At 38.5% G+C, this 144,179-nt stretch overlaps 3 protein-coding genes across 3 annotated transcripts; 2 read left to right on the forward strand and 1 right to left on the reverse strand.

The window, feature by feature from the left end:
• The first annotated feature begins 21,411 nt into the window (after positions 1–21,411).
• LOC139128562 (tyrosine kinase receptor Cad96Ca-like) lies at positions 21,412–88,127 on the forward strand. Its single transcript, XM_070694320.1, has 14 exons — positions 21,412–21,548; positions 36,221–36,533; positions 38,085–38,414; positions 42,786–42,889; positions 58,470–58,565; positions 58,798–58,884; positions 59,575–59,869; positions 77,157–77,270; positions 77,648–77,829; positions 82,400–82,522; positions 82,817–82,928; positions 84,135–84,231; positions 84,745–84,847; positions 85,145–88,127. Exons 3-14 carry the CDS (start codon positions 38,195–38,197, stop codon positions 85,226–85,228), a joined length of 1,617 nt encoding a protein of 538 aa, XP_070550421.1. The 5' UTR covers positions 21,412–21,548; positions 36,221–36,533; positions 38,085–38,194; the 3' UTR covers positions 85,229–88,127.
• A 2,345-nt stretch (positions 88,128–90,472) lies between these two features.
• On the reverse strand, positions 90,473–101,533 carry LOC139128557 (uncharacterized). The gene is made up of 4 exons (XM_070694317.1): positions 101,441–101,533; positions 97,638–97,814; positions 94,193–94,462; positions 90,473–93,231 (listed from the first exon to the last, which is right to left on the reverse strand). Exons 2-4 carry the CDS (start codon positions 97,750–97,752, stop codon positions 90,473–90,475), a joined length of 3,144 nt encoding a protein of 1,047 aa, XP_070550418.1. The 5' UTR covers positions 97,753–97,814; positions 101,441–101,533.
• A 2,996-nt stretch (positions 101,534–104,529) lies between these two features.
• On the forward strand, positions 104,530–114,508 carry LOC139128554 (transmembrane protein 145-like). The gene is made up of 11 exons (XM_070694314.1): positions 104,530–104,913; positions 105,339–105,416; positions 106,062–106,142; positions 108,682–108,789; positions 109,470–109,635; positions 110,381–110,452; positions 110,783–110,932; positions 111,363–111,440; positions 112,006–112,175; positions 114,138–114,258; positions 114,497–114,508. The coding sequence occupies exons 1-9, from the start codon at positions 104,791–104,793 to the stop codon at positions 112,014–112,016; spliced, it is 867 nt and encodes a 288-aa protein (XP_070550415.1). The 5' UTR covers positions 104,530–104,790; the 3' UTR covers positions 112,017–112,175; positions 114,138–114,258; positions 114,497–114,508.
• The last annotated feature ends 29,671 nt before the right edge of the window (positions 114,509–144,179 follow it).

The raw sequence follows: 144,179 nt of genomic DNA on the forward strand, positions 1-144,179 counted from the left end.
TTGTTCCTGTCATCGTTTACGATCTTTGTTCTAGTCATGATAAAGGGGAATCCTTGATATTTTACGGTCGATTCCACTATGAAAGTAATAATAAATTCTTCATGGAGGACAATGCATCTATGTACTCATGAAAGTCCTCGAATCTGCGTTAGCTCTCGATAATGAGCCACTACCGGCGAAACAACAATGTGCTTCTCTGTATGCCAGTGTTGTACATCAAACGGCCCATTTTGATCTCTGCAGATTGACCGCTTTGGATCTATTTAAAAGTCCTAACACTTTTTACATGAAAAAGAACGTTTGTCCACAGTAATTATTGTGCATTGCCTAGGATAAAGGTTCTTTGTAAATTTATGGGTCTCCGTACAAAAAGGAAGCTTCGTGAGGTCATTGTGGGTTTTTATACCAACACGACCTTTTGCTTTCCAGGCCATTTCTTGAATGTGTGCAACGTACGCTAAATAACTACTGCGCAGCGTCACTTTAAAACCACTGAGCTCGTACGGGCAAATTGCTTACAGTTCGCTTCGAAAGGAAATGATAGCCCTAACTAAGTATTTTCAACTAAATCATTTGCCTCTCATGTCCCATCGTTGTACTGCGCCCGCGGATCGTGGCTATCGACTGATATCGTAAGCTCATGGAGCTAGAAACGGCGTTACGCTTATATATATGTCATGTACAGAGTGGTGTGCAACTCAAAATGATTAAAGAGTCCCAAGAGTTGTTTACATCACAATAGTTTTGAAAAACGACTCAGTTCAAAGTTGAGACTCTTAGCCATATTAATGAAGAATAATTGAATATCATATGTTATATCATTTTTGACACAATTTAAACACATGTCAGTTTACAGCAAGTGTAGAAGAGTGGGTTTTAGCCAATATGTTCTCGTTCTGCAAACATGTAGGCTGTGTGCATAATCTCCATTCGAAATACGAGATTTCTAAACGAACGACTACTCTAATTGTGCAGCATGCGTTGAAAAATGATCAGGTTTAGTGCAGAAAGGGAAAACACGTTGTTAAATAAATAAAAATAAATTAGTTTGGAAATTATTCACATTCATCAACAACAAAAAATCGTCATAGTGCTCATTCTAACATTTCACGCACTGACGTGCAAGCGGTTGCTAAGGAAGCCTGAATAACAAGAACCCGAAGGTATTTTCAAAACATATAAGGCTGGGCTACTGCATGTTTTCACGATACGTAACCTCGATTCGGGCTTTTTTTTCAATTTGATGATATTGTGTATTTTCTGAAAGAAAGTTTAATATCTGACTGCTCACAACTAACAAAATCTCACATCGAAGAGACTAGTACTGTGTACACTTCGACCAAATGAATGCATCTCGCTTTTACGTCCATGGTAAGAATACGATACGGCATGCGCTTCTTCGCGATTGTGATACATCTGCGACAAGAAATACCGTGTTGAAAACTGGCAAAGTTGGCACAGTTTTGCTTAAAATGACGAGATCACAATACTTTGCTCCCAACTCTATCGCTTACCTACCCACCGGACATAGCCCGGCAATGCTGCACGAAAACAAACTTTTTCAACAGCATCGTGCCTATTTGCGGCCCCGATCGATCACTCAGCCATACTCGAAGGTAACACGGTTGCTCTTCGGCATTATTCAGCATTGATCGGTTACCCATTATTCGCGTTCGGGAGGACATGTTTCATACGTCGGGAAACGTCGGGAAAACATCGATCGTACACTACTCGTCGTAGCTCAGTATAATACGATGTCGCTTGAAGGATGTATGGTTTCCATGGGTGCTTTTGCATCACAAATTTACGGCCGTCGGCTACAAATGAGCCTGCCGGGACGACAGCGTCAGTAAACGTGGGTCTGGTAAATCAGTGGCATGATCTATTTTGCTTGATTTCTTACTGACACAGTGTGAAGGCAATCGCTGAAAGTACGGCAAGCTTTGAAATTGTAAACATTGACTGCATTTGATGCGATGTTTATTCCGTTATTTTTCTATACTGCAAAAGACACGGGTTTACGGATAAGAAACAAATACTGACGTAAAAAACTTGAGTAAATGGGAGTTCAATTTCATAGGATATCGGATAATTTATCGGCCTGATTGATAACATATCGGCAAAATTCATAGGATATGGGGCCCGGTAAGCGAACACCCTGTGGGGAGAATACTTGTCCTGTCTGCATGTATTTTTGTAAATTTTGTATATTTGTTGCTTTCGATATGAAAGACGCTGCTGCAGTCTCTCCTGGGTTTAGATCTCGGCGTGCTAATTGAACACAATTACTGAAGCAACTGAAAGAAAGGTGTGTCACGCAAGTGTAATTTCTTTTCATTTTACAAGAGATGCATGTATTGGTTAGTTACTAATGATCAATCACGACATTCTATCATACTGACTGCAATCAAGATTCGGCGTAACTGGTATCGCCCTGCTCTGGTTCTGATCATATCTGTCAGATCACAATCAGTGTGTCAAAGTCGGCAATGTAACATCGTCCAGTTCGACAATGAAGTATGGTGTACGACAGGGATCGGCACTCGGGTCAATCCTTCTCACACTGTAAACATCACCCTTGGAGGATATCATCGAAGGCCATGGTCAGGAATGTATGATGTACGCCGACGAGACCCAAGTCTCTGTTATTTGCAAGCAACCAGATGACGTACGCACCTCTCATGAGGAATGTATCGACGATGTACGTGGCTGAACGAAGTAAAATCTACTCATTCTGAACGATAACAACACGGAAGTTGTCCGCTTAAAATCTGATGCAACGGGACTGTCTAGCCTAAGGATCGGCAACATCGATACAATTCCTTCTAAGTCTGTCCGTACGAGTTTAAACAGGAATGGCGCTAAGTCTGATCATATAAACCACGTTTGTAGAAATTGCAAAGAAATTGATCCATGCATTTGAAACATCTCGTATAGATTATTTTAATAGTCTCTTGTAAGGAATTAAAAGGATCAGTATCACCGTTTGCAATCTTCAAAAGGCCGCAGCATGTTTAGTCAGCAGTTCTCGCAAACACCAGGATTAGTTGATTTACATTGGCTTCCTGTTGAAGCACGTATTAAATTCAAGATTATATTAATCACTTTTAAAATTAATTGGAGGCTTTTCACCCATGAATATGACATAGCTGATACAGATCTCCGTTCTGCAGACAAGTTACGTCTGATTTAACCACGTGGAAAATTTTGTAGGGTATATGGCCAGAAAGCCCTTTCAATGTGCAAACCAACATTGTGAAATATATTGCTTGTAGAGAAATGTTGAATCTTTTAAACTCGGTTTGAAAACATTTCATTTTAATCTGCATTATCAGTGATTTGTTTACGTTTTGCAGTACATTTTCTTCACCGCAGGACTGCCCGTGTGGTCACACGGTACATTCCTATCCAAAGCACTTGCATCAAGTATTTGGAAATTTCCATATTCTCTCGTGTGTTCTGTACAGCGCCATGCATCGTATGTGTAATGCATTTTTAAGAAATTTAAATAATCATCATCATCATCATCATCATCATCATCATCATCATGAAAAAGCATGGCAAAAATTAAATTGCTTTTGCTTTCAAAAATGACTTTAGGACACCAACTCAGTGTCTCTAATTGGAGCAGATCGGAAAGCATGCTGCACTTCGTGTGAGTGTGATGATGTTTGTCACAACGGCCGTGTCGGGGGTCCGTGTTTGATAAGGCAGGGATAGAAAGTGCCAATCAGGTCTTTGGCACGCAACGTAGACCGTCACTCATCATTTATGCGACGTCATGTCTTGTCAGTTTTACGAATATTTTGGTCTTTTGTTCGATTTGATTAGTAGTTTATTTACTCATGGCATGACAATAAAGCTCTTAATTCGCAAACTCGGAAAATTTCCGCGTCTGCGAAATAAGAAAGCTGCACGGTCTTTGCCGGTCAATCTCTTCATGTTTGAAAACCTTGTACCTGGCTTTTCCTTTCGCATCTTCTCTCCAAAAAGGTAAAATTATAGAGGGATTATGTCAAATGTACGTTTTCAAAATGAAATAACTGTCGCGTTTTTTATTTGTAACAAGTCGCTATTGTCCCGGAGTTCTTTTTGCTTAAATGAACATACAGTGAACACTAAACATGCAATAAAAAAATAATAATAATAATAATAATAATAATAACACTTTATTACCATATGTATAAAAACGAAAATACAATGGAATTCTGGGTGGATCTGCAGAGCTCAGGCTAGAAATAAAACAACAAATAACATAATATCACACAGACAAGTTTAAAAAGACACCAAAAGTAACACTACAAATCGTTTAAAAGTCGAACAGCTGTTGGATAAAAACTATTTTTGAAACGGTTGGTTTTTGTCCTAATAGATCTATATCGAGTGCCTGACGGTAGCAAATCAAATAATGTATGTGCTGGATGAGTAACGTCTCTAATTATGGAATTTGATTTCCTAATGGCGCGGGTCTTAAAAAGCGACTCAAGCGACGGAAGATCATCACCGATGATTTTAGCTGCTGTCTTAACAATCCGATTTAGTTTGGCGCGATCCTTTTGAGTAGTACCACTATACCAAACCGTAATCGAAAAGGTAAGGACACTCTCGACAACAGCCCGGTAGAATTTCTTTAGTATAATTTTGTTAACACCGAAGCTTTTCAAACGGCGAAGGAAATAGAGGCGTTGTTGTGCTTTTTGACAATGTGATCGACATTATTATCCCACTTCAAGTCGTTTGATAGCAGCGTGCCCAGGAATTTAAATGTGTGAACAATTTCAACATCTTTGCCAAGAATCCTCAATGGTAGATGATCGATTTTATTCTTCTTTCTAAAGTCAAATATCATCTCTTTTGTCTTGTTTACATTCAATTGCAAATTATTATGATCGCACCAATCAACCATCTCGTCCACCTGGTCTCGGTATGCTGCTTCATCATTATTGAGAATGAAACCCGCAGCAGTCGTGTCATCTGCGAATTTGACAATCAGAGAACTATCATTGGATGAGGCGCAATCGTGCGTGACTAGCGAGTATAACATAGGGGATAGGACACATCCTTGAGGGGCGCCTGTATTTAAAGTGATAGATTCCGAAAGAAACGACCCCATTTTTACCATTTGGGCCGGTTAGACAGGAAATCTAAAATCCATTTACAGAGTGCATTATCAAGACCAAGGCAAAGTAACTTATTGTAAAGATTAACAGGTATTATAGTGTTAAAAGCCGAACTGTAATCGATAAAGAGCATTCTGGCATAAGAATTGGCCTTTTCAATATGACTGAGTACATGGTGAAGGGAAATAGAAACAGCATCTTCACACAACGATTGCTGCGGTAAGCAAATTGATAAGGGTCCAATGAAGAAGGAAGAGCAGACTTTATGTACTGTAAAACCAGACGTTCAAATGCTTTCATGATGACAGAGGTTAACGCAACAGGTCTGTAGTCATTAAGCTGAGTGATGGTAGCTTTTTTAGGAACTGGTATGATGATTGACTTCTTAAATATATTTGGGACCTTACAAATGTTTAAAGACCAATTAAAAATACCAGCAAAAACTTCCGAAAGTTGATCAGAACATGATCGTAATAGACGTGGTGATATGTTGTCTGGGCCACTCGCTTTCCTTACATTCATTTTCGAAAACAGACGAGCAAATAAATAACATAACGTGAAGTGTATATTTTTCAAAGAACGTATTTTAAGTATTTCCAAAACCTTTTCCGTAAGCGTTTGGCCGCATTGTTTCCAGCCTACAAGTGAAGGCAGTCATCTCTCACTCTTTGGTTTACAGTTTCATTCAGTGTCATCGAAATGGCAATTTTTGTTGCCAGGTGTATATCGTATGACACAAGAACAATGTTTTTCACCGAAACATGCCAATACAACTTTTGTGTCTTTCTAATCACACAATAGCGTTCAGACAGCATCGTACCAGGCTATTTCCGGTTAATAGACATAAGAAGAAAAGCTCAATATGCGAATCACGTAAGTAAAGTATCTGTGGCCATTGAATTCATGTCAACGGATCCCTGAGAGGTTGCCATTTTATAAGTGCATTGAAGCTTGCATTGTTTGGTGTCTTGAAGTGAAGTTGGGAAGTTTTAGTAGCAGTGTGAAACTCCACAAACTTCGAGCATAAAATGAAAAAACTCTCTGCTTTATCTATCTCACGATATTTTACTATTTTTTGAATTTGTACAAACAGTATTGATACCAATCACTCACCAGGATTAATTTCAACTGACGACAAGATAATAAAATTACTATTAAGACAGCTAAGTTGTTGTCACTCGGAAAGGTGCAGTCGCTGTATTTTGTACATTTGTGGTACTTCAATCACATTTTTACACGAGGGTAGTCATGTAAAATCAATGTATTTTTCTATATATAGCAACTGTTCGATCCCGACCTATGACCGAGGCGACTAAAATTCCCCTCTACAGTTCGATGTAAATTATCCCGAGTAGCAATATCATAATTAAAAATATATAGCACTCAACATGAAAATAAGATGACGGAAAATTTTATCTAAGAGAAAGGCACGAATTTCAAGATTTTCGAAAAGATATCTATCAAGGTGTTTCTGTGTCGATTTTAGCCCAAAAGTTATTCAGTTTATAGTTCAATTCTGTGTCATCGAGATTGTAGTTTTGTTGCAAGGTGTATTTCGTATATACATCGGAACAATGTTTTTCACTCCACCGTGAAAATGCAACTTCTTTGTCGTTGTAATCACAACAAAAGCGTTCAGGCAGCAACGAACCTGGCTATTTTGGATAATAGACATAAGAAGAACACTCAATATGACAATCACGTAAATGTTAAGAATCTGTGGCCATTGAATTCATGTCAACGATCTGAGTGCATTGAAACTTGCATTGTTTGGTGCCTTGAAGTGAAGTTTGGAAGTTTTAGCAGCAGTATAAAATTTCACAAACTTCGAGCATAAAATGCACACAAAACTCTCAACTTTATCTGCCTCACGATATTTTACAATTTTTTTAAATTTGTATAGACAGAAATGATACTCAATAATTCACCATAACCATTTTCAAATGACGGAGACACGATAAAGTTTCAATTACGGCAGCTCGGGCGCTGTTAGACGAAAAGGTGTACTCGCTGTATTTTGTTGAATGTTTAGTTCTTTAGCCACAGTTTTGCACGGTAGTCATGCGATGTATTTTTCTGCATATTAGCAATCGTGCGTCGCCGACTTTTAATTCTGACGAATTTAATTTTCTTGTACAATTCCATGTAAATTATTTCGAGTACTTTTAACTTAATTAAAAACACATAACACTCAACATACAAATAAAATGACGAAAACAATTATCTACGAGAAAGGCACGCATTTAAAGATTTTCGAAAACATATCTTTTAAGGTGTTTCTCTAGTTATTTTTAGCCTACAAGTTAAGGCAGTCATACCTTACTCTAAAGTTTACAATTCAATCCTCTGTCATAGAGATGGTAGGGTTGTTGCCAGGTGTATTTTGCATAGACACCGTAAGAATGTTTTCGCGGTAATATGACAATGGAACATCTGTGTCATTTGTTATCGCAATCTCCTGCCCTGCTAATTTTGGATAATAGACAAAGCAGGAAAAACTCAACATGCGAATCACGTAAACGTAAAGACCTTGTGGCCATTGAATTCATGTCAACGGATCTCCAAGTGGTTTATATTAATGGATAAATAGAAGTTTGCATATATTGGTGTTTTGAAGTGAAATTAGAAAGTGTCAGAAGCAGTATGAAAACTCCACAAACTTTGAGCATAAAATGTACAAAAACTCTCTACTATATCTGCCCGACGATATTGTACTTTTCTTTAAATGTGTACAAAGGGAAATGATACTCAATAACTCACAACATTAATGTCAAATGGCGAGGAGATGATAAAATTACAATAAAGACAGCTAAGGTGCTGTCAAACGAAGACGAGCACTCGCTATATACTGTTGAATGTGTGGTATTTAAGGTAGTATGCGCCTCGAAAGTGAAAGACTTAAACTTTTGCTCAAACTTTCCTTAAGGAATCTTTCAACCGTTCTCTTTCAAAATCAAGAATAAAAATCAGGGGTCACCGTGCAAATTTTAGTACTAGAGAAACAAATTACCCAAGAATTACCAATATTTTGAAATTCAAAATGGCCACCATCCCTGTGTTAACTCTAATGAGAAAAAAATCAAATTTACGATTTTCGAAAAACTAAGCCGGTGAAAGTTTTTTTTTCTCCAAGAGCTTCAAAATGAGCCCCCATAAGTGGTAGATCAGGTAAGAAATATAAAAGCTTGCGAGTCTGAATATCTTTCCCCAAGGCGCGATCTACCTTAAGTCAAATTTTAACCTTGACGACTATAATATCCCTGTACATTTCGATGTAAATTATTTCGAGTAGCAATATATTAATTTATAACACATAGCACCCAACATACAAATAATATGACGTAATCTTTTGTCTTAGAAAAGGCACGTATTTCAAGATTTTCGAAAACATATTTATCAAGGTTTTGCGTTGTTTTCAGCCTACAGTTAAGTCAGTCGTCCTTCACCCTTAATATTACAATTCAATCCTGTGTCATCGAGATGGCAGTTTGTTTCCAGGTGTATTTCGTGTAGACTTTGTAAGAATGTTTTTCACTCAAACATGAAAATGCAATTTTTATGTCGTTTGTACTCACAACAATAGCGTTTAGACGGCATCGTGCCAGGCTATTTCTGGATAATAGACATAAGAAGAAACACAATATGCGAATCACTGGTGAATGCATGTCAACGGTTCCCTCAGTGGTTGCTATTTATACGTGAATTGAAGGTTTCATTGTTTGGTGTTTCTGGTGTCGCGAGAATGTCTTTTAAATGCCATTTGATCGCAGTGTTTGCCAAGCTCTCTTTATGGACGTACAGAAGTAACCCTCATCTAGGAGACTTTGTCTCACAAAAACATATATCGTTTCCAGTAAACAGTGCATAGCTTTCTTCCACCTCAATTCACTGTGACAATAAAAGACGACATCAATACATCTAACGTCTACATGAATTTTTCCCTGTCCTGCAGCCGACACGGCCTTGCCGTCGTTCGTCATTAGATTGACTTGATTTAAAATAAACATATTCCACTTTTTTGTTGACATGACCACAAGTTGTGGTTGCAGAGAAACAAATGTACCCCACAATGACTGATATTTTAATTTCAATATAGACGAGGGAACAAATTAAATTTCGATTTTCACAGATCTAGGATATCGAAACTTTATTGAAGCCCAGAGCTTCAAAATGATATCCCACGAGCAATGGACCATAAGGTAATTAAACAATTGAAGAGTTGCCAAGGGCAAACTTGGCCCAATGCCAATCTTCACTTCTGTTGAATAATACTACGGTTATCCTAAAATATCGACGGGTTCATGGTAACAGCAACGTTTCTGATAAGCAAGTTCTGAACAGCTCCTTATCTTTCATGGTGGAATAGTTTTTACCAACCTGTTATGTACCGATGTAAATGGCAGATAGGACCATTTCAAGTAGCTTTGCTATAACCACTCCCCGCTTTCGTGGCCATAAATATTTATAACAGTTGTTAACTTCGTTAAGGCTAATGCCTCTCACTCTAACTTGAATCAACTCACTATTAACTAGTTACTGATATGAAAAGCTCCAATATTTGATCCATTTGTTTTGCACTCAACACGACCCATATTTATGTTTGTTGCAGCAGTGACGTGGCCTAATGCTATCCCGAACCACTTTACAACGAAATTCAGAGCAAACGTGACCTAATTTCGATCGGCTTTTTCGATACAACATTTAGCAAACATGTAATACATTCTCACAATACAAAACTTACAAAGAACCCTGGCATTTTAAATTTTACTCTGTATCCGATCTTCTTTGTTTTGAAAATGCAATGGCTTGTGGTAGGCGACCGGCAGTACACGGTAAAATCTCTATTTCTACTATTTCTATTGTGTTGTATCATTGACGCTGCACACTATGTCCCATGTATGTATTTGTAGAGACATTATTTTGTAGTTCTCCGTAATGTGCATACTTCGTCCACACAAAAGTCTCACAGTCAGTGATATCAGTCAACTTCATCAAAGTGTTAAAAATTGAAGAAGACAGTTTTCCTTTAGCAATTATCTGCATAATTTTTATTTGTAATCACAGCAACAAGTCGCTATTGTCCCGGAGTTCTTTTTGCTTAAATGAACATACAGTGAACACTAAACATGCAAATAAAAAAATAACATAACGTGAAGTTTGTATTTCAAAGAACGTATTTTAAAAATTTCCAAAACCTGTTGCGTAAACGTCTGGCCGCATTGTTTCAGCCTACAAGTTAGTGCAGTCTCCCCTCACTCTTTAGTTTACAGTTTAATCACGGTCACGCAGTTTTGTTGTCAGGTGTATTTCGTATAGACATCAGAACAATGTTTTTCACTGTAACATGACAATACAACTTCTGTATCTTTTTAATCACTACAAAAGCGTTCAGACAGCATCGTACCAGGCTATTTCCGGTTAATAGACATAAGAAGAAAAGCTCAATATGCGAATCACGTAATAGTAAAGTATCTGTGGCTATTGAATTCATGTCAACGGATCTCTAAGTGGTTGCTATGTTATAAGTGCATTGAAGGTTGCATTGTTTGGTGTCGTGAAGTGAAATTTGAATGTTATAGCAGCAGTATGAAACTCAACATACATCGAGCATAAAATGAACAATTCATAAAACTCTCCGCTGTATCTATCTCAAGATATTTCATTATTTTTTGAATTTGTACAAACAGAAATGATACTCCATAACTCACCATGATTAATGTCAAATGACGACATGATGATAAAATTACTATTAAGACAGCTAAGTTGCTGTCAGACGGAAAGGTGCACTCGCTTTTATTGTTGAATTTGTGGTACTTAAATCAAATTTTTTGCGGGGTAGTCATGTAAAAACAATGTATGTTTCTGTATATAGCAACTGTTCGTTCTTGATCTATAACCTAGAGGACTAAATGTCCTGTACAGTTCGATGTAAATTATTTCGAGTAGCAATATGTTAATTAAAAATATATAGCACTCAACCTGAAAATATGATGACAAAAACGTTATCTTAGAGAAAGGCACGTATTTCAAGATTTCGAAAACATATCTATCAAGGTGTTTCTGTGTTTTTTCAGCCTACAAGTTCAGGCAGTCACCCCTCACTTTTCAGTTTAAAGTTCAATTCTGTGTCACCGAGATTGTAGTTTTGTTGCCAGGTGTATTTCGTATAAAAATCATGACAATGTTTTTCACTCTACCATGAAAATGCAACTATTGTGTCGTTGTAATCACAACAATAGCGTTCAGGCAGCATCGAACCTGGCTAATAGACATAAAAAGAAACACTCAATAAAGAATCACGTAAATGTTAAGAAATCTGTGGCCATTGAATTTATGTCAACGGATCTAAGTGCATTGAAACTTGCATTGTTTGGTGTCTTAATGTAAAGTTGGGAAGTTTTAGTAGCAGTGTGAAACTCCACAAACTTCGAGCATAAAATGTACACAAAACTCTCAAACTTTATCTGCCTCATGATATTTTACTATTTTTGAATTTGTAAAAATAGAAATGATACTCAACAACTCACCCTAACCAGTATCAAATGACGGGGAGACGATAAAGTTTCAATTAAGGCAGCTCAGGCGCGGTTAGACGAAAAGGTGCACTCGCTGTATTTTGTTGAATTTTTGGTTTTTCAGTCACATTTTTGCACGGTAGTCATGCAATGTATTTTTCTGTATATTAGCATTCGTGCGTCTCGGAATTTTAATCCTGACGACTATAATGTCCTTGTACAATTCAATGTAAATTATTTCGAGTACTTTTAACTTAATTAAAAACACATAACACACTCAACATACAAATAAATGACGAAAACAATTATCTACGAGAAAGGCACGCATTTAAAGATTTTCGGAGAACATATCTTTTAAGTGTTTCTCTAGTTATTTTTAGCCTACAAGTTAAGGCAGTCATACCTTACTCTAAAGTTTACAATTCAATCCTCTGTCATAGAGATGGTAGTATTGTTGCCAGGTGCATTTTGTATAGACACCATAAGAATGTTTTCTCGGTAACATGACAATCGAACTTCTGTGTCATTTGTTATCGCAATCTCCTGCCCTGCTAATTTGGATAATAGACAAAGCAGGAAAAACTCAACATGCGAATCACGTAAACGTAAAGACCTTGTGGCCATTGAATTCATGTCAACGGATCTCCAAGTGGTTGATATATAATGGATAAATAGAAGTTGCACTTAGTTGTGTCTTGAAGTAAAATTAGAAAGTGCCAGAAGCAGTATGAAAACTCAACAAACTTTGAACATAAAATGTACAAAAACTCTCCACTATATCTGCCCACGATTTTTTTACTTTTCTTTGAATATGTACAAAAGAAGTGATACTCAATAACTCACAATGATTAATGTCAAATGGCGAGGAGATGATAAAATTACAATAAAGACAGCTAAGGTGCTGTCAAACGAAGACGAGCACTCGCTATATACTGTTGAATGTGTGGTACTTAAGGTAGTATGCGCCTCGAAAGTGAAAGACTTAAACTTTTGCTCAAACTTTCCTTAAGGAATCTTTCAACCGTTCTCTTTCAAAATCAAGAATAAAAATCAGGGGTCACCGTGCAAATTTTAGTACTAGAGAAACAAATTATCCAAGATTTACCGATATTTGACATTCAAAATGGCCGCCATCCCTGTGTTAACTCCATGGAGAAAAAATAAAATTTTCGATTTTCAAAAAACTGAGCCGATGAAAGTTTTTCTTTCTCCAAGAGCTTTAAATGAGCCCCCACAAGTGGTAGATCAGAAAAGAATTGTAAAAGTTTGAGAGTCAGAATATCTGTCCCCGAGGCGCGATCTACCTTAAGTCAAATTTTAACCTTGACGACTATAATATCCCTGTACATTTCGATGTAAATTATTTCGAGTAGCAATAAATTAATTTATAACACATAGCACCCAACATACAAATAATATGACGTAATCTTTTGTCTTAGAAAAGGCACGTATTTCAAGATTTTCGAAAACATATTTATCAAGGTTTTGCGTTGTTTTCTGCCTACAAGTTAAGGCAGTCTTCCTTCACTCTTAAGTTTACAATTCAATCCTGTGTCATCGAGATGGTAGTTTGTTGCCATGTGTATTTCGTATAGACTTCGTAAGAACATTCTTCACTGAAACATGACAATGCTATTTCTGTGTCGTTTGTAATTACATCAATATTGTTCATACAGCATCGTGCCAGGCTATTTCTGGGATAAAAGACATAAGAAGAAACACACAATATGCGAATCACGTATCTGTGGCTATTGAATTCATGTCAACGGATCCCCAAGTGGTTGCTTATTTTATAGGTGAATTGAAGGTTTCATTGTTTGGTGTCTAGGGTACGTCTTTTAAATGCCATTTGATCGCAGTGTTTGCGTAGCTGTCTTTTATGGACGTACAAAAGTAATCCTCATCAAGGAGACTTTGTCTAACAAAAACATATATCGTTTCCAGTAAACGGAGCACAGCTCTCTTCCACCTCAATTTACTGTGACAATAAATGACGACATCAATAATCTAACGTCTACATGAATGCATCTCTGCCCTGCAGCAAACACGGCCTTGCCGCCGTTTGTTGCTAGATAGACATGATTTAAAATAAACATATTCCACTTTTTGTTGACATGACCACAAGTTTTGGTTACAGAGAAACAAATGTACCCCACAATGACTGATATTTTAATTTCAATATAGACGAGGGAACAAATTTAAATTTCGATTTTCACAGATCTAGGATATCGAAAACCTTCTTGAAGCCCAGAGCTTCAAAATGATATCCCACGAGCAATGGACCATAAAGGTAATTAAACAATTGAAGAGTTGCCAAGGGCAAACTTGGCCCAATGCCAATCTCACTTCTGTTGAATATCGACGGGTTCATGGAAACAGCATCGTTTCTGATAAGCAAGTTCTGAACAGCTCAAGTAGCTTTGCTATACCCACTCCCCGCTTTCGTGGCCATAAATATTTATAACAGTTGTTAACTTCGTTAAGGCTAATGCCTCTCACTCTAACTTGAATTCAACTCACTATTAACTAGTTACTGATATGAAAAGCTCCAATATTTGATCCATTTGTTTTGCACTCAACACGACCCATATTCATGTTTGTTGCAGCAGTGACGTGGCCTAATGCTATCCCGAACCACTTTACAACGAAATTCAGAGCAAACGTGACCTAATTTCGATCGGCTTTTTCGATACAACATTTAGCAAACATGTAATACATTCTCACAATACAAAACTTACAAAGAACCCTGGCATTTTAAATTTTACTCTGTATCCGATCTTCTTTGTTTTGAAAATGCAATGGCTTGTGGTAGGCGACCGGCAGTACACGGTAAAATCTCTATTTCTACTATTTCTATTATGTTGTCTCATTGACGCTACACATTATGTACCCATTTATGTATTTATAAAGACAGTTTTTTGCAGTTCTCCGTAATGTGTATACTTCGTCCACACAAAAAGTCTCACAGTCAGTGATAACAGTCAACTTCATCAAACTGCGAAACAATGAAGAAAACAGTTTGCCTTTAGCAATTATCTGCATAATTTTTATTTGTAATCACAGCAACACGTTTCGCTATTGTCCCCGAGTTCTTTTTGCTTAAATGAACATAGAGTGAACACTAAACATGCAAATTAAATAAATAACATAACGTGAAGTGTATATTTTTTAAAGAACGTATTTTAAGTATTTCCAAAACCTTTTCCGCAAGCGTTTGGCCGCATTGTTTCCAGCCTACAAGTTAAGGCAGTCATCTCTCACTCTTTAGTTTACAGTTTAATCACGGTCACGCAGTTTTGTTGCCAGGTGTATTTCGTATAAACATCAAATAAATGTTTTTCACTGTTACATGACAACGTAACTTCTGTGTCTTTGCAATCGCATCAATAGCGTTAAGACAGCATCGTGCCAGGCAATTTCAAAATAATAGACATGAGAAGAAAGGCTCAATATGCGAATCACGTAATAGTAAAGTATCTGTGGCTATTGAATTCATGTCAACGGATCTCTAAGTGGTTGCTATGTTATAAGTGCATTGAAAGTTGCATTGTTTGGTGTCTTGAAGTGAAGTTGGGAAGTTTTAGTAGCAGTGTGAAACTCCACAAACTTCGAGCATAAAATGAAAAAACTCTCTGCTTTATCTATCTCACGATATTTTACTATTTTTTGAATTTGTACAAACAGTATTGATACTCAATAACTCACCATGATTAATGTCAAATGACGACATGATGATAAAATTACTATTAAGACAGCTAAGTTGCTGTCAGACGGAAAGGTGCACTCGCTTTTATTGTTGAATTTGTGAAACTTAAATCTAAATTTTTAGGGGGTAGTCATGTAAAAACATTTTATTTTTCTGTATATAGCAACTGTTCGTTCTTGACCTATAACCTAGAGGACTAAATGCCCCTGTAGAGTTAGATGTAAATTATTTCGAGTAGCAATATCTTGATTAAAATATATAGCACTCAACCTGGAAATAAGATGACGAAAACTGTTATCTGAGAGAAAGGCACGTATTTCAAGATTTCGAAAACATATCTATCAAGGTGTTTCTGTGTTTTTTCAGCCTACAAGTTCAGGCAGTCACCCCTCACTTTTCAGTTTAAAGTTCAATTCTGTGTCACCGAGATTGTAGTTTTGTTGCCAGGTGTATTTCGTATAAAAATCATGACAATGTTTTTCACTCTACCATGAAAATGCAACTATTGTGTCGTTGTAATCACAACAATAGCGTTCAGGCAGCATCGAACCTGGCAATTTTGGGGTAATAGACATGAGAAGAAAGGCTCAATATGCGAATCACGTAATAGTAAAGTATCTGTGGCCATTGAATTCATTTCAACGGATCTCTAAGTGGTTGCTATGTTATAAATACATTGAAAGTTGCATTGTTTGGTGTCTTGAAGTGAAGTTGGGAAGTTTTAGTAGCAGTGTGAAACTCCACAAACTTCGAGCATAAAATGTACACAAAACTCTCAAACTTTATCTGCCTAACGATATTTTACTATTTTTTTATTTTGTATAAACAATGATACTGAATAACTCACCATAATCAGTGTCAAATGACGAGGAGATGATAAAGTTTTCAATTAATTGCTGTCAGACGGAAATTTGCACTCGCTGTATTTTATTGAATTTTTGGTTCTTTAGTCACATTATGCACGGTAGTCATGCAATGTATTTTTCTGTATATTAGTAATCGTGCGTCTCGGACTTTTAATCCTGACGACTATAATGTCCTTGTACAATTCAATGTAAATTATTTCGAGTATTTTTAACTTAATTAAAAACACATAACACTCAACATGCAAATAAAATGACGGAAACTTTTATCTACGAGGAAGTATCGCATTTAAATATTTTCGAAAAACATATCTTTCAAGGTGTTTCTGCCTACAAATTAAGGCAGTCATTCCTTACTCTTAAGTGTACAATTCAATCCTGTGTCATCGAGATGGTAGGGTTGTTGCCAGGTGTATTTTGCATAGACACCGTAAGAATGTTTTCGCGGTAATATGACAATGGAAATTCTGTGTCATTTGTTATCGCAATCTCCTGCCCTGCTAATTTTGGATAATAGACAAAGCAGGAAAAACTCAACATGCGAATCACGTAAACGTAAAGACCTTGTGGCCATTGAATTCATGTCAACGGATCTCCAAGTGGTTGATATATAATGGATAAATAGAAGTTTGCACTTAGTTGTGTCTTGAAGTAAAATTAGAAAGTGCCAGAAGCAGTATGAAAACTCAACAAACTTTGAACATAAAATGTACAAAAACTCTCCACTATATCTGCCCCACGATTTTTTTACTTTTCTTTGAATATGTACAAACAGAAGTGATACTCAATAACTCACAATGATTAATGTCAAATGGCGAGGAGATGATAAAATTACAATAAAGACAGCTAAGGTGCTGTCAAACGAAGACGAGCACTCTCTATATACTGTTGAATGTGTGGTACTTAAGGTAGTATGCGCCTCGAAAGTGAAAGACTTAAACTTTTGCTCAAACTTTCCTTAAGGAATCTTTCAAACCGTTCTCTTTCAAAATCAAGAATAAAAATAAGGGGTCACCGTGCAAATTTTAGTACTAGAGAAACAAATTACCCAAGATTTACCGATATTTGAAATTCAAAATGGCAGCCATCCCTGTGTTAACTCCATGGAGAAAAAATAAAATTGTCGATTTTCAAAAAACTAAGCCGATGAAAATTTTTCTTTCTCCAAGAGCTTCAAAATGAGCCCCCACAAGTGGTAGATCAGAAAAGAATCGTAAAGTTTGAGAGTCAGAATATCTGTCCCCGAGGCGCGATCTACCTTAAGTCAAATTTTAACCTTGACGACTATAATGTCCCTGTACATTTCGATGTAAATTATTTCGAGTAGCAATAAATTTATTTATAACACATAGCACCCACCATACAAATAATATGACGTAATCTTTGTCTTAGAAAAGGCACGTATTTCAAGATTTTCGAAAACATATGTATCAAGGTTTTGCGTTGTTTTCAGCCTACAAGTTAAGTCAGTCTCCTTCACTCTAAAGTTTACAATTCAATCCTGTGTCTCGAGATGGCAGTTTGTTTCCAGGTGTATTTTTAGTAAACCTTGTAAGAATGTTTTTCACTCAAACATGAAAATGCAATTTTTGTGTCTTTTGTAATCACAACAATAGCGTTTAGACGGCATCGTGCCAGGCTATTTCTGGATAATAGACATAAGAAGAAACACAATATGCGAATCACGGTGAATGCATGTCAACGGTTCCCTCAGTGGTTGCTATTTATACGTGAATTGAAGGTTTCATTGTTTGGTGTTTCTGGCGTCTGGAGAATGCCATTTGATCGCAGTGTTTGCGTAGCTGTCTTTTATGGACGTACAAAAGTAATCCTCATCAAGGAGACTTTGTCTAACAAAAACATATATCGTTTCCAGTAAACGGAGCACAGCTCTCTTCCACCTCAATTTACTGTGACAATAAATGACGACATCAATAATCTAACGTCTACATGAATGCATCTCTGCCCTGCAGCAAACACGGCCTTGCCGCCGTTTGTTGCTAGATAGACATGGTCTAAAATAAACATAATCCATTTTATTTAAAACATGACCACAAATTGCGGTTGTAGAGAAACAAATGTACCCCACATTTACTGATATTTTAATTTCAATATAGACGAGGGACAAATTTAAATTTCGAAATTTAAAGATCTATGACATCGAAAACTTTATTAAAGCCCGGAGCTTTAAAATTATATCCCATGAGCGATTGACCATAAAGTAATTAAACAATTGAAGAGTTGCCAAGAGCAAACTTGGCCCAATGCCAATCTTCACTTCTGTTGAATAATACTACGGTTACCCTAAAATATCGACGGGTTCATGGTAACAGCAACGTTTCTGATAAGCAAATTCTGAACAGCTCCTTATCTTTCATGGTGGAATATTTTTACCAACCTGTTATGTACCGATGTCAATGGCAGATAGGACCATTTCAAGTAGCTTTGCTATACCCACTCCCCGCTTTCGTGGCCATAAATATTTATAACAGTTGTTAACATCGTAAGGCTTATGCCTCTTACTCTAACTCGACTTCAGCTCACTATTAACTAGTTACTGATATGAAATCTCCAATATTTGATCCATTTTTGCACTCAACACGGCCCATATTCATGTTGGTTGCAGCGTGGACGTGGCCAAATACTATCCCGAAACACTTAACAACGAAATTCAGAGCAAACGTGACCTAATTTCAATGTTCGTTTTTTTTCGATATTACATTTAGCAAACTTGAAATAGATGCTAATAATGTAAAACTGACATAAAACCCTAGCATTTTAAATTTACTCTGTATATGATCTTCTATGTTTTGAAAATGCAATGGCTTCTGGTAAGCGACCGGCAGTACACGGTCAAATCTCTATTTCTACTATTTCTATTGTGTTGTATCATTGACGCTGCACACTATGTCCAAATATATGTATTTGTAGAGACATTTTTTGTAGTTCTCCGTAATGTGCATACTTCGTCCACACAAAAACACTGAAACGATGCTCGTCAAGCACCGATTTCGTGGCTTTACAATGACGCGTAAACTTGAACTCACAGGAGATCAAATGTCTTACAGTTTAAAAAAGCATGTGCTTTGCGAAAATATATTTACTAATTACAATGAAGTCTTGTTTTTGCAACTGGGGGACAGGCAGCTAGATGACCCCTCCCTCGAGACAGGATCAGCAAAATAAGGGTAGGAATAAAAACATCAGACAAACTTGATAGGATAATCATGCCGCAGATGACGTTAAAATACGTTTATCAAGTGAATGACAAGTATATAGACGGGTAACGATGAAGGGTAAGCTTACTAAATATCTTCGATACTTCCAATCATCACAAATCTTAGTTCTCCTTCAAATCAAATAGTGTCCCTCTATTATCCTGATGTTCCCTCAACTTTTTAAACTCCCCGTAAATACCAGTCAATTATGAAGGTGTTCGTGAACGTAGCCTAATCACGTATACCTTATACGTTTAACAAAACGATTGTAACATATAAGAGAGTAAGCAACTGAAAGATGGTTAATTTCTTTAAAAATGACACAAAGCGGCTTTAAAAGTGTTGTAACGGGCTGAGGGACTATGAAAATCAAACAGGACAACAATCCATTTATTATTAGCTCACGTGTTTACACACGTGAACTAATGCCATGGCGATGTCTGTCTGTATGTCCGTGTGTGTCTTCTGTCTGTTTGTCTGTTTACACGATATCTCAAAACCTCCTGGACATATTTAAGTCAGATTTGGTAGACAGGTACCATATGCTACTTGCAAGAACTGATAAGATTTTGGTTGGTGTGGCTTGCATATTAATAGAGTCATGCAATCTCCATTTTTCATAAAATGGTTTCCCTAACGAGACAGTATAGAAAGTGTTAACATATACCAAGAAATACTGCAAAAAATTTCATGAAACTTTTCATTGATGACAATTTCAAAACAGTATGATGATTCTGTGAGTGTCATGTCAATTATCTGCTAATTTGCATACTTTTGAAGTTTTGTTATTAGTGACATAACTCTAGAATTCAACACCGAATTTGATGGTACATGCAACAATCATCGATCTAATATATATCTAATTGTTCTTATAAGCGTTGGGCAGTGTCAAGTTAATAAATAGCTCATTTGCATATTTTATGAAGTTTTGTAATTAGTCATATAACTCCGCAATAAACGCACCAATTTTGATGAAATCTGCTGCAGGTACTGCTCTGACAAATATCTGGCTATGTTGTAAAGCATATAATAGTGTGAAGTTAATTAACCGTCCATATACATATTTAATCAACTTTTTAATAAGATATATAGTTCTAAATTGCGGCACCAAGTGACACCTGCTACAGATATTGATCTCATAAATATCTAATTGTGCTATGAAACATTGAGCAGTGTCAAGATAATTAAGGGTTCATTTGCCTATTAAATGAACTTTGTAATAAGTGATATTACTCAATATTACTATTTTATATAGATATCTAATCGTAACATGAAGCACTGAGCAGTGTCAAGTTAATAATCAGCTCACTTGCATATTTAATAACGTTTGTAATTAGTGATTTAACTCTGAGAGTATATATTATATATATATATATATATATATATATATATGTGTGTGTGTGGTGTGTGTGTGTGTGTGTGTGTGTGTGTGTGTGTGTGTGTGTGTGTGTGTGTGTTAATGTGTGTGTGTGTTTTATGTCTAAGTGTCTGTGTGTCTGTGTGTGTCTATGTGAAATGCACATGGATATACAATAGGGGATACTATAGATATGTTACAAGAGTTTCCGATTAATCAATTCATACTTATCAAATGAATTGTACGATACATATGTATACTTACCTTTGATTTGTAGAGAAGTTAAGGATTAAATTAGGACGACAAATACCATACAATGTCACGAGTACCCTTGGTAAGTCTTTGTGATCGTGACAATAAGTATAATTCCCTTCTGAAGAATCACACTGCAAAATTATCCGAGTTGTTTTCTTTAATATGAGCGTGGTACCGAAGTGACCAAAGTTGAAAGTAAGGTCGAGGAACTGGGATACCTAGTAGATGTGTGTTTTGCGTCCAGTCAATTTGGACCTTTGCCGAGTTTTAACAAAGGGACCAGCTCATATTCTTATTTGCTTGATTAGACCCTGTCCAAATATAAATCTTTGTTGAGTGGGAGTCTAGTCTCAAACAACTTTCAGCATATTACACAGACTTCGACGATGAAGAAGTGACTCAGCTTCTAAATCTTGCTTCCATTTTCACATTAAGTGTGAGCGTAAATGCATTAGTTTAATCCCCGAAGAAATGTTTTTAAAAGAGATCACCCTTCTCACGGTGTGCATAATCGGTGAGTTGACTTAAATTTACTATGTAATTTCCATTCCATTGTTTTTTCAAATGTATAACAGAAGGCATTCTCAACGTATTCACGTACGTAGATACGTATTTCCGTATGTATGTATGCATGCATGCATGTATGTATGTATGTATGTATGTATGTATGTATGTATGTATGTATGTATGTATGTATGTATGTATGTATGTATGTATGTATGTATGTATGTATGTATGTATGTATGTAAGTATTTATGTATGTATGTATGTATGTATGTAAGTATGTATGTATGTATGTATGTATGTATGTATGTATGTATGTATGTATGTATGTATGTATGTATGTATGTATGTATGTATGTATGTATGTATGTATGTAATGTGATGTGTTTTTTGTCTCTTTATGTGCTGGTGTGAGTGTGTGTGTGCACACGAAGTGGAAAGCGTGTCTTTGTATATTGAATCACTTTTGGTTGATCCTGTATGTTTTAGAGCATGGTGCTGCTATTGGGTAATTCCCCCACATTCCGATTGTAAAATTATTGACAACTTTCATAGTTCAGAACTAAAATCAAATGACTTTCTTGAGTACCGCTTGCTATGGTAAGAGACTAAAAGCCAGGAGGCTATGAAATAACTTATGAAATAGTTACTCTATGTCATAAAAACTGAATATTCTTCTAGGTGTCACGTGTCTGCATGCAATTACTTTACCGTTGTGGCTTTGTTATTCGTTTTAAAATTAATTATGTGCGTTTATTTTAATTGCATTTGGCGTAAAGAGTCTGTGTTTTATGTATACTTTGCTTCTAAAATTGTATCAATTCGTTTGCAATATGAAATCTTGTGTTTGGTTATTTTTTGTCAAATAATACTCACTTTCATTATCATTGTCATTTTTAGTTTGATAATTTTTGAAATAGACTTTTCGATCCTTTCACTTTGGATGATGATTTTCAATTTGATTTTAAACATAGAAAAATGTACGTTTAAATACATTTTGGTGTTGAATTTAGTTTTAATTTTGTTGATTTTTTATTTTAAAGTCAGTGCATTTTCGCTTTGATTGAAACTTTTGTTTGCGTTTGGATTTTATTTTCATTTCAAAATCATTTTCATTGCAATGTGCAACCGATTGACAAATCTACCGATATTAGTGTTGCAAGGTAGAATTGTGTCATGACGGTGGAAGCCATTCAACCAGAATTAAGAGTGAACTTTCGGCAAATTTAAACAACTTAAATGGTGTTGCCTTCTACATTATTTGTATTTAACCATAAAATTCGCATATTTTTCCCACCTATGCAATATTGGATCATGTTCAAACCGTTTGCATGATTATTCTCCTGTTACATGATCGCGAATGTGGCTTTGCAGTGGCTACGCCAACAGTGCCCGTCTCGAGGTTATACATGTGTTACGACAAAAAAAGGTGGTGAAGTCAGCGATATTCTTAAAATAAGTTTTTTAAAATTAATTTAATAAAAATCATAATTTAGTCGGGGGGAATATTATAAAGCAATGTAAGGTTAATAGAACTTAGCTTAGCTGGGTTTGCAAAAACTCCTATTTTGCAGTATCCAGGGACTTAAGTTCAGACAGACACTGGTGAGTGAGAAAGTCAGTCCTTCTTTGGCAAATAGGGCTGCATGGTGCATAGGAAAACATAGCAAATATCGAGCGGCAGGGTCTTAAAGTGAAACCCAAAACTCATGTATTTATATTGAATAGAAGTTATCAAGAGAAACTTTAAAACTTTCTAGTAATATGCTAATTACGGTTCTAAAATATATTCTCTTGTTGTAAACATGACCTTCAGAATGTCTCTGACTTATGAACTGGTCATTGGAGAGAATGAAATGCTTAACACATTGATAATGTACTTTCAAGCAGCATTATTACAACCATAGCGAGCGATGATGTCAGCCTATTTTTTGTTTCTCAACGTACGAGACGAAAACAGAAGTTTATGCCTTGTTAGTCTTCGGATCATATCCAGGGGGACTTATGGTTTTGGGTACATCTGTCCATCCGTCCGTCCACTCAGATATCTCAGATATGTCAGAGCCAATTGCTTTCAAACTTGGTACAAGAATAATACACGTTGGCAAGCACATGTATTTCGTTTGTTATGGGTTCCGAACGCATAATAAGTGTTAATTTGCATAATTAGTAATTGTTGAAAAAGAGCTCTCTTTCTTAAGAGATTGCACCAAGTTTGATGAAACTGTGTACACATGTCGGCCACACACAGCTCTAATAGCACGCAAAGACACATGTCAGCATTGTGTCAATTAATTACTAATTTGCATATTTTATGAATTATCATAATTCCGCTAATATTTCAATAAATTTTGAATCAATCTTGATTAAATTCCTTACAGATGTATACATACTAAAGGTAATACGTTTTGCAAGGTATTAAGCAGAATCATGTCAATTAATGGTCAATTTGAATATTTGATGAATTTTTGTAATTAGGGTGCTATGCAAGAAATACCCACTGAAATTTGATGAAATGTGGTACAGATGTTGATATATCAGAGATGTAACAGTATGCAATGACACTTAACAGGATCATGTCATTTAATTGCTAATTTGCATATTTAATGAATTCTCAGAATTCCATATAAATGTCAAGAAATACTTACTCAAAGTCTATGAAACTTGGTACACATATTCATATACCAAAGTTGTAACCGTATGCAAAATCATTTTGTAGAGTCATGTCATCAATTTGCTAATTTTCATATTTCTTGAATTTCTGTAATTAAGGAAATATGTCCAGAAATACCGCAGTAAATTTAATGAAAGGTGGTACAGGTGTTGATTTCAAAGTTTTATAACAGCGAACAAAGACATTCACAAGTATCTTGTTAATCAATTTCTAATTTGCATGTATAGTGAACTTTCCTTATTAACGTACAATGTCAAAAAATATTGCACCAAATTTGATGAAGATCGGTACAGATATTGATCTCAAAGTAATGCAGTAGCTTGCTAAGACAATCATATCATGTCAATTACCTGCGTATAAGCATATTAATACATTTTCATAATAAGACTGATACTTCAGGAAACATTTAATCAAATATGTTGAAACTTGGTATAGATATTGAGTTCATGTTGCTTTTACCGTGTATAAAGACTATCGTAGCATGTTAATCAATTTCTAATTTGCATATTTAATTAACTTTCCTAATTACTGCGATACGTCCACGAATACTGCATCCAATGTTTTATGAAACATGTCACAGATGTTAATCTTCCAGTAGTGGCGACAGCCTTTAAGGTCAAAACTGATTCAGTACTTGTGTAATAGCTCTCCGTGGATTTTGAGTGATTTATACTACTTTCGAGGGAAACGAAACTCCTTTAACGTATATTTTTGTTTAACTAAACGTATTCGGAACTACATATCAGAAAAAGGTAGCGACCAAGATTTGGAGCAGTGTTTGTTCAGTATGAGGGAGACTATTTTATGTAATCTGGATGATTGACATAGGCCAGGGCTTTGAACGACCCAATGCACGACGTAAGAATTGCAGACAGCGCCATCGGTATTTCCAACCACATTCTGAAACTAACATACGCTGAACAATTCAATCATAAACGTGGCACAGAAGTACGGCACCACACGACACCACACGACAACAACTACCACAAACTTTGCCGAACACACTTTCGCTTAACAATCGGCGAAAATCCGAAAGTTAAGGAGGATGCATTGTCGGCACTTTCGGAAAGAGAGGCGAGAGCAACCGTAGGCGAGGCGAACGTGGACGGGTTACATAACCGCGTCACGCCTTGAACAATACCCGTTGCTAGTCTGTGTCTATATTTGTCAGTGTTTGCAGCTATAATGAAGTAGAAAGTGACTTGATTACCCTTAAAGACACTGATGAGGTTGCCTCTAGGTACATTCATACTAAGTTTCAATGCTATCAGAATAAATACCTCAGAGAAGTTGGTGTTTAGACCAAAAACGGGAAACATTTGACTCAAAATACAAACATGAAAATTTTACCACAATTTTAACAAATCTACAGAAGCCAACCCTACGACTATGCGTACCAAGTTTCAAGGCAATTTGAAAAGCGCTTTCAGAGAAGCCGTTTTGACCAAAACGAGACAAAATACCCGAAAAGTACAAACAAATTTCACACCCCAATTCGTACACACCTAAGTATAGGTAATTGTACGGGTTCGAGTGGGTTTACAATTCTAAACCTCACGGCTTTAGCTGGCATGTTGTAAACCGCACGAGGCCGAAGGCCGAGTGCGGTTTACAACTTGCCAGCTAAAGCCGTGAGGTTTTGAATTGTAAACACACGAGAACCTGTACAATTACCTACTTATACCACGAAAAAAGAGGAATTTGAAAAATATCATGACCTTATTGTGCGGTTCTATCAGAATGATCAATTTGCATTGCGCCTTAAAACACCTGGTGTCATTAGGGACTGAAATTCTGACACAATCGATAGTTTAATACAGCTTTCTGATTGGCTAATAAACTGACTGCACTGATCCAGGTGCACATCAATTTGCCACGTGGTATGATACATGTGCATGTCACTGTGCATCGGCCACGCCACCAGTGTGGACGCATACTTGTATATCTCCGACACAATGTAATCAAGCGAAGTGGAACGGTTTTGCTGGCAGTTTGGTAACGCTATACCACTTGATGACAGAGAGGATTTTAACCAAACGGCAGACATAAAAGTGAAAGATTTTCTGCTTCCGTGAACAGTGCACAATTGACTGAAATACAAGGATCTCGCGTACTTCAAAATACACGCAAGTCTACCGGATCAGGCGTGTCAGTGTCGGATGCATGGGGACGTACCCGAAGCGAGAAACTTAAAACAACTCCAGTTAAAAGCAGCGAAATATTCATTTGTGGATGTGTGGAATATCTGGATATCATACCGGCCATTCGGGCAGGTTAGTTTCAATTATTTTCTTACATTTTCCCGGCGTGACTGTTATCGTTATTGTTTCTTCCATCGTGTTTTGAAAGGCCAGTTTAATGTGACAATAATATTTGAAACGTTCGATGCAATGGGTCTATCCCGCCCGCTGAGTGTTGTCCTTTGAACGGAGTTTCAAGTGTGGGATTCCATTACTTTCCGCTCAAATGTCATTCCTTTTCGACGGCAATATTTTTCAATTATTGATTATTTTCATTAAATTCAGGTTGCTGCAGCAACTTCTTTGTATGAATAAGGGCTTTGATGAACAACTATTTAAAGAATGCACTGGTCATCGTCCTGATGAAGAATTTCGCACGTACACTGCGTATCAGCAATGTCCTGCAGAAAACCATGTCTAACTTTTTAAAATCCCCACAACCTGTGACAAAAGTTGATGTAAAAGTTGAAGAGCACCATTCTCCGTGCTGCTTGTCAGATACCAGTACGTTTAATAACCTCGTACACAAGTTCATCAGGCCATATTTCCATTCAAAATCAACACGGTGATAAGTTGTCATTGAAATGTAATTTCGCTAGTTCATTAAAAGTTGCCATGTGTACAATCTGCCAGATGTTTGATTTTCGTTTATATGTAGATAAGTAAACCTTTACGCGTACATTGATATGGAAAGTAGTAAACCTTACGTCTGTATTCATTTGATAATGAATTCTATTCATTAAACTGTAAGGTTTACTAATTTCCATATCAATGAACCGTAATACAATTGGTGTTGCGATAATAAACGTACGGTGAGAACAATGTGTTACATGACCATGAGTGGTATAACTTAATATACCTTATGAACCTGCATACCTAATTTTAACCCAACCTGACCTAAGATATCAGAGTTTTAGCAATTTGCCGGATTGTTTTCCTTTTTTCCCCCATTTTGCATATTTCTGGCAATGATATGTTCATTTGAATAATTCTCAGCTACACGCTAAGATGGTAGGTGCAATGGTTTAGAAGTTTTTGATCTTAACATACATACATACATACATACACAAATGTATGTAAACGAGATGCAAATGAACTGATTCACCTTATATGATAACCTCTGTTTGGTAGATATACATATACCAAATGTGAGGAAAAATGTTACCTTTCCCCAAACCAAGGCTTTTGCATATTTTCTGCTAAAAGACCTGATATCTTAGAGAAATTTCAATGAATTTTGCATATTTTTATTTAAAAATTCAAAAAGTGAAATTACACACTGAAAGATCAACATCTGTACAACCATAGACCCTCTGTTTAGGGACTACGGTACAACATGTTGTCAAGTTTGATGCAGTATTTCTTGACACATCACACTAATTAGGAAATTTCATTAAATAATCAAATTAGAACTCACTTAACATGACACTAGTAAATGTCTTTGTACACCATTACAGGATTAGATTTTGTAAACTTTGATGCAGAATTTCTGAACATATCATGTTAGTTACTAAAATTCTTCAAATATGAAAATTAGCAATTACTTGGCATTCATGCAAGAAAATGCCAAGACATTTTGACCGGTTGACCTCGCTGTTAATTTTATGCAGGAAATTACAATAACAATGATTGGTCGAATGACGCAGTGCCTTGAGGGTGGGATCGCCAGTGGTATATGGGGAGGAGTACCTTCCCGATGGTGATAAGTGGTGCAGATTACCGTCGCCTAGGTGACTGGCGTATACGCGTGCCAAAAGACACCTATGGTTGATTTCCTGTTGACCAGTCGGATGGCAAAGTTGCAAATACCTGGACTGAACCATTTGGTTTTTTGTGGTGTCGGTGGTACTTTGACAATATAAGTAAAGATGCACATATATTGAGTTTATTGTCTTGTTTATGAGCGGCCAGTATTTCCAACAGCATAAATTATGTGCATTTGCCCTTGAAGAAATAACTAATTTTCGAATAAAACATCGCGAATGTAACTACATTCCTTAAGCTCGACGTACACTTAAGTGCCCCAAAGAACCATGAAATCGCCCGACTTTCGATTGAAGAGATGAGTTTTGCCAAACCGCGTATACAGAAAAAGTGGCAGATGACTTTATTTTTAGAATCATATACTATAGACAGTATAGCGAGATGTAGAAAATGTGAAACAGGCTCCCCACCTAACTATCCTAAATGTTTATGTGTCGAGTTTGTGTTTGATTCGTTTCGAAAATGTGTTCCTACATTCTTATCCGATTGTTTGTGTTAATGAAATGTTTGTTTCGCTTTGGATATTTGTAGAGAGGTTTGGATTAGTGTGTACGGTAATGTTTTGTTTGTGTTGGGAAAGCTTATGGCGAGACGCAGCCGAACCTATGTTGTTACAAAAGTTGATAGAGTCGCCCTTTGACGCTTGCGTTTCGAACCCGAGTGTGGTTTCTCATCAGTCGCAGTGTAGATTCTTTCCTTAGTTTGTGTTTGTGAAAATTTATTTTAATGCATTTTAGTGGTCTTGCTTTCCGATTAGCGAGACAAGTATATTAATTTTGGTCACGTTGTGAGTTCGTTTGGCGGTTCGTTTGTTTGATCTATATTTCTTTACTTCGGTAAATTTTGTTTTGACTGGTGTGTCTTTTAGATTTTTGCGGAGGTTTGTGAATTTTTAGGCAATAAGTACCACTGCGGGGTACGGATTTTATGTTTATTGGATCAAGATACTTACAAGTATCCTGGTTGATGTGCTTGTTCTCGTACATTTTAATTAATAGTTCGTTTACTTTGTTTACTGTTTGTTCTGGCTTGTTGTGTATAATACTGAGTGTTACGTAATTGCCTTTCGCATTCGAGTACGTAATCGTTTGTGTTGACAATAACGAAAAACCGACCCTTGTCGAAGGGTTATTTTCCCAAAATTTGTCCATTGTTTGCAAGCTGGTTTATCGCGATTCTTTTGGCACGCTACATGTTTTGTTTCCTTGTTTGAAAGGGTATCTCTAGAAGTGCGAGTTTAGAAGCTTCAGATAGCTTTCAAGTTTTTGTTTTTTTGTTGTTCGTGGAGTCCAATTTGACTTTTCTTTGAATTGGTGTTGCGATTGTTTGTGTCTCACGATGTAGCGTAGTCACATTATACGACTTTATTTGTTGAAATCCTGAGGTGGTTTTATTAGTTCCAGAGACCAGCTCTGGAACTGTTAGTTTTTGCTCACTTTCCTTCTTTCTTTCTTTCTTTCTTTCTCTATTTCCGGTTTTACTACCATAGAACATGCTATAGACAAATTTTACCTTAATTACCCAGAATGCATTGCGACACGCTTATGACGTCATCGCTCAGCTCGGACGAGTTTTACGGGCATTTCTTGTTTGTTTATTTTTTTTTTTATTTGGCATTGCTCAACTATCATATTGCGTTCAGTTATTAATAATTCTAGCTTTCTTTCGCTTTGTTTTTTGTTGCTTTTTGATTTTATTTTCTCTAAATACTCGCCGTACGTGGCGCTATACTGTTTCGCCCGAATGCTCATGAGACAACATGGCGGCGTATCGATCGCCTCGCTCGCACAGAGAAAGAAAAGCAGCCTTTCCCTAAGTTAAAAGCCCGGCTGGGCACATCGTGTACCTAGGCGAGGTGGGTGTGCTCGAAAACGATGATCAATGCAAAATTTGGACTCAAAATCGGCTGTTTTGGCGGAGAAACTGCCCGCCGTATTTCTGAGGAGCCACCAGCGGTTTTTCCTATATCAGTCTGCGGGCTGTGGTGGAGGCCGTTTAACGCCGGTAACACACAGCCCTGCCATGCAGAGCTAGGCATTCATAGTGAACGTACTGTCTGGCATGCACCGGCATGCGTTGGCTGCACGTAAAAGCAACTCAACTTTCCAAGATCAAATGGTCAGTATCTTGTGAAAACAGCGACATAGCAATGAAAATTGTTTTGTCTGTGCTTTTAATCAAATGAAAATGCATGTGGCTCAATTTCAACGGCCTAGGTCCGATGTTTCCTCTCGTCTGATCATCGTCGTAAATGACACGCCTCTTTACGGCAACAACTTGGCGCTACCCGTCAAGCGATTGATTTTTGGTAGGTCAGCGGAGCGAAAATTATTGCTCTGGCTCGCGAGAATGTCGTCTGATAAACATTTCCGTGCGTTGTGCCCCCCGTATGTATCTGTTGCGTTTTTACCGTACATGTAGGCATTTGTAATCTGTGTACTGTAATTCCCCGGACTGCCTTGCTTTTAGTTGTATTATGGTGTTTACTGCTATCAGCCCTGAATATTAAAATCAAAAGCACTCCTTCATTCTGCACCTATCTTTGTCACACATTCTCTTGTTTCTTCCACTGCTCTGGTCTCTGGAACTTCGCTTTTGCTTGCAAATGCTTTCTAGTTCTTTTTGGTTTTGTTGGTGTCCGAATGTATTTTAAGGCTTTTGCCTAGTACTATTTTTCGGAGTTTCATAGTTTGAGCGATGATAGGTTGTTGTTGAATTTCATGTTGTTGTCGGCTTTTCTTTAGAAATAGCTGATTTATTTCCACGGCCATGTTTTCTGTTACGTTACTGTGATTGTTTATTTTGTATTTAATGTTGTGTTTCAGTTGTTTGTTATGTGTACGATTTTTGTTATTTCTTTTAAGTGTTTGTGTGTTCTATGTCATTTTATCGTATTTTTGGTAGTTCTCTTTTTGGAGTATTTGGTGGCCCTAAAAAGGGCCGCTTGGTATGGGTTTTTGTTAGCGCTTGGCGCGTTTGTTTTGGCGATGAGCCTAGCTTTTTATGCTTCTTTTCGCCGATTCGATGTGCTTGGTGAGTAGGTGTTTGCCGCCTTCTTGTCACTGTGTGTGCGTACATGGACAGTCTGCATAGCCCTTGAATGTGGTCTTGATTTTGATCAAACTTACAATTTAGGAGTATATATCAAAACTGATAAATGATTTATGTGATTACTGTAGCTATAGATAGGCTACATTCAGGACGGGCAGCGACGGGCAGTAATTAGTAGGCAAAACAGGTGGTTTTCACCGTGGGCAGAACTCGGTGCAATGATACTGAACATTAATAGTAAGCCTGTCACCTTGAAGGTAATGCTGTAGGTGAAACAGGGACTTCAAACGCACGATGGTACAAACATGGAGGTAATACCTCCATGGTACAAACAACACCACAAGTGAAACGTACACATAGAAATACACGCGTTCCTACGTTGTGCCCACCCGGGCCACGCAATTAAAATATGACTGATACTGCTGGATAGTGTTAATTGGGTCGGTAAACAGTCAATTAATAGTTTAATTGACTACCTGGGTGATTGGCAGGTCGTGTCCAACGACGCATATGCAAAGCAGGCCAAATAGCCCCCAAAGTTATTGACAGCTGGCCAGGGGTCACCATGAATACGTAATGAAGCTTCACTACGCAGAAACTGCGTAGTCAAGCCCTTCTTAACCGGTCAAACCCTCTTGGCATTTTCCCTCATGTTATACGGCTAAATGCCATTGCACATTATGACAGTACGGAGAGATCAACATCTGCACCACATTAGTAAAATTTGATGCAGAATTCCTGGATATAGAATACTAATCATGATTATTAATTGAATATGCAAATTAGCAAAAAATTGACAAAATACTGACAGAGGTCTTGTCTGCTATAAGAACTCTCTAAGACAAAAACCAGGACTAAATTTCATCAAATTGGCTCAGTCTCTCTACAAACAGAGCTGTTTTTTAAAAATTAAATAGTCATTCAATTTAGAACTAATTATGCATGCCATGCCCAAAACTATGGACCTGCATATGTATTGCTTAGTGTTGTTGATTGTACCAAGTTTGAGTGGAATTGGCTTAGGCATATCTGAAATATTTGCCTGCGAAAATGCATAGACGCACACAACCAAAAACAATAAGTCCCTCAGACTTGGTGAGTGAGGGGACTAGAAATATACACAAAATACTGCAAGAGCTCAAGACATGAATATTTCTCGGGGAAAATATATAGTTATACTGTACATAGAAAGATGAATAATATATTGTCTTTGATAATTTACATTTTCATGACACTAAAATATGTACTTAAATTTTTTCTTGAAAAAATAATGGCTGATATGAAAAATATCGCTGACGTATTGAAATTGGTGAGATTCAAGATTGAAGACCTCAGTCAGATTTTTGGGATCGTCTCTCTTGTGTGTTACTTCAAGACTTTGGAAACTTAAGCAGTACTAATTTCAAACCTTTTTCAAGACCTTCACTGCCACGCTGGATTTATACCGTGGACTTTGTGCAATTTCAAGCCTGCAAGCCAAAGGACTGTTTATTCACCGACTGAGCTGAGATATGAAGCCTGTACACTTTTACAGTTTGCATTCTATCCCTGACTTAGCAATTACTTTTATTTTTCGTAATAAATTTCGTTTTATACGGAAACTGCTGAGTTCACCTTTTGTTCGTTTTCTGTCGTGTAACAAAATTGGGGGCTCGTCCGAGATACGAATTTTTTTTAGCCTTTCGACAACAGGTTTCCAGCCTTTTCAAAACTACTGTATATTGTGAACTCAGCGACATTTAATCGTGGTAAATTGAAACCTGACGAGTTTATGTAGGCCTTGATCAGGACGCATTTGATTCCCTCAGAAAATACAACGGCATTGCACTGGCCGATTTCCTTAAAGTAGAAGATCTTTGTGCAAGAAATACAGTACTAATATTGCGAAACATTTAGTTAATTTTGGTCACATTCCAATAGCATATTTCTTCTTCACATTTGCGCTTTTAAACACTCTATTCTGATAAGTATATTTGTATTTATTGTCTATTATATTATAGCTTGTCAATACCAGTGAATTTTGTGACGTCATATCCATACATTATTACTGATAATGTATTCCATTATTCAGCATTGCGGCCCCACAGCGAGCAAGTTTTTTTTTTGAAAACGAAAAAAGGACTGCACATTTAAAAGGAGTGAAAGTATCGGATAAACCATGTAATACACAAAACTATAAATATTGATAATGGTACACAATATTGATAATAATATCTTACTGTACGATTTATCACATTTTTTGAGTCCTCACGCACGCACTTGTCGTCTGTCTGGCTGGCGCTCAGCATGCAGTCCCCGTCCGATACGCTGGTTGTACTACTACGTTTGTTTACAACATGGTTCGCTTCGTTGCCGTGTACATTTGCAAACTCCTAGATGATACTGGGTTTGACACATGGCATATTATGTATGTCAGTGGCCATGTAAACGATGCAAGCGTGAAAGGCTACTCGAACCAGCCGTAAACGGGCCAACAACGGCAGCTTGCTGTCATCAACCTTGACCGGAAGTGTCTACGGATATACTACGGAGCCATTCAAAGTCTCGGTCCAAGGTCAGCTACTACCAACAATCATGATGACCGTGGACTCGTGATCTAACATCTCGGCCACCTAATTCTGATGCACTGACTGTAATCGGAGACAACTTTCATTCATCGTTTTTTTCTCCATGTCTGTGATTTTACCTTGCCTTGTTCTCGATATCGCGATGGTACCGAAACCCTCCAGTATGTTTGTAAACTGTACCTTTCAAGCACCCGTTTACGTCAAGTTCTGTCGTTCGCCGAATAAAATAGCTCTTCTCAAGAAGCCATCGAAAATTAAATTTATAGACACAATTATTATTGAAATATAAACATTTGAATAACAATGTTGAACTCTGTTGATATCGTTTGCAATGAATGCTGTGCTACTAGCGACATAATAATGATCGTATTGATCAGCTGATACCATGGCATGCAGCTCGCTGATCATACTGATGTCGATGCATGAACATTCCGTTTTCTTCATCTCTGGCATTTCACCGTGTCTACTTTTGAATGGCATGATATTTAAAGGTGATATTTAGAGTTTGATATAGACGGTAGGGATGCGGTTACTTTTCATTTCCTTCGAAAATACATTGTTTTTCAATTCAAAATGAACCGTGAAAGTGCTGGATATTTTTTGTGCTGAACGTGCGTGTTCAGTGCAGTGCACTGTGCAGTGTGGAGTGCATGTAATATGTACAGAGTCAGTCAGTGTGCGAGGCTTCGCCTCGTACATTATGTCGTGCAAAGTTTGCTTTCGTCCATTATGGACCGGGAGGGGTGCATTATTGCTTAAATATTTGTAAAGGCACGGATTTAGTTTAATATTGTAAAAGATATCCATGGTGTTTTACAGAATGTTATTTACAGTGAATCAACATTTTCAGTGAAATTACAAATTAAATTTCTTTTTCACATATGCACTTGTAACCACAACACCCTAATCAAGCTCTTTTATTTCGACATCTATAGATGCATATACATTATAGAAATAACGGCGACGCGCTGACCATTAACGTTTGTTTATTGGCAAGGGCGAGAGGAAAGCCAAAAATTGACGTGCGAGGTTTGCCGAGCCCGTTAACTTTTGTCTTCCCTCTCGCCCTTGCCCATATATAATCGTTAATGGTCAGAGCGGAGTCTGTTATTTCCATTATATTATCAGCGAACCCAAGAAAACCGTAAAAATTTCCGAAAATTTCAGGAGCGAACGACAACGGGGCCCCAGAACTGAGCAATACGCGACGCACTGTACGCGCGCGGTAAAATGCTGGCAAATCTGGAAATATTTTCAGAAAAAAGTATCTCAACTTGGCCCACAAGTGCTCCATTTTATTTTGTGATTGATTATGATTTACGTTTGAGCTGTAAAGTTACGATACTTTGAGTTGTTAATCTTATTATTCATATTCACGGGCATATAAACAGACCATTACTGTGTATTTGTGGTCAGTCACGTGGTTCAGCTCGACCAATCAAAATGCGACAGCCAGGGCATGGTAATATAATATAGAAATAACGGGCGACGCGCTGACCATTAACGTTTATTTGTGGGCAAGGGCGAGAGGAAAGCCAAAAATTAACGGGCGAGGCAAGCCTCGCCCGTTAACTTTTGGCTTTCCTCTCGCGCAAGCCTCGCCCGTTAATTTTTGGCTTTCCTCTCGCCCTTGCCCACAAATAAACGTTAATGGTCAGAGCGGAGTCTGTTATTTCCATTATATTATCAGCGAACCCAAGAAAACTGTCAAAATTTCCGAAAATTTCAGGAGCGAACGACAACTGGGCCCCAGAAACTGAGCAATACGCGACGCACTGTCACGCGCGCTGTAAAAAATTGGCAAATCCGGAGATGTTTTCAGAAAAAAGTATCTCAACTTGACCTACAAGTGCTCCATTTTATTTTGTGATTGATTATGATTTACGTTTGAGCTGTAAAATTACGATACTTTGAGTTGTTAATCTTATTATTCATATTCACGGGCATGTAATTATAAACAAACCATTGCTGTGTATTTGTGGTCAGTCGCACGGTTCAGTTCAACCAATCAAAATGCGATTGGCAGGGCATGGTTATATAATGCTTGTTATATATGTTTGAGACTCCCATGTTGATTTACATTTTCGATGAAAATCTGAAATCAAATTTCTTGTACACTTGTACATTTGTAACCTACCTACATTTGTTGTAAATTTTGTGATTCTTAAACAAATCTAGAGATATGGGTAAGCAAACGCATCCGCTCTGTTGTTTTTGTTAGGAATTTAGAAATAGTATTCGAAAGGCACACTGACAATTGACGCCTGACTAAACCAATGATATTATCGGTAAAATTTGACAGAGAGCTTTTACAGTTTTTGCAAGATTGTGATTGCTTTCGATAATATAAAATCGTACCACCGTTTCTCTCCCCTTTTCGTTTTAGCCTTTTCTGACGGTGACATGAAAAGTTTACGTTCACGTCTTCAAAACCAAGTTGAAATGCCTTGTTTTGATGGTGAAATCGGAATATCACCTACCTGATGTGGACGAAGAAACCAGACAGAAAACACATTTGTGACATTCGGAAGGAAATAAAGTTGCCCTTCTGCAGCAACCAAAACAAATACAATATCACTGAATCGTCCCCTTTGACAATCATAATGTGACGTGCTCCGACGCTGGTTCATACGAATGCCAATATTTCCTACTGAACAACAATATACCAATCAAGAGGGAAATACGGCTTGATCTGTATGGTAAATATACCTAATATTTCTACTTTAATGAGCCATTTAGAGCGTTACGCTTGCAGTAGGATTTGCTCTAAATGTTAAAATGCCAGAATAAGATTACAAAATAAATAACTTCCATATAAACTTCAGGAAAGCGCCATCAAAGCCACAGAGCATCAAACAATTCGAAAACGACTTTAAATTTCCTTCATCATAAAAAAAAATTCTGTAAATTGTAGATCAGAATCGAACATGCTGTAAGCTGTAACCTGAACTTTGCGGCGCTGTTAATTATTCTCTAAATTCGAAAAGAAAACAGAGTTCCGTCAAGCGACAAATGTTTGAAGGTACTTGCTTGGGGATTTGTTTCATTTCAAACATCAAAGTCCTGAAGACGTAACCATTGACGATCGGATTGAGATTGACGAGTCTACTCCGACTGAGACCGGTAAAAGCAGCGTTGCAGCCAGAAGCAAGAAATGGGATGGTCTGGCTGCCATCGAACGGAACTTCAAGTTTTTGGGCTTGTCAAGATCGGTAGCTGGTGATCGCCTCCTATAATGAGAACTACGGTTTCGATATTGTCGTTACATTTCCTCCATAAATATATTTCAAAAAATTCTAAACAACTCTGATTATTGTGGCTGTCTGCTACTTGCAATGTTCGGTGTACCAACATTTCTGCTTAATCGGATTTATGAAATAAAGAACCGAGTAGGTTATCAGCATATCTCATGGAGCGATTGACTCACTAAGTGAATGTCAACCCGGAAAATAACATACAGAACGCGAGACTATTTTTTGCAATCTGCAAAATAATTTTGATCAATCGGCATGAAACAGTAGGACGGCTGCTCATGTGATAAATATATGACCCCTTTGATTTTTTCTCCCGACAGTCAAACGTCATCGTATACAATTTTTTCGCGGAGCGGTACATACCTGTGAATATGTACAGTTAAATCACATGATTAATGCATTAGAAAAAAAGAGACTTACTGTGTACATTTATTAATAACCTAGGGTAAACCATTCTGTAATAACTCTTACATACATGTACTATCACCGGGGTTAAGGTAGTCCTCTGAGACCAATTGAAATTGAATTTAGCATAAGCTTTTGAAGACAACAGTCTCCTCGATCAGATGCAGTGGTAGGATGAATAAGAAAGCGGAAAAGCCAAGAATACTCATGTTAGATTATGCCAAACAGAAGGATGGAAAACGAAAAAGTCAAATTAAGAAGTGTCAAAATTAAACAAACGGTATAAAGAGCCAATCGATGATGAGCCAACTGTAGTCAGGAGAAAACAGTTACTTGTAGTGTGATGGAAACCCATAGCCTCGATTTAGTCTTTTGTTTACACAGTCAAAATGATTTTTGATTTTAAGTTCCTCTATTGATGCAAAAACAACATGAAAAGAGAAAGAGAGGAACTTAAAGTCATAAACCAATTCATTATTATCCGCTAAGATAATATAATCATTGACTTGGTTGAGAAATATAACTCAAATCTAACGAATATGATTTTTTCGAGTTCAAACATGCTTGATTATATCGCCTTTACTGTTACAGAGCGGATCAACCTTTCATTATATATCACCACCAAAAATAAGAGCGAAGAAGCAAATGTTACAGTGGAAGAAGGGTCTTATCTCGAAATCATTTGTTCGACAACAAGCAAAATGAATGCTGACATCGTCTTGCAAGGGAATGGTACAACAATAGATTATAATACTCTACAAGACGACCTACAAACTTGCGAGCCACGTTGGCTTGTTGCCCAAACAAAGTTTGATAGCATTGGATTCGCGGATGCCGGAAACTATACATGTAGATCTACTCAGCTTGCAGGAAGCATTACAATGGAAAAGTATCTGTTGGTAAATGTTGAACCGCATCCAGGTAGGCTCGCTTAGTTAAAAAGGTTTGCTATTTCACGAATGATAATTAGTGATAACAGCTTTTGATGAGCTCAGTATTTTGTCATTAACTTAAAATTAATAATACCGTAAATCAATGTTCCCTTTATGCTGTAACTGTAACCTTTCTTAAAGAAATGATGGCATGACGTTTTACTACGTGAAAAAAAAATTTATATAGTAAGCTAAAGGACCACAATGATTCATTTAAGGAAATTCACACCCAGTTGTGAACAAGTTTTAACAATTAAAAATCTTGTTGTTTTTACGTACCTATTCTGCAGTCTAAAATTGGTGATGTTACACCAAGTGATGTCCTGGTATTCGAATAATTTTTCCTGGACATACTTTGTATAATTCACAGATGCAAATCATGCATTCATTCATTCATTCATTCAGCTAATCCAATGGATCCTAAAGTTTGTCATTTCCCGCCGATAAAGATTTAGAGAACGTATTGCATTGCCTCTGTTTGTCCATAGAGATGCATCCCTTCGCCCGAGTCGAAGTACAATTCAAAGTGACCAACCTGGAGGTCATTTGCTCGTGATGTTCATGTTACTAGGCATTACGCTGACAAAGCTCAACTGGTACCATTCAAACTTAGCGTGATTATGCTGTGCAATCTCATATTCTTGCCTGTCATTTTATTTTATCTTCACCAACCAAAATGTTCTTAGATTGTTATGATATGAAATAGATTCAAATGTTTAGCAATAGTATTGGTGAACTATGTACCAGCAGAGACTATGCTGATAAACAGCACAACGTTTGTTAGTTGCAAATAATCATTTGTATAGTGACAGAGAGAATTTTCTTTCCAAACATTTAACTTAATATTTTTGATTTAGACTATTTATAAACTAATATTATTAACAATAACGCAGGCATGCGAACAAGTTCCCCAGTTATATATTAAAAGATTGTATCCTGATACAAGATCGAAACTTTGAATCTTTGTAACTGTAATATACATTGTTCCTGAGAATAAGGAGAGCTCCTCAGTTGTAAACAAAGTACTATATAATATCAACAATCACTTACAAAGTGTGTGCCAAAATTTAGGAATGCGACATTTGCATTAATTGTTTCATATCTGGCATAGTGAGCCCCTCGTTGCAGTATTTGCGTTTATAGAGATCATATTTAAACGATTTTCTGCGCGGCCTGGTGTTGCACTTCGACGACGCTGCAAATGCAGAAGAGAAGATATAATCGGTAGCTTTCAGCGCGTAATGAAACGAAGACATTGTTTGCGTTAGAGTAACAAGTCTAACAAGTCGACTGTCTCGCTGGTCCAAAGGCGACAATTTACCGCCGTTTGCTTGTAACCTGTGTCACCTGCCGCTCATGCATAGCAAGAATTCCACTCTATATGCTTTCCTCTGGTTGCTTGGGAGTAATAAGTACAGCCCAAGAACCACAATTGAACCAAGATGTAATAGCGTTTGCGATTAAACGAATAGATTATATGATTTTGTGTAAAAATAATTTTACGAATCGTAGGAACAATTGGAGTTTATTATTTTATGAGACATCGTTACCATCAGAGGCGCATAGGCAGACAATGATCGATTGGTATGACTAAGGATGCATAAATGTAACCTTCACGTAATACTTCATAGGCGCACCCGCAAAATGCTGTTTATAATAGTCAGCGCCAGGATTCGTAACAAGAAACTTTTATGAAAGCAACGACCAACTTCACACATGGTACTGAAAAAAAACGTGGTCGGTAAATTTCGACAAGACGGTAATATAAAAGGCACTTTGCAACAATATTAATAAAAAGAATGTCAAAATATGAGGAACGTGAGATGAGGTCTGTAAACAACTGATTTCCTGACTTTCTAAAGTTACTTGATGCGACTCTCTGTATGTTTGTGTTCGGGTGTTAGGGGGGTGTAAGGGTATAAAGAGACAATGACAAATATATTATACTTTCCTGGTATGCGTCCTATTTCCGCGTTCCCCATCCGCAGATCAAACAACTACAGTCCTTGCTTCAATTCCATTGGAACTCATTAAAGGTAAAGTTCTTCATTTTCCTGTTTTCGTCATTGTTTTTCCAATTATAAGATATAGAAATACTTTAATGATCGTTAGATGCATTTTTATAAGATGCATTTTTCTGAGTGGGCGCGAAAATAGAAAACCTACTGATTCTTATAATTTCAGTTACAATCTGTTACCACAAGATACTACGTGTACATTTCGGTATTAACGTTAGTGTTAAAGTTTCGGAAATGTGGTTCGATTATTGCTATATCACTGCAGGGTATCGGTAGAATATGTCACAGGAACTCAGAAATAACAACTTGCATTTATTGTCCAATTGTTTTTGTAAAATTTCTTTTTCTCCCATCAATCTGTTTACAGATGATGTTGATAGATATAATATGAGGCGAATCGTTGCAAATGAAATGTGTTTTTTATAGCTAAAGCAAACAATCATTAGTGAGTCTCTTTATTTTCTTTTAAACCCACAGGCTCCAGCAGATCTCCAAATACGTTCCTATCCAATGAAAAGTCAGATTTTAGTGTACGTAACACTTTGGCAAGCGTATCTATCCCAAAAAGTTATAATGAAATAATATCAGCTGAAACAGGTAATATTCTAAAATCTCTGGATTACCCCTTTGGCATCAATTGAACACATTTTTGCAGTTGTTAAATGATTAAAAATTTTATTAAATAGTCACTTTGCGGAATATCAAAATCGTAATTTACGGGTGAACACAAACATGCAAGCCATGATATCCTGCTTTTATCAAACGATTGAGAGGAAAAAATTATGTTGGTTTTTATTCATTACTCATACAATTCAAAGGCACGGCATACGTAATGTGAACATCGATGAGAAAGATGTTGAAATGTGAATGGTCGCAAATTTTGCGATGCAATTTGTTAATAACCGAGTCAATCTCGGAATCTGATTGTTTTATCATACATGAGCATATTTTAGAGTCAGTCGCGAGAATACGCTTATGTTGAAGCTAGAGAAAATGTTGCCGTCATGAAATAGTTTAAGTCATCATTCCGCATCGGCAACGTTTCTTCGGTCAATTGAGAGAGAGAGAGAGGGGAGAGAGAGAGGGGGGAGGGAGAGAGAGAGAGAGAGAGAGAGAGAGAGAGAGAGAGAGAGAGAGAGAGAGAGAGAGAGAGAGAGAGAGAGAGAGAGAGGGGGAGGGAGAGGAGAGGGAGGGAGGGAGAGACAGACAGACAGACAGATAGACAGGGATATGCAGTATAGGCACTCAGGCAGGGTACAGGCAGATGCGCAGACAGGCCGTGATTTGCCTGAAAGTAGAAAACGCTCAGAACGCTGAAACCTATGTCGGGCATTGAAACAATGAATTATTTAAGTAAGGACATGTATTCGTAAGAACGCAAGTATTCCGTTCATAGAAAACAGGGGCTCACTCAATTCCCTCATCATGCTAAAAGCTCGTTTAATGCTATTGTTTGGTGCTGGTCCAGCCCATTCAAAAAAGAGGAAATCAAACGTTGCATCACGTCATATCATCATTTTTTGGCATGAGCATCTTGAATTAACACGATTGGAACTACATTGGGATAATTGGATTTCATATTTTTCAAAAGTGTTAGGTCCCCTTAAGCTGAATGTTGCAATTTTATAAATTACTCATAAAAACAAGTGTGTAATGTAAAAAGAAAAGCAGATGAGATACCATTTGTAGATTAAATCGACACAGCTTCACCATCCAATTATCCCAAATTAGTTCCAATCGTGTTAATTAAAACCTTGCTTGCATATCTTTTGTTTTTTCCGACGCAGTCTTGTCATGAAGTCCATGAAGACCTCCTAGCAAATGATTAAATATTGCATGTCACATACTCATGTAATTTTTTTTAACCTTCAGTTCTACATACTTTTATTTCTTTTAGTTTAGCCTATGTAAATGCATACTAAGTTGCTCTTTATGTTCGGAAGTCCGAAACAGGATTTCGCTCTTCGCAGCCAACATACTCCGTTTTAACAGCGGCACATCGGTGCTGGTGACATACCAACACAGATTCTTTCGATGGTCCCATGTACTGCGAATACTGCGAACTCTTTGCCGCTCCCCTGTTACTTCTAGCTATTAACAGAAGTTAAAAACCAATTACCCAGCACAGAAATCGTAGGTTGGGACAATTTACCCTACCTTTATATTAAAAAGAAACATACATATCATGGTTAGGACACAGGCACGTCAACATCCTATAGACTCACGCACAAGAGTGATATCTTCATAGTCGTTTTAATGTTATTCAGTAAAACGTAAACGATTACCACAGATAAATAATTTACAGATTGTTTTCTCACTTATTTACAATTATTTTGTTGCAGAACAAGGCGATTACAAGATATATCTCAAAATTGTTATCCCGATCGCAGCCATCGTTGTACTATCAATTATAATTATCATCCTGATTAGGAGAAGAAAACTGAAGGTACGGTTGGTAAATAACTACACGCAATTTTAAGACCATGTCTATCAACATTCTGGAAGCCATAAATCATACAAACAAATAAACCAAGTTTACATTCACTGTACAAATGTGTTTCGTATTGTCAGTAATAAATTGAATACATTATTAACCTTTAGTTTAACGGCTGTGTCACCAGTTAGAGTTTATATAGGAGCTTGCGTATTTTAGTAACAATCTTAAGCTGCATCTATTGTGAGTACCAGCTACTTCTTTCTATTATCGAAAGACCTCACTTTAAGTTGGCGAATGAGTAAAATTTCCAATGAAGTCACAGGCTGCATCTGTTCGTCATGTCAGAGGATGGTTTACATTGCTTGATGATTTTTATGGTGTGTTTTCTAAGAATGAGCACTCTTTACAGGTTTTGTCTTCTTTCAATGCAATTATTGGAGGTTCGAGGAACGCTGATTTGCACCTTTTGGATGTTTTTAGCATGTTAAAGTGTCTTGTAGGGATCTTGGATATGTATGCGGATGCGCTAGTGTATGTAAGCGGAAAATTGCCCTTTCTTTTTGCCTTTTTGTGTTATGGTTACAGACAGGGTCACTTCTAAAATGGCGACCCATTATGATAATGCATTCCGACTATAAGCCACTCATCGGTCAGATTACGTCATTAATAATGTAGGGGTCACGGTAGGGTTGCAAATCACCCGCAAATAGCGCTCGGCAGTTTTCGGCTGCTTATTGAGCCTCTGTCTCATGAAGTTCGACAAGTTTCGACTGTCAGCATGATCCGCGTGTTCTACAGAATATCATGGCCAACAACGAGTCCGAGAAGTGAAAAAATATTCGAAACATTAACGATTCATTTCTACCCCAAGTTTATCGATTTCTCTCAAGTACAGATAATCATTTTGTAGATGTTCCTCATCTGTTATTAGAAATACTGCTTTCAAGGTTATTTGTGTAGGTATGCGTATGGCATTTTGCAAGAAGTAAGAGCGATGTCAGAGCTTTAAAGTGATACCTAGGTTGTGGTTGTCCGACGCAGACTAAACTGGCACGCGATTTTGAAAATATGTATTGACAGAGTGGCTACACAACTGTTCGAGATTATGACAGAGTACGGCGCTATTGTTATTTCGCAAACGACATCCATATTCCAATAAAATATGCAACGCCAAGTGTATGAGCAAAACCCCTCTTTCACAACTGACAGTCGTTTTTGCACGGATCTGCTGCAATACACAAAAATGTTATGTGAATGGTGCAGCGGAGGAGTTTAAAGAAAGAGTTCAACACACTATGGAGACGTAACCATGGACGCATGTGAGCTAGCCAGGAAATGCAATTTTACTGATGGCGCGCGTAACGCTGATTGGCTAATGATAAGAAAAACATATAATGGTATAGTGTCGCCAATTTTGGAAATGACCCGGACTGTTAAGAAGCTGTTGAATTCCCTATTTTGGTAATTTTTAGTTTTATTTGTTCCCTCTGATCCTAGTAGACTTCGTTATCTGAATATAATGTTTTTTGCTATCATCGCCAGACAATGAGTTACGATCTCCTTCATGAAGATGGACATGTTTGTCCGTCGATTCCTATATACGCTAGTTTATCCGATAATCACTGTAAAGCACATTAAAAACATAGCTTTGTAGCTTAGGAGCTGAACCTAATAATGTTGAAAGTGTAAGTCCCGCCATATTTTCAGCCTTTTTCGTTTGACTTGAGGCCTATAGTTCTGGCTGTCAATGAAATTGGCATTAATAAAACAAACAGTTACACACTAACTGAATCTTGTTTTGAGCGGAGACAGTTGCATTGTGTTATTTTGACAAATTTTAAAGTCTCCTAGTCTTCCATATGTTGCTCTTTGGCCTGATCTTGTGTACAAGAATGTTTGACTGTCAATTGAGTATCTTATGACGCAAAGTCTTGTTCAACTATATCACAGTCAGAGCAATCACTGTCACTACCAGTATGCAATGACAGTGACACTGCAGTAGCAGGGTAGTATCCGATAGTGACACTGCCCGTAGGCAGTAGCTGTATTAACTTTAATAATGTTGACAATATTTTATTCAGTTTATACAACTGCGTTTTTGTTATACTCCCGACAGCATGTTGAACTGTACAATACTCAGCTTGCTATCACAGCCTGCGTGTGTGTACTTTTCATTGTTATCACTGATAACTGACTGTCAGTCTGGACTCTAATTATCACCTAATACATATTTATATATACAGGCTTTGCCGACAAACTGAATATTGTGTTTTGAGCATGCTGTAGGGAGACAGCAAGAAACTGTAATTGATATGTTGCATAGAAATATTGCAAATATCATCAACAGTTGCAGTTTCTGCCCTGTTACTATGCTCAAGTTTCGTTTTTATGACAAATTATATATTTACTGTTTAGATTTGTTCAAGACAAAATCATGAAATGTGACAAAATGATTCTGGATTTTGTTAAACTATTACTAAAATTACAACAATGAATGACATAAAAATGGTATTCAAGTTTCATTGAATTACCCACAAAACCCCGGAATTTGAAAATGTACAATATAAAAGGGAACGAAAACAATTTCAAACACCCTACAGGCAGAGCAAAATTTTCTAGTCCCTCTCTACTACCCCAAAAATTTTCGAATCAGCCCCCGAATTCCTCCAAGCTCCCCCTAACCGTTTCTTTTGTGTGTGTGAACGCAGCCTAATTATCTCAATGGACTTTTGCACTCCAAATTGTAGTCGTCTTCGCCACGTACAAAGTTCGTGGAGCTGCGCGTTGCCAACACTTTTTTCAAAGCAATATTTCTCATCTTAGATGACAAGGTACCCCTCATACTATATATTTTCAAAAACAAGGGAATCTAACGTTTAGTATGATAGCAATTGTTTACTCAAAGGATAAAGAAGGTGTATATTTGGGGTAAAAACCTCAAAATGGTATTAATGTCAGCAATTAATTCAGGTCAAAAACTTGGTAGTATTTTTTGAAATGTAATTTTTCTTTCGAACGAGTATATATACAAAAAAAACTTTTATTTTGCATCACCTATCCTCATTCTAAAATGGCAGGGGCTAAAAGACTGAACTCAAAATAAGTGATGAAATCATGATTAGCAAAATTAAAATGCCTCTGATTCAAAATTTAAGAACTTTATTGTCAAACAAAATAATCTTTCGATACATAGCATTTAAAGAACAGAATGTAAAAATTTAAGAAATTTAAAAACATCCAGATTGGAATTCTTTGGAAAACTTGAAATTTAGAGAAAAGAGAAGTCAGGAAATCGGCTGAATTGCTACATTTGCATAAATTAAAAGTTGTTCATCACGCAACTCATGTCTCAAGCTAAAATGTGAACAAAACCAATATTTCAAAGTAGGATTAACAAATTGATTAAAGTTGAATAAATATTTGCAAAACGGTGATTTAGAGCAAAATACGCTGTTGGGTGCAGCGCAACCTTAAATAAAGAATGATGCTATTGAACCTTCTTTTTATATACGAGCCTTTTTTCCGTGTTCTCTTCTCTCGTTCTAATTATCCTCGATCTATGAATATGAGTCATTGCAGTTTAGTGTTAATTGCAGCCCGTTGCTGCCTATCTTCCCTTTCCGATGTCTGGCATGCACAAATTGTGTGTACGGAAGAAACAACAGGGTCTCCTAAAAGTGACAACTTCTCCACAGATTACATTAGAAAAATTTATAGTAAGCGGGTGTGTTTGTTACTCGAGTAGGCTGTTGATGGACTCAGTAGTGACTACAATTTCAAACTAGTGAAGATCATTTGTAAGAGTAGCTGTTCTCTAAGGCTGTGTGAAATCTGTTTGAAGTTTTATTCACATTCATATCCTTTTGTACTTTCTGTAATGTATTTCTCGTTCAGTGTTATTCATGTAACTGTAATGAGTACTGGTGGTCACTTGATTTTAGTTCGTACATGGGATATCCATGCCAGCTGTAATCTGACGTGTCTCTGCTGTAGGCCTAATCCTCTTTAGCGGTACTCTGTCGTTTGTGTGAGATAAAAACACCATGCTTTCTCTGCACATAATGTGAGCATACCAGCATCGAAACGGGAAGGTAAGCAGCAACGGGCTGTATATATGTATGTCCTGCAAGACGACAAGTTACTCTCGGCAATGGATCGACCTACACTTATGGCTCGAATCGTCAGACTACACACAACACCATTCGTCGTGCCTGTGTCTTACGAGCTCCTACCCAACCCACTACGATCTTGCCATGAGACGTCATTGAAATGGACATTACTGGCGATTTTCACCGATCTGATGAAACCTTTTCTCTTGAGCCTAATAGAAGCCCACAGACTCGAGGTGCACACGAAGTATGGCCATTCCCAGACGTATACCAAAGTCTGTCCGGGAAAATTCGCATACAGAATTTGTCCAGTACTCCTCAGACACTTAACCGCAATGAACACTTTTGCACTATCCGCTCTGTGTTCATCCCAGCCACAGATAACTGTTGTGTGACCAGTCCACCTACCCAACCAAGGAACACACACAAAGATGCTACCAACTTGGCCTCCATCAGGTTAGACCCAGATAATCAACTCTCGCACAGCCAGCTAGCTGAGTTTCGCAAAATACACCAGGACTTTGATGACGTTTTCAACCCTTCTATCAAAGGTTATAACCGCGCATCCGGTCCATTTCAGGCGGTCGTCACCATGGAACCAGTCCAGCCGTCACAACGCAAGGGCCGTCTTCTCAATACTCTTGCAACAAGCCTGTCGAGTTGCGACAAAATTCGATTAGCTCGATGAAATGGGTGTTATTGCTCGCCCTGAGGATATCCAGGCCAACTTTGAATATATATCAACCCGTCGTTCTTAGTCAAGAAACTCAGTGGTGGTTCGAGATTTGTCACTGCCTTTGCTGATGTAGGGCGCAATAGTAAGCCACAACCATCATTGCTACCTAGTGTGGACAGTACACTGAACCAGATAGCACAATGGGAGTATATCATTGCCACCGACCTCACAAAGACATTCTACCAGATCCCCCTTTCCCGCGAATCTCATAAGTATTGTGGTGTAGCCACCCCATTTCACGGTGTTTGAGAGTATACACGGTCCGCCATGGGGATGCTTGGCTCCAAAGAGCTAATGTGCAGAGCTTTAGGTGACTTTCTCGCCGAGGGCTTCGTAGCCAAGATAGCAAATGACCTCTACTGTGGCACTAATTCCGTTGAAGAGCTTTTAGTCAACTGGAAGCGTGTATAACAGGCTTTACACCTAAACAACCTATGCCTTTCAGCTACCAAGACCACCATATGTCCTGCTACTGCAACAATACTCGGTTGGATTTTGCACAAAGGCACTCTCTGAGCGAGCCGGCTATGCTACCTGTCATTTTTGTTTTGATTAACGGATGTGTGCTGTTCTATAAAGTACCCTGATCAGGCAGAAATCCGACCGGTCGCTTGCAAGAACGTCCAGACCCTGGGATTCGCGTCGCGTCTCTGAAGGGCGCGCGCGTGTTCCAACAGGGAAGAACGCAATTCGCAGGGTCTCTGCCAGACTACAGCAAGGTATACCTTCAGTTATAACTTGCTGGTACGCTCGTACGGTTCCATGAGGGCGCATACAAGGAATGACAGTCCTCGTGCCTTCGGCACTTGGCCTCGCGCCTTCAGCGCTCGATTGCCTACGTTGGATTGCTACCGCACTTAATAAAGTGACTCCGGTCAAAAGAAGGCCAGAGGGACTGTCGACAGTCTATGCACCTACCTTGGTGACCTTTTCATACAGGATGAGGCTCTTGTGGATCGTGTCAAATTGTCACCAAGAGAGGGCGGACTACATAATGTATACATAATCAGATCTGAACAGTTATGACTCAGCATGCACAAACGAGGAACATGGGGAGAGAGAGAAGAAAACAAGGAAAATATTAAAGCGTCGTGTACAAAAAAAGATATAATAGCAGCATTATTTTATTGTTCTTATGAATCGGTCTTTCATGAGCTCCTTTTGTTTATTTGAGGTTTAGAAAGCCAGGCTTTCCTTGCAATGATGGAACTTTCAGTTCTAAGTTTAGTGCCATCGGTAGATGTAGAGTCCCCACTGTCTGCCTTTTTTCAACATACTTCGGTTGGTAACATCATTGGCCCCCACCTCATCAGAGGTTACCAGGGGAGTCACCATACCTATCAACCTAGAGTGGTCAGAATATATTTCAACTACAGGAAAAAAAATCAATTCCAAATTGTTTCCATTGACACGTATCGAAGATTTCTCCTCTACACTCATGCAAGCTCTTCTATTACTGTTCCCAACTAACCACACATCAATTACTGTTCCATTGTTTGCAGCTCTACTACCAATAACAATACCTTTGCCCTGGAGCATCTACAAAGACGTTCAATGAGACTTATTCTTGAACTTTTCCGCCTCTTTCCACTTATCAGATGTATACTCAGCTTCATTGATTAACATGAAACTTCGATTCAACCGCATGACCAAAATTTTCAAAGCAACTTATAACTAAACACCTGACTGTATAACAAGTATGTTCATTGCCTATATACCTTCCAGATCACTGCGTTCTTCCAAAAATAACCTCCTTGCAGTTCAAACAGCATGTACAACTTCTCACCAAAAACATTGTCTATTGCGGGTGTGGACGAATACAACGATCTCCCCAAGCCATCAGGGCTCTGAATCACTGACTAGATTTAAGAACTCATGTAATAACTCACTGTATTCTATTCACTTGTCTGATGCTTGTTTCTCGTAGTTTTTTTTTCGGTTTGTATTTCTGGGCATAATGTGTTTTCAAGTGTTTTTGCCTTTTTCATAAGTTTTTCCTATGCCTATGTGACCACCATAAACATAGATGTTTCATCTGTGGAGTTATCGAGTTTAAAACAAAAAATTAATTATTAATATAAGTATTATATAGAAATAATAATGCGAATAATAATGGGTTCAATTTCCGTGAAAATTTCACCATATGATATCCATTTTTACTGCCCTGTGTTTCCATAGTAACCTATTTGTATTTTAAAATTTCAATTTTTTTCCTAAGTCCATTAAAAGTAATCCCAGTAACTGTGCAAATGCTTTCCTAAGTGTATTTATAACAGCATGAACTCCATGTTCATTTTTGCTTTATGTTGCCATAGTAACCATTTTGGTAACCACAGTTTTTTTATTTAAAACCTTAGAGCCTCGAGAGGGTCTATACGGCTAGTTTTTAATCGGGTTCGAACCCACAACATACGGCATCAGTCGCCTAGTGGAGAGGCCACAGAGAAAACCGCTCGGCTAAATCTCCACTCCCAAAAAAGAGTGGTTCAATAGCCGGCTAAGTTGTTACATGTTTCTGCCTGAGACCGCTCCACACGTTGTAGAGTTCGTGAAGCACTCACACACACATGCTCACTATCACACATCGCACATACAAACTTTATCGAAGTGTAACCATAGACAATTTTTATTTTTATTTTCTTTTCTGATTGTATATATATACTGTGTACAGGTACTATACGTACCTACCTAATACGAATGAGTAACAACCTGTTAGCGAGAGTGGGTACAGCGCCACCAGTGTCAGACTTTCACTGCTGAGAATCTCGCGATATCTGACGAGATTCATTAAAGAGTTTGACTTGCAGACAACTGCACATTTTCTGTGTCTGCCTCATTGATATTTCTTTTCAAGCTTTTGACAGCAGTGAACGTTGTGGTCGAGTAAACTGTAGATGTATACTCTCCTTTATTTTAACAGGGTTTCCCCTTACACTGGCTACATAATTTGGTGCCCAACGTGGGGCCCCGTTGCAAAAGTGTTGCAGTACACAAGCATATGGTGCCCTATGCAGTTTATGTCGCAGTGTTTGACAGGTGATGTATCGAGCATTATCTCCATGGTAACTCAAGTCAACTATTAAAGTGAACCACAAGTTATACGTCGCTGAAGAGAAATAAAGAGGTTTGAACTGAACTGTTGCTGTGCTAGTTGAAAGTACAAGAGAGACTCTGTAAACTATATATTTTGTTTTCTTCTACGATAAATACCTGCTCAATATCTGATTGACATACTTGTGTTTTTACAAGCAATGATGGATACCCCTCCACATACCTGTACACCCAGCGAATTTAGAGCCCTGTTGGACCATACGGTTTATATTAAGGGCATTGCAGGGAGTGCTACATGTGAGGAGTTGAGTGAATTCCTGTCATCTGTCGGTACAGTCAGCCATATTGTCTGGCCAGTCGACCCAGAGTCGGTTAGTCGTAGTGACCATGCTTTCTGTCAGTTTGCTGACAAGGCCACAGCTCAAGAAGCCATTGTGAAACTTAATGGCCGACTGACAATTACTAGGGTGCCGGTCAGTTTGTACGATAGACTCCGATATGAGGCCACACCATCAGCATCTAACACCATACCCAAGGCAATGAGCAGCAATATGACATCCAGACCAGTTGTCACGCCAACCAGGTACACACCCTGTCAAAAGTTGCAGTACGAGAGTGAAGTAACCAATGCTGGTGAAGTCGACCAGGCCGAATTGAACAGCATGATCGAAGTTCTGCGCCCTGTCAGTCGGCAACCTGGTATAGGAGGCAAACCAAAGTACGGTAGCCCAGCGGTGTCATGTCCAGTTACAACTGACAAGTCTACGGTCATGCTACCAGCTGCATTGTTTCAACCACCAAGAATTTCAACTTTTTCTGGTGACCCAAAGAATAAAGGCGACTCAGACTTTGAGTCATGGAAATACGAAATTGAGTGTTTGAAGAGAGATGGAACACACAGCAGGGAGACGCTGGCCACAGCAGTTAGGAAGTCACTGCGCGGAGATGCAGGTAGAGTTGTGATGCACATGGGTTTAGATGTAACAATTGAGGCTATCCTGGAAAAGTTGAGTGAGATATATGGTGTGGTTGAAACTGGTGCTACTCTACTACAGCAATTTTATAACAGCAAACAGGAAGAGAAGGAGACAGTGGCTGGATATGGATGTCGCCTTGAACTGGCAATTAACAAGGCCAAGGAGAGAGGTAGTATAGCAGCAGTGGCGGTGGATGAAGCTCTCAGAACTGTATTTTGGAAGGGTTTGCGTGTTGAACAAGTGAAAAATATTGCCAGACAATGCTATGATAAGGCAACATCGTTTGATGAGTTGCTCCGCATCGCCCACCTAGCAGAACAAGAAGTGAAGGACACATTTGCGTATGCCAAACCTGCACGTGCTGGCATCTCCAATCAGACCATTGTCCCTGAAAAGACAAATGCTGTGAAGGAGGACTCAGTAGTAAAGGAAATTCAGCAACACATGCAGTCTTTGGCAGCCAGACTTGACAGGATGGAGGGTAATGGTACGAGTTCAGACGCTAACCCTCAAGACATGCCCTCACAGCAGGGTCGTGGTAGAGGTAGGCAAAGAGAAAGGAATCTGCCTGAACAAAAGGCAGGCACAAGAAGGAGAGGTAGAAGTCCAGAAGGTACTGGCCGCATCCGGGGATCTGTAATTTGTTACAGATGTGGTCAGGAGGGACACATAGCCAGAGGTTGCCGAAATCCCAAGATGGTGGACAACGTCCCTTCTGTTCCTGAGCAATCTGGTCAGTTAAACCCCCAGCTGCCTCCATCGGCGGGCGGGTGGTAGGCAGAACAATGAGCAAGCCCAAGCAAACGTCATCGTTCACCGTCAATCAGTACTCAACCGCATTGTGGGTGATCCTAATGAAGAAAATGCATTCATTAATGGGGTGTGCTGTCGCAGTTTAATTGACACTGGTTCTCAGGTAACGACGGTCGGTGAATCATTCTACAAGAACAATTTGTCGTCTTGCGAGATACATCCCATTGAAGAGCTGTTAACCATAACAGGAGCACAAGGTCAGGTGGTGGAATTCCTGGGATACATAGAGGCTGAGATCTCTTTTCCAAGAGATGTCTTTGGTACTGATGAGACTTACAGTGTGTTGGTGCTGGTTGTATTGGATACAGCTTACAACCAAGAAGTACCATTGTGTGTTGGCACCAACCTCATTAACTTGTACAGGAAGAGTTCCAGGTTGTGCAAACAAAAGCCTTCATCTGTCCAAAGTTTGAGGGTATCAGCTGCTGTCCAGGATGTTTATAATCACCTTGATGCCAGGGACAATTTCTGTGGTGAAGATTGTAATCTTGGTGTGGTGAGAGCCCAACTGCGGCGCCCAGTTAGAGTCGAACCTAACAGCATTATCAACATTAAATTGGGCCCTCAGGGAGACGGATACATTGTTACTGTTGAACCCAGAGGGACGAGACAGTTTCCAGGTGGTCTTGTTGTCAACCCATCAGCCCTAACTATGAAGTGTACCGGAAAGAAATGTAGGGTACCTGTGCAATTGCAGAACTTTTCTAACAAGACAGTAACTGTGAGGCCAGGGGATGTGATTTGTGAAGTTCATGCTGTTACGTGGGCCGGATCACCTTCAAAATACTAGCTTGGGATTCAGTAACAGATGACGGCCGCCAGACAGGATGGTAATTGTAGTGATCACCTGGGTGCTAATGTATCACTGGGCAGCAATATTGACTTACACCACTTGAGTGCTACTCAATATCAGCTGGCCCAGGAGCTACTAGCGAGGAAGTCTGATGTATTCTTAAAACAAGACAATGATCTTGGTTATTGTACGGCTGTACAACATGAGATACCACTCACTGATACCCACCCTATTCGTGAAAGACATCGCCGCATACCCCCTGCCATGTATGATGAAGTGAGGTCCCTCCTCCAGGGTATGTTGGCAAGTGGGGCCATACGCGAGTCAAGTAGCCCATGGGCAGCCCCCATTGTGCTTGTCAAGAAGAAAGATGGGTCAATTCGCCTATGTGTTGATTACAGAAGGTTGAACGCCAAGACCGTCAAAGTCTTTTATGCCATGCCAAGAATAGAGGAGAGTATGGATGCCTTGAAAGGAGCCAAGTGGTTTTCAACAATTGATTTGAAGAGTGGCTATTGGCAGATTGGAATGGCGGACAAAGATAGACCAAAGACGGCCTTTACCACACCCTTTGGATTCTACGAGTGCAACCGTATGCCATTCCGGTTGACCAATGCTCCAAGCACGTTTCAGAGGCTCATGGAAAAGTGTATGGGAGACTATAATCTAAAGATATGCCTTGTGTATCTGGACGATATAATCATATTCTCATCCACTTTTGAAGAACACCTTCAGCGGCTTGAGGCAGTCTTTGATTGTCTCCAAGACTATGGGCTGAAGGTAAAGGCATCCAATGCCAACTTTTCAAGAGTCAAGTCAAGTACCTTGGGCACATGCTAGGAGATGGCATGGAGACTAATCCGGACAAGGTTGAAGCCCTGAAAACATGGCCTGTTCCGAGGAGTGTCCACGAGGTCAAGTCTTTCTTAGGTTTTGCCAGTTACCATCGTAGGTTCGTCCCAGGTTTTTCAAAGATAGTGAAGCCATTGAATGATTTGACAGCTGGACTCCCATGTAAGCGCAAGGACCGAAGAAGAACCAAACACCCATCACTGCCTGAGTTTGTGTGGACAGACCAATGCCAGACTGCTTTCAATGACATCATTCACAGGTTATCAAACCCACCTGTACTTGCTTATGCTGACTATGGCATCCCATTTGAACTCCACACAGATGCAAGCCTTAATGGTCTAGGTGCTGCTCTATATCAAGAACAAGATGGCAGGAAGAGAGTTGTTGCATATGCGAGTAGGGGTTTGTCTCCGAGTGAAAGAAACTACCCAGCTCACAAGCTTGAGTTTCTAGCCTTAAAGTGGGCAGTAACTGACAAGTTCCACGATTACCTGTATGGGAACTCATTCAAGGTAGTTACTGACAACAACCCTTTAACCTATGTAACAACCAGTGCAAAGTTAGATGCCACTGGTCATCGATGGCTTGCCGCACTTTCAACGTATAACTTCAGTCTTGCTTACCGACCAGGAACAAGAAATGCCGATGCTGATGGTCCATCTCGCCAACCTCGCACTCCTAACCCAGAGACTGACTCTGACTCACTTCAGGATACCCTCAGTCGCTATGAGACAGGAGGAAGTGAAGTGCCATGTGAATCGGTAGAGGCTGTGTGTCAGTCTTATATGACTGCAAGGATTCCCTTGGTAGAGATGGTTGGTTGTTCAAATACAGCAGTACCCGATACCATAGATTGTCCCCCAACACTGCCAGGGAGTGAATCTTTACCCACACTGACTAGGGATGAGTGGGTGGCTGCACAGCAAAGAGACCCCGCCATTCAATGCATCGTCATCCTCAAGGAGAGTGGGAAACTTCCAACCAAACAAAAAGGAAGGCTGAGAGTTCAGAGGTTCAGCGCTATCTCAATGAATGGCAGAGACTCAGTTTCAAGAGCGGTGTTTTGTACAGGAGTTGTATTACAGGTGATGGCAACAAGATGCATCAACTAGTACTCCCTAGGCAGTACAGAGCCATGGTCCTCAAGAGGTCTGCATGATGATGTTGGACATCTTGGTAAGGACAGAACACTAGACTTGGTGAGATCTCGTTTCTTCTGGCCTTACATGGCACATGACATTGAGACTAAGATCAAGTCATGTGAGAGATGTGTGAGAAGGAAGATGCCCCAGGCGCAAGATCAGTTGCTCAATTGGTGAACATCCAGACCAGTCAACCAATGGAATTAGTATGCATGGACTATCTGACCCTAGAAGAATCCAAGGGAGGTATATCTAACATTCTGGTGATCACCGATCACTTCACACGCTATGCAGTTGCAATCCCAACCCAGAACCAGACCGCACAGACTACAGCTAGGCATCTCTTCAACAGCTTCATGGTGCATTATGGGTTTCCAGCCCGGTTACATTCAGACCAGGGAAGAAACTTTGAGTCTGAGGTCATTCGACAACTTTGCCAAATAACAGGAGTCCAGAAGTCAAGAACAACCCCATACCACCCGATGGGCAATGGACAGACAGAGCGTTTTAACCGTAGATTACTTGATATGCTTGGCACCTTGGAGGAGCACCAGAAGAAGGACTGGAAATCATATGTCGGTCCACTCGTGCATGCATACAACTGTACTACCAACGATTCCACTGGTTATGCCCCCTATTATCTAATGTTCGGACGCCATCCCAGATTACCTATCGACGTGTACCTTGGATTGGAACCTGAGGGCGATTTGCCAAATACATATGGTGAATATGCTCAGGACCTCAGAGACCGACTGGATTGTGCATATACGATTGCATCAAAGGCAGCTGCTAAGAAGTCCTCATACAACAAGAAGAGGTATGACAGTAAGGCAAGGGGAGCTGTGTTGGGAGCATGGTGGCCGGGTTTTGATGAAGAATGTTAGCATACGAGGGAAACACAAGATTGCTGACCGATGGGAGAGAGATGTGTATATAGTGGTTTGCAAGACCAATCCTTACCTCCCTGTGTATACAGTCCGGCCAGAGTCTGGGGTTGGAGAGAGAGAACTCTCCATCGCAACCTACTGTTACCATGGTTCTCATTGCCCTGCCCATCTGGGAATCAAAGAGCAGAACCCAAAGAGACTGTTAATTATACAGATCAACAAGCAAGGCAGAAGAATCACAGGATCATAGTACAGTTTCGTCAGACTCGGATGGTGATCAGGATGTTCATTTCGTCCCAGTCTATCATACACCACAGGAGAGGGTACTCGAACCTGAAGAGGCATCAGACCCAGATACTGTGCCCCAAGAGGAGAAACAGGCCATGGTTGCGAAAAGCCCACATCAGTGGTTAGTGGTGTCAGTCCACCAGGGACTACTTCAGATACACTTCCGATTGAGAATCCCTCACTACCAGAAGTACAATGTGTTGTTGAGAACGAAGTACAAGAGAGAATGCTGAGCCACACAAGGAGTTTGAAATTCAGGAAAAAGTACACTTCGAACCCATGCAAGAAGTGGAAGGGGAACCCTTAAGGAGATCAAAGCGGACAATACGACCACCAGATCGCCTGAATCTTATGCAGGTTTGCAGTAAGCCAGAGTGGATGGTCAAAGCAGATTACCTCACATCTGTGAAGTTTAATGCCCAAGGTGACTCTGCAGAACGTCTTTGTGCCGCGTTGAATGACATTGTATCGAACGGTTAATCCCTGACTGAATTTTCTAGTGAATATCGGGACGATATTCCAGAGAGCAGGGGAGTGTGTAACCATAGACAATTTTTATTTTTATTTTCTTTTCTGATTGTATATATATACTGTGTACAGGTACTATACGTACCTACCTAATACGAATGAGTAACCTGTTAGCGAGATTGGGTACAGCGCCACCAGTGTCAGACTTTAACTGCTGAGAGTCTCGCGATATCTGACGAGATTCATTAAAGAGTTTGACTTGCAGACAACTGCACATTTTCTGTGTCTGCCTCATTGATATTTCTTTTCAAGCTTTTGACAGCAGTGAACGTTGTGGTCGAGTAAACTGTAGATGTATACTCTCCTTTATTTTAACAGGTATGTTTGTTATAATATTTCAGTGATTTTGCCGAGTTTTGCTCAGTTGAAAGTTTGGATGAGATCGCCGCCCATGAGGAGACGCGCCATGTGTTTCATGAGCTATTTTTAGCGACTGTGCAAGTGAACTTCTGATGTGTCGATCGATGCGTCTAAAGACTTATATATAGTTCTCAGTCATTGAAACGGGACAAGTGGCTCCGGCGATAGATGTAAACAAATCGTCTCCAGTGTTGTTAAAGTATCATAGCTCATTTCTGCTAGTTATTGAGAAAAGGCCTTGTAGTTTAGTGTAGTAGTGAACGTTGATTCTGATCAGCTGTTCGGTTTTTCATGTATGTGTTGAAACAGTACGCCAAAGTTTTCATGGCGTTGCCTTGTTGTAAGAGATCATTGATTTTCGAGATTCATTAAAGAGTTTGACTTGCAGACAACTGCACATTTTCTGTGTCTGCCTCATTGATATTTCTTTTCAAGCTTTTGACAGCAGTGAACGTTGTGGTCAAGTAAACTGTAGATGTATACTCTACTTTATTTTAACAGGGTTTCCCCTTACACTGGCTACAGAAGCGAAGCAACGAATACATAACTTTAACCGGGCGAACGATAACCTCGGGGACAATTCTGTCCACCAGCAGAGCTACAAACCCAGAGTAGAAAATACGGCTAGTTTTCAATCGGGTTCAAACCCACAACATACGGCATCAGTCGCCTAGCGTAGAGGCCACAGAGAGAACCGCTCGGCTAATTCTCCACCCCCAAAAAATAGTGGTTCAATAGCCGGCTAAGTTAAAACATAATTCACTGTTTTTTATTTATTTTATTTATTTGTAAGTAACAACTTTTAACATCTTTTCTATAATAATAATAATAATAATAATAATAATTGTAATTTCTTTGCCGTCATTCTAGAAAGAATAATAAAGATAATGTATATTGGGGCAATTCTGGTCAAAATTATGTTTTCCGTTCATTTTAGTGTGTTAGAATTAATTTTACATATACTAGAAATAATTTTTCAAGCATTCGAAAGCATTTTCGAAAGCCTTTTCGAGATTTGATTCGTTCTGTTTGTTTTTGTCGGTCTTCACATAGATACTAAAGCAAGAGGACTTTCCATCTGATTCAGAAAGTCTCACAAGTACAACAGGAAATAATTGTTCTGGTACAAAAGAAGACAGTCCTATGAAAGTGAGTAAACAGCGTATAAATATGCATTTACTTTTACATGTGATTTTGATTTAACATGTTATCCTTTAAATTGTAGAAGTTATAACCACATCTGGATTCTGTTTATGACCACAGCCAATATCACATATTCTGCACCAATAAGTGAGTAACAAAGAACAATAACACACTGTCGTACAGCCGCAATTACAAATCCTCTTTATAAACGCCCCCTTTTATCACTCGCTCATTTCAGAGTCATCGTCGCACCCGTGCAACAAGCGATTCTGAGAAACCTTTAATAAATGATGGAAAAGGCAGTGATGATGCAAGTCTTCAACCGGTATGAACCAGACATCATGGCTGCTAGAATCTAAATCGATATGAAGATTACCACCGTCCAAGAAACAATGAAACGTTTAACCCACACAATTTATTTTTAATGCCAGTCTACATAATCATGCAAAATATATTGATATCCGGTCTGGTGCGATCCAGGTCTTTTTCGCACCCTAGCAGTTTTTCAAAGTATTCGTGCATCTGGTTGATAAAGAGTTGTGCTCTTTTAAATCGTCAAAGAAAGCATTTACTAGTAGCAAACCACCCTAATGTAGCCTAATATATTGTAGTACCAATTGGTTTAGAAGCTTCCCCATGTCGAATCTGATGCGAGACCTATTTGGCTTGTATTTATTTTTATGTTTACGTTGCCATTGGCAAATGGATGATTGTGGTAGTAGAAGTCAAGTGTTGGTAAATCGAATATGCATGTTGCGCAGGACCTTTGATACAAATTATGTAGGCAGTAGATACTTATCAAACATCTCTGTACTTCCCTCTCTGTTTAAGAGTCAATGCACGGGGAAGCACCGACCTCTAACTTTCGATGACAGTTAAAAATCGAGGTAATTTTTGTTTATCGTTTCATTAAGAGCCTCTGCTTATTGTAGTATCCCTCAGTAATGTAATTGGGGAAAGTGTTCTTTCGATAAAGCCGAGTAATCTCCATTCTATTATTAATTTCATTCTTCAGTCACAAGGATGTTCCAGTGTTACTAAAGTATCTGAACCACGTGGATCAATAATAAAATTCGATGCTGAAAATGAGCAAATTGATTTGAGTTCTTCAAGTTCAAATGAAGAAGTGACGCCCTTCATATCCCCTATGACACAAGGTTATCAGAAAGCATGGGAATTATCACACGACGACTTAGACTTTTCACCTGGCACGATACTTGGAAAGGGAGAGTTTGGGCTTGTGCTTAAAGCCAAACTTTGTGACACCAACAAAAATAATAGTACAGAGGTAGCAGTCAAATGCTTAAAAGGTGAGAAACAGGCAGTCCTGGTCATATTCATTGTGTGTTTCCGATATATTGTCAACTCTCTCACAGCCTTTGGTCCGCTCTACTGCATAAAACCTCTTGCTGACTCTTGTGTATTTCAACAGTCTGCTCGGCCAACCAAAAGGTCAAAGTTCGGCAAAACCACTTTTGCTCTGCCACCCTATTCAGCTGGGCTCTGGCAATGGAGCCGTCATTTTCTACTGGGAGCTTGAGGGGTTTGTGGAATGTATAAATTAATGACCCCTTCAATTATGTGTTCCAGAATATACCCTCTCAATCCATCAAAATTAATATGTGACGACCTCAACTAAGACTCATGAGAACAATATTTTCATGGTGGAATCCTACCCTTTACACGGTGGTATAACCTCACCACCGTTCTGTTAAAGTGCAATGCCAACCCTGAGTTACAGTTTGCCGACCAATATTTGCTAAAATCTTTATAATCAACATAAAAAATGCATCTTTTATATTACATCGTCATGTTTGAGTGAAATTTCAATATCATTCAATACCATATTTCCGGTACAAACAAACAGACAGACATACAGACACTCACACATACACGCACACACAGATATATATATATATATATATATATATATATATATATATATATATATATATATATATATATATATTACACTGTAATACTTACAAAGACATTCATTATTGTTGTTATTGTTATTGTGTCATAGTTCTTGTCTCTATGATTGTAAATACGTATCAATCAATTTGGTTGTTATTACAATAGTTTCTTATAAATTTCTTCAAAGTATGAGCCCCTTTAACTGCAGTTTATAAGATACAGTCAATCTCATTTCCAAAGTCCTCTCCCTGTAATAATGAGGGCTTTCCGTGCTAAAAATTAGTGTACTAGTGCGCAAACGAGAGGTGCGAAATGGTCAAGAAACAGTCGTACTTCTTAGACGAAAAAAGTTGTTGTTCATATGTCTGTTTAAGTGGTTTGGTTTCATAATCAAATACGTAAAGTACTTTTCAATCCTCCTATTAGGCGATAGTGCCTGTTATTATGCAAACATTTCCGTCCATTTTACGATGAAAATCTCTCAAGCTGCAAAACGCTATTGGCAAAAGTGTTATTTTAATCGACTAGTATCAGGGATTTTACAACATTAACACAGCAGTCCTTGGTGTAGTCGTGTTTATATTTAATCAGCTACATGATCCCCAAACATTTCCGTCCATTTTACGATGAAAATCTCTCAAGCTGCAAAACGCTATTGGCAAAAGTGTTATTTTAATCGACTAGTATCAGGGATTTTACAACATTAACACAGCAGTCCTTGGTGTAGTCTTGTTTATATTTAATCAGCTACATGATCTAAGTTCCACAACACATCACGGCTACTCCACACACGTGAGACAGAGAAACATAAACAAATCACGACACTTTGCAATGTTATTGCCATATGCTTCTTCTTTATTCCTGATGATTTACAATAAAGCTTGTGTTTGAATACAGAACATGCTTGGTTTAATATTCATAAAACGTCATTTATTAAATGTTGGAAAAAATCTTCAGTAGATTTTCTGACGGTCATATCATTACAATGGAAACACAACCCTAACAATGAACTAGTATTAACCCTAGTAATGAACTGTCACACTTACTTGCCTTTAATTGTTGAAAAGAAATTGAATCTGCTAAACACTGTTTTATTGAGCATATCACTCAAACCTGCCTTTCATTTTGCTATACTTGTCTTACATGCAATAAAATCTTGATTAATAACATTTTGTGCAATAAAATCTTGATTAATAACATTTTGTGCTTAACAAAACGTTTGGAAGCAATGGCTCCGTTAACTGTAGCTGTTACCTTCAGAATCCTGTCAAGATAGATATTAGTGGAATGCCACCAAAAAGTGCAAAAACAATTACTTTGTGTCAGTTGATGTCTTGTATAGAAGAAATATGATTTCAAAGAGCTATGTCTTTATTTTGCTTGGCTCTTGCACGAGCGGTGTATGGTGGTCAGGCAGTACCTGCAGCTACACCATTAAACCAACACATATCAATGTTTTGGTAGGATACATTCATCTACTCGGAAAGTTATATTTCACATTCAAACAATGACACTATGTGCACCATTTGTAAACTTGTACCCACTATTTTTTGCTATACACTGAGCTGAATGACAAAAGGGATGATTTCGATTTTAAAATTGTAAATTTTACCTAATTGTTTAGAAATATTCCGTCTGCACCACCCTATTCTAATCAAGTACATGTATGTAAATTACCTCATGTCTATATTTGCACTGATATTGCTCGTTTTATATTGGGAACAGAGTATTTATAGTTTTCTCGTAGACTCCCATGTATAGTGGATCCACATTTTTGGTTAAATTCAAAACTCTAATTTCTTATACACGTTCGCACTTGTATACATTCATTTCAACCATCCAATGTTTATGGACATTTCAACCATCGAATGTTTATGCACACTGTCAGGTATAATAGTTTTGTCATAGACAACATAGTATAATATATACATATTTTTGTAAAACTTCAAAATGAAATTTTAAGTACCAAAATGCACTTGTTGTAATCTTATTCTAATGGGGTATATTTCTATAAATTATAAATCGTCTTACAAATGAACAAATATTGCTAGTTTTATTTGCAAAAAAGTTCGTTTTAATATATATGTACAATAATGTATAGTAAATCAACATTTTGATTAAATCAAAAATTAAATTTCTTGTACCCATATGTACTTTTTGCCACCAAATTCGAGTACAAGGACTAGTTCCAATATTTGCCCCTCGGGCGCCGTCTAATTGTACTGAGAATTTTTAGTTTTACTAATATTTTTCCTTGCGCAGGGATAAAAAAGTTTTTAGCAGTCATTTGTACCGCCTGCAGTTGCAGTTTTAAATATGACTTTGTCTGATTCCGTCCGAAAGCCAGAGCAACCAGCATTTAAGTGGTAAATTTTAATCCAGAGCTGTGTTCGTTTGTAGAGCTGTATTTGTATGCGTTGTTCGTATTTGATTTTTATATCGGTCATGATTTTTAAGACAACTTTTCATGTTATTATGGACAATAAAGTTTATTTTATTTTATCTTATCCTATATCTTATCTCACATTCTTTATAATTTATGAAAAAGCACAGATATAGATAACTTGTCATAATAGACTCCTATGTATAATGATTTGATGTATGACGTAAAATATATCAGCCACAACTTAGTTTATAATACTTGTCCAAAAATTTGTGAGCCTTCCAAAAAGATATGCATGAAATGTCATGACCCTTTCAAAATGCCTTCTAGGAAATGTGAGACACATAAAAAAAAAAACGACCTTCCACTGTAATCTCTGCCCAGTCCCCTGTCACATTACATTAATGTATACCATATTTTTACAGTCAGCATTGTTATTGTTTAAAATTCAATTCAGTCCGCACAAGAATTCATTTGTCAACAATAACAATAGTCATTACACGTGTGCAGGCTTTGTTGACACGAAGAATACTTGTCATATGAATATGCTATAGGGGGTTTGACAGGAAACAGTATTTCATACACAGGACAACAAAACTATAAGTATGACCAAATATTACAGCAAATGTCCCGTTGATATCTTTGCTCTTAAGATACCAAAACCATCAGTTATATCAAGGTTGTGCACACATTTCAACCTTTTCAATTTGGAGGGGAGGGGCAGGGTCACGTTTTAGAAAGGGACACCGGAGGAAGGGTGATATTTTTGAAGGGGGTACCAGCGGGAGTGTCATGTTTTACATAATTGCCCACGCTCAATTTCCTTCGGCCCACCCCTCGTTATAACTGGAGGCTCCCTTAGACCTCGACTTAAAACAAGCTTGGACCCTTCTTTCACTCTGTCCAGTTTACTACAGAAATATAGTATGCAATCTTTACTCGTAGGGAATCCAGGAATACACGAAAATATGATGAAATAGCGCTTACTTCGAATTACAAGATGGCACCGGCTGAGATAGATATAAAACTAAATGTTCACACACTTATACTTACAGCGATAAAAAGACGACATTTCAAAAATAATGAAACTCAATGCATAATAACTGTAATGAAATTCAAAGAGTTAAGTGAAAAGCTGTTATAGTTTATGTAAAGCAACTGCTAATACGACATCGTTCTTCTTAACTTTCTAAGTATTGCCGAAAAGTCGTCCCAAGTATAATTAAAAGCGGATTACTATCGATACCTTATCACTGAAATAGTTACACCCCTGGCCACTTTGGTGTTGATCAAGCCTACTTGATACACACAGAAATTCTGCTTGTATAAAAACAAAACTGACCCTGTCAAAGGCTGTAAATGAGAGCTAAACGATACCACTTCCTTTCATGAATGCCTCTACGCAATAATTAGTCCATTGAGGCAACACATTTTTATGAGCTCACTGCTATAGCATCAAGCAAACTTGTGTTTCCCATGCAGACAGTGTATCTGGAGAAATTGAAATAAATAAGACTTGCATATGGGCCAGTGTATGGTAATGTTAGATTGTATCTTCATCTTGAACACAGGGTGTCAATCGCAAACTTTCATTTACAACCCCAGATAGAGCTGGATTTGCCCTTGTACAAACAGAATTTCTAACTGCATCAAGTTAGCTTAATCAACAGTAAAGTGGCCACGGGTGTAATAACAAAGAGCAACATATATACGCTTATAATTAAAACTGTTGCTTCATCACACCAAAGCCACGAAAAACATGAATGGTGCCATGGGAACCCAACACTCCTTTTGATGTAACTAGACCCCCCCCCAATATTTTTGTTTCTTTTCAATTTGAAAAAAAATACGAGAGCTTCCCGTTTCATTTCTAAAGGGGTGAAGCGCTGTGCACCAAGAGTATAAAATGGCAGTTCAAACTGACTTCTCTACATTAGCTAATTAATTTGAAACGCGCACAAGTACTGGCTGGTACAGAATTTTTCACCTGCGGCAAGTTACTGATTGATAAACGTTACTGTCGCACTAACTATTAGGTTAACTATCACGGTTTGAGAAAGCGAGAGAGAGAGAGCGAGCGAATGCGTTACAGATACACGTCCCTGGTAGCTCGTATCATGACTTTATCTATCTATCTATCTATCTATCTATCTATCTATCTATCTATCTATCTATCTATCTATCTATCTATCTATCTATCTATCTATCTATCTATCTATATATATATATATATATATATATATATATATATATATATATATAACGTATACTATGACGTCGAACAGAGAAAAAATAACATGGGATGATATATATATATATATATATATATATATATATATATATATATATATATATATATATACATATATATATAATCCCATGTTATTTTTCTCTGTTCGACGTCATAGTATACGAGTTTTTTTCGCGGAACCGTGCAGCTTCGAGTCTTCTTATTTTTCTCTTGACGTAGATGGATCAAAATTATATTGTAACAAATTGCGTGAATATCGTCGCGATTTGTGTTTCATTAACAAGGATTACTTTCATTTAATGAGTAATGCGGCCCGTCTCCCAGGAGATACTTTCATTCATAAATCCCATTAAGTTGAAATTTTGATACATCAAATGGTATCTCCACTAATCAAAAATACGGATTCCGTCAGGTGAACGTGCCAATCGTTGTTTCCCGCTGTACCGAAGCCAAGGCAAGTCGGCCATCGTCGGACATAGCTTTTAGATTTATGACGTAAATGCAACGGCACGATCGAAACAGTAATTATCATTCTCAGAGATGCCGTTACTTTTGAAAATATCACACAAGCTTACGACCTTTGCGAGTGCGAAAGATTCCGTTCGATGACACATATAAGCTTAGTACCTTATTGTATCATGTTGCCACAACTTCACCGGTCTCCTTGCGGTGTCAACTCGTCAAACCCGATCTCGGTCGTCAATGTTTTTGTCTTGCGGACTTTGATGTTTGTAGCGATAAATATCTCGCTCCTAGATACATCCGAATTTTGTTGCTTGACGGAAACTCTGTTCTGTTGTGAGAGATGTCTGAGTCAACTTTCGAAATGCAGCTGATTCCTCAGAGATGCACTGCTAGACAGCTAATTTATTCGCTACAGCCTAACGCTGCAGGTTTGATTCCAAGTGAGAATTTACGGAACTTTTTCTGTGATGAGAGAAATTATCAATGTTCGTCGAATGAATTTATGCTTTTGTCCCCTATGTCGCTTTCCCGAAGATTATACGGTACTCATTTATCCAGTTAGACGTACGTTGAGGTGTAGCTTTCGGGTTTATCGCCAGTCGGGATAGCTAGGTATGACGTCAACATTGAGCCTTACCACTAGACTTGAGCCGCGAGTTATTACACGGCTGACAGTATCCCCATTTGATTCTCGGGAATAGCTATACATGTAACTTTAGCGACTCGAAGTTTCGTTGGACTTGCCTTCTTTGTTTCCATATCTAGATTTGTCGGGTCACCTTTTTGTAGAAATGCCATGAGAGCACAGCATCAATCACGACAAATCGGTCTGTGTCGCAACATGCATGAACAAACGGTACTTTTCAGGAAAAAAGTTCCGGTTGATGACTTACAACAGGGGTAATATGGATTTCTTATCTGTGCTGGTGTACTTCACACAGGTGGAGATACGGGCCAGGTCATGTGATATATATATATATATATATAGAGAGAGAGAGAGAGAGAGAGAGAGAGAGAGAGAGAGAGAGAGAGAGAATTGAGATGGGAAATGACAAGCGCTGTGCCAACCAAAAGCGTACACTCTGTGTGTCATCGAGCGGAATCTTTCGGGCTCGTCAAGGTCGTAAATTTGTGACATTTTTAAAAGCCACCACATCTCTAGAAATGAGAACTACTGTTTCGATCGTGCCGTTGCCTTTAGGGACCGTTAAGTTTTACGGCCTGCGGGGCAGCAAAATCTTGTCGCCGGTGTTCAAAAAATATAGACCCCCCTCCCCCGCTTGCATTTTTCTTGCAAAAAAGATGAACCCCCCCCCCTTTGTCAGACGAAAAAAATTGATGACCCCCCCCCCCCCCCCCCCGTACGGCTGAACAATAACCAAAACCCATTGTCAAATTTACCGGCGCGGATTGGATTTGAACTCCGGTACGGGGCGCACTTTATTCGTGTAGCAGAGATGCCAGTGAAACTAATTATCAGCCACATCCATGCAAACGTCTGTTAATTAGGACAACTGTAAGGCAATTTTTAACTTCATTTCCATAGACAACTTATGTCCGTGGACATTGTATAAAGTAATCTTTATGGAGTGGTTCGCCAAATGCAGCCCTCCGGTTAAGAGGGACATACGCCATTACACAAAGTAAACTTCCTGTAGTGGGTCGCAAAAAGCGGCCCGCCGGTCAAGAGGGTCGATCGTGGCCATGGCATAAAGTGAACTTTATTGTAGGTATTATGTTTTTGAAAATGTGGTGAACCCACTTTCCTACCAGTGAAAAAGCGATGACTCCCCCTTTGCGTATTCCAAAATTACGATGACCCCCCCCCCCTGGATTTTGCCGGCCTCCTCCGGCCGCAAAAATTGAACGGTCCCTTACTTCAAAAATATATTTGTAACATAAAAGGAAAGGATCCTTTTACTTTAATTGTCTGATGATTGCAGGATGAATAAAACTTAAGTAACAGACATTATTACTTTGTATTTGATTTAATTTGGAACTTACGTAACAGATATCATTAGATTGTACTTGAATTAATTTGTATTTTATATATATATATATATATATATATATATATATATATATATATATATATATATATATTGATATATATATGTATATAATTTGTATTTTATTATATATGAATTGTATACACACACACCATATATATATATATATATATATATATATATATATATATATATATATATATATATATATATATATATATATATATATATATATATATATATATATATATATGTATATCAACCTATTGGTTACATCCATTTAGTGTATCTTATGTTGTTGGTGATGTCCGGTCATATTGAAAGCAACCCTGGCTCAAACAAAAAACTATACCCTCTGACAGAAGACCTTCGAAGCAAAAGTAATTTCAAATGAACATATGCAGCTGCTTAAAGGGAAGAATTATAATTTGTTGACAAAATACGAGAATGTGCAATATGAGCTCTTACTTGCCCAGAAAGATGGGATGATAAGAATAAAATGGTAAAATTGACGATCTTTTATGATGAACATGCTCTTCAATAAAACTACAATACGCCAGATCGGAAATTGCGGGTCTACTTTGAGAGAAAATATTTGAAAGGTCAATTAAATTCACGTAAATGAACTTAAACTTTTTACAAAGATATTTCAGAAAATATTACTGCTGTAATATTTGTTGTTGTTCACAATTTCCCTATTGTCAATGAAACAAGGGGGTCTGAACGCACGTTAGGCATTTTCGAACATGAGTTTTTACTCTACAGCTGTAAGTTGCAAACTTTACGCATATATATATATATATATATATATATATATATATATATATATATATATATATATATATATATGGTGACTTAATGCACCAACGGCAAATAAAATCTACAGTGATAAAATAAATTAATAGGTATTTTCTGAAAGTTGTTTTGTTAATAATTATAAAGTTGATCTTCCCTTCTGTTCTTCTTAGGACTACCTTGTAAATACTACAGGCGCAATGTTCCTAGATATCTGTAAGTCTACTGGACTGCGAATTGTTAACGACAGCCTTAATAAAGTGATAATGTTACAGTTGGAAGTGACTCAAGATGTAGTGTTATCGATGAATTGCTATCACTAGCATGTCATTTTTCATAATTGTGTCGGTTTTATGTTGGTTGTGTAGATGCATCTGATCAAAACCCTCTGGTTTTTGACATTTTAATTGACTTTAACCGTAATTATTCTCCTCTTCCCTTTATTTCTTATTCGAATTCTACTGAAGTGCCCGAAATCAAAAGAACCAAGAAAGACATTCTTGATGGTATCGGGACTTTTTAGAGTCAAAGTTCACGCAGATGAAGTCTATTAAATTTTTGAAAACAAAGTAATGATGGAGCAGCAGATTGCTCGTTGTCAAAGATTAAATCTGTTGTCAATTAAAGGAACACAAACAAAGGTGACCTGAACAGCACCGTGAGACATCTACTGACAATTTATGGTATGATGCGAAATTTAAGAAGTTGGAGCTCACTGTTAACTCTATACCTAATGCCTGTAGGAATAATAGATCAGTTGATAATCTGAATACCACAATTATAGATTATAGGGAATTTATCAACCATAAAAGTAAAGCTGCAAGCAGTGTTGATGGGGTCCAAGCAGGTACAGGCAAATTTGTTATATCAAGGTCAAAGCTAAAAATGGTCGCATGACATGTAGGATGTGGCGCAACAAGGTCCCCAATCCTACCAAAGATGAATGGTATAACACGTATGGCTACTGATTTACAGGTATATGTGTGAAATCAAGGTCAAAGACCATCCTTGTCACATGACCTTTTGACAAAAATATTTGCTTCCATACATATCGCTATGGACCAAAAATACGACCTCCAGCTTTATCGGGTAATTCAGCATAAGATATGTGCATAATGAATGAAGTACATGAAGTGGCACCATCAGGTCCCAAATCCTGTTGTTGTTACTGATTCATAGGCATATTTGCTAATTTGAGATCAAAGGTCTTCCTCGTCATATGACGTTTTATCAAAAAAGCTCTTCCCCTTACTTATCCATAGATACCAAAAGTCCGACAACTACACTTTTCAGCATCTTCGACGCGCTGAGATGTTTATAAAGAATAGCAGCGCGAACTGAACTAGACAATCGCTGAAACTTGCCTCATGAAATATGGTGTCATTTTTACTATCGGCTTTGTCGGCTTTATTTATTTTCAAGTATTTTAAGCTACAATAATTACGTAAATTAAAAAATTGCAAAATATTTTGACCAAAATATGTACGATGAAATATCAGTTGCCATGGCGTTTCATGTGTCGTCTGCATTAAGCCGAAGTTGAGAGTACATCATGCCTGACCAGCGTTTCTCAGGTCTTCTTGAGGAAGAGCAGTTTTATTACCCAGATGGTCAATCTACTCTCAAGAAAATCCTGTGGCTGGACGTTTATCGTCAAGAAAGTGCAAATGGGCTAACATTGCAACGTTAGCACAACACCAAGCCTACACCGATATCACCATATTATCATGAGAACAGTGGCAGCAACAACAATACCGGTATCAACGAAAAGTATGGCAATTTTCAATTGTCAAATCAACAAATGGATGAATTTATGAAAACATCAAATTCCAAAGAGTAAATCAGTTTTGAAAATTTGCTATTCCCACGATTTGCCCTCGATTGATTTAGAGTATAGGAGCGTTACAGCTTCGGCCACCGGGTGCACCGGCCACGGCTCGATTTGGACGTCTTATCTTGAGATTAACTGGAAAGGTACACCCCAACGTAAGTTTAACTGAATGATTAAGTACCATATGACCCTCGGGAAAGTGACATAGAAACGTCACATGCATTTATTCATTCGACAAACAACAGTAAATTTTCTTCACCACATAATAAATTCCGTACATTTTTGATCGGAATCGAATTTGCAGCGTAGGGCTGCAGCGAAGGTACCCAGCTGTCAGGTGTAGCCTAAAATCGAAAGTCGTCTAGGACAACAGAGTAAGGTATCTATCTGAAAACTTTTGAGGTATCTACGGGCAAGATATGTACGAGTTGATACGTTGAACACCTGTAACGACCCGTCATGACCGGCCACGTAGTTTTGTGTCACAGCGGAATTTCTTGGGTTAACAAAAAATGTGGGCTTGTAAAGGTTTGAAAGCCACGACACCTCCTAGAAAAAAACCTACTGTTTAATAATGTTGTTGCCTCCCCTTCAGAAATATATTTGAAAAATTTAAATAACTGTAGTTGTAATAGTATGGCTATCCAGCAGTAGCACTGTACTGGCCCATGGCTGATGTTCTTTCGCGTACCGAAGGCGCAAGACAATGATTGGCATTCTCTCTTGACCGAAACCATATATCTGATCGGTAAATAGGCATTGTGTATCAAAATTTCAGCTTGATTTTATTTACGAATGAAAGTACTCAATAAATCATTATTGCGACGAAATTGTACAATCTTCAACAATAATTTTGATCCATCCATAACAAACGAAAAGTGATAAATCTAATGAGCCACGAAATTTTTGTCGACCCGAAGGCTAGAAGCTGTGCGGATCCACGAAAAACATGAGTCAATGATGACGTCAAACAAAAATTTCGAGGGATTACATAGATACATGCATAAAATTTATACATATATATATATATATATATATATATATATATATATATATATATATATATATATATATATATATATATATATACATATATATATATATATATATATATATATATATATATATATGAACAGTAATTAGTATATCATTAGGGGTTCTAGATTGTTCTCTGATATAACCATTTAAGTATAAATACAGGGGCTGCACAGTTCTTTCAGTCAGACATTCGGGATCGTATCACTGACATGTTATTTGAAGACTTTGGGATCACTCCAGCAGTGTTGATTGCAAGAATTTTCAAGACCTTCACAGCCACGTTTGATTTATACTGTAGACTTTGCAGGGATACACCTCAAGCCCGCAAGCTAAGGACTGCTCACTCATCGGTGTGTCTCACTGTCTGGCTCAACTCTGGATCTTTGTGCCATCTCAGCTCAGAAAAGTAGCCTGTAAACTATTACAGATAGTAGGTTATCCCTTGACTTAGAGATTAGTTTTATTTTGTTGTAATACATTTTTTCAAGAAAATCGCTGACTTCACCGTTTTTTTCTTACGTAACAGAATTAAGGACTCATCTTGGATCGAACATTTCGAGTTATTTGAAAACATTTCGCCAGCTTTTACCAACTACTATATATTGTGAAGTCAGCAAAGTTTCATTATGGAGGAATTCAAGCCAGACGAATTTATGTAGGACCTTGATCATGAAATATTTTATTCCCTCAGAAAAGAGAACCTAATTGCACTTGCCTTTTTCCTTAAAGTAGCAGTTAAAAGATCTATGCCCAAGAAGAAATTTAGTACAATATTGTAAATCATTTAGCCAGAGAAATTCACATTATGTTGTCAGTAGAGAAGGCTTCAGATTTTGATTTTATGAAGGAATTAATCCTCAAGGGTTTTGAGTCAGTGTCGGATGCTTATCAGCAGAAATTTAGGGACTGTGTACTGGCTCGGACAAAGGAACAATTATTTGATCGTTGGTGTTCTTCAGAGAAGGTGTGTCAAGATCATGCAAATCCTTTCGATTAAGGAATTTAAAAGGTACATCTGAAGTGACATCAAAAAGATTATCAATGAACAAAAGGCAGATACATTAGTGGCTGGTCCACGTTTGACCGATGACCATTCATTGACCAATAAAATTAATTTGTCAGCAAACCATCCCAGTCCGCTTCGTACCGAAACAGCGCAGGGAAATTTAACTCCTTCTTTTCATCTAAGAATTTCTCAAGGGAGAGTAGAAAATCAAATGACAAAGATTCATAGAGTTCAAGTAACACTCCTACGTCATCAGTTCCCAGGTCTTAATCCTATCTCAATGCTATTTCTTGTCATTATTGTAAGAAGAGTGGCCATTAATGTCAGATTGTCTCAAACTGGAAAGAAAACGTGTAGGTCAGATTGGTCAAAGTGGATCTAAGGCCTGCGGCTTTATTTCTTTTTCATCTCAACTTGAGTCTAATAATGTGTGTGCAACACATTTTCTGAGGTTATAACCCTCTTATCCCGAGAACAATATTGCTTTGACCCTTGTCGTGACATCCGGACCCCAGGAAAATGTTTTGATACTTGTGTGATTCACCTTTAACGGTAATTTGGGACCAAACTGGGGTCCCTTCATCAGTCGCTTGAATGGTTTTTTACTCCCACCTTTTTAGTTTAACATTAACCATTGTTTATTAAAATGACAGTGCTTGAACCTTTATGTCGTGGTCTGACTGTTAAGTGGTTTGTTGCTCAGACCCTTCATTTCAATTATTCTCATGTTTGAGTTCTGCTTGCAAGTGGATGCCTCTTTGTTAACTTCTTTTCTGATACAGGATATTTCTGTTATTCTGTAATCTTGTTGAAGTTTTCGTGTAAATAATGAGGCTAGTTTTCAATCGGATTCGAACCCACAACATACGGCATCAGTCGCCTAGCTGAGAGGCCACAGAGAAAACCGCTCGGCTAAATCTCCACTCCCAAAAAAGGGTGGTTCAATAGCCGGCTAAGTTGTTACATTTTTCTGACTGAGACCGCTCAACACGTTGTAGAGTTCGTGAAGCACTCACGCACGCATGCTCACTATCATACATCGCACATACACACTTTATCGAAGCGAAGAAACGAATTTCATCGCTTTAACTGGGCGAACGATAACCTCGGGGACAATTCTGTCCACCAGCAGAGTTACCAACCCAGGGTAGAAAATACGGCTAGTTTTCAATCGGATTCGAACCCACAACATACGGCATCAGTCGCCTAGCTGAGAGGCCACAGAGAGAACCGCTCGGCTAAATCTCCACTCACAAAAAAAGGTTGGTTCAATAGCCGGCACTTGACCCTTTTTAGGAAGTCCATGTTGTTGTTGCATTTGTAAGCATATCTGAAGAACCCACCTTTAATAAAGCCTTTGAAATTGTTGTTTTGGTGGCAGGAACTTCTTTATACATATTGGAACGTGTCAGTCGGTTTTATGCTGGTTTTGACCAGTAAGTCAAGTTTGAGATTTTGTTGATAAAATATTCAAGCATGAATTTGAATGTAGGATGCAGGGTGTTGCACTTCCCGACAAATGTTAGAAGTTCACGTTCTATTCTTGAGCAAATAGTGGAAATGGCGTCTCTGAAACATTTCAATAGGAATATTTGATCAAAGTTGACATTTAATGTAATTTTTTGTATTACATGAAAAGTGATGACAATTATTTTACATGAGGCTGGCGAGCCAATTGTGCCTCCACAGAGCTGTTGATAGTGTTCTCTGGTGAATCCATTGTGTTTTAGAATAATTGACAGTAGGGCTTTCATGTATTTTCTTTAAGGGAGGGGGTTATCGTGTGTGTTTAGTGATGCTATTTTAGAGTCCATCGCCACAATCCCTGCGATTATCACTGCGTTCATGTCTTCATGCCATTAATATAGTCTATTGATTTGCTTGGACGCCTGCGATCGCCAAGCAGCTGGCATCTTTTACGACGAAATTAAAATATATATACCTTTAAAACATGCAATAGCAACATTCCTTCCAACAATTTTGCGCATTTTAAACTTAGTGACTGGATAGAAATAAAAGGGGTAGGGGTTTTTGTTTGTTTTTGGGGGGGGGTGCTTATTTCCAGCAAGCAATTTAAAGGGGTCATGAAATTTCACGCATGCTCTACATGGAGGTTTAATTTTCGTGTAAGTATTAGAAGCAAAGATGTGGCCGATATAGTGCTTCGTCCATAAATATCAAATCATAATAAAAAGATTCTATTTGGCAGACTGGTAGCAATTTTCTCTTAAAAAGCTGGTCATATTCTGTACTTTTATATTTTTATAATTTTTGTAAATGTACTTTGCTGGAAGTTGGTTGGTGTCAGGTGTATACAAGAAATTTGATTTGGGATTTCACAGAAAATGTAATCATACAAGGTAGTCTGATGAGAAAATTATGACCAATATTTTTCCAACATAAAACTAGCAATACTTGCTCATTTATAGGCATTGTATAATTGATATAAATGTACTTGATAGCCTAAGATGGTTACATGTACATATGTGTACAAAAAAACAAACTTGATTTTGGAATTTAATCGAAAATGTAGATGGAATATAATGGAAGTCTATGACAAGACTGTGAATATTTTTTCAATATAAAACAAGCAATATTTGTTCACATATCGACACTTGACATAATGCACTTAATAAGAATAGGTTCGTTAAAAGTACATATGTGTACAAGCAATTTGACTTCGGAATTTCAACGAAAAAGTGGATCTACTATATATGGAAGTCAATGACAATACTATGAACGATTTGCTTCGAACATAAAACCAGCAATATGCTTTCATTTATAGACTTTGGATAATTGATGTCAAGGTATTTAATTAGAATAGGGTGGTTGCAAGTGCATGTGAGTACAAGAAATTTGAATTTGGAATTTCATCAAAAATTTTGATTCACTATACATGGGAGTCTAAGAGAAGAAATTGAATATTTCTACAATACTAAACTGACTAAATATGTGCGTTTTCAGTGTTTTACAATTGATAGGGATGTACCGGACCGCAATACGGTGTTTGAAAGTGCAGATATGAACAACAAATATGATATTGGAATTTATCATACACGCTATGCCTGTTTTACCATTCTCCTATTGTTTAGAGGGTACTGATATGGACCCTTATTTTACATGTTAAAACACAAATTATATTTTCAATGTACCGAACTACTTACAGCTACGCCTACGCTTGACCTTCTCTGGTATGTTCATACGTACATAAAACAGTTGAGCGAATAGGATATGACACTCCAAAACGTCACTGATAATTACGGTCCAAATTTTGTTGTTTGCAGTAAGTTCATTGGTATTGCACTTGGGTACAAGTACAGTTGTACCAAAAACATACAAACAAACGCATTGAAATTTGTACGTATAGTGACCGACACTTGTCATCGTTTACGGCCAGTCCCATGCGGTGCAGCCCTTTTATGTCGTCTAGTCTACGCTGCTGAAGATTACGGTCCCGGTCGACAGTGCATCATGATAGAACCGATATACGACAAGTTTCCTGTTGACGACTTTAAGTATCTCGGTGGTGAATTACATTCTCTACAGCCATAAATGAGCTACAAAATTCCAACCTCACTGAAATACTCGCGATAGAGAAGTTGCACGTATTATATTTCCGATTTGTACAGTGAGATTCAAAAGTCATGATGGTGTCCGGTGCGGGTTGCGGATACAAAGTAAGACACTGGAGAAAGTCAAACTTTCGCTTAGGTTGTTAAAAGAAGTTCAGTTCTATTTAGGCAACCAAGCCGTAACGAAAATATACAAGTAGACGGTGTAAACACTTTTGAAATGTTTTATTCGTGCAATAACAAAATTAAAATGAACGAGTTAACACTCTATATAGTGTACTCACTTAACGTTTTCCCTATTCCTCTCACAAATTCCTTTCTAAGGTGATAAATTCGGCATATTAGACTTCTAAGGACATGTACAGTTCTTGGAGGTAAACTGACCGGCACGGCTGCTATATTCAGTTTGCATTCATAGATATCGCACAGCTGTTTGCTCTATACTCTCCGCTGTTCCTACGTTATCGAGCTTGAAATCGAAAGCTGATGCAGTGCGAGTATTTTGCCCCGATTTTGGCGGGCCTCAAAACTTTCGCGAGGGGATTAGGTTGGGATTCAAAACACGAAAACACAATCAATTTACACACTTAACCTATGTTTGATATCCATCGCCATTCTAAACTTAAACAAACCTTCTCCAAATCGTGAAAACTTGTGTCGACATCTTAATATTTAAATTGTTCGCTTAAAAAACCCTCCCTTGAAGTAAAATGGCCAACAAGCGGGATAATATCATGAAGCGAATACGGTTGCCATCTCTCCTTAGCAACCAACTTTCTATGAATACAGCGAGGAGCACGTAAAACCGATTTCAATCGATTTCGTCGCTAATTTCGGAACGTCCGTAGGAATATAGTCACAACCAAAGCATTTATGCATGATAAAGGGGTTATTACACGAAGTTTTGTCGATACCGTGATGTGTCCGCATGTGTCCGCATTTTGACACGATTTTTATTTTATTTTTTTTTTAAATTTTATTTAAAGAGGGTAAACATCCTAAACAGGAAACCTGGTTAGCACTTTTGAAGAGTCACTATATTTCGCGCAGTGTCATTTTGGAAAAAAAAACACCGCCCTCCTGTGATTTGTGTGTAGATTCACACTTTGTTCGTTTTTGGTTCTCTCTTTCTTAGTATCGTAATACCTTTTATCTTATGTTTTGATTAGGCTGCAGGCAAATCCTGGTAGAGCTATAGGTGGTAGCATTTACCTTAAGTGGATTAAATTAAATACAATTGCACTATACATCTCTGACATCAGTTGAAAGTTTTTAGACAATGTTCTTCCAATGTAATATTATGACCGCATTCTTATTTCCTTAAAATCAGATAATGCATCTGCAGAAGATCGACGGGATCTCTTACGCGAATTAGCGATTATGCTATCATTAAATGCTAGTCATCCTAATGTGGTCAAGTTACTTGGATGTTGTACGAAGAGAGGTAGTAATTTTATGTTATATACGGCAAAGTATTCGCCTAGTTTGTAAAGAAAATACAATTTTATTGTACGTTTCTAATATATTTCGTCACTGTCAACAACTAGCCTTTATTGTTTAAACCAGACTTAGCAATAACATTTGTCTATAGTCGAAAGTCTAAACATTTGTAACTGCTTGTGCCAAATAATGTTATCAGAATATGCCTTATGCCGATACTTTTCAATCGAATTTTACCTTTCTACGTAAATGTTGTCGGCATCTTTCAAAACTCTATTTTTTATTATAGGTGCATTTCTATATACCGGCATTCGTCTTATGTTTTATAAAACTAATATCGTCTTTTCTAAAAGTATCACCTTTCTTCTATATTTGTTTCAGATCCTATTTATATTGTAGTTGAGTTGGTACAGAATGGTAGTTTACAGGATTATCTTCTGGGCAACAGATCACCAGGACTTTATCAAAATCTTCATCCAAACAGCCGTAACATGACAGCAGTCGATCTCCTTCAGTTTGCATGGCAAATCGCTAGAGGAATGTCTTTTATTTCATCAAAACAGGTACTTCATAATGTAACCGAACGATGACTGTTTTTGCATATGCATGATAAATCATAAGCATAGAGAATAATCTTGTGAAATTAACATTCACATTTTGTTTCATAACTAACCATTTGAGGTTTTTGTGCATGTATAATTATATCAAAGTATACGTCCTTCACAAGTATTACAGAAATAAGTAAATATAATGACCATGTGAGTAAACACAGTCGTATTTCTTTAAAGGGAAGTACTACGAATTACGTCAAAATTAAGTTGTGGTGTCATTTTCTTGAAACTTTGCACAAATATTCTTGGAAGTTGTGCAAGTGCAAAAATGAAATAAAAATGGGGGTCACCTCGCTCGTTTCCATGGAAACGGACGTTAAAATGGCGCCGTTAGAAATGAATAAAAATGATATAATTTACTTAAACTAAAGAAAGCAATTGTAAAACGCTTAGCAAATGAGTTAATTTTAATAAATACCAATACTTAAGATCCATATCTATCGAATTAATAGTTTTCATGATGTGTGTGAAGAAATTTTAACATAAGTATCGATTACAAAATGACGATATCGAAATTATATCACTACATATTTTCATACTTTCTTTCTCTTCCTGTTGCTTTGAATGGTGTCATTTTGACTAAACTTGGCGAATAAACTCCTGACATAATACCATTTAGTTTACACTTTTAATAAAAGGGTGTTACCATGCTACTTTTTACAGTATCTCCAGGTGAATGGATAATTTGCGCCATATAAATGGGAGAGAAATGTTAATATTTCGCTCATATTGAATAAAACCACGCTTCCTAGGGGGGTCAAAATATGACAAGGTTATAGGTCACATGTATTTTTAAGAGACTGGGTCAAAACATTAGGTAAAAGCGCAATTTCAACAATGACAGGTGATTTTAAATACATGCACTACAAAATAACCCATTTGCGGCAGGCTGGAGTTAAATCTGCGCAGAAACGTTCTAAATCGTGTGCGCGTCCGAATTCGTCGCCCTTCACCTTAAAGGGACATTATCGCCATCTGTTAACCCTTTTTCAGTAATATTGTTGCAAACGAGCAGTTTATGATGTTGTTCGACTTATTGAAAGATCTTTACAAACGGTCGACCATAGACAACTTTCATCCCGTTTGCCTACACTGTACAGAAAATCCTCGGATCACGGGTTAAAAAAGGACTGGTTATAACCCCAGAGTTAACAAGCGTTGACCAAACCGTTGTTCTAACCGCTATGCAAGTATCCCCGTGAGAAAAAAATGCACAACGTGAAAGGTGGAGGGCGCAGTGTTGCAGTTTCAGGATTCCCTACTGCCGATGTAGTTTGCTCCGGTTACATTTTGATGGACAGATTTTCATGCAGACCATGATGACAATCCTGCTTTGCTGCAACAGAGAACGTTTTTGAAATGGGAATTTCAAATGCCCAAATGCCTATACAAGCTGCAACAGTCGTGAAGCCGAAGACAGGGCCTAATTGCGGAAATTTTCGTCTCGTTTTACCTCCTTGTTGACTTGCCTAAAGCCTGTGGGCATAGAAATGTTAAAACAGAGTAAAATGTAAGAATAAACTTCAGCAGACTGTAATCTTAGTGTTGAGCGAGGTGATCGCAAAATTGAAGTAACATACTTTGGCGACTGACGTGTCAATTTTAGGGTGACCACCAGTAACTGCGAAACGACTACTCCTCTACTCAAACTAGATACCAATCGGTCTCACCTCTCTGGTCTGAATCGTGGTCGACCGCAAGCCAATGCATCGATACGAAAGCGTGCTCAGGTCTGGAAGAGCGCTGGTCAGATTCGCGGACATCGGTCGTTGAAATAATATCAAATGCGCCTTAGAACTTGGAGCGCATCGACATCGGGTTGCAAAGTTCCTAATATACTTTCCCGGTCCTCTCGTGAATACGTCATACGATACTGTCTCAATCCAGAGACAGTACTCCTATACTAAGATTTCCTCATTTGTTCTAAGGTAGATCTAAATGAAACAACGGTGAGATAAAGGACTTCGGCCCGATAAAAGTGTTTCACTCTAGCCAGACTCTATGTTTGACCCCTAGTTTCGACCGAACAAAAATGTTCTGCAGTGACAGTACAGGATACATGTCTCAGGGAATGTATACAGTTCTGTGTTTGCAACCGTACGAACGCAAAATTGTAGCGATAAACGATATGTTCGTGTTCGAAGCATGAATTTTACGGTTTTCACGGCAACGATTAAACGGACGAAGTCGTCGGAACTGCGCTCAAAGGTCGTATGGGACCCATACGACCCATGGCAACAATGTATCCAAGGCACAATGGTGATTGATGAAAGTTAAAACATGTCTGTCATAATCTATCATCGTATAATTTAAATGTTGCAGCTATGATGATGAGGTGCATCTTGATATCGTGCACGAAATACATTGTTTGTAAACAAGAATCTTGCACAGGCGCAGTTCCGACGACTATATCCCTTTAATCACGACCGAATTCCTGTAATCTTTGTTTGTGTTTGTTTAGCGGTATTTGATTTCGATAAAGCGCCGTCACTGTCACTCAGCTAGTCAGTGCCACTAGGGCGACTGCTGCCGTCTCAAGTCTCTATCATCGCGATGTACTTACTTTTGGTGCGAAATGCCATTCAACTGATACAAATAATTACACAATGCACTGAGAAGTCCCTCTTTCAATAGCATTCGAAGCGATCTTGTGTGCCGAGAGGAAATTCACATCGTGAGCATTTTTGGATCGGGGGTACCCGGCGCGGTAACATAATGATGTCACTGACGCTACACCGTGCACTGCACCGCCCGAGTGCGATGTTTCCAAGGTCAACAAGTGATCCTGTCGTGTTTGAAAAAACAACGGAATGGCAAGAAAATGCCCTAAAAATCTTAAAAGTCGACGAAGAGTTAGGTGAATCAAGATTTGCTTAGGATGAAATGCAAATAAAATGTATTACTCTGTACCTGTTACACTATCAACACAGCAATCGTATGCATCGTTTAGTTTTATTATGGACCCGTCGATTTATTTTTGTTTTACAGTCCGAGTCATTCTATTGTGAAATCAAACTTACAAGCAAATGCCCTGTTTAGTTTCACTATTTCACAGTAAATTTTAAGACTTGTATTTGTTTATGCCTGGTCTCCTCGATGTCCATTGTGCTGATGTTAGTATGAAGGTCACAAGCCGCTCACGTTCCAGCTCTAGGTTGACGGTTGATGTAAAGTAGTATGCGTAATGTTCGTTAGGGGTGGCCCATATGATTTCGGGTGGGGGGGATGGAGGATTTTCGAAAACAAATTGTTGCCTGCAAAATAAAAAATTGTACCTGCAGAAGGAAAGAGAACAAATTGCTTCTAGGAAGGCTGCAAAACAATTTGCTGTGATGCACCCTTGGGTGGAAGACCAGCATTCAGTGGTCTGGAAAAAGAATCTTTGAAAACAGAATTATAATGTCTTTGCAGCTGCCGCCTACGGCGGCATTTTTGAATGATCTACAGAAGCGGAAACCTCTTCTCAGCAGCATGAATCACGGTCCTTCTGTGTGGAGTGACAGTGTATACAGAGGGACCGTAAATGAATGTGGTTTTGTATTCTGCTGCTGCACTCCCCGACTGCAATGTTATAAATGCAATACTGCAAGTTTTGGAATTAACGTGAGAATGTTTGTCAAGTCCACAAAAGAGATTGAAATCAATAAACAAATAAATTTCATTGTAAAGTGGTAACACTTTATTAATAACAGGACTCATTATACCTGCAAGATTTTGACACGTAGTCTGTGGACCTACTATGAAGGGTTGAAGGAAAGCCCAAGAGAAGGCAGCGGTTTGCAGCAGTACTCAAACCATTCAGCACCCTCTTGATTTTTGACAAGTCATGTGCTTACATCAGCCAGTAACATTGGAAAGGTTGCATAAATTGGATATGTGAAGACATGGGATATTTCCACACAATAAAATGTTAAAAACGGCTCGATTTTACAAGATGCGGTTGAATCATTTTTTATTTTGAAAAAAATGCCTTAATTCTACTAGTCAAAAATTGCTTTGAAGCAACCTCTAGGGAATAAATTTGCTGCGGGGAGTGTAAAAAACGTGTCACCACACCCATTTCCTACAGCCTCCTCCCAGAAATCAAATGGGCCACCCCTTATATACTGAGGTTCAAACATGGAGGTTGGTTCAATTCGCGCGGACGCCCTTACACATATTGAAGCTTGTCGTAAAGAGCAAGATGGTGGTTTTTACATATCCATGAAGTATATTGTCACCATGTGAAGATCCTATTGATTTGACTGGGGATTTGAGTCACCGAAAAAGTTAAAAAAATGTCAAAAGACAACGATAATGTCCCTTATAACATCAAAGTACCAATGAAGTTGAGTATGTTGTGAAAAGTTGAGAAAAACGTCGGACGAAAAGATGATTTAAGAAAAAAATCGAAAACACGGCATGACATTTTTCATCACACCTGTTTTGTCGTTTCATATTCGAGGAAAAACACTCAAGGCAATAAGTTAAAGCTAGTATTGTCAGTATCCACGTTGTATTAACATGAATTTATGTTTACTAGTGTATCCACAGGGATCTGGCGACAAGAAACATCCTTCTGGACGAAAACAAGTGTTGCAAAATATCAGATTTTGGTTTAGCCCGGGACGTTAGCGGATTCTGTGTATACGAACGAATGTCACAGGTGCTGAAATTTCATATAAACAGTTTTACTCACTTGGAAATTTGCTTGTTGTTTTACACACTATTATGTACTCTACAATCATTACAAAAATGTATGATACTGAGTTCAATAATCGTTGCTGTCATTCTCTTGCACTCTTTCTGCATGATGTTCCGCATGATCGTCACTGATTTCAACAAAACAGTCTATTATGATTGACTCAGCTCAATGAAAGAAAGTCAAATAAAGTCAAATGATTAATGGACTTCCAAATACAAATAGCTTTAAAAGCTGCATGTTTAATGACGTTTTAAGGGTCGTTTGCCGTTACGATGGATGGCTTTGGAGTCCCTCATAAGCTCAATTTACACGACGAAGAGTGACGTATGGTCCTACGGAATTGTGCTATGGGAAATTGTTACTCTTGGTGAGCTTACTTATATTCGTGACTATCCTACTCATATGATATTGAACAGAAAACCAAACACTTTAAAGGGACATTAGCTGTAACTTTTGATTTATTTTTCACTAAGCTGTTTCAATGTATCAACTACAGAATTTTACTATAATCCGATCATCATGACAATGCCCGGTGTCCTGCTTGCCAACACAGCCTGTATATGTGAAATGACCATTGTTATTGTTAATAAATGTATTCTAGTCCGGACCTGAATACAAAATTTAAACAATAACAATGCAGATTATACTCATATAGGGTATATTTATGAGCTAAATATTAGGAATTTCTCCATGGTTCAGGTATTCAAACCAGAAACTGCAGATGATACACAGAACAAACAAAATTTAAAAAATGACCAAAGTTACAGCTAATGGATCTTTAACGGAGGCTGGCCGAAATACATTGGAGCAAAATCCCAAACCTTAGCCTTTTACTTCGAAGGATTATCAATCCTTGAGCAAATTAGTTACATTTCTTGGTACATCATTCACAGAGAATTATTCGACTGGTAGTTCAGGACAATATTACATTAACACGATATCAATTACAGGTAAATTATATTTAACACCCGATGATGTTTTCGCTATTTTATCAACGAAAACAGCCACATTTTATTATCCACCTTACGTATGTTAGAATACAAGACTTAAAGGCCATGTTTTCAAAATGAGTGCATGGCATATCTGCATAATTTTGGGAGCCAAAAAGAAAATTTGATTGTATGATACAAACAAGACTCAAATCTTTAAAAACTACAACGTCACATCTTACGAAGCTTTAAATATTCATGTTTAAGGTAGATCGCGCCTCGGGGACAGATATTCGGACTCTCAAAGTTTTACAATTCTCTTCTGATATACCACTTGTGGAGGTTCATTTAAAAGCTATTGGTATAAGAAAACTTTTCACCGGCTTTGTTTTTCAAAAATCGAAAGTATTATTTTTTCTTCATAGAGTTAACACAGGGATGGCGGCCATTTTGAATTTTATATATTTGTAGATCTTGGGTTATTTGTTTCCCTAGTACCAAAATTTGCACGGTGACCCCCGATTTTCATTCTTCATTTAGTAAGAGAATGGCTGAAAGTTTCATTAACGAAAGTTTGAGCAAAAGTTTAAGTCTTTCATTTTCGAGGTGCATACTGCCTTAAAGCATTTTGCACAAATTTACAGGGTCAACACCATATGCTGCACTGTCGTCCAATCAAGTTATTAACATGTTGAGAGGCGGTAAAAGGATGCCAAAACCACGGCACTGCAGCGAAGAAATGTAAGTCACAAGCGTTCGTTGTTTTAACTACTCCGGATATTCTAAAATCTTCTATCTATGTCATGTAAACACACTAGTGGAGTTTATCACGATGACAAACTTTTGATATTTTTCGGGTCATCATCAAAAGTGAATCTAAAATCATAGTGATTATCACAATTATTTGTGAGGTCGTAAGTGCCGGTTAAAATTAATAGGCTTTGGCGTTTCTCCCTTTTTATTATTTGATTAAATTTGTTTGAAAAATATGTACCGTTCGGCGGCAAAGTCTTTTAAGTTTACAGTTTTTCTGTGTGCATAACCAGCCGACTCGTTATAATTGTTCATTGGTACATAGGCAGTCATAGTGTTGGACATTATTCAGCGGTAATTCTATGCCATTATATTCACTTGAAGAGAAGATAACTTTGATGTGATAAAATGATACAAAACGTTTGTTAAGAAAAAGTCGCTTTCCAAATGCTTCTTTTGTCTTCCAGGAATTTTAAATAGTTTGCTTTACATTACATTCAGTTACAGAATTATGCGCCAATGTTGGTATGACCAAGCCCACGCGAGGCCCACATTTTCGGAACTTTGTGTCAAAGTGGAAAAACTGATCAATAAGACATCAACGGTAATGTTCATCAGTTTTTGTGTCAGTGTGCAAGCAAGACCAGCTATTTTGTGTTCCTTGTTTGGCTTTTGAAAAAGGCTCGCAATATCATAATCTTTAAGTTTTGCAATATTTTACCTTTTAAGTACAATTTTGAGATTCGGTCGTATGACTAATTGTTATATTCTCCATGAAACGAAATTGTCGTTACAGTCGCGAGAAGAAAACCAAACAGTAATGAAAGCAAACATTCATTTTTACCTATTTATCTAGTGTTAAATATTACCATCACAACGTAAACTTACATTTTTTCTGCAGGTACATTTGAAGTTGGACGATTTTGAAAGTCACCTTTACGTCAATATACCGGTTGAAGAATGGCCGCATGGTGAAAAGATGTGAATTAACCTCCGAAAAATTTCTACCATTTTCATGAGCTGATATTCTGTTCTTTCAATCGTTTGCAATTTACAAATATACACCGGTTCCTGACAATCGCTATGTTTCATTGATGTGATCTGAAACACTTTGTGAGAGTTTAGAATTCAGTGATCACGTGTTTGCATGTCAGTATGCAGTTGTTGACTAGTAATATGTTTCGTCATGATTTCATACGGATTACCATAGTGTACAACGCATACCAAAGTCGCTGGAAGCGACCGTGCTCTCTATGTCACTGTCTTTGGAGTGCGGTGTCGAGGAGTAAATGTATTAAATCAACATTAAGAACTTTAATCTCACGTGTATTCGATCAACCTGAAAGTCGAAGAATTTGCATTGTAAATGGTCTTGTTCGTCCAACATCATTCCTTTCGCCATTAACGACATGTCTTGTCTGAGGCACGTCAACAGTATTTGAAACTCTCATTATGGCACGTTTTCTCTATTTTGTTTCTTTTGCCATTGGGTTGATGTTACATCGTGACTTAATTTACAACACATTTAAACTGGAAAATCGAAAAAAGTGTTTGTACTTTAGCATTTGGACTCTAAGTTGATCGATACTTTATACTATGGCGATAGTTTTGTAATCATCACTTTACTATGCCATTTAATGTCCTCGTGTGCATATTGCATTCTTCGATTTCTCCATAGAAATAGTCATACGTGTCTTAATTTTTTTTGTGAGGTGGAGCTGCACGTTGCCAACACAGGTTTTTCAAACCAATATTTCTCATCAAAATGAAAAGGAAATCCCCTTATACTATATATTTTCAAACAAGCAGAAAATTCAAAAATTAGCATGTTAGCAATAGTTGATATACATTTAGGATAGAAAACCTTAATTTTCGTAATAATGATAAGAATAACTTTAAGTTAAAAACTTGATACTAGTTTATTGAATTTAATATTTCACTTGAAAAAAGAGGATACGCAGAAAAAAAACTTGTATTTTGCATTATCTATCCTCATTTTTAAATGGTATGTAGGGGTTGAAAGACTGCCACACAAAAAACGTGATTAATATCATGGTAAGCAAAATTAAAATGGATCTTTTTCTAAACGTTAGAACTTTATTGCCGAGCAAAATAGTCAGTTTTTCGAATATTATTCAAAGAACATAATATGAAAATTTCAGAAAATTTAAAAAACCAGACCGGAGTTACATTGTTTTGAAATCTTGAAATTTGGAGAAAGGAGAAGCCAATAGGATGGTTCACATAAATTGGCATAAATTAACACTTTTTTCACATTCAACTTACGATTGCTTGATAAACTACAAGGTGAACTTAACCATTGTTTTTCTATTTGGCTGATAAATTACACAAAATTAAACGATTCTCTGCAAAAAAGTGATTTTGAGCAAATTCACTGTTTTTATGTATAGCGCCCCCTAAAAGCTGAACTGACGAGATATCAAAAATGGATCATAAAGTATTACTGCAAGGTAATCTTTCTTTTACACATTGCAATTGTAGAACTGCCTGCAATGAATATTTACCTGGCCTTACTCAAATGTAGCTGTGTTTTGAACTTTTTTGCTCGTCAGTGATATGTCTTACCAAGTTTTGAGAGTGTGTCTTCACTCCATAATGCACCTTCGCTAGCCCAGGGTGTCTCTTAGGGCAGGGACCCTCCCTCGACTTTAAAACAACGGAGACTATGCTAAGCCGACCTGACCAAGCCCTACGGACCGAACGAAGTCCATATTATAAATGGTGACATTTTATTATGCTGAGTTTGAAGCATAAGGTCGTACAGGATTTAAAATGTTTTGATTAGTATTTTCACTGGATTAACAAGAACGGATAGCATAGAATATGAATTCACCTACAACTTATGAGAGAAAGGGAGGGTTAGACTTCTACAAATCTACCAAAACAAAGCGTCATGTCTAAAATTAAGCTGCCCTTCCCTTACGGTATCCATGTTTCTATGATAACCTTAATACAGTGTACAGCTGTAATAGTCGTAATCTTCCCTGCTGGTATGACATCATCGGAGTCAATCATTTTCACTGGCAGTAATTCGCATCCCCTCTAACAACCGCCGTGTGGGGAGCGGTTTTGACGGTGCCTGGGTGTCGATATTTCAGTGATGGATTCCTGTTCAGAAAATATTTTATTCTGCGAGATTTGTATCCAGTATGATATAATTTACCCTTTTCTAGAATCTCTATGGCACATTTTCCATATTTGTGTCGGATTCTGTTCGAGCATTATGTGTTTCTCGCTGTTATTATGTGCCTGAAGTTTAGAAGTTTACGATCACATGACCTTTTCAGATTATACATTTACAGTTAAAGGTAACTTAAAAAGCAAATATAAATTAAATCTGTTATCATACAATAACGGTTCTGTTACACCACGCAACAGCAAAGTTCTTGGTCATAAGGCTGCATTTACAAACACCTCTGGAGGGGAAGTGGCAGGAAATAAAACTGCCAGAAGGTATTTGAAAACGGAATTTGGTATTCAATAAATTTTCAAGTCCCCCTTTGCAATGTCCATTTTTTCAGATTCCCCTGACATGTTGAAAAATTTTCAAGTCCCCCTGGAATCTCCCGCTTCCCCTCCAGAGGTGTTTGTGAATGCAGCCTAAATATCAAGGAGTATTATCTGACGTGAAAATCAGTTTCTTTTTCCCATTTACAATCTTGTATTTTTGCACCTTTAAGTTTTTAAGAAGTAAAATGATGTAACACTTTTTGTTTACGAGAAAAGGTCAAACAATACAAATGCATGCCAGTGTCATCTAATGTAGTATTATTTCTAAGTGTAGTACCAATTTGAAAAGGCGAATTTCATCAATCCTGTCTACTTAACAACGTTTTTATAATAAAATTGTTACTATTCGTTTTTATGGAGAGTTTGTTTCGTTTACTCGTCTTGGCTTGCTGCGAGGTACCAGGGGATCTTAAGTGTATTGACTACACGAGACGTTCAGACTTCGTTGATACTGCACAGTCTTTATATCCCGGTATAGACAAGCTTGAAAGTTGCCATCGATCAAGATGGGCTTTCCTCATAGTCAACATTGCTCGTTTTTCTATAAAATTCAACCATTGTAATTTTTAGTCTCTCCTGTCATTCATGTACATTTCCAGATTTTTACAGACTTATAACTTTACATTGCTCGTTTTCCTACACAATTCAACCATTGTAATTTTCATGTTCGTACTTTTTATTGTAGAAAACACCTGAAGAAGCTCTAAATTTAGAGCGAAACGTTGTGTTTGAGGTATAATAAATACGTTTGGAACCTAACAACCAGGTGTGGTAGTGTGTTTCAACCCAAGTTTCTTCTATCTTCACCCCACTCCACGCTCCACTGGGGATCACCTGAATTCCTACAGTTTCTTATATATATATATATATATATATATATATATAGAGAGAGAGAGAGAGAGAGAGAGAGAGAGAGAGAGAGAGAGAGAGAGAGAGAGAGAGAGAGAGAGAGAGAGATTGATATAGTGCCTGAGTCTGTGTGTCTGTGTGTCTGCGTTTGCTAGGCTCTTAAACTCTTTGAAAACAGTGTCATAATGTTGACATTAAGCCAACGTTGAAAACTAATCATATAGCTGTTTCCTTCGAATGGTTCTTTAGATGACCTGCCATTCGGAAGTACCATAAGCATTTGCTCAGTATGGAAGATTACGTAAGATTAGGGAGATATTATTATATTATGTATAAGTAAGCATTCTTATTATCGAAGTGCAAAAGTTAGATCAAATTTCACTAAAAGATGTTAAAGAGTTTACAATACTTTATTCAAATTATGCAACAAAGCATCAATCATACTATGAGATTATTTTGTCATGTAGGTTGCTTACATCATTTTTGTTTGCATCTGTATCTATCTGTCTGTCTGTCTGTCTGTCTGCCTGCCTGTCTGTCTGTCTGCCTGTCTGTTTGCTCTCTCTCCACTTCCATTGCCCCCACAGACGTTATATATTATTCCAAAATAAATCCATCGTTTAACCATAACTTCAACACAATGCATTGTACGATGTTCAGTCCCTTGGAGTTTTGAAGCGTGTAAACTTCTAGATTAATCGTAGATATAACAGGCTTATGAATGTCAAACTTTGGACAGTGGTGATAGATTTAGTCCGGCAAGGGATGACATATTCATGGAGGGCGTCCTTATTTAAAATCAAACTTCAACTCCATAAAAAAGTCAGCCTTGGCATCAGATATTTCCAAATTGTCCGTGCTTAAACCAATATAAAATGTTCCACGTGAGATGAATTATAGAAATAACCGACGCGCTGACCATTTACGGGTGAGGCTTGCTGTAATTTTGGCTTTCCTCTCGCCCGCGTCCATAAATAAATGGTCAGCGCCGAGTCTATTATTTCCATTATATTATCAACGAACACCCAAACCGTCAACATTTTCCCACGCGAACGACAACGGGGTCCAGAACTTGTCAGCGAGTAGTGCGCGCGCTGTAAATATTTTATAAATCCGGATTTTTTTAAAAAGTATCTAAACTTGGCCCACATTACAGTTTGTGACTGATTATGATCTTTGTACAAATTACAATTTACGTTTTAGCTGAAAAGTTACGATGTTTACGATATTATTCATATTCATGGGCACATGAACAAACCATTATTGCGTATTTGTGGTCGGTCACATGGTTCAGCTCGACCAACCACGGACAGGGCATGGTAGTATAATTCGGTGTAACGTGCTGTGAGGTAACCGTATACAGCTTTGGAATTCGACAAATCCCTCCCATTTAATACTTACGTGTTGTAACATTAAGTAAAGCAATCTTATTTTTCAGTCCTTAATTCTCTTTTGAATGGCAGTCAAACTTGTACACATAATGAATTTTGATACATTGATATACTGAACACATTTCTATTTCGGACGTTTCATCACTATAATGAGCTCAGTTTTCGGTCTCTCAAAACAATGAAGCATGTTTACCAAATCATTCTACAGGAGCGTTTCTGTCAGTGTGTTGTCACTTCGTGGTGGATAATTATTCATTCATTTTGTTTCGCTTTACAACTTTCTCTTATAAACCACTCTGCATTTTAAGTGTTTAATAGCCTGGAGACGCTCGTAGTTTGCAGAAAAACATTGCCCTATGAATAACACTCATCTACATTATGAAGCAACTGATTCATAATATGTGGATCAACCACAAATTAATTCGTTGAATTAGGTCTCTGTTGTTAATGAGCACGTACTAATCATGGAAAGTGTCATCTTTAAGGGAAGACACCTCTTTCTTGTCAAAGATATGAATCTTGCTTTGTTTCATGGCTAGTTCCTTGAATTCAAAGGTCGGCGCACCGTTTGGTCCTACATTTGGATCTCCGTTGAGATCAATGGGTGTCTTGACCAATTGTCGTCCAAGGGATTCCATCCTTGCCATGATAGACATGCATTTTCTCATCCCTCGTGGGTTTCCGTTAAACGCATCGTGAATACATCGCAGCAAGTTCGAGTATTCCTTGTTGAAAAGATCAGATAAAAGTTCCACCTTTGAACCTTTCGGGTAACGTTCGCTGCTTGGATTATCTATTATTGGCCAAATCCCGTCGTCGTGTAGGGGTACTCTTTCACCCGTGAAGTGAAACGGTACATTACATCTGCGATGTACGTGCATAAAATGACACGGTGTGCTACCGTTGTCACAGAATCTACGAGTGTACTTCTCTGAATACGCAACTTCGCAACTGTCAATACTAGACGTGTCATCTTCGTGTGTGGAATGTATCAAGTTCGGATCCACTACAAGTCTGTAGCCCATCACTACCTCCATAAATTTGAAATAGTGAGATAAGTTACCATCAGAGTCGTATGGCTGTGTTGGAGAACTACCCTCTCCTTGCTCCGTTATCAGCTCTATGGCTCGCCTAGCGTCCTCGATGCTGGTGATGGCGAATGGCTTTTCTAAAGCTTTACTGTACCAATCTTCTTCTGTAACCTGTGTCGTTTCATCGCCACATGCGAAAAGACTTGAATTAATGCTTGCGTGGTAACTGAGGGCTTTCCATATTCTTTTGTAGTAGAATTGTCCGATTGTACGATTATGATGCCTCAGTGGTGTTTCCGAATCTGTATCGAATTCGATGTCTTGGACAGACGACAGAACTCTCTGACGTAACTTGATCGGCAGTGTGTCGTCAGGTTCCTCAATTTTCATGAAAACGTCTTCTATAAGACCTTTGGTGAGTCTTCCAAGAGACACGGTGAGGTGAGGATGAACTCCACCAGGGAGTCTGGAAGGGTACGTTGGTACATGCTTCTTCTCGTTTAGAATAGGAGTTCCACATATACTTCGTAAAATATTCGCTACCATTGCCATGTGTAGCATTTCCTCGGTTGCAATGCTGCGAATGATATTGGATATTGCTTTGTTATATCCTTTCTTGATTGACAGCCATGCCGTCAGATATGGTGGAATAGTCGACAGCTCAAGCTCAAGTGCTGTCTGTAAATCGCGTTTAAGATCGTCTAAGCTGGGCTTTGGAATGTCACCAAGTTTAGGGTCGTCGAGCCATTGCACAATAGCTCGTTGCTTCCTCCTCGACAGGTCCCTTGTGACCGGCATGAATTCCGGGTCATTCATAGACAGTGTCATTGTCATCTTCAACATCCAAATCTTGCGACAGACATCCTCATATGAAGCCATGTCAATGATATTGTTCATACTGGGGAACATGTTGGAGTACATTTTAAATATCGGGTAAATATCTCGATGCCAAGTCGGCCCACCTGGTGAAACTTCAAAGCTGTTATACAGAAATATCACTATCGGGAGACTAGAAGTGAGTGTATCTTGCCCGTGAACGCTGATCTCATATAAGTATATTTGTCCGTCTATAATTTCCCTGGGATTGTCAGGATTGTAGCCGACGAATTCAAACACAGCTATGCCATTTTGATTACTGTTTGCTACATCAGTAAAATGAACTGCAGTTGGTGGTTGATTAAAAGGAACGTGGAGACCCTTTCCGCATCTGGAGTACATGTGCTTCTTTTTAACTGATTTCGCTGTTTCTATCTCTAAAGGAATCCCTTTAAATGGGTGTCCAAACTTGACCAGGAATGCATTAACATTCCACGAATCTCCAGGATCCTGACGGAACACTCTATCCCCCATGAAACCCACAGCCAAGCCGTCGAGTCTCTCTGAAAGTACAATCATTTCACATTCATGAGATATATTATTCAGCTGCCGTATAAACAATGGTCGGTCAGATACTTCTTTGATTTGGTTAAACGTCAGAGTGGTCGTTGAGGGCACTGTTATGATTCCAGCTGTGTCTTCGTACCATAGGCTACTGGTATAATTGATTTCATCCAATATTACAATTTCTGTATCACAATTCAGAGGTTGAGTCGGCTGATACAGCGGGTAGGCAAGCTGCACAGTCTGTGTGACGTCAGGATCGGGAAATCCCTGTTCATTGTACGGTAGACTATTTCCAAGGTCAATTAAGATCTTTCCACGAGTTGGAAAAAGTCGAAAATTGGCAATTCCAAATCTTTTATTTGAGGAAGGTGGATGCATCTGTCGATGGCGTAGACCGTGCAACGGTTCTGCTGGGCCAGCGACACCTATGCTGCCAACGATACGACCTGTACCAAACTTTCCACTTTTTGAAAACGCTTCAAAATTGTCCAGATTAAATTTCACTGATAAAACATTCTTCACCTCGCTCTGGAAACTCATTTCTCTCATCTCCTTGACTAAGTGTGAGTGGCTTTCGTCCTCTTCGTACCAATCGACATCGACAAGTAGGGAATAAAAATCAGCCCCGAGGTGTCCGCTGTGCTCACGTTTAGATGTTTTATGATAAGAGTTTGACATCGGCGCCTCCACAAATTTTCCAGAGAAAGCACCGGGTACGTGTAGAGAAAGACCAAATATTGTCGGTACAGCAATGTAGGCTGTGTCGATGTCTGCAATCTTGGCTTCGGGACGATCAACGTTACCTACAGTCATAAATATAAAAAAATATGCCATAAAAATAATGCAGTAAAATAATAAAGACGAAACTCGAGATGAATTATATAAATCACATAAACATTTTGGCATAGCTCGCTCTTCAGACATCAAGAATTTGTGATGTGAGAATGTCAAGCGTTCGTCGATAATAATCTTAGTTCACAGAAGTTCGACGAACTTTTGTGAACTAAGATTATTTTATTTTCTTTTGCTTTTAACCAATAACATTATCATCTAGATCATCATTATCCTCATCATCATCACCATTGTCATCATCATCCCCAACGTCATTGTCGATCGTCATCATCATCGCTTTTGTTGTGTTATTAAAATTTACATGTTCGAAGGATCATTACTGAGAACAATGACAACTAGCCAAGTTGCCAAGCATTGCCTGGAAAAGCGTACCCTTTAAAGGGAGAATTTAAATGAGAATTAAATATTTTCCTCGATGACAGGATTTTACATAAAACATCCAAACAATGAGAACAACGTCTGTCTTTGACCTGTTCCAAGGAAATGAAATTATTAACAGGTGCCTATGTGACGGGTTTCCAATAAATCCTGAAGCAGGGATTAACGCTTGTTTTATCTGTTGTAACCTTTTTTCTTTGGTGAATATGGACTAAGTTCAAGGCTATGATTCAACTATTATACTCAAGTGAGCGTGGGGCGGGAGCGTCATGATTGAAGCTATACGGGAGTAAATAGCTTGGTGGCGTTCAGCCTTACTGCGCAAACTCCATTATGGTACGTTCACTATAAATGGCTGGTAGTTTGCGTTGACCTTATATAAGTAAAACAGTGTTTCATACAATAAAAGGAGATAGGTAAACAAGGTGTTATTTTATTCGTCAACTTTAGTCAAGCGTCTTTCTAGTGCAATTTGTCTGTATTAACCAAGCCTATTTCTAGTGCAAGTAGTCTGTATGGAAATCCACTACTCACTGAATACAGGAGTTCCTATCAGGCGATCCGTTCTTCTATGCGTGGAGCAGTCACCATTTGTATAACAGACAGATGTTACTTTGCAGTCTAAAAGCTGGAAACATCCTGAACCTTCTGGATTCCATCCAAGAATGCTGGGATCGTCTCTAAATCGTTCATCAAATGTTTTGATGTCGTAGTTCTCACAAAGGTTGTTTCCGGTCGGTGAGTCGAACCAGAACGTTCCGGAAAAGTGAATTCTCGGCCAGTCTAGGTATGAGTGACTGTTTTCTATAAAATGATGCGCATTATTTAATAAAGTGAGTAACCAAATTTTGATTGTTGGAGACGAATGATACGAGGGAACAGAACACGAAAAGAAAACTGAAAGAAATGCGAAGGAAGGCAGTGTTTGTATGAAGGTGGCTCTTCTATGCCGATGGGACCGTACAACGGCAGGAGAGTTTAAGACGGACATATGTATTTTTAAAACAAGTATACCATGTCGTCACAATTGTCAGAAATACTTTTCCTTAAGGTAGTGACTCAGTTTGGTTTACACATATTTTCAATCAAAAGTTTCACATAGAAAACAGGGTCTCACACCCAACATGTGGTACATTTTCTAATAGGTCTATATTTGAAGAAGGTAAAAATTTTGTTTAGTTGTCAAAACATGCATTGGTATGTTTGTTTAAGTCAAAAACATGTGATTTTGAATTTTTTCACTTAAAAGAGTATAAGTAAGAATTGGCAGCACCCCTAAGTGATCTGTTAACGGCACTAGACAGCTGGATATACAGGGGGAAAAACCGTGTTTGGATTTTTGAAATTCGCTTTTGTTTCTGCACAGTGAGCCTTCGAAGTGTGAACTGTCGGATTTTCGCATAAATTATCGGCTTTTGTTCACGTTTGTCAAGTTATCGTCACTTCAGGGGGGTTTATCAAAAATCTGAGACACGGTTTTTCAGGTCTATTCATGAAGTGTTAGCATGCGAAGAATCGGGGAAATCCGCCCACGCGTCGCCGACTTACACTCATTTGAAGGTGCGCATACATAGCAAAAATCGGAACTGAGAAAATCGACGATTTGTGTAAACGTCCCATTTTTCACACAAAATCGCCGAAAAAGTCGGATTTTTGTGCGTTTCAAAAAAATTATTCGATCTGGGTCTAGGTTAAATATTGGGCATCAGGTTAGAGAATTTCTGACAATCCTAAACATTAGTTCGCCTAAAAATGATGAAAATTGTGCGTAGAAACGTGAGGCTGGTCAGCGTAAGCGGTGGGTACTATTTACACGATAAACACGAGAGAGATAATTCAGGGCATAATCTGTTTGTCAAATACGTATCTAGCTTATAATTATATTAACTGTACACTGTTTGGTAACGGTTAGAGTCTGGTTACAAGACGAGAAAAGTTTTAAAAAAATCATACAGCCGGAATGGTTTACAGGTCTGCGTTCTGCCGACGACGCGCGCTCGCTCTCTCGCTAGCGCTCGACTTCCGGTCTCACAGCCCGTAATTTATGCACGTACCAAGTGTTAAATGGTTGCCCAGTTCATTTTAGTGCCGATTTTTGTGCCTATAGTACAAGACGTCACTTGCTTGCTTGCTTGCTTTCGGAGATGAGACGACCAACTCTCGATGCTCTAAAAATTCTGTAGTTGTCAGTTCAAGGAATGCGGGAAAGTCGCACTTGTTTTTGTGGTTTTCACATGTGATCTGCTGCAGTCCTTTTGCTCACCATAAAAAATGACCGGGTTTTCGTGCGCTATTTCGCTTTCCACTGTGACATGTACTATTATGGCCTCGGGTATGAAACCAAAATCAACTTCAGTTACACGTAAAAGCGATTCTTCATGACTTAAAATAAACGACTGAGGCGATACTCGACAGATTCACTCATTGTAAAATTGAAACGGCGACATATCGCGACACCCAGCGACACTCTCTTGACCACAGATAGAAATTGACAGGCAACGATCGTGAAGCGACGTTTCGCGTACGTTGCTGTGCTCTAGACAGACATAACAGTGTCGGATTGACAAATTTGACAAACCATGCTTCCTACCTCCACGGACAAACTAAGTCCAAGACTGTCCAAGATATGGGCTGCTGTTATAGAACCATATTTTCCAGTGAAGATTAAATAGATTCTCTTAGGACGGCAGTGTAATCTATAGCCGCGCGTACGATGCTATGTGTTCCGCTACAGCTAATCGCCCCGCTCACCACAGCCCTGCAAAGACCTGTACGCGTACGTACGGTCGGTGACTTCAAATCCATTTTGGGACTTGACGTAATTCAGCGTTCTTGGGCCCAAGTCGTATCCCTGCCTACCTCAGCTACTCGATCGCTTCCAAAATGCCAGTCTTTTATTCACTTTTCGTAAAATAACCGTCGATGTCGGCAACTCTCTCGCTAGCCCTGCGTACGATGCTGTGTGTTAGCTGTAGCGGCCAACACACAACATCGCGTCCATCAGCTTTCCATTTGCTTCTTCGGCCCCCTTTGCGTTTTCTACACTGCTTAGGCCTATACTGCCGGCAGTCATCAGCCATGTTGGATAGCGTCTCTTATGAAGACGTGCGCGCATGCGCAACATGGTGCGTAAAAATTTACATAATCTCCTCAAGGTATAACGATAACGCTGACAGTAATCCGGACCGTTAAAACAAAAAGAAAATAATAACTCGCGCAGTGGTTAGAAGGCCGTGTTTTCACTAAAATTTAAGACATTTTCCAGTACAATGTTATCTCACAGTTTTCTCTAATAAAAAGATCATATTTCAGGGGTTCAGAATATGAAATAATCACAAAATCGCTAAAATTTACAAAGGAACCCGAGTCACTACCTTAAGATCCATGGGAAATCAACGTTACGTGTGAGTGGAAGCCATTTACAATGTTGTTTTCTTGGTTATTCTTATTATAATATAATTTGCATGCTACAAATTTATGTAAATATCATGTTCTTAGGTGTTCGGTTTTCTTTCCGTAAACGAACTTCAAGTTACTAAATACAGACGTGTGGCGCTGTGATATAAGCGTTACTTGTGCGGATGCGGATTTTTGAAGTGACACATTTGAGTTTTAGTATTATTAGCCTGTTATTTGTACTTTAAACTAAGTGGATATGATAAAAAACCAGCCTTGCATCGGCTTTTTACAGATTTGGCCTTCTGTTCAACCTTACATGGGCGCTGGCAGTATTATTTCGTGGAAACTGCTGCTATTGTCAGAAGTATAAAGAGATATCCAAGGCCTAACGATAATTTGTCATGTACACTTCATGCAATAACGATCTGACAAGACTTTAGCATTTAAACACCAGCAAAGCAACTGCCAGTTCTGAATGGTGATCACGTGACTGATCGGATGACTCACCGAAATATTAAAAACTAACTTAACACTGTGGCATACTAGATTTGAATTTCAGAGATGAGTGGTTCCAACTTACCAGGTTCGTGGGTGGAAGCGTTTCGTATCCATTCTGCTTTGTCAAAGCCAGCTATACCTTGGGTAACAGCAAGAATACACCATACCACAGAGCCAAGTTGATTGACGTATATCATATTGGTTTTGCTAACTGCAACACTTACTGCTTCTTGTGTTCAAGCCACACGCAGTATTTCCGCTATGAAGTAAATGTACACATACAATTACTGAAAATGTAATGCTGAAAGAAATTACAGGTACTAACTATACATCTAATATTTGTTCGGAGACAAAAGTGCTGCTTACAAAGATAACCTAAAATACGTTCATACATCATCATCATCATCATCATAATTATCATCATCATCATTTTAATGTAATATTTAAGTTGAAAGTAACATAATACAATTCAAATTTGGCAGAATACACTGGAGCTAGGAATACAGTCACAGTTACGTGCTTCGGAGATATTTATCTGGATTTAAAATGCGACAACACATCCACAACAGTGAATTTCCGACAAGGCACATTGATATGTTCTATCCGATTTTGAAATGTCATTGTCATGCAAGACAACCATCAAACAACCATCTGGTTCGTCGTATAATGCCACATCAATATTCATGAAGGTGTCCAATTATAGATATTCTATGCAACGGTTAAAACAATATTTCTCCCTAAGGTGATAACCTGAGTAAAGCTGTTGCAACAAATTAATATATTAATATTAAGCAGCTTGCACATGAACTACAAAAATATATAAGTATCCAGGGTTTAACTAACTCACTCACTCACTCACTAACTCACTCACTCACTCACTCACTAACTCACTCACTCACTCACTCACTCACTCACTCACTCACTCACTCACTCACTCACTCACTCACTCACTCACTCACTCACTCACTCACTCACTCACTCACTCACTCACTCACTCACTCACTCTCTCACTCACTCTCTCTCTCTCTCTCTCTCTCTCTCTCTCTCTCTCTCTCTCTCTCTCTCTCTCTCTCTCTCTCTCTCTCTCTCTCTCTCTCAGTATAACGATAACTCCACTATTTATGATTGTGTAATTCTACAGAGTTTTCATTTAGGAAAATTCAAATAACAGAAAGGATACTTTCAATCGTCGAATAATTCCTGTGACAGAAGATGTTAATAACTTACGGAGTTCGGTTTACAAATTTTATGTTCATTTCCTCTAACTTCTCGTAGCAATGACATTAGCTTACGTGTGAAAGGTATTATAAGCAGACAGTATTTCATAGGGTCAAAGGAACTGTATGTCAGTCACCGATTATTGACTTATTACTGAGTAAGAAAGATACTAGACTAATGTCTTTCTGACTCTGTTCTTATGAAGGTACAATGTGGAAAGAAGTAACGATGACGAGATATTGATACTGAAGATTTACAGCTTTATGATTTTTCACGTCGGATCGTAGGGTCTAGCGAAAATGTCCACCCTAAGGGGTAGGGGTCAGGGCAAGATGTCTTAGTCTCAGCGCAGGTTTCCTGTTACCATTTTTATGCTATTTAATTAGTACGTTGGACTATGATATTAAAAATTATACTACAGTCCCTTCACACACGAGGGACAGTGATACTACCAACCTTGGGTGTCTTGATCTCATCTTAGCACTGGTTTGTAAAGAAACCTTTTTCTCCTTCAATTTTTCCTAGACTTGCCCTGTGATAATTTTACTCTAGTGAAACTGCTAAATAGACACCTGCAAATCCCCGGCGGTACATGGGTAGACAATGCTTTGTTCATAATTTAATATTCAATAACGTCCTAGAACAGTTTACGTAAGCGGTAGACTGAAGAAGTGATTTGTACAAAATTGAATTTATCAATCTGTATTTAGACGATAGCTCTGTACCTTTACAAGGTTTGCTATACAATAATGGTTTGTTCAACAGACAAAAAGGTCATAGTTCGCGGTAACATATGAGTGGTGCATTCGGGATACTGTTCATAAGACAAACCAAAGTAATAAAAAAATCACCCTCTTCAGATAACCGTGCTGTGACAAAGTCTGAAGAGTTCTGAAAACAACGTAAATCGTCATCCTGGGGACAGCGATGCATTTAAACTCATGAGAATTAATAAAGTTATTCACTGTTAATTAATGCAAATTTGGTGGCATGCCATCTGTGAATTAATGCGCTCGCCTGAGTGTACTTTGGGATAGCGCATATAGTTGTCGGCGTGTGCCTTAAATCGGTTAAGTCGAACAAATGGATTCATTACAACTTTACCTCAGTGAGATTCCCCAACCTTGAACCATGACCGAAATATTCATTCGTGTATTGTGCTCTGCTGTATTCGACGCCGACTCTGATCCTGACTCACTCTCTCAGTCTACCATGAACCCAATTGTCTTTGCCTGATGTTCTGAAAGCGACAATGTACTCAGGAAATTAGTTTTATAAAAGGTATCCTTGACCACGTGCTAAGTAAAGCTATTGTTTTCCTTTGTCCCACGCAAAGGCGGAAATTTAACAAATGCTATTATAGTATTGAAATTAAAATCCAACATTGTCAAAGAATTTTTTTAGGTTAATCTGATCATGGAGCTAGAAACGTTTGTAGTTCCATCATCTGATGAAGATATTCTGCTTCATGCTTGTAAATTATAGTGAGAAACCCGGAAACATTATCCGGTTGAGTAATGCGCACAACACTCAAAACAAGGAATGAGATCCTCTTTACAAAGATATTTATTATTCATGCATTTTCGTGCAAAATGCGCAAATTTTTGGGTGTTTTCCTTTCGTTTTGTAACCCTGGACATGCGCAAAAACAATATATTTATTTTTGGCGCACTCTTGTCACGAGCATTTTTGTTATTTGTAGGTTTTTGCGACTAGACGAGTAGTCAAGCAATTTCTTTTTTTCCTTGAGTAATTTTTTTAAAGTTTGGATAAAATTAAATTATGGATTGACACATCTGATAGTCGCCGTTATCATTTTACATGAAGGAAAATGTGCATTCATCGAAATAAGCATATTTTACCTTTCAATGGGTTTCGCTTCTGTAGATCCAGATGTGGACCCATATTGCATTGATGAAACAAAAATAGCTGCGGCAAGAATCTTGGAGCGCATCTAAATTCTCCTAACAATTGTGCTACTTCTTGTGCTTTTTAAGTGTTTTACGGGTCTAGAAATCGGTAACCTTGTAACATGTTAACGCTAGCGCTAGTAATACTTACACTATAGCGGTTCTACATTGAAAATTGGTGTTTACTTGGGCCATTGAGACTAGGTTTTCAGTTCCCAGTGGACATACACACTGTGTAGCAGAAGGCTGTCGTTCAGTTCATGTATGGCCGTCATGCAAAACGTGTCAAAATTCGTCATATATTAAATCGCGTCCACAAAATTCATCAACCCGGCAAGACTTATTTAGAAATGATACGGAAAAAGTTCGAACGCAACCTAAATGCATATTCTCTCACAATTGACAGCATTTTTACTGTAAATAAGATATTCCATATAGAGAAGCGTTATAGAATAAGCTTGTAAGAATGTGCGCTAGGAAACCTATTTCAGCAGTTTATGTGTAAGACTCACATTTACGATCGCGATAATCGCCGAAATGTAAATATATTTGATGCCGCTGACGAATGGTACCGAAGATGATCTCGGAACTCTGGCGAGGTTAGTTACACATTTCGTACTTGACTCTTTGAATCATACGGACATTTCATAAATACACTGGTTTTACGGTCAATATTCTGTGCTGTTTCCGTTCATTAATTTGGTTGAATCATAAAAAAGTATTGAATCTTTTTTGAATGGCAAATTATAGGTCATACCTTGCTTGCTCCCCAAAACAATTAAGTTTAGACCGACCATTGGTGACTGTAGTATCTCCGGATTTGTATCCTATGATGCATCCTATCTGCCTGCATCTGTGGAACTAAACAAGCAAGGCTTTTACAGTGATATTTATTTTAGTAGAGTTTGAGAATCACCTCGGCCAAATGGTCTTTATTTTGAGACCAACAGAGCGGTACCGAAATATGGCGTCTCTCCCATCCATTCATATGTGTCCTTTTATGAAAAGCACGTGACCCATGTAATGCTTGTGACATGGCTTGGCCATCTGTTTCATCGGTAACGCACCTTGAGCCTTCAAGGCTTGATAAAATTCATAAAAATCACTTTTCATAAACAAATTAATTACCATTTTAACAATATATACTGTAACATATTTCTTTATTAGTTTATCTTATGGTTAATGCCGCAAGCACGGAAAACTTCTTTACTTCCCGAATTAAATTTTGAAGTGTGAGCTATTTTGCTTGTGTAAGGTTAGAGTTTATTGCCCTGGCGGGGGTGTCAGTGTTTAGGCTAGACGATTTAATTTCTGATTGTTTGTTAGGATTAATTTGTTTGATTCAGCTCTGACCTGATGAACTTTACAATCTGCAAATATGTGTGTGTGTATTTATTTGAAGTGACGGGTACTACATACCGGTACATTAGAAGGGAGATGGATTTCCGTAGTTGATTTTAGTATAGTGTTCACTCCATGATATAAGCGACAGTCTGCCGACGTTTATTATTTCAATATGCAAGTTACTGTGGTTTTAATATTTATACGTCTTGGGACTTGGGATAAGTAACGGTCACTCCACCGTGGGTTAAAGTCTTCTAGAACCCCCCCCCCCCCCACTCCCTCCCCTGTTAAATCTGTCCAAGTCTTAAAGGTCTCCTCTTTGTTTACTCCACATTTCTATGCATCCTTTGGTTGCGTCTTCACACTTTGCTGTCACAGAGCCAAGTGTGTATGTATTACCAGATGGTTACTTGGATCTGTGAAATATCACGCGAGAAACGACTTCTGCAGCACCCTGTGCTGCAAAGAAATCTTCTGGAACTGCAGACTTGTATAGAGATACACAGTTAAAACACAGAGACAAGACATACAAAATTTAACAAATACTGAGAAAACAAAGTTTCACAATATTTTTAAAACTGTCTAAGGTTACAGAAAAAGGATCTATCTCGTTGTAGTCGTTTATAAGCAAATTGTCTCGGAGTTCTACTCATATAGTGAGTCACAAATTGTGATTTCACGATTTCACGATTAGTTTAACCCTTTAAGCGCCGAAGTCAATTTTTGCCGCCTCTGTAAAATGTAACAAAGATACTGTACAATTTTTTTTCAGATATTTTCCAAACTTTTGACCAAAAAACTGTATCCAATGAAAAGAAATGTCAATTTGATCCAAAATTGTCAAAACAAAATACAAAATTTCAATAAAAATTTGTAAAACTGTGCACAAGAATTTTGGCGGGAAAATTTACAGCACTCAAAAGGTTGAAACACCATTCAGGATAATATTCAGCGTAAACCATCGATGATTCGGTCCCATTGTAACGAGGGAAGCACAAAGACAGCAGTTTTGGCAGTTGTGACAATGACAGTGCGCAGTCCCACGAAGACTACGCAGACTGAAAACGAATCTCAACGTGTAAACCTTTAAAACAAATGTTTCGCTGTAAATAAGTGATTCTAGTGTTGCCACTACACATGCAAAACGATGTTAAATGTTGGTTTTTGCACCGACGACCACCAAGTGCTGCTGTAAATGTGCCGGGTAAATGCGTTCAGATTATTAAATTAGAATTCAGCTTAACTCATTCCATTGTTCATCTCAATAAATGAAGAATAAATAACACACAGAATTTAAATTATATTGGAAAACATACAGATAAACAAACAAGAAAAAATTGCTAATGAAACGTTTTAAGCAAAGTACATAAAAACTGCTAAGTGCGACGAACTTGTTCAGTATTATTTCCATGCTGCTTTTAAGTTACTATACTTCCATAAGTCTTTTACGTGACCGCTTTGATTTGAATTCAACTCCAATGTTTTCTACGATGAAGTTGGACTTTCACAGCATCAGCATTTCGAAATGTCTAATACTATGCTCATTAGTCTTCCTTTACATGTAGCTATACGTTGACGCTCGGATGACTTGGATTCAATTATCAACAATAATATGATGAGCATCACATATCTAGGGGAGTTAGCAAAGTGAATTCTGAAAATAAATTATGCTTTTCCGGAATAAGAAAATCAAAAATACTAAAAAAGGGTGAAAAGTTTGAGATACAGCTGTTGGCTATGTGGACTTGCGGCCACTTTGCGGGTGCACACTGACAAAAGTATTAGGCCTATTGATGACTCAGCAGAATTATAGTTGTCGATTTATTTATTCTAGCTTTAATATTTCAATACTTCACGTGCAAAGTCATTTGTGAACAAATGCAAATCATTTACTAAACACACTGTCAACACGGAAGCAGGGTCCACTTTGTGAAATCAAATCATGTTCACAACATTGCTGCCTCCAGATAATGATCTCACATACGGTTAAATAGAATGTATAATCCGAGGTAGATAAATGGTACATGAATCGGCTGTGGCTGTGGTGGTACGATAGGAATGGCGCCCTCTTTTGGTATGTTGTTAGCTGTTGCTATGTCTCTTTAAAAATGTTTTATACAGAGGTTAGCGCAATAAATAACTCCACTGAGACAATAAAAAGAAATTAAGCAATAACTACAGAAAGATGACCCGATAAATGTTCCTGCAAACTTGTTTAAGCGATTATTGAATCCGAAATCGATTCTAACACCGAGCCTAACTTCAACTCGTCGCTTGAACAACTTATCGTCAGTCTATGGAGATTTGCATCTTCTGCGGTTGAGGAAGGTCCTGGTTGATGATGGGTAAAATTCCCAATTACCTGAAGTTTCGGAGGCTGGCACTAGTGGCAGCAAAGCGAACGAAGCCATGTAGATTTTGTAAGATCACTGTGCCTGACACTTTTGACCGCGTCTCTGGAAAGCCAAAGGTCATAGACGGCGCCCTCTGGAGAGGCAACGAACAGTGATGCCATGCATGATGGTTCCATTCGATGTTCCAATGGTGACGGAGGTGTGTGACGAAACAAGTTCGCGTCCAAGTTTCGTTCCATCCATTGCTGACGACACGATTTGTTTGCGACGTTGCGACGCGACGCGGAGAACATATTCATTCTTCTCTCAGCACTGTTCAGAGACGAAGGTCCTCTCTTATGCTCTTTCTGATGGAACCAAAACTTCCTAAAGTCAGCGGCATGCTGTGTTTCTATATCGAAATCGCATAATGAAGTCGACAAGTTTGACGTTTGGTAGCATTTGGATGCTAGGTTGTATCCTAGTAATTCAGATGTTTCTCATCGCCCCCGGTGATGCAAAAATCATCCAAGGGCGTATGAAAACGGCTTCGGTAAGTTTCAGTATTTCTAATCACATGTCCCATCACCCGTAAACTGACTGGTCGACTAAATGGTGAAGTGTAAACCGCGATTCACATGGAGGGTTCAATTTTATCGCTGTTTTAACTTTCTTTGCCTGAACTAGCATCATTAATTTCTCCCCGCACTTACTGCACCTGTACAGGACACAAATAACAAATCAAATTGAATGAAGAGTCAGTTGTTATACTAATACAATAAATCACATAGTGGTAGCACACTGTACTTTCGGTATTCAAAACCAATCAACGTTGTTCAATTAACATGGTCTGAACTTTGAAAAGGTCTCGACTCCAAATTTCCCCAAACCACAAACGGGATTGTCGTATGATTATCATATGTATTTCAACTCGTTACTGACTTTGAATATAACTCCTCTGTTTTCTCTCCTTTTCAGAACTTCAATTTCATTGATAGGTTTTGTTTCCAGCCGAATGAAAAGGGAACACTCCACTATGAAATTAAGTACAAAGCCGTAAGTATCATCATACTGATAATGTAATACACTGACAATGGTGTTCTGTGTGTTTAGCTCTCTATTTCACACCTTGCAAACTTTATATTTGAACCCATTAACATGATATTGCTTTACTGTGAAATCTCATCGGGAATATGCCTATTTTACAAATAAACAACTACAGAATACCGCTTTAATTTAATATCTGTTAACGTTACTATTGGTATGTTTGTTGTCACAAAGCTTTTGGAGTCTGTGTGAGCCAACTTCAAAATGTGAAACATATTCCATAAACTTATCAGTTGACATCCATCTGCAGATTTTGTCAGTCTATGTCCATGGTTCAAAGGTCATGGGGATGCCATACCAAATTGTCTTTATGTTTTGCTTACTATGAACTGAATGGTGCTTTGAGCTGTATCAGTAAACTGATATTCTATGTGATAATGCAGTGCAGTGGTGTGTTGAGGCGATATTGTTTATATCCACAACATCCTAGTCTGAGGGGTCAACTTCTTGATATTTTGATAAAGGGGTGGGGCAAGAAATTGTCTGTAGGACATGGTCCAAGAAAGTAATTTTTTTAGTTTGACCATCGGGAAATACCAAAATGGTCACCATAACCACTAGAATCCACTGTACTTTACCTTGTCATTGCTGTAGGAAAACTGTTGTTACAAGTTACTGATGTTTAATGATGAACCTGACCAATGGCCGTATATCCGACAACATGAAGATACCTTGGTAGGTGTTTTGCTGGCTTTTTGGGAATAAAATGATGTTTAAATAGCTTCCTTTTCAAATGTTAAGCAGTTCCAATTCAAATTTCTTTACGCATATCTAGCATTCATACATATTACATTTTCGAAAATTTGTGGAAATAAGTTTTCAGGTCACTTAAAGGGACATAAGCTGTAACTTGTGGCAAGTTTTTCAGTATTCTGCTTCTATATATTAACTATCATGTCTGACCCTAATCCGTTTGTCATGCTGAAATTTCAAGTATTGTTTTGTCGACGCAGCATGTATGTTTGTAGTGATCATTGTTGATTGTTTACAAATGAATTCTAGTCTGGACTTGAATACAATTTCAACAATAACAATGTAGATTATACTCATATAGATTGTGTTGAAAATGTTAAATACTTGGCATTAAATTACAGTTTAGAGATTCATAGCAGAAAGTCAGGGTTCGCGGTAGAGGTCGCCACAGTCGCAAAATGCGACTAAAACTTGTTTGTGGCGAACAAAAACCCATCGGCAATCGCCACGATCTCAAAAGCGTGGCGACAGCTGATTTCGTCGAAATTGATAAAACTAAGCAGTCCAAATCTTATTGCTTTTCCACTGATATGCTAAAGACAACATAAAAAAACTCTTTATTTAAAGCGCTTACTTGAAATTGTAAAGGAAGACAAAATATTACAATTACATTCTCGCGATCTCCATGAACTGGCCTTCCGATCACGCTGATACTGAGATAGACAACCATGGCCAAAAGCAGCAAAACTCAACGACAATATTTCATATCGCAGTATCAAATCAAACTGATTACAAAATCCCTGGATCAGCGACATTTTAGTGAAATTTCCACATTAATCATAACTTGTAAAAAGTAAACGTGAAACAAAGACGTCGTGTATGCTGTCGATCAACAGCATTGTGTGAACCGTAAACCAGCTGGCATGGCATGTGCATTGACTGCACATGATAAAAGCAAGTCGACATTGCAATATCAAACGGTCTACATCTTGTGAAAACAACGACGTAGCAGTGAAAGTTGTAATAGTCACCGATAAAAGCTCTTCACTGATGAAGTGATAATAGCGTCAAACAAATGAAATTGCATATTTAGAGAAGGAAAACCAACGTCGCATCATGGCCTTGAGTGAGAATAAACAATGGCGGATGTGCGGAGTGGGACTATTCTATTTAGGTAACTGGGGTACGGAGGGACACAGATTCATGAAGGTACTGGCAAAACTGCCATTTTCCTAGCGATGCTGTCGCGGGAACTTCAATGTCCCATTGTTGTAACACCTTTTCAATAGTTTTTCTGATCGGAAAAGTAATTTTATTAACTGTAATGATCTATTATACGCTCATCACCTTTCTGTATCGGGGTTTAACTAGGGTAAGAGCACATAAAGTAAAGTGAAGTAAGCCTTTATTGAAATCCTATCCCCATTGGGGATCTTGATCGTAGAGTGCAATACAGGTTTTGCAAAATCAACAACAAAAGAGTATATATAGATGAGGATGTAACATGTTCATCAATATTTTACTCTTTTTCATTTTTATTTTGGTCTGAGTTCAAACAATCACATAATGATGATTTGTCTGTTCTTGAAAAATGTTATAACGTCTTGTGTGTCTCTGAATGTGTTTTTACAAATGTTTTAATTAGTTTACTTAAACATCATGTCTACTGTCTGTGTAGCCTTTGCAGTGAAAAAAAATGTATAACCTCATTTATCTCTTATATATATATATATATATATATATATATATATATATATATAATGTAAAACCTCACTTATCTCATATATAAATATATATATATATATATATATATATATATATATATATATATATAAGGGATGCTGGAGAATTGATTTTACAATGTCATCTCTACAACGTTGTTTCGTGAGTCGCGAAATCATAACTTGTAAAAAGTAAACGTGAAACAAAGACGTCGTGTATTCGCGATTCACGAAACAACGTTGTAGAGATGAAATTGTAAAATCAATTCTCCAGCATCCCTTATATATCTCGCTCTACTTTTGTATTGAGCACTTTGTATCGGACAAGTCGAACCGCATACTTCGTATATATATATATATATATATATATATATATATATATATATATATATATATATATATATTTATGTATATGTGTATGTATTTATGAATGTATCACATCAAAAACTTGAAGACTGAAGTATGTTTCTACCAGTATTTAGTATGTGTGGCTAATGAAAGTTGCGTGTGGCTAATAAAATTAGGACCAAATTAGCCACACTGAGTAAGTGTGGCTACTAACTTGAAAATCCTACCGCTAACCCTGAAAGTGTAGGGAAATCACAAAACAAAAGTTCTGAAAAAATAACCAAAAGATACAGCGTATGGAACTTTAATATGTACCAGTATGCTTATGAGATTATGAGCCTCTAGGCCAATGCTGTGTTTTAGTGTACTACCACGTGATAGAGGGACCGTTGTACTACACAGCTTTGTTAGCCTTTATTCATTGACTACATTTGTCAAAATTTTCTCTACAGACTTGTGGTGATAAGAAGGAAGCAATTCCAGGGACTCACAATTCCAAGCTGACATTGACTGATGGGTATAATGGATGCAAGAAAGTGACTGACTCCGATGGCATTGAGGTAATTCAGTTTTAGGTCATCAGTTAGCTTTGCCGGTTTGGTTCAGTAAAGTTCTCTTTGATACAGGCAAATTTCACGCATTACGTGTATATTGTACTGGTATATTGTATTCACTGTGAAAGAACTTTCTAAACCTTCCCATGCTAACGTAAAGAGATCGGAAATATCATGAATGAGTCAGAGGAGAGACTTTTTGTCCACTGCTTTTTCCTCGTTACAAACATTTCAAGCTTTGCATTCATAAAATGTGTGAAAACACTACTATGAAAAAAGGAAACACTATCTTCCAGAAATACATATTATAGACTGAAACACAGTGGTTTGATATCTAATGGAATAGCTATAGTAACTTGTTGTGTCAGTGCAAGATGGTGGTAACTGACATTTTGGTAGAAGTAATCATCATGCTGAAAATGATCAGAAATTACTTGTTACATTGACATAAATTCAAATAGAGTATATTCTTTGTGTAGAATAAGTTTAGCATTCAGATTTTGGAATCTAGTATTAACAAACTGACTTTTTAGCGCCCCTGTTAAATTCTCAAATTTATAGTTATGACCTTACGACACAAGTTTTGGTAAATTCCATTGGTAAGATTGTCTTGTAAAGTCAACCATCAGCAATGTCTGACGTCTTGTGGACTGTACTCACCATTATAGTATGAATTCTATTTTCAGTGGATACACTGTGTTGGAGGTCGCTCCTTTCAAACACCCCGTGCACGTTGGTGGTACTTGGTGATGAGTAACTGTTATTCTGATGTAGCTATGGACTTTGATTATAACATTACTATGACCAACGGTGTCAAGTTGTGGGATAAACACTTCTCAGCTGATGAAAGATGTAAGTATTGGGAAAGTTATCGCAATGCTAGTGATGGAAACCTTACACATTGGTGCTGAGTAAATTAAAGATAACTGAAACTTGATGATATACTGCTTTGATTCATTTTATGATATTGATGTCTCAATGACATCAGTGAATTGAAAAAAATCATATTCTGTGAAACAATGAATGGTTAGCAAGAATTTTTATTTTCATTATTTTATATCTGCTTTGTTTTTGCTAAGATTTTGGAGGATAGGCAAATTGTGTTGGAATCCCTTGAAGCATTTATGTTATATTCTCAGGGCAACCCTGGTAACATGATTGAGAACCCTTTAAAAGGACAAAGTTGGCCATTTTCCATGAATTTTGTTTGATACGAGATACTATATACATTGTTTGACATGTTGAATGATACTGAATCAATGGGTGACCATGCATATATTCCCTCGGTGTTAGACATGATAAATGAAACCATAGCGAGAATGAATAACTGATCAAAATGGCCAACTGTCTTTTTAAAGTAAAATGTACATTACACAGATGATACAGTCTGCATTGAAAGAGTGAAGGCAGGGTACTTCAATAGAACAAGAGACTACATAATAGACAAGAACAACACAAATAAAATACATCATTTGATGGACACTCCCTGTACTGAGTAGAGACTGCATAGAGTTTACATCTTCTGTATATTTGAGCAAACATTATTAAAATGTTCCTGTTACTGGTCCTAATTTTTTTCTGATTTTCAATCTTTCAGATATTCTGGAAACCAATTTGGTGTTTATGGTTTTGTATTTCTTCCTGTCTGTGATCACCATCCGATTTTCCAGTAAGTAATGTATCTGTCAAAATATTACTGGTCTTGGCAAGTTATAAATCAGATTTTTGTATTCTTACTGATGTTACAGAAAGCATTACTGCACTGAGTGATTTTCAGGAATAGCGTGAAAATTTACCTAATAAAATTTTAGTTGTTGAGTACTTTGTGATTGCTGAATAGTATTGAGAGCGCAGTGTCAGGGTGGCTTTTAATGACACTCACAAGTACGACCATATCATATGAAATAGAGAAATATTCATACTGTAAAGCACACTCACACAATATAGCATTATTAAGGTGATTTAATTTGATTTGGAATACCTTGTGTTGTACTTACAGAGATTCTGTCAGAACGGAGATTTCTACACTCGACATACAAGTTGTTTGCCTTCTCAGTATTGGCAGAATTTTCCAGTTTGTTTCTAATGACAATTGCATACGGCATGTACGGAAAGACCGGTTTACCGTATCCTGGATTGGAAATGTTTGGTAAGTGAGGGATTTGAAATGTATGGCAAGTTAGTTACAGAGATCAGTTGAAATGACAGATATATGCCATGTGTTGCTTTGTAAGTTTTGTGTCCATGCCTCAGTCAATATAGTTTATATTACTTGAGATTACCCAGTCCCATAAATAACATCGATGTGCAAGGTAGTAACTCATGGTGCAGGAATCCAGTACAATAGAATGAAAGGAAACTTATTAGAACGTTACTTCAACTATATTTCTTTGCTTCACAAATATTACAGAAAATCATCAAAGCCTTGACAATATTGTATGAATTTTGCAGTTTTCTTAGTCCAGTCTATTCAATCGACAGAAAAACAAAATGATATGATTGAAAAGAGTGAATATATGACCGATGGATTTTTTGTTATTTATCTGTTTTTCTTTGTCTATTTTCTTATGTATTCCAAGCAAACTTGATTGAATCAGCAGGAATTCTGGTCTTCATCTTGACGATCATTTTGTTGGCAAAGGATTTACGATCACAAGGTAGATAAGCTTTTTTCAAAATCCACTGAAAATCACAATTGACTGTTCAGATTATTGACAATAAAATGCTCAGTCTGTTATGAGGGTTGCCCTCATCTTCTTACCTTTTATCAAACCATTTTTATTTTCCTTTAATAAAGGATACTGCTGTGATATTTCACTTTTTACTGAGTATCCTCAAAATTCAAGTTTACGTCTGTTGTTGCTAGCAAAGTACCATGATAAATTATGCAATTCCTGTTCAACATTTATTACAAAATGAAATTTATATAAGGAGAACAAATTCCCAGTACTTTCCAGCCTAACGTACAAGGTATTTGAAAAGCAAGCATAAGTTACTCAATCAGGTTGACATACATGTATAGTCCCTTTTACTTGATCTATGTCTTTCTTTACTTTATTTTTCACTTTATTGCTCTGCATTATGATTGAACTCTTAATTCTTTTACATTTCAGCCCAATAAAATTGTTGTTACTTAAATATACCATCAATGTATTTACTCTTTGTTGATTTATAAACAAATCAAAGAAAGACTAAAAATTACATGTGTTTTCATTTCAACAGAGGTAAACTGAGTGAAGTGAGTTTGACAAAGCTGGCAGTCTTCATGACAGTATACACCATTGTGTACTGTGCTCTGTACTTCTGTGAGGAAACAATGTTTGACCCAAGAGATGTTCTCTACAAATATGAATCTTATGCCGGCTATGGACTGATTGGACTGTATTTCATTGGTAAGTGTTTTGTCCTGGAACAGATATGAGGACTTAAATACCAACTAACAAATCAGTGGTTTTTTGAAACTACAACAATCATCTCATAGGATGCAAACTGTTAATAATAGCATGCACATTAAATACAGTGATGCGTATTTCCTTTAAGGTAGAACGCACCTCGGGGACAGACATTCGGACTCTCAAACTTTTACAATTCTCTTCTGATATACCACATGTGGGGGTTCATTTTAAAGCTCTTGGTGAAAGAAAACTTTTCACCGGCTTACTTTTTCGAAATTCAATTTTTTTTATTTTTCTCCATAGAGTTAACACAGGGATGGCGGCCATTTTGAATTTCTAATATCGGTAAATCTTGGGTAATTTGTTTCTCTAGTACCAAAATTTGCACGGTGACCCCCTATTTTTATTCTTGATGTGGAAAGAGAATGATTGAAAGATTCCTTGAGGAAAGTTAGAGCAAAAGTTTAAGTCTTTCACTTTCGAGGTGCATACTACCTTAAATTCAATGCTGCTTGCTTTTGTTAGAAATTCTTTCACAGGACCTTTCCATTCGATTCTCATAGTTCTCCATGACTGGTTAATCTCACCTGACTTCATGATCTTGACATTGATCCAGTATGACCGTGTCATATCATTTTCTTACATTCATCATCATTGGTCATTGTCATGATCTCTACATGACCTTACATTCTTGCTAAGTTTTGCTGGTACTGGTATATGATAAGCTTCAAAGTATACCACTTTTACTGGTAGGAAAAAAGCCATATTTGTTTACAAATATGTGGCATTTCAGGAGAGAAATCTCGGCATAAGATTGCTTATATTGTACTTTGTTTAGTAAATTTGTGGATTTGATTACACCAATAAAACATCACCATGTAAGTTAGATAAATCAGTGTTCATGAATATGGCCTACTCACAGCATTATATCATTTCATTGTCCAGGATTTGTGTGGACTCACTATGCCATCTACTTCTCCATCAAACATCACCCTGACATGGTAGAATTCTACGTTCAGTTTGGTGTGGTATTCTCTTTCTGGTGGCTGGCTACTCCTGTGACTATCCTTGTCTGCAACTATGCTATCGATGCCTGGGTTAGGTATGTACATACCAGCACATTGTCTGTTAGCATTGACATGCTGTCAATTACAATGCTTCTCAGTTACTGTATGTATTGCACAATAATTGTGTTGTTCAACTGTGAATGGAGAAACTACTGGTATAGTCTGACATTGACAATGAACCCATCTTCATTTATCTAATCCCATTCTCATCTCATAATCTAATTGCATTCTTATCCATATGATTCCATCTTTATGCTAATCCCATTCTTATTGAGCTACCCTTTCACTCTTGAGTATGATCTCAGCAACTTCTCAGACTGCTTCCCTTCAAAGATGGCCAAATTTGTCTGAGGAGCAGTTGTACTTATTGTAAAGTTTGATGGTTGAGTTGTATGACATAAATCCTTCCCTGTAGCCCTGATCAAGAGATAATTTCATCAATGACAATGTGAGATTCTGCAACTGCAAATTTATTTTGTTTAATGGAAGATTGTTATGCTCAATCTGATGAGTAAACTTGAAAGAAATGTTTGCAAGCTACATGCACTTCAAAACCTTACCTAATGTTATTGAATGCTGATTGCTTAAACCTTAAAATTTCTATGATTTAAACATACCCTACCACTGGGGAGCCATTTACTCTACACACTGTCTTAATATTAGCTGTTCACACAATTCCAAATTTTTAGTGAGAACTCAATCTGAATCTGGTTTAAGTATGATAATCAGTTTTTTTGCTGCTGTCAAAAATTCCTGACCAGTCACATCAGCTGTGCCATTAACAGTAGCATTCAAAGATACCCAGTCATGGCAGCGTCCATGTGCTGTACATTCTTGTTATTATTTGATCAGCAAATAACACAGTGTCTGTATGTAATATTATCTATTCCAGAGCTAAGGTTGTGAATGCAATTGAGAGAGTTGTCATCTGTATTGGACACATCTTCTTCCTGATACTGACCAGACCAAATGCTGCTAACAGGAACTTCCCATTCAACATCAAGACAACACAGGTCAGTGGATTTCAAAAAAATATTCCCTCTAGTCTGTGTTCCCTTGGATACAAGCAAAGGCGAAAAAAATGAATGCATTGATTTGAATCCAAGTGTATCAGAGATGTATTTTGAAAAGTCAATATATGTCATCAAAAATGCAGTATATGTCCAAAGCCAATCTCTCCTGTCATCAATGAGAAATCAATTGTCAATGATCATCTACCTTAGGATAAATTACAATAATTTTATCTTACAGATTGATAGCCAGAAAGGATATTTTCCAGAAGCGTACAGTGGTACCCCATCTGTATTGAAGGCTGAAGCTGGGCAGATTACAAATCTGAAGTTTACTGATCTCTTTGTTACAGACAAAACTCCTAAAGTCAAGCAGGCAGAACAAAGTCAGGTATTTATAGAATCTAACTGATAGCGCTATGCCTAGTATCACCCTTTTTCCTAAATACATTATTACACCATGATCCTTATTGTTTGTATTTAATCTGTTAGTGAAATGACTGAATTTGCATTGGTGAAACAGTTTTAATCTTTTTTTGAAGTGTTTTCAAGAAAAAAATTGATGAATTCCTTCAGCTTAATTACTGTTATTGTTCAACTGATAGTTTACAATTAAATGTTTGCTTTGGCATGTGTAAAATAAGATATTGCTATCACTGAAACATTGCAACCATCTGCATAGTATTTTGGACAAAATTGTATTGTCGAAATCTAACCTATGAGTCAAGCTTTGAATGAAACTTGGCTTTGGTAGCTTTTTGTCACCATGACATCATTGATATACTCAAGTAAATGAGGGTGTTTCCCCCCTGCATGAAACATAAAATGTGGATAAGATCTAAGTGACAATTAGAACAGATATTTTTTCACCTTTGACAATGCACTGTAGCTTTGTAGGAATATTGTCTGTGTATGTTTTTCTGAAATTGACACTTTTTCAATTTTAAGCCATGTCCATAGATTTTATGCTAATGTTGCAATATTGATAATTGATAATAATCTGGCATTTAAACTGTTCAGTCTTTTTCTTACATTTTTCGACATGCTTCATTCAACAATAACTGATGGCACATTCCCTATCATTTTATTAGTCCCCACGGACACCGTCCGGGGGACTTATAGGTTTGGTCATGTCCGTGCCTGTGTGCGTCCGTGTGTCCGTCCGTCCGTTCACGCAGATATCTCACACATGCCCAGGTCAATTTCTTGCAAACTTTGCACAAGGATAGTTCCCTACCCCATACAGATGCATGTCGATTTTTTTCACAATGCGATCAAAGTTGGCGGTGTTATTGGACCTTTTAGTTTTCACCACCATAGACTCCCATGTATAAGGCAGTTTCCATAGGCTCCCATGTATAAGGCAAGTCCATAGACACCCATGTATAAGGCAGTCCATAGACTTCTATGTATAAGGCCAAGAAAAATAAAAATTTAGTTTCTCTTCGTATTCATATTGCAAAAAGGATGCAGTGACACAGTTTTTAGTCCCCACGGATGAAGTCCAGGGGCAGGTATGTAAGGGTGCCGGAAATCGACAAGTGCGGGGCCAAAGTGAGGGCCAGCACAATCAAAGTGCGAGCGAATGTGAGGGCTTGAAGTGAGGGCTCTCACAATCGAAGTGCGAGCAAATGTGAGGGCTTGAAGTGAGGGCTCTCACAATCATAGTGAGAGCGTATTGAGGGTTGAGACTTGCGAAAATCAGTACTAAATTCACCTTGATCGAATGAAGATTTGTGATCAAAGTCACTGCTAAAAGCACGATACGATCTCCACTTGAGTGTAAACGGCGCAGCCCTGTGTATGAGCATGCATGGAGCTACAGCATCGATCGAAGCTTCACGATATGAGCGAACGGCTAATAAAGTACATGACGTCCCTGACGGAAAAAACTGTCAAACACCGTAAAAATATGAATGAGGCATTTTGTAATCTTTACATCGTTGAGTTTCTTTAAGAATATAATGTCTAGCTGATTTTTAAAATCGGCGACTGACTGATCGAGCAGGGATCGCACATTCAAAGTGCTTGTCAAAGTGAAATCAAACGCTATATGTGCGACAGGCAGAAATATTAAAACATCAGTCATCGCCATGATTAGGTTATACACTGTCAGGACTGAAAAACACTTTCTTGTACAGCTTTTAAACTTGAGATAAGCCCATCGGGGGTTATCGTTATTGAAATTAATGCCGTGACAATAATGACACACGACTGATCACGTCGTTCAAAATCTCAAGTGTCTCTCGACACTCATGAAGGCGCGACTTTGCACAATTTTTAAATAACGGGTATTATAATCTAGTATCGAAGTTTGACATATCGACAATTTTGGGACTATAGAATCGATACTAGACGATACTAGAATGAACTGCGGTTGTCCCATGGGAAGCCGCGTCTGTGTAACCGCCGATGTTCACCGGCGTTTTTGGGACTGTAATATCGATACTACACGATACCAGAATAAATTGCTTGGTGCCATGGCACGCCCGGTCTGTTAAATCGACGATATTTACCCGATATTTATCGGCGATTTAGGGATTCTAATATCAATATTAGACGATACTTGAATGACTTGCCCTGTGCCTCTGTGAAATCTCCGATATTTACCCTATATTTTTCGGCGATTTGGGGACTCTAATATTGTCGGGAATGGAAATCCGACAGAAATAATGCAAAACAGATAATATATTTCCTGTTTATTATCCAGGGTTCTGTAGACATACTAATGACGATTTCACAGCGTCAGTTTATCTATTAGTTTATTTGTTAGTTAAATGAAGCCATAACATGCAAATCTGACCTTTCTCGTTGTTTTTTATTTTATGTCGACTTTGACATTTAACTTTGGTCGTAGACCCTCGAGAAAAACTGTGATCTTCATCGTTACCAGAACATTCACCATGACTGGTATCAAAAAACCCTCAAAATTCTGTGTGTCATTACTCGGAACGTGCTTGCAAGAGCAAAGTGTACATATTCAGAACGTCAGTTTGATCGTTAATGAGATTCAGTGTTAAGTACGAAGCATTGTTGTCGGGGACCGCTTGGCAAATAAACGTAATATATTCCAAGGTAGATCGCACAAAAAAACAGCAGTTGCCTGTCCCGTTTTTCTCGAGGGTCTATGGTTGGTGTATTATAAGCTTAGAAGTTGAACCACGGAATAAAATGTGTGTTGTAGCAGAATTACAGAACACATCGTGTCTGCTTGTCTGTCCATCAGTCACACCAAGACGAATTTCCCTTCGCCACAAATATCGATACTAAACGATACTAGACTTGCCCTGTGCCTTACAGTTCTGGCCAAACCTGACTTCAAAGGACTGACTCTAGCTTCGATACTAGACGATACTGGATTCTGTCAAATCGCAAGTAAATACCCGAATGTATCAGAGATTTCACCACCTCACACTTCTTGCCAAACCCGACTTCCAAGGACTGACTCTAGCTTCGATACTAGATGATACTAGATTTTGTCAAATCGCAAGTAAATAGATATCAGAGATTTCATCACCTTACAGTTCTGGTCAAACCCGACTTCCAAGGACTGACTCTAGCTTCGATACTAGACAATACTAGATTCTGTCAAATCGCAAGTAAATATCCGATACATATCTAAGATTTTACTACCTTACAGTTCTGGTCAAACCCGACTTCTGAGAAATGACTCTAGCTTCGATACTAGACGATACTAGATTTTGTCAAATCGCAAGTAAATATCCGATATATATCGGAGATTTCACCACCTTACAGGTTTGCGTCAGGGTAGCGTCAGGGTTCAGGTGTCCGAATTTAACGTGTTCATCGGGTCGATGGCATGTTCAAGCCGAAAATACCGTGATGTAATATTTTTAGACTCATACTCTCGCCATTGCTGCATTGGTAAGGTTGAAAAAATACGCGGAGTCTTTGAGGTCGGCAGTATTGCTCTGTCTTGACAGTACAACCGGCTTAATTTTGAATGTCTGAAAATTTTCAACGGTGAGTTTTAGTTACACGTTCAGTATTTTACGCGTGCGCCCCTTCGGAAGCAAAAACTTCCGACTTTTATACAAGCTGATAACAATAATTAATTAAGTGTCTAGTTATGACGTTTGACCAATTTCAAGATTAAACTGCAATGATCATTTCGACCACACCCGATATTGACACATGAGAGAGAGAGAGAGAGAGAGAGAGAGAGAGAGAGAGAGAGAGAGAGAGCGAATGTTACGTATTTTACTGGGAAATAGCCACTGCGTTCAGTTGAAATATGTTTCAACACCACCTTTCTTACGATCGACTAAGTCTAGGTTGTTGTAAACGTAAATGCACAAAATGTCTTTGGCATCCTACATGCCTGTCACAGAGTTTATGTTTATCTCAAGGCTGATTCACAATGCATGCATAGGACGGTGATGCATATTCGTTTTACAGCAAGTGATTCGGTCGTGATGTGTTGCTCGCCGATAGATTGCTTGTTCTAATCATCAAGTCGTTGGCTTAAAAGTTTCAGAGCCAGAGACGGCACAATCATTTCCGCTACAGACAATCAACGTATGAATGTGATGCAATTCAGGTCGCAGAGCTTTCTGATTATATAGTATGAAACAAAGGAGACAGTCAAATTTCTATCTAATGACTGGTCAATCGCTGACTACACAGAGATAGCTATGATTTCTGTGACAATATAATTGACCATGGGATTGATTCAGTGAACAATATTCAAGGGCTCGTTGACCAAAATGGCATTCTTTATTGAGGTAAAATATCCATCATTGTTAACAAAATGTAAAGGTTACAAGCATTCATGACCCTGATATTCTGATGAAATTGATCTTTTGAAATGATTATCAAACTTTGTGTACAGAGAAAATAAAAAGCATACTGTCAGTACAAACGTAAAAAAGAATTTGTCATTTGCTGTTGTCTGATTTCTCAGTTTTAGTAGCTATTGAATTTTTTTTATCCTCAAAAAATCAATCATAGAGAACCAGACAAGTCTCCAAAAATACATTTTCCCATGATCTTACTTTATCTGGTGAACAACATGCCACTCTAAAATTTCTCCAAAAAAGTCTTCGAAAATTCTCCAGCAAAAACTCCGCATACGACGTCATGTTGGATCAGTATCAGAGTTCACGTGCCCAGGTCGTGAACTGGTTTAACTGAAGTCACATTTATCAGTCGCGCTATAGTCGTAAGCTTACAATGGTACCAGAAGAAGTATCGCTCGCTTGAGTTGCATGTATTTATAATAAAAAGGATATCTGTGATATTTGAAATGCAATGACTAACAAACACGAAAAGGTTAACGAAAAAGACGGAAGTGATGTAATGGGTCATGATCTGTACGCAGGTCATTGTATACTCGTTCCGCGCTCAGCCGTTCAACTGTACATGCCGCGCCGCGACTGTGTTGTGGAGATAGTAAGTTTTTTTTTCAACGTTGAAAACGACTTTGACTCTCATTTTTCGTATGTCTGAGCCCGAATTTGATCGGTTCAAGGCGCCCCTCACTTCAAGCCCTCACATTCGCTCGCACTTCGATTGTGAGAGCCCTCACTTCAAGCCCTCACATTTGCTCGCACTTCGATTGTGAGAGCCCTCACTTCAAGCCCTCACATTTGCTCGCACTTCGATTGTGAGAGCCCTCACTTCAAGCCCTCACATTCGCTCGCACTTTGATTGTGCTGGCCCTCACTTTGGCCCCGCACTTGTCGATTTCCGGCACCCTTACATACCTCCCATGGGGCTTATAGATTGGGTTATGTCCGTCCGTGAGTCCATCCGTTCAAGCAGATATCTCAGATATTTTGACAAATGTCATGTGACCTTGGTGACCTTTGACCTCAAATTTATATATTTGTCCATAACTCAGTAACCACCACACTCCAAACAGTGGCGGCGCTCTCACTTCCGTTTCACTTCTGCTCCCGCTTTCACCACTGCCACCGGCCGGTGACTTTGCATAATAAAGGCGCATGAATATTAGCAATGCCATTCTTTTGTAATGTGTCAGGCGAGGTCAATGATATCAAGACATCATTGACCTAGATTTATGGGACCAACTATCATAACGCTGGTAACACGAGTTTTGGACGCGCGCAACCGAAGTATAAACGTAAAAATTAGGACAGAAGTGCTACAAAGTGTTTGGAACTCACAAGGAGACCCTGGGAAGGAGACATTGTAGTATCACGATACAGGCTACGGGAGAGGCGACAGCGAGAGAATACCGCGTACGCATGATAAGAAGACGTCGCCGTACTCTACATCTGATTTTAATCAAATTGCGGGAATTGCGGGAAAAGTATCATTTCCCTTCTCTTGACACCGATGATGAAGCGAAAAAATGACTCTTTTAAAGGGACGGCACCGTAGTCGTATGTCCGTTGAATATAATTCAACGTGATCAAATAAGCATTTTAAAATCATGTGGTATATCAGCATTTAAATTTGACATCAGAGAACGTGGAATACTTTAGGTTGGTGAAGTTGAAGACAGCAACTTTGAAATGGCAAGAAAATATGTATACATATGTATATTTGTTTTTGAGAATGTACAATAAGTAAAGTGAATATGTCATTTTAGAACGCGGATTTTCAAGGTAAAAATTAGGTCACCGCTCTAGTTTTAAAAATATAATTAAGGTCCCTAATTTTGTCAATAACGTAAAACAATGCCGAGTAAGCCTATTTTCACGTAACTTTTGAAACCTTTGCCTGGGGTGTATCTGAATATCTAGCATAATGAAATCTGATCTGTTTTGACTGGTTAGTGTGTGCCAAGTTTCATGAAAATTACAATGGAAGAACTGAGTTTTCTATCATCTGACGTAATCTGGCGGCAGACGTAATTGTTGCTCTCTTTTCTGTATCATTTTCATCTGATTGTCTTGTAACTTGAGACCACATCCAACAGGGATGGATGAAGTCTATACAAAAGATGAGAAATAGGAATATTCGTAATTCGTGATATTTTGCGGGAAAGCGATATAGGCCTATCTAGTTGAAATCGGTAAATTGACATATTGGTTTTTCGGCAATAAGCTAATGTCCTATTTGATTTTCACACTTGCATTTTCGGTCAATCCCTGCATATACTGATGTATTGATATATCTCGCATGACGATTTACATATGTGGGACAATCTTGAATTTGGCGGCCATTCGGTTTTTGGAACATTAAACCTAATAATTTATATTTAAAGTAATCTGGGAAATGTGATTTTCTATCACATGTTGCATTGAGGAATATTTAATTCTAACTTTAAGTTTCTCATATATCGCAATTGGACCAATCCCATTATTGTAATAATGATAACTGCGGCACTGAAGGCTCCTAAGTTGATAAAGATTAATGATGTTGTCATCATTATTTTCGTATTGGAAACCCTCCTTTTATACTCAACAAATCGTACACATGTCAACCACATCACATTCCGATGACGACAGCCATACGCCTATAAAGTACTGTGCCGTCACTGAAATTTGCTATTTCCTCTTGTGCAAGTCGTAGCATCTCTGCTACCATGTCATTTGCCTCAATCGACACGCTGTCGTTCCCTCAAGACTGTGTTACTTTTACGAGCAAGGGTGATTGCAAAATGGTCAATGTAGGCTCAGAGTTAGAGGGAAGGGAAAAATGGCAAGCGACGCATGGTATATTTCTCGAGCAAACAAAATAGTAGCCCTCATTTTATGACTAATGAAATATTATCCTGAGCAAGTTTACATCACAAATTTCAAAGTCGTCGTCAAATTTCTTTTCCAAACTAAGTTTTACATGGTCGACACTTGAAAATAGCTTGAAGTAAAACCGAATCCCCGTATGAATCCCCGTTGCAACACTTTGACATTGTCGACATTTATTTGCATTCTTACATGTTGCCACTATGTCAGCAAATCACTTATAGCCCTCTGCGCCCCTCGGCCAAATTCCCACCAAATCGAATGCGACAATCTAGCAATAGATAAATCTTGTATTTGACTGAAAACAGAAATACCGAAATACCGAATACATAAGGAACCAGTATTCGTAACTGTGCCTGTGCGAGTTTCTTGTTTACAAACAATGTATTTCATGCACGATATCTATGTGCACCTCATAATCATAGCTGTAACATTAAATTATACGATGTAGATTATGACAGATGTGAATAACTTTCATCAATCACCATCGTATCTTGGATGTTCACATTGGTCGTGTGAGTCCCATGCGACGACTATATTCCTTTAAATAACATGTTTGGATCAAATGATATACGTATTCATCCAGTTAAAACAACTGAAGATAATTGAAATAATCATTTGGCCATATTTTGTACGGCAATAAAAGAATGGCGTGCCACAAGTTTTTGAAAGCGTGTCGTTCAGATGCACTGAAAAGAAATGAAAGTGATATTTTTAAAAGCAATAAACCTATGTCCATATGTCTAATGTATTGTTTTGCCGCAAAATATCAAGGATTATTTACCAGTAATTTAAATGAGTGTCAGAGGCAATGTGAGAGTATCATGTGAAAGAGACTTTCATTTTTAGCGATGAAGTTACGTAACTGAGGAAGCTTATAGAGTTGGGAGAAGCAAAGTTGACGTCACTTCCATCAACAACTTCCGTAAAACTATTTTGTCACACCACGTGATCAGTATTATCTAACGACTACAGCATACCATTCACGCTGCACACTCACTATCAGCGAAAATAGTATCGTGTTGGATTGACATTATAATTGAACTTAGAGCGTACGTGTGAGTGTATTGGCTTACATGAAAATGCGATAGACAATGATGCATTTACGTTAGAACGTCCATGCTCGATCAAATGTTTTTGTTCTGTCGGTGTAAATTACGAGATTGGTGGATGTGGATGGACATCTTGCGTGCGTTTGGTCTTTGTCTGACATGCATGTCGTTTCGATCTCCTTTTTACTGTGCAGGGGAGAATGAATTACGTTCCTCATGGGTTTCAAATATGTATAGAAAAAAAAATACGAAGTTTTGAGTGGATTTACGATTTCGTTTGCAAAATTACGAGCGAAAATTTCAGCTTCCCATTTCATCGGCGCGACCGTGCAAGCAACCTCAGTCTCCTACTACCTCCATGATCACATGTTGTACTAGCCCTGCGTACGATGCTGTGTGTTCCGCTACAGCTAATCGCCCCGCTCACCACAGCCCTGCAAAGACAGGTACGTAGGGTCGGTGACTTCAAATCCATTTTGGGACTTGACGTAAAAAGCCAAATTACTGCCGAAATTCAGCATTCTTGGGCCCAAGTCGTATCCCAGCCTACCTCAGCTACTTGATCGCTTCCAAAAATGCCAGTCTTTTATTCACTTCTCGTAAATAACCGTCGATGTCGGCAACTCTCTCGCTAGCCCTGCGTACGATGCTGTGTGCTAGACTGGCATTTTTGGAAGCGATGTTCTAAAAATGTCATTGTCAATGACTTGTTTAGAATTATATTTTCGTTTTAAACTACAGTTCTTTGATGCAGTGTGGTCGTCTGGCAATCCATCATCACGGCAGATGTAGTGCATCCAATACACAGTCCACACTGTCCAATCATGCGTGCATGTTTTCCTGTTATAATTCAATAGGGTCAGAATTTTGTAGCAAGGAACATACAAAATCTTGTAGATAAATCAATTTGGATGATCTATGTACATCTATGCAAATTCCAAGTTTGGTGGACATGTGAAAATTATGTTTTTTGCCTTCATGTACAAGATGGCATGTTTACCAAGCTGGACGCTCACTGCTAAAAAACCAATAGGTTTTATTACAGTTTCACATTTCAACCCTTTCTTTGCATCTTTCTCAGCAACATTCCCCAAACCTCTCTCCTTGCATCCCTACCGCTAAATGCACTGAGGAGCACAGTGTCATCATTGACGCTATTTTTGCTATTTAGTAAAGTGATGATAGAAATTTAAATAAAATGAAATAAAATTCAAATACAGCCATTCAAATGTATTTACACAAAAGACACAAAAGTCTTTTTCCTCATCAGTGAATGCTGCTAGTTTTGAAAGTTTATATGAGAATAATTTTTTATGTTATCACCCGTAAAGTTCATTTCAATGCTGGCCATTATCTGGCAGCAGTTTTCAAGATGTGGTCATGTTTCATTGTACTTGCTCACTTTCCAAAGTGTGTTTTGATGCAGTAAGTTGAAAAAATGAAAGTGCTGTAAGTGTTGTCTGCTTCGGTGCCACCCTTCACTCACATTATTGTATCAGACACATTCACCCGCGAAAAGTAGGTCCAACGATTTTCGCAAATATGCGACAAAAACAAAATAAAGACATCGTTTTATACTTTATTCTTTGACTTTGAAATTAAATATAGCCATACAGAGCATGACATTGTTGAAATTTGCAATCAAGCGAACTTCGTAAAAATGTGGTAAATCACCACATTTTTGTCACCGGTGGCAGTGGTGAAAGCGGGAGCAGAAGTGAAACGGAAGTGAGAGCGCCGCCACTGTTTGGAGTGTGAGACTCTTCACCACAAGTGCTACACCCTTCATGTATGGTATAATGGGACAGCTTATGACGCCACATATTGTACCTCATCAATTATGTGCATATCTAATTTTGAGCAAGCCAATAGAGCTAGAGGTCTGATTTTTGGTATATAGGGATAACTTAGCAATACAATTTTTTTGACAAAATGTCACGTGACCTCGGTGACCTTTGACCTCAAATATACATATTTGTCCATAACTCAGTAACCACAAGTGGTACACCCTTCATATAAGGTATAATGGGAGACCTTATGATGCTTCATACTGTACCTCATTAATTATGCATATATCTAATTCTGAGCAAGCCCATAGAGCTGGATGTCTGATTTTTGGTATATAGGGATAGCTATAGGATAGAAATTTTTTGACCAAATGTCATGTGACCTCGATGACCTTTGACCTGAAATATACGTTTATGTCGATAAATACGTAACCACAAGTGCTATGTCCTTTATATCTATACCCTGCAATTCTGATAGGATATTAGACCTTAAGATGTCACATCTTGTACGTCATTATTATGCGCATATGTATTTCTTGGCAAGCCAATACAGTTAGAGGTCTGATCTTTTTTCCCGATTTAGAACCATAACTTAGACATGCCTCATGTGTTTCAAATTGGGAACAACGACATAGACCTTTGTGCCCATAGATATCAACATATACACTGCAGTGATACTTCTTAATGACCACATTTCCCTGCCCCATCAAGACTAATACTCCTATTACAAGTGGGGACTATGTCATTGTCAATGACTTGTTCCTGATATTTTTTTTCTAACAGGGAGACTCCGCTGTGTCATCAGGCATCACCTTGGATGCATGGATTGAACGGGAAGGTCTGTGGGCACTAAGGAACGTCGTCATTAAGGAATATTAAGGCCGTCATTTTCATTCGGGTCATCTTAGCAACTATCAAGATTTTTATACCATCTAGAGCATTTCTTTGGAACATTGACTGCTCAATTGACGACTCACAAAACATCTCATTCAATGTTCCATTTTGTACAGGACATTGCAACCATTAATCTCATTTAACCTGGGCCATCAAACGAAACTGACGGAAGTTCTGCCTGTGTAAATATTTATTGTTAACTTATAATAAATGTACAAAACCAAACATTGCTTGTGTGCGTGTGCTTCATTTAGTAGTTTTCTGTAAACGTCATCTTTTACCAAGACTGTTATTAATGGATGATAATAGTATACTGGCATGTTGTATTTGGTCAATTGTTAGATGCAAGAAAAACATGAATAATCAAATAAATTAATAAAAATAGTGTGTGATGAGAAAATAAATGTGTTAGGAGAGATTTTTTTGGTGGGCAAGCATTTCATTTTTTTCTTGTATCAGAGAGTAATACTTTTTCTTTACTTTTTTACTTTATTTGATTATTTGATCAGAAGGGGGATAGAATTTGTTACCAATGATGAGAGTAAAGTTGTTAAAGGAGAGTGCATGGCGCTTGCCGATGGATATAGGAAAGGGAAGAGAAAAACGTAGTGGGAGTGCAGATGAATACAGCTTTCATTCCCTTTTCCAAATTTTTATTAATTCTAAATGCTAATTCTAAGCCATGGTATAGTTACTGTGAAAACATCCCTGCTTTCAAGATCTCAAAGCAACTTGGTTAGCATGGTGCATGATATTATAGGTTATTCGGCTCGTCCAATACATCACTCACTGAGCCCTCGTCCATACAGGGCCGTATTTTGTGTATGACATTACCCTATTATAATACACCTCCCCCCATTAATCGTCCGTATAAACTAATTCTATGGTAAATTTTGAGGGATGCGGCACGCGCGATATGAGCGGAACGCGCACGATTGTTGAAATAAAATTGCTACCGCGCGTCTCCCATATTTGGGACTCCGCGTACTATACAAAATACGGAAAGTTATTGGACGGTCAAACTCCCATAGATTACGGCAGTAGGTGTATAATAAGATAAAATATTTGCCATTAGTTTCATGGAAATACTATCTTACAGTAATACAATGTAATACAATTCAGAATGAGAACTGTTTCTAATGTGGAGTTCAACTTTGGGTTGGCTTGTGTTTGACAAGGCACATACCGTACAGTTCATGCCTTGTTGAAGGTGGAAAACTGATTGAAGTGGAATATTAACTTTATTTTTATAAACAAGATGCTTCGCAGAACCTTGCTGAATGAAATAGTTCCCGATTATGTTGCAGCAGTGTTTGTGTAAGAGATAACTGGAAATGCATGATATGATGATTGTACTGTTGGGAATAAAGATCTGACTGTCGTCAGTGTAGTGACAGAAGTAATATGACACTGCAGCATCCCACACTCAAAATCCATACCAGCCCTGTGAAGCTGAAGTGAGTATGAGGATGACGCCAATTTTACACTCGCAAGTGTTTATCTCGCCTGAAATACACACAGCAAGTTGACTACAAAGTTGCACATTCCCAAAAAGACAATGATAGGGTAAACTGTTTTACAGAATTTGTTTGGAGATAATGACATGATTAATCCTCTCCATGGTTTTTCAGTTATTTTGTTTTAAATATACAGAAAGAGTTGGAGATTGATATCTCTGAATCCCTTCCATATTATTATTTGTCCGAAAATGAAAAGTAAGGAAGGTCGGGAAGAAATGATCAAATAAATCAAATTCTGATTCTCCTGCGTCTTGTGTTACCATCATTCATTCATTCTGCATCAGTTTTGTGAAAAGCATACGGTACCAAGCAATTAATATTGTTTATCAAATAATTTATTTCTAGGTACCCCTAAAAATTTAGGCAGATGCAAAACTTATTTTACACTATATTTGTACATTTGGTCTTTCTGGATACTTCTTGTATCAATGATACATGTATGGCATTGAACAAAATTTCATCTACTGATTTTTGCCTGCATATTCATGAATGTAGTATTTGAAATAAACAACACTATTTGCTACAGTTTTCTGGATATTGAAGGTGTCATAATTTCTTTCGAGAGAGTGGAGGTACCATAGCTAAAGAAAAGTGACTTTTGTGTTGAAGAATTAATTATGCAGAGGTTGAAGTGTGAGTCATTGCTAAAGGAATGAGTCAAGTGTTGACTTTATGACCTGAAATGATACAGACGTGTTGAAAAATTATAACTATCAACAAACGACAGTACAAATATCTATCCTTGATTTCATGGAAATGTGTCAGAACTTTCACTCATTCAATTTTTGCACGATTGGCATGATAGATTTTGACCCATGTCGAGAACCTATTAAAATGACATTCACGTTAGACATTTTAGACACGTTAGGTCCGTACTCGTTGGGTTTGCACAATACACGATAGGTTCGCACGATTGGCATGATAGATTTTGACCCATGTCGAGAACCTAAAATGACATAAACGTTAGACATTTTAGACACGTTAGGTCCGTACACGTTAGGTGTGCACGATACACGATAGGTTTGCACGATTGGCATGATAGATTTTGACTCGCGTGGAGATCCTAAAATGACATGCACGTTAGACATTTTAGACACGTTAGGTCTGTACACATTAGGTTTGCACGATAGACGATAAGTTTGCACGATTGGCATGATAGATTTTGACCCATGTCCAGAACCTAAAATGACATACACGTTAGACATTTTAGACACGTTAGGTCCGTAAACGTTAGGTTTGCACGATACACGACAGGTTTGCATGATTGGCATGATAGAGTTAGTAGACCTACCGTGTATAGTGTTACCCAGTGTATTAAACTCGGTGGACTTACCAAGTCTTTGTTGTACTGGGTGGTTCCACAGAGGCTTTACGTTGAGACGTCTTTAGCTTTGGCGGTGTAGATCATTCTGCTGTTGGTGAGGGGAAATGCGTAATGTACATGCGAGGCTAGGCATTCCATGAATACAACGGCGGCGCAGCACCTGTGCAGGAGGGCGCCGCCAACGGCCGAAAGCCCGCATTTCACTACACTCTCCCCTCTTTTATTTTCTGCAGGAATGGTTATTCTAGGGATCTAAAAAACTGAGATGTTAATTTAACAAGGCCGCCAGCTAGCAATGTTACTGGCTGACCTTGACACTTAAAATGGCTGCCAGCTAGCAATGTTACTGGCAGTAATTAAACCATCCCTAGTGATAAATTCGCCTTGTATTGTTAACTGTTGCCTTAAGGAGGCGCACCAAATCAGTACCCCTTGTTTTGGCAACAGCTACGGCAACATCCCCTATTAAGGCTGGGGTGCTGATGGTAGTGCCCCGAGATACGGAGAATCGGTTTCTATCAATAACCGATCACTGGGCACTTCTTTCAATGCTCTTCGTTGCCATTGGTCAAAATTGGCCGTTACGATGGAAAATCCGAAGTAGCAGTTTTTGAAAGCTTTTGTCCACCGCCTTACTGTGTTGATGGTACCTGTAAAGTTGTGGATATGAATACGTTGCCGTGGCGAACACCATTCCTTTACCATTTGGAGGGCTTGACAATGGACATCTGACCCATAGTGATCCCCATGGGGCCCCTAATGTGCAGAATTAAGGGCTTCTCTGACACACACATAGCGAGTGCACGAGCCAGGACCCTTTCTTGGACGCTCCAGAACTTTGCTGGCTCTGTTCGGTCCAGGCCCACTTCTCCCAGGGCTGAAACTTGTTGATGAGAGACATACTGCTTTAAGGTCTTAAATACTTGCTCATCAGCGCTAGGGGCTTTCTAGGGTGTATCCCTACTGCAATTTTCCACCCCCTAGGTCGCTCCAAGTTTGATGGAAAATGCCCTGGGTCACAATAAACTTCTACGCCCCCAATGACTTTCACTGGGAATTCTGCCTTAGGGCCACCTGGCCATTCGGTCAATTCCCATGCTGTGGAAGGGCAGTTTTGACCACGAAGTTTATTCAGCACTCGGTCAATGTGGAAGTGAGAATCAGCTGCTTCTAAGAGCTGGTGGTAATGTTGACCATTTGAAACTGACGCCTGTCTCACTGGGTTCAACAGGTTGGTCAGTTTGCTGGTCTGTTTCAGCAGCTAATTCTACCTGATCTCCCCAGGTCATGCCTTCCCTATTGTCCATGTCAGTTACATCAATTTGCACGTCCCCCTCTTGGTTGGACTGTTAACAATTTGCACGTCCCCCTCTTGGGTTGGACTGTTACCCTCCATATTAATTTGTACGTCCCCCTCATGGGTTGGACTGTTAACCGCTACTGTGAGTGAGTCCCCCATCAGGGCTGGACTACACTCTCCTTCCTCCATTGGTTCTTGTTCTGCCAATGTGTCCCCCATTTGGGCTGGACTACAAAGGTTGACTGGAGCTTTATACTCACCCACTGATGACTCTTCTGGTGGGCCCTCCAGGACTGGCATTTCTTCGGTTGGGTGTTCTTCTCTGGCCTCCGCCCCTTTGGCGTCTACCTGTCGAAATTCAGCCCGTTGTTCTTCTGTTAACCGGCCGAGAAGGATGACGAGGGATCCTCCAGTGCATCAACACGGCCGGTGAATTGGGCGGATGTAGCTGGAATTTCGACGTGTAGCCCATCCATTGGCCTGGCACAGTTTCTTCATCATGAGGCAGTTGGCCTTGGACAGCACCGAGGTCTGAGGATTTTCCTCAGACAGTGCTTCCTGATGTGCTTGAGTAGGTCGAGGATGGTCTTCTCTGGTCCAAGGATCCAGCCCACTATTTTGAGCAGGGCATTTGTTACCTTCAACTGCCTTCATGATACGGGGTTCTCCTGTAGGCTCGGATGGATATGAGCCCCTAAGCAATGACGCTTCAGCTTTCTTGACTCTTTACCACACCCAGGAACTGGACATACACAGGTACGCTTGGCTGGGTGTGGTTGCTGACAGGAGACCTTTGATGTTGGTAGTTGCCCCCGCTGATCCTGTACAAACCAATTTACCACGCGCCTCGTCCACTTTCCTCCACGCTTGATAGTCACCTCCAAAGTACTGTCCTCGTACTTCCTCTTAGTCTTCTTGGAGGGTTCCTCCATTACAGAGGATTTCCCTCTACCCTTCCTGGGTTGCCCATGACGGCTAGTTTTTTCCCCAGGTCGAGTTGCTGATGCTGATGTTGTTGCAGCTGCAGGTCTGATGTTTTGACGCTGCCTTTCTTCGGAAGTACAAGCCAGGGGTGCAGATGGCTTCGCCTGTTCGCTGTCCTTAGCTGGGGGTTGATCCCTCCTTCTACGTTGGGGCGAAGCTGGTCTTGATGGTGAAACTCCCCTGGATGTTGATGATATTCCTCTGGAGGGAGAGTCCTTCTTGGTGCCGTGATGTTCTGATAGCTCGATGACTTCCCTGATGCTCGAAGTATATTCTTGACAACTGTCAAGCCGGGTTGGGTCTTCAAGCGGACATCACAGCAGGACTCATGCGTGGAAGAACTTGGTGGATGAGCTCTATGCCTTTTCGGGATCCTGTTCTTCTTTGGATCCCAATGGAGAAGATGCCGATATAGCCACTCTTCAGGAAACACTACGTCTGCCTCCCTCCGAGTGTCTTCTACCCAGCGCCAGTGATTACGCTGGACAGCCAGTGGTATTGGCGCATCAGCATCCTCTCCTTCGGTGGTAAGGGACGTTGGCCATACCGATCCCGTACACTAACCTCTTGGGCGGCAGGAGGATCCGGTCCTGGTCGGCTTCCTCCACCTCAGCCCAAGATAGGTTACGAGTCTCACTCCCACGATGTCGCCGGGAGTGCTCCATTGTCTCTGTGAAAAGAGAAGTAATTCGGAGTGCATGTTAGTTACACCTTAACGTTTGCCAATTTGTGTGCATGCCGGGTGTTCTTACCTGCAGTTTGGACATGTAAAGATGTCATGTGTCTTTACATCCTTTGGTGTAACATTCACACACGCTCCGATGAACCATTCATAGCAAAAGTCACAGGTATGGTGTGAGCTTAGCAATAATGATTCCTGGACCTTTCCAAGGCGAACAAAGTTTGCGACACTTCCCTTTGGCAGATCCTGCGTCCAGCAGATAGATAGGATCACCAGCTTCATAGGAGTGCGTTTTCACCCGAAGGTCGTAATCTCTTTTCATCCGTTCTTGTGTTGTAGAGATGTTGGACAGGCCACCTGGATCCCAAGGCCAGTCCCTCTCGTCTCTCATTGTCCCTTTTTCGGCCGCCCCTGTAACAGGAGTACTGTATCCTGTTGGTCTTTGTATCTTTGGTACTCCAGTTCCATTAGCCCACTTACCAGCCGAGCTTTAGGGTTCTTACCTTTAGGACTGTCAGTTGGTAATCGGACAACATCATCCACAACAACCTCTGGTACAGGCTTAATATCTGTTGAGGTGACATTAACCTCTGGCTCCTTTGCCAATGGAACATGTGAATTTAGTTGTTCGTCATATTATGTCACTTACCTCCATGGCATGTTCGGTGTTGTCCCTTGTGTCGTTGCGTTGATAACAACCTTTTTTGTAGGTTGTTATCTGCTTCAATAGTTTGGATGACCTCTTGCTCTTTGGAATTCGCCTCTGCCAGTGAAGCTTCCGAAGTTTGATGTTCAACTTTGTTGTTGCTTCCTTGGCTTGTTTGGTTTCATCCCTTGCATCAGAGCTTGGAGGTACTTCAGTTGTTAGTCTGTCTTTATCACCTGGTGTCTCCCCTGTAGAGGTTGGTGACACACTTTTCTCACAGACTTTTTCCAGCTCACTAGGTGGTGTGTTTCGGTGAAACTCTTTTCTTCCTTAGAAGCATTGAGGCCCTTGGTATCGCTATGGGCCAAACTCAGGCCTCCGGGTTTGACCCTTGGTGTTTTAACGGCTTGGACAATGTGTTTCTTTTCAGGTGCTTCTGCCCTCTTTGGATTTTGGTGTGGGCAGTCCCTTTTGAAATGTCCAATTTCTCTGCAACCATAGCAGCCTCGATTTCTTGGAGATGGTGATCGGCTTCTAGGAGCTTGTTTTCGACTTACCACCTTTGTTAGTTCTGCTAATTGGGACGTTACAGTCTGTAGTGTCGCACTCATAGCAGACATCTGGCTTTCCATGCGTGACATCCTCCCCTCCATTGCACTTGTTCCATCTGTTTTAGTAGCTTGGAACTTCATGCGTTGTTCTGGAGAAGGTGACCTCTTTCGTTCTTGGTCATAAAAGGATGTTAACCGCACTTCATAAGTGTCCCTCGTCCTTTCTGGCTCTGGACTAACAAACCGCACTTCTCTTCTGCTGGTTCTGGCACCAAATATTTCTCTATGGTTGTATTGGTACCATTTGATACTGTCCAAGGCTGTCTCGATGCTCGCAGGTCTTTGGTTGGCTACCGACTCACCTGCTTCACGATCGTTACATCCTTGACAGAACTTCATTACAGCCTGTTGCTCCAAGGTAGCGTCACTGTAATCCCGGAAGGCACGTGCTGCAAGAGAATATACTCTACCTGCCCATTCTTCTAAAGTTTCGTCAGGATGTTGTCTTGACTGGGCGAATTGAAGCTGGGTCGATTCGGGAAGATCTCGTGAACCGAATCGCTTCTCCATCTTCTTTATCAACTCATGGTAGCTGATCTCCTGATTACGCTCGGTGATCATGGTGTAATAATCACTTGCCTTGCCATCCAGACACCAGCACAGATAATTCTTGCAGTCACTGAAGGACAGGTCTTGCGTCTCAGCAAACTTGGTGAACTTCAGTTGAAACGCTCTCCAATTACCAGACCCATCATACACCAAAGTCTTGGGCACTGATACGGGAATAGATGGTGGATATCGATCTGTCCTTCTACGACGCTGGTAGTATGCTGGCTCCCTTGGTACTTCTGTCTCATAGCCCCCATAATACTCTCCAGTGGTTGGAGGATATCGGTCGGGTGTCGGCTGATGAGACATTGGAAACTCCCGATGGTCTGGTGGATAATCACAGAAATCTGACCTCTCTTGCCTTCTCCGACTTGAATAACGTTTTCGCCAACTCTCCCGTGCTTGTTCACCATAGTACGGTCTCTGGGGTTGTATTGTTGGTTGGCTGGCATAGTTGGAGGGTCTGGTACCTACCTGTGGAAGTTCCCACCATGTACGTCTTCGGGTAGCTTCATGTTGTTGGGTCAGTTTATCTACCCTATCCATCCACTCTTCCATGCTGTCTTTTTCACTCCCTTCGGATTCACTGTCCCATTCCCCCTGTGTAGGTGGGATGATGGCATGTGCACCTTTAGTTTGTGTCACTGGTGAAGATTGGTGTTTCCGTTTAGTTTCGAAAACAGCCATCTCCATAAATTTATCTGAAGGGGTGAACCGTGGTATCGAGCAGACCATTTCTTACGTGGTTCTATTCTATTTCAACACAAACAATAATATGTGATATGCCAACAATAATTGCCTGGCGATAATTTGTGTTGTTCTATTGTTGAACTGGTGCTAATAATAAAAACGTTTATTACCCGCAATACAGTACAGAGTAATAAAGAAAGATGATTTAAAATACTCAAATATTACCCGCAATGGAATACAGAGTAATATATAAAAATTGGCACTGTAAAATACAATTACTCGCAATAAAATACAGAGTAACAATAATGTAATACTGTCGGAGTGTTACTCAAATTTCCCACAATATGTCAGCAAAATGTTACGTGACTTTGCAGAGAAATTGACGGAAAGTGCTTTCTTTATTCAATAAAATGTACAATAGCTAAGTCGGAACACAACAAAAATTCAGTTCTATAAAAACGACCTTTAAAAATGTCTTGAAACTCAAAAATAAAAAAGGTGTTTCACAACAAAAACGGAAACGAGGCACAAAATACAAAGAGTACAAAAATACAAAAACCGATGTCTCGAAAGAATGGAACGAGACACGAAAAGGGAAAAATAAATGTCCCTTAAAATGACCAAAGAACTGTGCGTCACCGGTCTATAATTGATGTTTCGTGAGCACAGAATGAAAAAAGAACTTGAGATGTTAATGTTCCCCTACGCATTTTTTGCACCACTGAATGGTACAATTCCGAAACTGGTGGTGAATATTTCGTTGACCGCACAAAAATACGCAGTGCAAACGTGGTGTGCGTAATTCGCTATTGTCAGCAAGAAAAAGGTGCGAGGAAATCTGGCTGCCACCACAGAAATACCACACAAAAATTTCCCGCCAACAATTTATTTCACCCAAAAATGAGCGAATATGAACTTACACCCAGATGAAGAAACTTACTTAAAACAGTTACAGCGAGGTTGCCTTCCCCTGTTCCGTCGCAAGCTTTACTGCAACACCTGGAAGCTTGTTCTTGATTTTCTCTTAGCCGCCACTAGCTTCTAAGTCTCTCACCCGAAGAAACTGTGCTACAGCTAATTTATTTGGGGCAAGTGTTGAAAATCAAAAAAGCACTTGGGCGTCCCAACTCTACTCGTAAAACTTTCCAAGCACTTTGGCGTATTCTACCTACTCGTATACTCGTACTTTCAATTATGAATACGCCACGTAACTCTACTCGTATCACTTTCAAGTGGAAGGCCACGTCACGAGTTTTTCCGTGAGGTACTCCGACTTCTACTTAGAGAAATAAAACTCAAAGGTTCGGAAAAGTCGCAGCGCCAATTATAGTGTTACCCAGTGTATTAAACTCGGTGGACTTACCAAGTCTTTGTTGTACTGGGTGGTTCCGCAGAGGCTTTACGTTGAGACGTCTTTAGGCTTCGGCGGTATGGATCATTCTGCTGTTGGTGAGGGGAAATGCGTAATGTACATGCGAGGCTAGGCATTCCATGAATACAACGGCGGCGCAGCACCTGTGCAGGAGGGCGCCGCCAACGGCCGAAAGCCCGCATTTCACTACACGTGTTTGTAGGCCATCAGGTGAATCTTGAGACATATCGTATAACGTGCCGACCTAAGATTTACGGAGCTAACGTGTCTAAAATGTCTAACGTGTATGTCATTTTAGGTTGTCCACCAATCAAAATTAGGGTCTCCAGATAAGTTGAATGGTACAGTCATGATATACACGATAGACATTTTAGACACGTTAGCTCCGTACACATTAGGTTTGCACGATAGACGATAAGTTTGCACGATTGGCATGATAGATTTTGACCCATGTCGAGAACCTAAAATGACATGCACGTTAGACATTTTAGACACGTTAGGTCCGTACACACTATAGGGAAAAAGCGCGTGACTAGAGCGAGAAACTGACGCTTTCTCGCAATCGGTGAGAATCTGTTCTTATTCTCACCGTTGTCGGTGAGAAAATTTTAATCTCCACTGGAGATTGGTGAGAAATGCACTCCTTGGCGAGAATCAAGTGTGAGAACAAATTCTCACCGGTGAGAATGGATATTCTCACTAAGTACAGCGAGAATTGAAATTCACTGGCGAGAATCATCAAGACTCGCCGTTCGGAGTCTTTATGATTCTCGCCAATGAACAGCAAGTCTTGATGATTCTCGTCAGTGAATTTCAATTCTCGCTGTACTTAGTGTGAGTTTCCATTCTCACCGGTGAGAATTTGTTCTCACACTTGATTCTCGCCAAGGAGTGCATTTCTCACTAATCTCCTGTAGAGATTAAAATTTTCTCACTGACAGCGGTGAGAAAAAGAACAGATTCTCACCGATTGCGAGAAGGCGAAGGCGTCAGTTTCTCGCTCTAGTCACGCACTCTCTATAGTGACACGTTAGGTTTGCACGATACACAATAGGTTCGCATGATTGCCATGATAGATTTTGACTCATGTGGAGAACCTTAAAATGACATGCACGTTAGACAGTCTACTTTCCTATAATGTGTTTATAATGGTGAATCTAATTTCTAAATTTTGATTACTTAAATCTACATGTTTTCTAATACAAGGTACCTGTTTTGAATTTATCGTGACTGAGTGACTCTTTATATTCTCTATGAAATGTGTGCATTGACAATACATGTCGAGCTTGACGCAAAACGCGGATCCTGGAGCGGACCAATCACAGTTGAGTTAAATGGACCAATCAGGTTACATTACGTATTCACTTTAGGACCAATCAGAGTGAAGCTGTAATCTTTGTATCAATTTTCTCATGTTGTTTTGGCTACAATTTTTCCCGCCTTTCGAGCTCTGTAGTTTGGGGAGATTCAAGCAACTTTGGGGAGTTCAGAGTTCCAGTGCTGTTTGTCGTTTTCTATGCAATAAAACCTCAAGTGTTTTATATGCTTTACTCCTACTGCCGGTGTCCGAGACTCGTGACTGCCATCAAAGAACCTGCTTCATCACTCCCCGCAGAATTCACAGTAGATATCATAGTAGAATCAAATCTGGCGCTTTAATCGCTTAGGCCAAAATGCCAACGTCGAAGTTCGCATGTTTTCGAGCTCGCCTTTAAGGTAGCTTTCCACCTTTGCGACGACCTATTTTCAAACGTGAATTATGCCATCAAGATGTGTACTTTTACCCAAGTATTATATATCACCTGAAAGCTATTTCTATGAATATTTTTGTTTAATCAAGAAAATTAGTGTGCGATGATTTTTTTGAAGATCTTAGTGAAAGTGTAAAGAACATGGAAGGTCTCACGTAAAAAAAGTTTAAGTCTGAGCGGAGAGGGGCTATTGTTTAGGTGTTAACGGGCAATTGGTCTTCAGAATACTGGCTACAAAACCATGTCTCAGATTTTGAAAAAGGCCTTAGTTTTTCACATCGTTGAGTCAAAGTTTATCCACCGATTGGTCTAACAATGCCGCCTAATTAAGCAGCAATAACTCGACTTTAAAAATCTTCATAAAGAAACTGAGACACTGTTTTGGAGACAACCTACTTGACAAACGTCTGTGAAAATCTGGTGAACTTCCGTTCACGCGTTCTCGAGTTAACTCTTTTGAACGTGCTGCAATGTGACAAAATGCCAAACTGAGAAAAAGGCGATTTAGTAAATTGGTTCGGTTTTTTCCTTTTGAATGGCAATTAACAATGTACTCAACCGACAAAACACTAAAACGAGATAGTGAAATCAAAGTGTTCAACTTCAACAGTATATTCACTCATTGAAACCAGTGTCAGTGGTCGAAATGAGGCTAAAAAGGGTGAATTTTGGAGCGTTGTACTCTTTTAGAGCGCAATCTACACAGTAGCTGATGAGTAAATAAACTTGGGGAGTGCCAGGGAAGGGATTATGCAAAATCTGTTGACTGATTAGTTGTAAGGTTTAAATAGAGTATTACTGTTCGACCTAACTGTCGGAATGCTACGGCATCTCGATGCGTTGTCATGTAGGTCATTTACCCCACACTCATCATGACCTGAGTTCAATTAGTCTAGAACATTCTCAAGGTCACTGCCCTTGATGACCTCACAACCTTGAATTCAATTAGTCATGTTTGGAATGTTCTGGAAAGTTGATTAGTTGTGTAAGGGAGATAATTTTAGAACAGTAATTAGCATGTCAATAAAAGTTCTAGATTGTTCTTATATGCCTTTATAAAAGGGACGTGCACAGCTTCCAGTCAGACTTTTGGGATCGTGTCTCTTGTGTGTTACTAAACTCCAGCAGTAGTCATTCTCAAGACTTTTCAAGACCTTCACTGCCAACGCTGGATTTATACTGTGGACTTTGTGCAGCTTCAAGCCTGCAAGGACTGTTCATTCATCCAACTGACTGTTACAACTCTGAGACTGGAGCTTTGCCGTCCCAGCTGAGATAAGTAGTCTGTACACTTTTAAAGCTTGTACTCTATCCCTGACTTAGCAATTAGTTTTATTTTCGTAATAAATTTTGTTTAAACGTTAACTGCTGAGTTCACCCTTTTGTTCGTTTTCTCTGCACGTAACAAAATTGGGGGCTCGTCCGGGATACGAATATTTTGAGCCGTTTGACAACATTTTGACAGCCTTTTCAAAACTACTATATACTGTGAACTCAGCGAAATTTAATCATGGCGGAATTTAAGCCAGACGAATTTATGGATGACCTTGATCAGGACACATTTAATTCCCTCAGAAAAGACAACCTCATAGCACTGGCCAATTTCCTTAAAGTAGAAGTCAAAAGATCTATGCGCAAGCGGGAAATACAGTACCACATTGCAAAACATTTAGTTAATTTAGGCCAATTTGAGGAATCCACCTTGAAAGATTATGAGCCCGAGTCTGCCTTTGAACTAAGAAAATTAGAATTAGAAATTCAGGCAGATTTGGAGCTTAAAAAATTGGCATTAGAAAAAGAAAAAATACAAATGCAATTACAATTGAAAGAAAAAGAATTGCAATGGAAGAAAGACAGAAAGAAAAAGAAAGAGAGGAAAGATGAAAGGAAGAAAAAGAAGAAAGACAGAAAGAAAGAGAGGAATTGGAAATGAAAGAAAAAGAATTGCAAATGGAAGAAAGACAAAGGGAGAAAGAAAGAGAGGAAAAAGAAAAGGAAAGAGAATTAGCTGAACACCGACTGCAGTTAGAAATGAGACGTTTAGAGCTTGGAAAGTCAGGAAAATTCTTCCCTTCAGACAATTTTGACATCACTAAGCATTTCAGGTTAGTTCCCCCTTTCCAAGAAAAGGATGTTGATAAATATTTTCTCCATTTTGAGAAAATTGCTCAGAGTCTGAATTGGCCTAAGGAGTCCTGGTCTATGCTTTTGCAGAGTGCTTTGGTGGGTAAAGCCAGAGAAATTTACATTCAGTTGTCAGTAGAGCAGGCTTCAGATTATGATTCTGTGAAGGAATTAATTCTCAAGGGCTATGAGTTGGTGCCTGAAGCTTACCGTCAGAAATTAGGGATTGTGAGAAGGTGAAGGATCAAACTTATGTTGAATTTGCTCGAACAAAAGAACAACTGTTTGATCGTTGGTGTTCTTCGGAAAAGGTCAGTCAGAATTATGACAAATTACGACAACTTGTTTTGATTGAGGAATTTAAAAGGTGCATCCGGAGTGACATCAAGACGTTTATCAATGAACAAAAGGCAGATACATTAGAGGTTGCTGCACGTTTGGCCGATGATTATTCATTGACCCACAAATCTTCATTTCTCAGCAAACCATTCCAGTCCTTTTCATACAGAAACAATGCAGGTAAATTTAACTCGTCCTTTTCATCCAAGAATTTTCAAAGGACAGTAGGAAATCAAATGACAACAGTTCACAGAGTTCAAGTAACACTCCCATCATCAGATCCCAAGTCTCAATCTCCTTCTGACAAACAGTTCGGTACACTTTCTTGTAATTATTGTAAGAAAGACGGCCATTTAATGTCAGAGTGTTTCAAATTGAAAAGAAAACGTGAAGGTCAAAGTGGTCAAAGTGGATCTAAGCCCACCGGCTTTATTTCTTCATCAACTCAATTAGAGTCTAATAATGTGTGCAACACATTTTCTGAGGTTAAACCCTCTCTATCCCCAATTAATGAGGTCAAGGTCAATTCTTCTCAAGATAGCATTATGGGTATTTTCGAACCATTTATTCATAATGGTTTTATATCACTTTCTAGTGATTTCTCTTCCGCTACCCCTGTCAAAATTTTAAGAGATACCGGGCTTCCCAGTCTCTTTTGTTGGCAGATACCCTGCCGTTTTCTGAAAAAGTCATTTTCAGGTTCTAAAGTTCTTATTAAGGGGGTAGATTGCAATGACTACATTCCTGTTCCTCTCCATAATGTCTATTGTCTTCGGACTTTGTTTCTGGACCTGTGACTTTAGGTATTAGGCCTTTTTTGCCTTTGAAGGGATTCACCTTCTTCTTGGAAACGACCTTGCTGGGGACAAGGTCATTACTAATCCACTTGTGACTGATAATCCTAGTTTAGATCAAAATCCAGAGCCAATAGAGGAAGACATTCCCGGCCTTTTCCCATCATGTGCCATTACTCGAGCCATGTCAAAGAAAACTTCTGAGAATCAAAATACTCTCAAAAATAATGTCACAGATGTTGACTTAAATGACACCTTTCTCAGTCAGGTGTTTGACACGGAGCATTCCGTTATCCCTCGTGGATTTGAAACTTCCAGTAAAACTTCTGCTGACCAAAGTCAGACATTTTCTAGATCAAATCTCATTGCAGAACAACACAAAGACCCAGATATTTTGTCTTTGTTTGACAGGGTAGATGATGAAGGTAAAACTTCAGATAGCTCTGTTTCCTATTATACAAATCTGGTATTCTCATGCGTAAATGGAGACCTCCAGATGTTTTGGTTGATGACGATTGGGCTATAAAACATCAAATTGTGGTTCCAAAGCCCTACCGTGCTGAAATATTGCGCCTGGCCCATGAAACGCCCTGGGCTGGTCCTTAGGAGTAGGAAAACTTATCATAAAATTCTCAGTCACTTTTATTGGCCTAATCTCAGGCAGGATGTAGCACATTTCTGTAAAACTTGTCACACATGTCAGATGGTAGGAAAGCCGAATCAGACCATTCCAAAGGCCCCTTTACAGCCAATTCCTGCATTTCAAGAACCATTTAGTAGGATTCTAATAGACTGTGTTGGGCCCTTACCAAAAACAAGATCAGGAAATGAGTACATGCTGACAATAATGTGTACATCAACTCGGTTCCCAGAAGCCATACCACTGAGAAATATAAAGACAAAGACTATAGTGAGAGCTTTAGTCAAATTTTTCACTTTATTTGGCCTCCCTAAATGTGTCCAGTCCGATCAAGGCTCCAACTTTATGTCTGGTATTTTTCAACAAGTAATGGATCAGCTAGGCATTAAACAGTATAGGTCATCCGCCTATCATCCAGAAAGTCAGGGTGCTCTTGAGCGATTTCATCAAACTTTGAAAAACATGATTAGGACCTACTGTTTTGACACAGAGAAGCAGTGGGATGAAGGAATTCATTTTTGCTCTTTGCTGTTAGAGAGTCAATTCAAGAGTCTCTTGGTTTTAGCCCATTTGAGCTTGTATTTGGACATACAGTCCGTGGCCCACTTAAGCTCGTTAAAGAGAAATTCCTATCAGACGATGATGATTGTCTGAATATTTTGCAATATGTGTCAGATTTTCGTACGAAACTCTCTAAAGCATGTGAATTAGCCAGAGAAAATCTTGAGTCATCTCAGCAGTCAATGAAAACCAAATATGATAAAAACACCTCAAAACGGAAGTTTGAACCAGGTCAAAAAGTTCTTGTTCTACTTCCGGTTCCTGGCAAACCACTCTATGCTCGTTACTTTGGGCCATATCTAATTGATAAGAAATTGAGTGATTTAAATTACATCATAATAACACCTGACAGGCGAAAACAAAAACAGCTATGTCACATAAATATGCTTAAGCCATATTTGGATAGGGATAATCCTACTAGAACACAGCCTGTCAGTGCAGTCAGTTCAAGCCATTATGAAGATAGTGATACTGAAACTGACTTGAGTGAAAATACTCTAAACTCAAAGCTGGGCTCGGTCAAGCTTCAGAACTCAGAAATCCTGGAGAAGCTGGAGTCTACAAAGTTGGCACACCTCCAGCCAGAACAACAACAACAGCTGAAAGAACCAATCCATGAACATTTGTTTCAAGATGTTCCAACAAGGACAAACATCATCTATCACAACGAAGATGTCTGCGACAGTAATCCAGTGGAACAACATCCAGACAGACTGAATCCTGTGAAAGCGGAATATCTCCAAGAGGAAGCCATGTATTTGCCGAACAATGACTTTATCGAACTCAATAAAAATAACTGGACTTTGCAATCCATACTTTATGCCAAATTCAGTGCCATTTCGAGTTTTCCAATATCCAATTGCAAGAGGATAGTCATGGGACAGATCATCCTGTTTGCTATTTTTCACGCAAATTTAACAAATCCCAGAGAAACTACTCTACAATTGAAAAAGAGTGTTTATCTTTGATATTAGCTTTACAGCATTTTGAAGTTTATGTTACTTCTTCAAATCAGCCAATAGTGGTTTATATTGATCACAACCCTCTTGTATTTCTACAGAAATTTAAAGGCAAAAATCAGAGATTGCTTAGATGGAGTTTAATGTTACAGGAGTTTAATCTTGACATTAGACATATCAAAGGCAGAGACAATTTAATTGCAGACTGTCTCTCTCGTATTTAGAGTTTATTGTTGTTCACTTTCAAGAAATTTTATTGTTGTTCACTTTCAAGAAATTTTACTTTAGAGTAAAACAAATTTGAGTACTTAAATCCTTTTCAAGATTACATTTGTAAAAGAAAGATTTTTCTTTGAAAAATTTTCTTTTTTTGAAGAGGGGGTGTGTTATGTAGGTCATTTCCCCCACACTCATCATGACCTGAGTTCAATTAGTCTAGAACATTCTCAAGGTCACTGCCCTTGATGACCTCACAACCTTGAATTCAATTAGTCATGTTTGGAATGTTCTGGAAAGTTGATTAGTTGTGTAAGGGAGATAATTTTAGAACAGTAATTAGCATGTCAATAAAAGTTCTAGATTGTTCTTATATGCCTTTATAAAAGGGACGTGCACAGCTTCCAGTCAGACTTTTGGGATCGTGTCTCTTGTGTGTTACTAAACTCCAGCAGTAGTCATTCTCAAGACTTTTCAAGACCTTCACTGCCAACGCTGGATTTATACTGGGACTTTGTGCAGCTTCAAGCCTGCAAGGACTGTTCATTCATCCACTGACTGTTACAACTCTGAGACTGGAGCTTTGCCGTCCCAGCTGAGATAAGTAGTCTGTACACTTTTAAAGCTTGTACTCTATCCCTGACTTAGCAATTAGTTTATTTTCGTAATAAATTTTGTTTAAACGTTAACTGCTGAGTTCACCCTTTTGTTCGTTTTCTCTGCACGTAACACCGTCTACACGAGCGCTTGGACTAATTACCGCCATGACATGAACAGTGTAAGTTTATGGCAGCATTCGATTCAACCTCTGAAACGACTCACGGCTGCGGAATGAAAGCGAGCCCGATGAGTGATATAGGGAAAACAATATTGGCTGACAACAAAAATATCTGCGTTTGTATGTGGATGTACATTTGCCGTGTCTGTGATCATGGAGATAAAAAAGAACAGTTCCATGCCGTGATTCATTACGGTTAGGGTAACCGAGGATTCAGTGAGCAGCCATTTTTTAGATCTTCACGCGCTTTGAAAACCGATAAATACTAATCAAACTACGAGCATTTCTGAGACAATAGTTCGTCCTCACTCTGTACAGCATTTCTGTGGGTGAAGACCGTTTCTGGAGTCATTTATGCTAAAATGAACCAATCGCCTGTCGGCGGCATAAAAGTCAAAGAAGAGAAGTTGAGAAAACATGAACATAGAGAAAAGTTCGTCATTTCATCAAGCGCAAGTTGCGTGCAATAGACCGCTCGTCAAGCGTCATACGTCACAGATAGATCTATATTACTCTCTGCTGTCGTTCGTATCCCATCGATTCCAGGCGAATATGATATCAGACCCGTCTTCATTACATGTAAATCTCAGTATTAGGATGGTGTTTTGTACTGTATTCAAGTAGTTAGCCCGTAAGTGTCTCATTCAATGGTTTACCGACCAATGATGACATGTT

Source organism: Ptychodera flava, unplaced genomic scaffold (genome assembly GCF_041260155.1).
Source record: "Ptychodera flava strain L36383 unplaced genomic scaffold, AS_Pfla_20210202 Scaffold_59__1_contigs__length_806204_pilon, whole genome shotgun sequence".
NCBI lineage: Eukaryota > Metazoa > Hemichordata > Enteropneusta > Ptychoderidae > Ptychodera > Ptychodera flava.

Coding starts and splice junctions, on each gene's coding strand:
- LOC139128562 (XM_070694320.1), top strand. CDS start 38,195: ATGAATGCTGACATCGTCTTGCAAGGGAATGGTACAACAATAGATTAT. Junction 38,415..42,785: donor AAATGTTGAACCGCATCCAG/GTAGGCTCGCTT, acceptor ATTTTGTTGCAG/AACAAGGCGATTACAAGATA. Junction 84,232..84,744: donor CGGCACTGCAGCGAAGAAAT/GTAAGTCACAAG, acceptor CATTACATTCAG/TTACAGAATTATGCGCCAAT.
- LOC139128557 (XM_070694317.1), bottom strand. CDS start 97,752: ATGATATACGTCAATCAACTTGGCTCTGTGGTATGGTGTATTCTTGCT. Junction 94,463..97,637: donor CGCTTCCACCCACGAACCTG/GTAAGTTGGAAC, acceptor ATCATTTTATAG/AAAACAGTCACTCATACCTA. Junction 93,232..94,192: donor GATAGGAACTCCTGTATTCA/GTGAGTAGTGGA, acceptor TTATGACTGTAG/GTAACGTTGATCGTCCCGAA.
- LOC139128554 (XM_070694314.1), top strand. CDS start 104,791: ATGAAGTCGACAAGTTTGACGTTTGGTAGCATTTGGATGCTAGGTTGT. Junction 106,143..108,681: donor GACAACATGAAGATACCTTG/GTAGGTGTTTTG, acceptor TTTTCTCTACAG/ACTTGTGGTGATAAGAAGGA. Junction 109,636..110,380: donor CTTCTCAGCTGATGAAAGAT/GTAAGTATTGGG, acceptor TCAATCTTTCAG/ATATTCTGGAAACCAATTTG.